This window comes from Vidua chalybeata, chromosome 3 (assembly GCF_026979565.1).
Source record: "Vidua chalybeata isolate OUT-0048 chromosome 3, bVidCha1 merged haplotype, whole genome shotgun sequence".
NCBI lineage: Eukaryota > Metazoa > Chordata > Aves > Passeriformes > Viduidae > Vidua > Vidua chalybeata.
The window spans coordinates 64,481,557-64,625,735 of record NC_071532.1 but is presented as its reverse complement, the minus strand read 5'-3'; the positions used below and the strand labels follow the sequence as shown (position 1 = coordinate 64,625,735).

The following is a 144,179-nucleotide window of genomic DNA, read 5'->3' as shown; positions in this document are numbered from 1 at the left end:
TTGTGGAGCCACTAGCAGTTGCAGTAGCTCTTCCTTATCCCAGACCATATAGCTGCTTTGACATTGGAAGCAGGGGAAGAAGGGAGGGAGTGGGGAGTTAGGGTTGTGGAATGTGTCACAATCTGGAAACACCATCTTCTGCTGCCTCTTAAAAACCTTGAGTGAAGCAGATTTTCTAGCCTTCCTAGGAAATCTCTTCTGATGCCTCTCCTTCCTCATCACCAGAAGGTTTTGCTGTTGCAAGAACATGGAGATGTGCCCAGAGGCAAGAGGATGCCTGGCTGTGAGACCTGTGGAGGTGGTTCCTGGGAAGATGTCTAGGGGTTTGAGCAGGCAATAGGAGGTTGAAAAATTGAGATCGGCTGTGGGAACCTCTATGCAGTGTGGAATCTATTTGCAATTAGCTGGTTACATTGCTGGTACCATTATGTGACCATTATGCTCCATCTGCCTCACCCTGCCTCCTTGTTGATCTGTCTGTACCTGGTTTCAACAGTGGCAGAGGGAGAGAGGCAGAAATCTGATCTTCTGGGACTTCAGGCTGGTGGTGAGTGCAGGTGACTGCTGCCTCAGTCCATGCACTGTCATCCTTGCATACGCAACCCACGGCTAAATCATGCTGTAGTCTCTGTACCCCGGTTTGTCACCTGCAAAGCAAAGGTAGCCCTGTCCTGAGTGCTGAGAGTTTTGCTAGACTATGTCAAACTTCCAAGTCAGAGGTAATCAGTAGCCTCCTAAAAGGTAGAGTGTGGCAGCCAGAGGAAAGGCAATGGCTCTTTGCCGGCTAAAAACAACCAGTGCAGTGGCATCTACTGCACAGTGGGCAGAATTACAGATGTCCAGCAGCCCCCCAGCTGAGCTGGGTGTCACTGAGGGAGGACTGTAGGCTGCCTTTTGAGGAATCTCTGGAGCTGGGAGTGTATCTGTTCCTCTCCTTCTCTGTTCTCCTGAGTGGAGCAGGGGGCCTCAAGTTTTAGGGCAGATCAGAGCACAGCAAGCTGGTGATGTCTTTTGCTTATGAGCACTCAGTCATTCAAATGCAAGATTCTGGTGTAGGGTTAAAAAAAAAAAAAAAGGATCATCTAGTTCAGGCATGTGCAGAGAAGAGTGGGTATTGTCAGTGTTCCTGGTGGCAGGAGCTGCTGATGAGCCAAAGAAGTTGTAGGTGTTTTAACAGACAGGGGATTAATGTCCAGGCATGCAGAATCTCAGTCACAGCAGCAGCATGTGCTGTCCCTTCTTGAACTGAAATGCACTGTGTGCCAAATAGGCATGTCACAGAGTCTGGCCTGAGTCTGGCCACAAAAGCCAGTGCAATGCCACATTCTACTCTTTTTTTCACATACCAAAACAAAATCAGCATGTAAAATGGCAATGAGCAGTCCTGGGTCAGCATTCTTGAGCAAGGAGACACCAAAAAGGACAGTGATGCAAATAAGAAATGTGATGAGTCACTGTTAGGTACAAGTGAAAGTCTATTTCCAGTTTTATTTTGGTTCTTGCATTGTGAAGTAATCCTGGTGGGTGTCACAATGTGTTTATTTGTGTAGGGACCTTGTGTGCTCATTTTGAGCAGCAAAAATGTACGTGCATACATGTGCGCATATGTGCTGTGTTGTGTGTATGCTGTATTGAATTTTCATAGCAAAGTACAGGTCATATCTTATTAATACCAAGAACTGTTTTGTTGTTGGGAGGTTTTTCATATATAAAATGTATGTGAATGTTCTAAATAAGCATAGAAATGTGAAAGAAAAAGTTTACCATAGAATAAATACATTTTTATCAATGGAAGACTTAATTTTGCTCTTACTGAAGTCAATGGTAATCCTTCCATTGTAGTGGTCTAAGCAGCATTGACCCTAGAAACCTTCAGTTTCGAAATGATCTCCCATTAATGACAATAGGTCAAGAAAATCCTTTTGTGGAAGTACTGGAAACTCTTGGATTTTGCCCTAAAGAAGTGGGAGTCGAAGTCCCCTCCGAGCGGCATGGAAAATCAACCACATCCTTATTCATTTTCCTTTCCTGTGTATTAGCACACTTGTACAGCTTGTAGGGACTGGATGAAGCCTTCCAATCCTATTGATTCTGGGTCTGAAGACTCAAGATTCTTAAGCATGCAAATCAGAGCTGCCTAACACTGAAGAGGAAGGGAATAATAAGTTTGTGAAAAACTTAGTTTCATATGTCACAAAATGGTACATTTATTCTATTGGAATAATTTGCTAGATAGTTTTATTTTAGAAATTTAATGAATTCTTTACTCTCCATGATGAGACTTGTCCAAATGTCTCTTAGTTTTAAAATACCGCTTTATCTACCAAGCTACTTAAACATTTCTGACCCTTTCACTCTGTTCCTGCAAACCCAGTTTTCATCCACCCTGATGTACGTGGCCTTCCTTCCTTTCTGACAGGAGTAAAAAAAAATGGAGGCCAAACTGAATATTGCTTTTAAAGTGTTATTTCCCTGGGCTGTAATATATAGTTAAGAATCTGTTTTCTCAAGACAGAGAATGCCTCTAAAGATTACCCACATCTGTTTCTCTTGTCTGTACACATCTCATTCATCTGATCACAGGTGATCCATGGGAGAATTTCTAGATGGAGGGGGGATGCAGTGGGTGCTTTGGGGAAGTGCCTCTTCACCCAGGCTGGGTAAGATGGACTTGAAGGTATGCTTTGCTTCTGGAAGCAGAGGAGATAAGAACCAGTTTGTTTTCTTTCTTTGTTTTTGTATTAAAGGATTATTTAAAAAAGAAAAAAGAAAAAAAGAAAAGCGGATTTTATAGTAAATGACGGATTTCTTTTGAGTTCTTTATAATTCCTTTGGCTATCGTCAGATTGGGTGTTGCAATAGCATCGCAGTAAGTATTTATTTATAAGATGGAAAAATATTTGATGATACTAGCTGCACAGTTGCTTATCTGGTGGAAACAAATTTTAAAAGTTACAATGGTTGTGAATTGAATTTTTTTTAAAGCTCTGCTTGAGATCAAAGGTAAAATCCTTCAATTTCTCAGATAGAAAAACAGCCACAGTGCTGCAAGAAGAACTCAGTTATCAATAGCTCTTGGAGAAATTGTTTTCAGAGTTAGCACAGCTTCACTTCATAGCTATCTTTTCTATCTGAAGCCTGTACTTGAAGCATCTGCAGCTGCCTGTACATTGCTTTTGACTGCAGTTAGCTAGGATGAAAAAACTTAATGGTGCTGGATGCTAAATTTATTACGTGCAAAACTTTTCCTGCTGCCTTCCGGTGTAAGCAGCACACATCCTGCACCTCCTTTCCATTTCTTGTGTCTACCACAGACATATTTCTCTCATTAAGTAAGATGAAGTAAGTGTTCATAATTAAAAAAAACCAAACCAATATGCTTTTCTTAATAATAACCCATTCATAGTTTCAATAAGGAAGCAGTCTAATTATGGTAATTTTTTATTCCATCTGCCTCAGCTATTGGCAAGTCTGAGATGGGCAGATGTAAGGTAGGGCTGCAGTGTGCACTGCACCAGCAGAAAAAGGCAGAGCTCAAGTCAAAGGTGCTTGCTGAGATGGGAAAATAGGACCTAAGAGAAGAGGTTACACGTCAAGGGAATCTGAGAGGGGTGGGAGAAGACCCCGTCTTGGGTAGTAAAAGTGCAACAGTTTTATATTGTCTTTCTGAATGTGCATTGCCTGATGACTTTCAGGTTTCCTTTTAAATGCCTTCTTACTTGGCTATTTTAATCACTTTTCCTAGTACTCTTCTTCACTTTGTAAAGGCATTGCAGATTTCAGGGTAGATTAAATGGCTGTTTAAATAGTGTCTAAAAAAAGAAAAGGTGTGAGACAGGAGTGCTCAGAAAGTACATTTTTCTGACTTCTGTGGAATTAATCTTCTATGTCCGGAAAATTAGGATTTGAGCTGTAAGGAGGTTGCAGATTATAGTGCTGTGTGTTTATATGATGAATGAAACTCCAAATCAAAGCTTCCTAAAATATGGACAGATGAGATGTGTTACAGTCATGAGAAAATTTCATATGAAGATCTGATACTTCTCCAATGTTGTTGGATGTATAATGCCATTTATGCTCTCTATTATTTAATCCATAAGTGTCCCCTGGCTTTTGTTTATGAAAACTTGGACAAAGTCTTTAAGCATTAATGAAGTGACAGTAATGTGATAACACAAGGGAGTGGAGAGCCAGTGGGTTTGAACAGCCTGTATTGACACTGGTGGAGACAGAGGCAGAGGTCAAGAGCTAGTAGAGTAGCACTGGACAGAGAAATCTTCTGTTCTTAAGGAGCGCTCTGGCAGACATGTGCAGCTGAGATGGTACCTGGTCACCATCAGAGCAACATAAAGACACCAGAAGAGTAGTGAGGTGTCTACTCACAAATATACTGTAGCTGTTGTGTGGATTGGATTGAATTAAGAACAGAGCAGGCATCACTAGCTTGAACCTAGTTGACCTAAGAAGCACTGTGGGAGCAAAGAGCATGGCAGCTTGACTCAGCAGTTATTTAGGTAGGAGGATAGGGCAGGACAGAAGCACAGTTCATGCAATTCTCCTTTCAGTAAGCCAGCAATGTGCATTGTTCACAGTACAGTCTTGAAAGAAAGGTTCAGCTGCTGTACCACAGAGCTCTAACATGTGATGGCACAGCAGGAGTTTTGCTAGGGGTGTGCTCAGTGCCTGATGGTTGTGCTGTCACCTGCGATTTCTTTGTCTCTGTTGTTGTTTACTTGACTGATGGTACCTGCCAATATTTGTACACCTACAAATATTATAGCTTTTGGTGTGCCTGGTGACAGCCTGCTATGACTCTCAGGATCAGTGTGTCCAGTCAGTTAGGACTAATCCCCTCTCAGAAGCCCAGGGTGTTCCTTTTCTAGTTCATCCTGACTTCACTGTCCTTGTGCTAGACATTGTACCCCTGCTGTTTTCTGTCAGTTGGTGACTGTTGAATTTTTTACACAGTACATGACATCTGCTCTTCTGTTGGATGCTGGTATAGTGCTATAGAGCTAACTTGTAGCTCCATGGCTCATAGGACTGTGCTACTGCTGGAAGCAGAACTGTTTGCATCCTCGCTAAAATAGTGGGAAGACACCATGACACGTTTGTAAGGCTTCTTTCTAATCTTCTTTTCCCCTAATCTTCCCTTTCTTTTTCTCTCCGGCTAACCCTGTTGAAAACAACCAGGGCTGCCTTTTTTCCTTCTTCTTTCTTTTCCCTTACTAGTTTTTCTTTGTGTGGTGGGATAATTATGCCAAATTGCCAAATATAAAATATCATGCATTGCATATATTTTGGCATATATATAGTGTTAACTCATATGTAATATGGAAGGATGGCAAGTGTGTTTTCAGTATTCAGCTGAAACAAAGCTTAGCATGCCTGCAGCTCAGGGTTTCCTTTTGGTCCACATGTTGCAAATGATCAGCTTGGTAGTCCTTATGCAAGTATATTTGGCCAGCTCCTATTGTATTTGAGAAAAAATGAGTTTTGCTTCCTAAATTTGAATGGACAATGTCCTCCCCCGAGACTGAAAATTGTACTTCTCTTGTTTAATGGCTAAGCAGTATTTGCTGTTTATTTTAAAAATTTTAGTAGAAGTTGGCCCTCCCCCATGCCTGCCTTCATGCCAAGAGCAGGCATTTCTGCAGCGGTGACTACTGTAGGTTGCTTTGGCTGTGAGATCCTGAAAAAGAATGTCTCTTGAGTGGTTTGTTGGGTTTTTTTTTTCTCCCCTCATTTCTTTTCTTCTGGTTCGTATGAATGCCTAAGCACAATCTGGCTCATCATCAGGATGTTTTATCTTGGTGTTGACAAATGCCATCTTCTGTGCAAAATTTTTCTTTTGAAAAAAGAAAATCCAGCTGTCTCAGTGGGTAGATGCAGCTGTCAAGTTGCAAGTGTCAGAGCCTGCTGTAGGTGCATTGAAGACTGCTGGATGGGGGAGTGAGTCCCTTTTCATTGCACACCTGTGCAACACAACCATGGAAATAAATGGGCAATAAATAAGAGGGCAATTTTTGAAGTTCTTTCTGAATGTGTATTGGCCTTGAGTTTCAGGACCTTGGTTAATTTGGGCTTTACAAATTTAACAGTAGATATGTTTAAAAGGCAATAAAAAACTGGGTGTAATGCTAAACTAGAAGTAGGGTGGTATTTGTGAAAAGGAGCTGCTTCCAGAAGGAACTTAAGCAAAGGGGAGGAGTAAGGGTTTTGTATGAAAATAAATGTAATAAAATTTTGGTCTGACAAGACTTGGTGCCTGTGCTTCTCTGTTGTTGCTGTGTTTTAGTTAGTCATAAAATAAATGACTAGTGACAAATGCCTGCTCTCCATAGTTACTTGTACAATGGCATGTTTTAGGGTTCCTCAATGGTTGTGCTCTGAAAATGAGAGCAGTTCATGGACTGAAATGAATATTTGTTCTCCTACAAATAACAGAGGTCAGGCCATGCACCCCAGGCCTCTCTTGCCCACCTACCTCTTTCCTTTCTTTTAGCCAAATCACTCTGGGCCTGTGTCACCATGAGCTGGGCAAAGGGAAATTTTCTCACCTGATTTCCTTTTCATAAAGTTGTGTTATTGCCTGGCAGCCCATCACAGGCAGGAATGCTCCTGTTTGTCCACACACAAGCCTGCCTGCTCTCTGCCTGTGGGGACTCCTGGTGCCCCTGAGCAGCACTCCTATCCTCCGTCCCACCTAGCAACAGCCCACAGAAATACAAGCCTAGCAGTCCATAGGTGCATGTGGAGCTCCTGTTCAGCACTGACATGCCTCCCACCACCTTTAGCTTGGATCCAAGCCCCGCTAGTTTTCTCTCCACAGTTGCAAATAATTCCTGGACTAATAGTTCATAGTCCCTTGGCTGTGAGCCAGGACTCTGTGCCCACAGCATCCTTAGTGTTGTCTAGTGATGAATCTGCAAACCTGCTGTTGGGGACAATGAGGGAAGAGTGGGGTGAGCCTTTAACAAAAGGTTAACTGCAGCACTGTGTCCTGTGACGCTGTTTACTTCTCATCATTAATGCTCTCGCTCAAGTAGATGGTTGGAGTTTAGTGCTGGACTTCATGGATGCCTTCAGCCTCATCTGCTCAGTTTGAGGCTTTCTAGCAAGCTTCTCAGAGAAAGTGGAAGCAGAGGATTTCAGCAGGAATTTCTGAGAGGCTAAGCTGGGCACAGCTGAAAAGCAGACCACCCATTGCCTCCCATCAAAGCTGACCCAACCATCTCTACTCATTGTGAAAGTACATGACACAAACCTTCCAGTCTTCCTAACTTTTTCAATGTCTGATAGATTCCTCTTCTTAATAATAGCGCAGGAAATTCAAACTATCTCTGGACAATTGCAGCAATTATTGGGTGGTTAAAATTTAATATCTTATCCTGCTATTTGTGGTATGATATTGATACCCACAGGTATTTTTCTGCCGTTTATTATTGCTTAATTATATCAGTTATGAATCAGTCAAAAAAAGCAGCTGAATGGACATAGAATTAATTCTCAAGTTAGATGTATAAAGGGATAGAGGAAAGAATAATGTTGGTGCTTAGCTTCTTCTAAGGCAGGCTGACCGCTCACACTGAAAATAAAGGGCAGAGACTTCAAAATGGTAATTAAAATGTGAGTTAAATGAGGCTACTACGCACTGTAATCAGAACACTAAATTTCAAATGTTTCATCTTACTTTTTGCTTTTCAAATATATGTCAAGCTGCAGATTTTTTTTGCGTCACTCAGTGTAGTACTCTGGATATACAAATAGAATTGTGTAATATTATATATTGTATATTGTAATATGTGTAGTTTAATATGTATATTGTGTAATATGCCAGCTATACATGACAAAATCTTAAATCTCTTGCTATTCAATTACTCTTTTATGTTATTCTTCCATATCATCTCTTAAGTCTTATTTCCGAGTTTCATTAGTAAGAAGAAGGAGAAAGCACATTGTTTTGAAGGGTAGATAATAAGAAGGCAGTTCTATTTCCCAGAGTATGTGTCAGGTTGAAATATGTATTTACAAAGAAGGAGAAAAAAAATTTTTTTTCTAAGAACAGAGCAGTACATGCAATGCCACCTGGGGAGAGGAAGAGTTATAATGATCACATTAAAAGGAATCTTAAAAATGTGAAATTAGTAATCCTCCAACCCTACATGTGACTGAAATTTTAATGTACCCAAAGGAATACCCAAACATCCATTCACACTCTAGTTTTTGCTCTGTGTGCCTTTGATTGCAGCATCAACAGGTCATAGTAGAAGCCCATGCTCAGGAAGGAAGGTTCAGCAAATCTGATGAGGGATCATACTCCAGTCTGTCACATCACAGGTGCAGGTTCCAACCTTTAACTTTGAGAATGCAGGTGGGCAACTAGTAAATCAGGGAATACCTAAATGCAGAACTTGGGTTGCCTGAGAGAGCTTTGAAGACTGACAAGGAGATGGGTGACCAATTTCACATGAGCAGAGCAGGAAGTAGACTAGGGCTCAAGTAGGTTGAATAAGACCAGTCAGTTGTGACTCATCCTGCTTGTTAGACATACAAATATAATTCCTTACAGCTGATCTGGAGGCCCTGCAGCATCTTTACTGCATTCACTAGCACCTTATACTTTCTGACCCACACATTTCTCCCAAGACCCTCAGCTGCCCTGCTGAGGGCATTACTCCTGCTTTGTTAGACAATGTCTGCCCCATGATAACAGCAGAGCCTCTATGGCTTAATGCAGAGTTTCAACACTTGCTGATAGAACAGGACACCAGGGAAATTGTTCTCCCTTCTTACAGAAAAAAAAACCCCAATCTCTGATTTTGTTCAAGCTTTTCCATTTTAAACAGAAGTGGATGACACCAGGGACACAAAGGTTGTCCTTAACAAATAGGGATTGGATGTGGACCTCTGGAAATCTACACTTGCTAAGGTCCACAGCCACCTTAGAATTCTTCAGGTCACACACACATTTGCAGTGCATGAAAGAAGAGTCATTACGCTCATCTGTTCTGTGCTCAGGGTATAAAAGATGCCTCTCAAGGTCAATTACTATGTCAACAAAAGTAAGAAGGTACAATTTTCAAGTTGGTTGAAATTGAGATATCTCAGTGGACCTAATGGAGTGGATCACTTACACATGAAGCTTAACAATCTAGCCTACAGTGTTAGAGTTTATAAATTGTGGAAAAAAGCACCAAATCTTTCAGAGCTGTGCTAGCCAACAACACAAGTGCTGTTGTCCATTGAAATGTCCTTGGACTGTAGTTGTCCATTGAAATCCATCTCTGAACAGTCCTGAGGGTGCCATGGGGAAAAGCAATATTTTTTCAATGTGTGAACTACACATAAGATGTATCACGATCATTTTCTCCAGAGTCTGAAATTAATGTTTGGGGTTTTTTTGTTGTGTTTTTTTTTTTTTTTTGGTTTTTTTTTTTTTTTTCTATAAATAGTTCTAATTTTTAAGGTGAATTTTTCAAATCATAGTTTGGCCTATTGGTATATTTCAGCTAAGAGTTATTTTTTCTTCTATGCTTAGTTGGTTTTGTGTCTTTTTTGTGATCTCAGTATGAATAGAGATTCGTTTCTTTTTAATAATAAGATTTGGACTGCAAAACATGGGCAAATAAATTGGATTTATATATATGTATATAAATACACAAACCTATATATTGTTTTTTATATCAAGCAGAGAGAGACATGACCAAACAAATACAGAGATTGTAAAAGACTGGGGAAAAAACCTCACAGCAACAGTAGCAGGGAGATTATGTTAGCATAATGGAGAGAACTTGATCAATAATGGTCAAAAAGGTAGAATTTAATTTTATTTATAGCATACGCACGTAGTTCATGTCTCCAGGCTTTTGAGTACAGAACTTCAAAGCAGCCAAGCTGTGACAGTAACTGATAGTGGGGAAGACAAGTAAGCTGAGGGGTAGAAAGATAGAAACAAGTGGTGTTTTAGCTGACAAAAGCCCAGGGATGTTTATGTGATCTCAAAACACCATCCCTGTGCAATACATAGGGATGGTTGTAGGAAGATGGGAGCAAGTTTATTAATAAAAGAATAAACTTTTTTGATTGCTCATCAAAAATATGTGGGTTTTGGAAATTATTTTAAAGCATGTATTTTGATACTGTTAACTTATCAAAGAAGAGTTGCTGTATGCAGTGAGACTTAAAAGCAAATAATCATTATGCACACTTCATTCCTCTTCTGGGACAGAGCATTTGACAGAAGAAGCCTTTCAGGGACTATGTGCAATCCTTCTCTAGTGATGGTTTAACATGTTCCTTTCATCCTAAACTGCTGAACAAATAAAACTGTATGTAGGAAAATCAACCTCCCAGATAAAGGTGATGAACCATGAAGAGAAACCCTATTCCTTCAAATTTATTGAGGATCAATTGTAGATATATTTTTTCATGTCAGATAATGTCTTTCCATTCTGTCTGAGCAGTCATGGCAGAATAAATATTTCCAAATGGCAGTCACAGTGCCAAGTCCAGCAATGCTATCCGTTACCTGGTTGGCTGGCTCTCATACATCTCAATATAATCTGGTTTGGAAGAGCATGCTGGATTTAAAATACAAAATATCTCTATGAAATAAATAGTGAGCTTAAACTAGGTAGCAGTGAAAGGAAATACTAATTTTTGCATTTCCCTCCTTTTTGCATTTGACATTATTCACTATTTTCCACATTTCCATGTTTGTGCATATGAATGTACAATGAATTGCTGTATAGTTGTGCTACATGTGTATTTTAAGAACCCTATTGCATTTTCTGAGCTCTCTCTAACACTTCTGGGAATTCATCCTGCAATTCTGCAAAAAAAGCCTTACTATTCCCACCAGGACCTCTGAAGAGAAGACCAATCCCATTTCAAGTCCTTCACATAGTGAATAAAGCCCCAAGGAAATACAGAAAAAATAAAAGATCTCCCCTTTCCCCTTTGCTATGCCAGGCAGTGATTTTTTCAGTTCGTATCACATTCAGAGTAAAATGATGCTGTAACTATGTATTATAGCAAAATAACTGAGTATCCAATTTGTTCTGTTAGTGCATTTTCGCCCCTAGTCCCCTCATTTATTTTTCTCTCCTCTGGATAGAAATTTAAGTACAACAGTATTAGAACATAAACTTTTATTTTTTTGGTGGGTATTGAAAAAACTCACATGCAGCAAAGATTAAAGTACCTGACAGCTTTGCTCCTGCTCTCTGGTTTATGGTATACATATTGGCATTAAAGATTCAGTAAAGGGAGAATAGCCATTAAACATTCATTGGAATGTTTAAGTAGGGGCACCTCAGTGCCACCTTTTGGGATGCTGCACCCACCTCTGTTGCTGAAAAAGACACGTGGGCTGAAGCAGGCAGGAGTGTCCCATCCTGCACAGCAGCTTCTCCAGCTGAGTTCTCCCCATAGTTCCTGCTGTGCATGGTCAGACATTTTCTCTCCTGCCTGATTTTGTAGTGCTGCCCAGTGCTGTTCAATAGCTGTGAATTTTCACAATATAGATGGTTAAGGTGAAAGGGTTCTAACAAGATGAAGTGATTAATATATACTTATGTTTTTGTCTGCTGTTGCTGAAAGTATTTTGTGTTCCAGTGGATTAAAAAATGTTATACTTGCAAACTGGGAAATTACATGGGCCTTATTATTAGGGAGATCCAGCAGTAAAAAAAGGAGATGAGTTGTGCCTGATGATTGAACACCATAGGGGATGGGTAGATCTGGATCTTTCTGGGGCATATGATGGTATTGGTAAAACAGGTCAAGCTGTGTGTCCCAGAGCCACACTGATCTGCTAGGAGCTGAGCCACAGCTCAGCCAGGCTTTTGATACCATGGAGGTGACTCAGAAAATAATCAAAAGAGAGACTGGAAAATATTAAAGGGAGAGGTTTGATGGATTTGTTCCATTCAGTTTAACTTTTACCTAGATTCAACGACTGTAGAAATTCATAGTCTCAATGTAAGAGAAGTTACTAAAATTCTGAGAGAGTTTTGAGCAGGGAAAAAAGGAGGGAAAAAAAATAAAGCTTTTTCTTAATTCATTACTGTACCTGATGCTTGCTGGAAGGAAGAAGCCTTAGAGAGAAAAGATAATTCTCCTAGGGGCTATGTGTAAATGGAGACCTAAACTGCAGGAAATAATGGTGGAGAAATCTTTAGTCTAACAAGGGCAGACAAGATTCAATAGTAAATGAGTCAAGGTAAAAGCAAACTAGATCTTGGACAGTGAAAAGAATCTGATACTAATAAATTACTATCAGTGGAAATCTAAAAGTCATAACTGCATTTTTTTTCCTTCAAAATTAAAACCTTTGTGTATGTAATATTGTAATTTTGCACATGATTATCCACTTGATACAGATATATCTCTTCAGCTCTTGCTGAAATCTTTGTATTTCCTTTTAGGAATCTTGTATACTTCAAAAATGAGTCACTTTTTCTAATTACTTGTAATTAATACTTCTGGTAAATGAATGGCATGTCTGATTATTTTTTGTTTCTCTGCTTGCTTCTTTTTCCAGAAATGTTTAGGAGAGATGCAATGCATTCATTAGCAAGACGTTAACATTCATTTAACATAATTACCATCCTTTTTCCTAAGTGGAAAGATTTCCTTTTCAGACCAGAAAGCTGTGCTTTGAGCTGATCACAACATGGGAAAACTGACTTTGGTGAAGCAAGAAGAGAGCACTGAGAAAAGCCTGAGGAGGGGGACAGCCAGAGCTTAGCATCAACCAGGGAGAAAATGGGGGCAGAACACTATATGCAAATACTTCCTTCTCTTAAGCATTAAAATGTCAAAAGCTTATTCATGCAGGAAAATCATTACCTTTCACCAAGAGCAAAAGGAAAATTCATAGTTTTGTTCATTGAAGTATTGCTGCATTCCACAAAAAGAGCTATTGTTGCTCCCCAAAAGATGAGGACTTTATGGCTGCGTAGGATTCACATAATTTAGGGAGCATTTCAGTTTCATTTACTAATTATCAAATTCTCTCAAGGTGCCAACTGGCAATTTTCTCCAAAATTCTTTGTTCACTTTTTCTAAGGTGGACTAGAGCATCCATTTGAAAAGATAAATAAAGAAAGCTTAGGCACCATTCAAATCACACTTAAAAAGTCCAGCCATGTTATAGACTTTTTACATGCAGGTGGGTTTCATCCAGGACATGGTTAATCAATTATCTTTTTCACTATGTCTGCCAAGCCACTTCATGTTTGCCTTTAGAAACAGACCCAGTGTCAAGAGGATAAAGAATGGCAGGAATGTGTTACTTGTCTTTAGAAAATGTGGATCATGGCCCCTTTCACAATGATGCTCATGAAGTGGAGGATAAAGTTTGTGAATTAAAAAAAATGATAACCCAAGAGGACAGTGGTATGCCCATTTAGGCTTCATCCTCCCGTAGTGCTGGAGATTTTTCCTGAAAGTGATGAGGCACAGATGATTGAGTCCCCCTTTGTCACACCCGTTTTTATACCCTTTCATAATGTTTGTTGGCTTCATTTTCAGCACCTTTTCCTAAGAGAAATAAAGCTTTAATATTTATTTAAGTTGCCCTACAAGCATATCTGGTTTTGTGGTTGTAGTTCAGCCCAGGGCCGACCAGATAAGTACAGAGTGCAAATGGAGGACAAAAGACAGTAATGGCTGGGGAAGGCCTATCAACCCAGAATGCAGTGACACATTCTTTGCTTGTTTGTGTAGTCCTTCAAAAAGCTGACAGTGTTAGGAGGGAAAATTTGCTTCCTGGGACTGCTGAAATCAGGAATACAAATAATTACATTCTAAATGATAGCTCTATAAGAGTTGCATGGTCATGCTTTGCATCATCTCCTTGCTATTTTTCTATTTTTTTTCACTCTTTACTGCTAGTCTTGTCTATCTATGTAGCGGGCACAATTCTTAAAAAAAAAAAAAGTGGGAATAAAGAAGCTTTTTTCTCATCTCTTTCCATCAGCTAAACTTCCCATAGAAGCTGAACAACATCCTCTTTATCACGATTATGGGTTTCCACATCTTGGCATACTATTTCTTTCCTTTAGTGCACGCCAGCAAACTGAGCTAAGAGTGATGAAAGCAGAGAATAAGGCATGTATAAGGCCATATTTATTCACTTACATCAAGAACATTTATTTACATGAGTGGGGCAAGTGAGATATAAGTTGCATTTGTAACTATGAACAGCACACACCTGTGTTTCAAAAGATGACACATCTGTAACATTCTGCCTTGCACATTAAAATAATTGGTATTATTCATGGAAATATGAATGAAAGAAAACAGCTGTCAGCCTTTTGAGCCATTTTAGAACAAAAACAGAGCCCAGTTCTTCACCCTGCCCAAAGTGCAGCCTTGACTTGCATTGACAGGGGAATGTAGTGCTTTGACTTGGCGGTTGTGGAAATATGGACTGATGGCCTTTGCATTATTCATGTTAAATACATACTGCTGAATCATGGAAAAAGCCCCTGGGAAGCCAGCTACTCTCTGTTGACAGCCTGAGTGCTTTTTAATTCTCATTCACTTATGTGGGAGGGTATGGCAAGCAGTGTCCTGTGACATTGGACCTTATATTTGGTCCCAGTACATTGATTCACTCCAACAGAAAAGCCACAGTATAACAAATGGTGGCTTGGCATGTTTGGACTTGACATTAGGGAACAATTCTTTGCTAGGAGGGTACTGTAGTACAGGAACAGGTTATCTTGAGAACGTATAGATTATCCATCCATGGAGGTTTTTAAGTCTAGGATAAGCAAAACTAAATCTGATATAATCTGCTGTGGTGATAGGGCAGAAAGTTGGATTAGATGACATCCAGGCACCCCTTTGAATCAACATTTCTACAGTTCTGTGGCTCTCTCAGTAAAATACGTATAAATTAGGTTTTTATTTTCACTACATGCTCTTTCTCAAAATCAAAGTATAAACCATTATTTTTAGAGATAACCAGAACCAACTCACATTTTTACTGGTAAAGGGCCATTATTTTTAACAGTGACAATAAGGTTTGTTCCCTTGGATCACTAAAGAGCAAGAAAACTATTATTTCAATGGAGCAATAGGGAGAATGATTTTAATTTGAATCCAACTGTTGTTACAATGAAATTCAAAAGGCCATAATAAGGAGCTAAAACCCTGTGATTCAATAGTCAGCATTGATCTCTCTCTTATTGATCTTAGGGAAACCAAGATTTCATTCTATGGCATGAAGAGCCTCACAAGAACTTTCTAGCAATTAATTTCCTTTTAAGTCCTTCTCTGATGGCTCAAGCAGTATTTTCAAATTAATTTTGCTCATTCATTCTTCAAAGATGATTTTTACAATTTGCATTAAAATTTAAAAAGTATAGAATTCCTTCACGTTCAAGTGCAAAATCTCCAGTTTGCTAAAAGAAAATGAGTCTTTTATTACCAGGACAGATCAGTTAGACTCCTGTAACTCTAATAACCCTTCTTACAGTTATAACATCCTTTACCTGCTGTGAGTAATTATTTAAAAAGAGTTATTCTTACCTATCTTGAAAAACTTCAAAGTCTGAACTATAAAAGCACAGTCTCTGTGGACCAGCATAGCAGAGTATTCATCCCTATGCAAATTATGTTTTGGAAAACAGTATTCAGTCCATATAGTGAAAAATTGTGACAGAGGTAGAACAGTAAAACAAATTTGATTTGAACTACAGTGAAGTGTTCTTGGGGTTGAAAGCTTCCCAACATTTGATGGAGCTGAGAAATGCCACCAGTCTTGACATTACTTGCACTTGAATGGATTTCTCTGACTGAGCACATTCTTTAGCTATTTCTCATGTCTTCTTTTTAGTTTTTCTGAAAAGTGTTTCATAGCTTTTCTTAAAAGAACACCCAAAATATTCTACCTTCCAGTCAGTTGTGCTTTCATGACTACATTAAAAAATGAACAAAAAGACTTAGAATGTATAACCAATGATAGAAAAGGAGAGCAGATGGGAATTGATGTGCAGCAAAGGTGAGGGCTGTAGGAAGCATGTGAGGCTAGGAGTGGCAGAAAGCACAAGGAGAAGTGGTTGTGCTTTGCTTGCGGGTAGGTGGCTATGCTGTCTTTGCAGGGAAGAGGGGGAAGTTGTTTGGTCCTTTTGAGTCAAGAGAGAAATTGAAGAAGTAGGATTCTCTGAAAAATCCAGGTGCTGTATTGTATGGCAACAACAAAACACTTTCTGTTCCAGCAGTAGCTAAGGAAGATATCATCCAGAAGCTGGACACCTGGAAATAAGCAAGATTTTACAATCTGCACCCAGAGGAGTGCTCTGGGTGCTGGCTGGCAGTGAGGAGCTGCAGAGGAGAGGAAATAAGATACTCTTATACTGGTTTATTAAAGACCAAAGAGGTGATTCAAATATTCATTGCCCTATCACCTTACTACTGATCTGACATTGCAGCATGATCTGGCATCTGATTAATCAAATATAAAGGAAAGGTTAAAGTAATTAGTTTTAATCAGTGTGGGTTTATGGTGAATACCTTTTGTCAAAATAGCTTTGTTCCTTTTCTGAGGTTGTTGCTAATTTAGGGACAGTCTTGAAATCATCTGTTTCAACTCTCAACCTTTTTCAAGTTGCTAATACACAATGTTTTGATTAAGAAAATAGAATGATACAAAATCAACACTGTACACACATTAGGTGGCATTAAAACTGGCATAGTGGCAGTTTCTAAACCTAAAAGTGTTTCTTGAGCACAGAGGATGATGAATTGCATGCTATTTTACATTATTATCAGTGGACGTGAAAGAAGAGAGAAAATTATTCCACATAAAATTTGCAGATGACACAAAGGTAGGGGTGTGTGGTAATAGTTAACAGAACAAGCTGTTGTACAGAGTGGTCTGCTCTGATTGGTATGGACAAAATGCAAGAAAGCAGTAGGAGTCTGTATGAGGCCAAGTAAAAGGACTAGATATAGGAGTAAATACTGTGGACTGTGCTGATAGAATTGTTCTCTCTGTCCTAGAAAGCAGTATCAGAAAAGGTTGAGACACTGTGGAATTAGCAGGGTATGACCTCTACTGTGACTGTTGTGATGCAAAAGGGAAAATAAGATTTTTGATATGTGAACAAGGGAAGGTTGAGGAGGTCTTGGTTAATGTATGGCTGGCTTTGGGACACTGTCCCATTGCATTGCTCAAGACTGAAGAATACTGATAACTAGAGAAGTTTTAAGTGAGAGCCATAAGAGTGCTAAGAGAAAGACTGTTTTATAGTGAAGGCTTGGCCTGCTTAATTAAACAAAAATAAGATTAGAAAGTGACTTGATAGAATTTTGTATGTGTTAAACAAAAATTGGTAGTAGAGCATCAAGAAGCAGTAGTGGAGTGAAAGCTGATGCTACCTAAATTCCTCTTTAAAATAATAGACTCAGATTTTAGTAGTTAGGTAATTAATCTCTGGAGTAACTTGTCAAGACTCCTAAATCTCTCAATTGCAGAACAATGGACAGTATTTGATACCTTTATAAAATACATACTCTGATTCAAACAGGCATTAATTTTGAGATGTCCTGTGGTCTGTCTTATGCTGGAGGTAAAAGTAAATGGACATGTGGATGGATCCTTGATCACATTATAGCTTATTATATGTGTGTTCTTTTGTTGGAACTTACACACACCTCAACCTAGCCTAATGCAAAAAAAAAAAAAAAAAAAAGTATAAAAGGGAGAAAAAAGAAAACAGAATGAATACTGCAATAATTGTATTAATTTTAATTTTCATTTCAAACATGTTAGCTGTCACTGTAACAGACAGCTTCACTGGAAAAACCTTTATTTGCAAAAAAATTGTTCTGCAGTAGCTTCCTAACCAGAAGCAGCTTAGCCAGGATGCCAGGTCATGCCAAGCACAACTGGTTACAGGGTCAGACAGCTGCTGGTCTCTCATAAAGCTCTTCTGATAAAGTGATTTTTATTCAGTGTATTTTGAGCTTTATTTCTGATTTATCAGCTAAACCTGTAGTTTGTGGATAATTGTTTTTTCTTTTTCCCATTTTAACTTCTTTTCATACAGCAGGTAGCTGACAAAAGCCATAATATGACCTGACTGTAGAAAGTTGAACTACGAAAATTCATGCTAGGTTCAATAAGGTTCAAATAAGTTTTCCTTGAAACAACTTAATTAGGAATGTGATGGGTTCCCATGCCATAAAGTCAAATAAAACTGGATGTCTTTCTGAAAGAGGATTTTGTGCAAGACATGGTGATTTCAGTTCTAGAGTTGCTCTGTAGAATATTTTGGTGTGTGATATCCAAGGTTAGATTGCATGAACAGATTGTTTCCATTTTAGTTATAATGTCATAGCATGTAAAGTATCGAGCTGTGTATTTTTCTACATACCCTGTACTGCTCGAGTTAACTGTTTGATGTGAAGCTGCCTGAATTTTAGAACTGAGATCAAAAGAATTTTGTTGGAAAAAATTTAGAAACTCAAACAGATTTCTTAAGGAGGAAACAGTTTTTTATGAAGAAAAAAACAAGTGGAGGTTGCCTTCTGTCTTGTCTTCATCTATGCTGTGACGGTTTACTCTTCTCTAAAGTGATCTAAGCATTAAATATTGAACATTAAAAGTTTTGAGATAATAGTGGTGAGGTGAGTTTGAAGGCATTCACTTAGCAGGTAGCCAGGGAAATCTTCTGAGATACGAAAATATGAAAATGTTAGGTTTTATTAATAGATCTAGAGTTAGCAGATGTATGAAGAACTTCTATTTTCTGTGGGAGTTTCCTCTCAAATTGTGAACCTTGTATACTTTGGGTAGGAAATTACACCTGATTTTTGTTTGCTTGATAATGAAACAAAAAAGCACTTACCCTGGCAAGCCTGTGTCACCATTTTCTCCAGAGTATTCACAATGACAAGAAAAATGTTTTGCTGCTGAGACTTTCAAACTGACTCAGATTTCACTTCAAAGAATCTGTTTTTCTCTGTGCCCTTTTTCAATTGATTGAAGTAAGAAATAAAGTTCACCTCTAGTGAGACTGAAGATGCCATCACTGAGTTTCCCACAAGTTACATTCTGACTCCAGTACCTGTATATTTGTAAGGAAAAAAAAATTGCCTATAAAATCCCATGTGTATAGATCACAATTATAACTGTCATACTTGCATCACAAAATAGAATCATAGTATGGTTCGGGTTGGAAGGGAACTTTAAATCTTATCTAGTCCAACCCACCTGCAATGAGCAGGGCAATCTTCAACTAGACCAGGCTGCTCAGAGCCACATCCAGCCTGATCTTGAATGTTTCCAGGGATGAAGCTGGTACCACCTTTCTGGGTAGCTTGTTCCAGTGTTTAGTCTGAATGTCCTCCATTTTAGTTTAAAACCATTATCAATTGTCCTATCTCAACAGGCCAGTTATCTGAAGAAGAAGTATAGCAAGGTAGAGGTTTCCTTTTGAAACAAAACCAGTCTAAATTGTATTCAATTTCTGTCCTGCAACACTGGGAGGAGGATGGAAGAGATAAAAAGAATGGACAAAAGAGGAGGCTGCAGCTGAATGGACATAAGTTTTAAATGCCTGATGATCTTCATACAGTTTGATGAGAGCTGTTTCTTCAGTCAGAAGCAAGGGGGAATGGGATTGTGAGGTTCAGCCTAAGCTGTGTCAGCGAAACTGTAGAAGAAAAGCACAAAGCTTCAGGAAACTGAAAATCAATATATCCAGGCAATGAAAGCATTTTTATTACAAAGAACCAAAAGGTGTCACACAACAAAAGGTTTGCTGAAAGTGGAAAAGAGGAAAGTGTAAGGCGTCAGCTTTCCCAAGTAAAAAATAAATTGCAGTTACAAATAGACAATACAATATACTTTTTGTAGGATAAGAAGGTCTTGCCTTCAAGGAGTTAGAAGGGGTGAAACCTCCAACACTGGAAGGCATCTTCCACTGGGTTGTCTTATGGATACTATTTTTGTGTTGCCCCTCTGTTCCTATTCTGCTTCTTACATAAAGGCTTTCTGGTAGGCTTATTTAATAAAAGCTCATTTAATATAGAAAGGGGTCCTTTCCCTGAGATTTTTTGACCTGAACAGACACAACAGTGGAGAGTAAATTGAGGCAGAGAGAGCTGAAGATATCCATGGGAGGTCTGTGGTAGAACTGGGACTAGGTGTGCTGAAAAAAATCCCACAGTTATAGACCTCTGCCTGCTTTTCCTGATCCCCACTGCAAGGGGTAGGTAAGACCTCTGGACCAAGGACCGTAGTTTCCATCCCACAAGCCATCCTGGATTACCGAAGTGCTTCATCTGTCTGACCTTTCAGAAATAATCAGACACAATAGAAAGTCTTAACACAGGGTCAGAAGGTGCAGGGTTGCTGGGTTTTTTTAACTTGCTTGACTCTGGTATGAGACAAGCTCAGCAGACAGCATGGACTCAGCATGGTTGCTGCAGCTACAACTTCCATGTCCCTGCTGTTGGGCACAGGCAGAGGGAAGGCAAAAGTGTCTTAAGGTGAGACAAGAGGTACAACAAGATCTTCTCCATTCCTGTGGTGGATTGACTTTGTCTAGCTGACAGGTGCCTACCAAGCTGCTCTCTCACTCCTTCTCTTCAGCAGTTTAAGGGGAGAAAGTGGGATAAAAAATTCATGGGTTGAGACAAAGGTATGTAATTGATCCCAGCCAGACGCAGGATAACTCCCAAGGACCCTGTAGGCAGGTTGTTCTCATCTTAGATATTTCTTCCCCTTCTCACAACAGCACCAATTTCCAACTATTCTCATTTCCAGACATTTCTTCTGAAATACAGCAGTGCACCCTCCCAACTGAGTAGTTCAGGAATGCCCTAAACATTCATTAGACTAACACAAAGATTAAGCAAGCAATTTAGCAAAGATTAAACAAGTGATTACTTTGATGTTTCTCATTGATTTGATCTCTCCCTGTGCTCAGTCAGCAGCTCCTCAACACCCCAAGCAGTCCCATCTCCATCTTTGGGCATGAAATGTTTTGAGCAGGCTGTGCAGACAAATTAGTAGGTCTCTTATTGCATAAATCTGTATTAATTTTCATTTTCTCAGAATGTCATCTGCACAGAGCTGTAAAGTCAATGACCTTTGTACAAGGTTTGTGTTGAAATTAATGTTACTGTTGTTATTTCCTCCTTCTCAAAGTCTTGTTGTAGTTTGTTCCACAGTGTAATTTGGATTTTTAATTCTGATCTCTGACTATGAAAAAACATTGTTCATTCCGCTATGAATGCTCTTTCTTGAACTGAAATACTCTTCTTGAAGGAGTAGTTTCTGAAGCCACAGGTCTTGAACTGTTTTAAACTAGAAGAGAATAAATTGATGATATAATGAGTCTTCCTAATATCTGATTTCCATAGTTTGATGAATTTCAATATAGAATGTTTCATTAATATTATATAAAGAAGTGATTTGCAGGCAGATTAAGTGGTTGACACAGGTACTAAATAATAAAAGCATATAAATTAAATTCAAGCACACAATTAATTACAAGATTAATCTGTTCTTATCTGGTCCCATGATATCTCTCAGGTATTACTGCATATTCAAAATCATGTTAGTTCAGCTTAAAATTATTTTAAAATAAATATATTTATATATAACCTTAACATGATACTGATGATGTTCTGTACCTCATGTAGTTGCACAGTGCACACAGGTAAAGTGTGATACTTCCCAACAGTGTAAACTGTGAACTGTGAGCAAAAAACAGTGTCTGGGTCTCAGATTGCTGTCCTGTTTGAAGGGCCATATACTGCCCACCTGTGCATGCAGTAAGGAAGCTGTAACAGCAATGTGGCATGATTTGATACCAGAATTTTCTCATTGACTGCTGCTGTTTTGTTCAGATAGTTTCCCCTGTCAGGCCCTCTGATGTCTGTCCAGGCACGTGGCCTAGTAATCAGACTTAGGGAGCAATGGAAAATATTCACTTGGAGAAGAATCATCCTCATCAATTTCATTTGAACATTTGAAGGGCCATTGTCCTCCCAAATTTGGTTTTGGTTGGTAAAGATATTTTTGTATCTGCAAACAGTCTTCTATGATGTCCTTTATTTTCTTACCAAGAAAATAAATCTTGACAAAGAATATATCAGGAAAATTAATCCACAATGCCAGAGGTTTAACTCCAAAAAGGAGACAGAGGAGCCCTGTAACTTTATTTGAATAAAGGGAGGGGCCATGGGGCATTTCTCATGGGGTCTCTGAAATTGTTGGGTGACACAGTCCCAGTTTTATCCTATGTTCCCAGCCCCATCACCCTGTTCCTTTTCCCCATTGGCTGAGGTACTCAGAAGGCACAGACTTCCCGAATTGCCTAATCTGTGCTCCCCTCTAATATGCACCCCTCTTTTATCTAAAAGAAAGAAAGAAAAAAGCTATTAATAACTCTAGTGAGTAATTGTTCTTTTTCTCTAGGTTCAGGGATTTAACATGGGCTTGACTAAGCAACAGTCCATGTTGATTAGTAACATTTTCTAGAACTAATAATTTCTAATAATTTTCTAATAATTTCTTCTGCTACTTCAAGCAGATTCACACAGTCTGTTTGTAAAGACACGTTCACCTTATTCCTTTCAGACAGAATCTGAAGAAGCAGAATGAGATGGTAAATCGTGGTACGATATTTCACAAGTATCACCAGCTTTTCAGTCTTGTCTGGATTTCCCTGCTCCCACTTGGGCAGGCCACTGGGATGTTAGACCTGCAGCAAAATTTTCATGGGGGAAACAGGGCTGAGGTCAGTGGCCTTAGGAAAGCTCAGTCCAAAGTCCTCACTTCTCACTCCAGCAAGCCCTGTCATGGCTTGCTTAACTCAGATATAACCAAGGATGATCCATGTGTTCAAACTGGTAAAAGAGCATTTGACTTCTACTAATTAAATTCAAACTGAATTAAATTTTAGTTTATTACATAAGTAAATGAAGGCAGTAAATTATAAGGTAGTTTGTTACATCTCTGAAGTATTTAGGTACTTTACAGCCCTGCATGGCCCTTGTCAGATAATCCTTTCCACACATAAATGAAGCAGTGCATGTTGCTCAAAAGCAACATGTTAAGTTATCTGCAGTCATATGAGAATGGCCCACATGAACATAAGCACTTAGCCCAGCTGTGCACTGTGCATGATGGGTGTGTCACTGGATTCACTTATGCAGCTATGAGAGAATTTCTGGCTTTTTTTGACTTTTCTTATTTCTTACTAGGAAGAATAAAAAACCATCAATGGGAAATAAAATGCATATCCTTACAGTGAAATCTGATTTAATGGCTAACTTCAATTCCAAAAGGCAAGGAAACAGAGAGCTATGACTGGGATTTTGTCCTTCAGTTACAACTACAGCCTCAGATGCCTTCTCAGATTTCTGCAGAGCAAATGCTATTGAATAGCATAGAAATTCTTCCTAATATTTTTAATGCTAATGATAGGTTTATGCATGTATTTTTGTAACAGCAGCAGTCTAAAGCTTTAGAGCAGTGTCTCAAATGTCATGCTTACACAGAATATGATTTCATCCCTGATTTTTCCTCACACTTTTCAACTGTCATATTGACCCCCTGCTCTCTGTGCTGCAAGCACAGATGTGAATCACTCTGGGAGGGGAAATAAAATAAACTTGCCAGCTGAAGGTTGTGACCACACTTGTATATGGCTGGGAGGCAAAAGGTCCTCTGGGTCCTCTGGTTCTCCTGGGTCAGGGTGTGTTTTGGCATGCTATTGCCCTGTATATGGGAAGGAGATGGCATGTCAGCTGCACACATTGAGGACACCCTCAGTGGCCTGGTTACAGCCTGCTCATTGCCCTTGCATGACTCTACAGTTCAGTGTTGGCAAGGCAAAATTGTACCCACTCAGAAAATCTTTTACATGATTGAGTTTTCTCTTCCTTTTTTGCATATCTGAAATTTAGATACTACTATTGTGAAGAAATTGCAATAAAGCAATCTGGAAGGCAGGGAGCAATGCTCTGGCAAATGTCACTTGGTTTGTTTTCTTCAAGAAGACTTTACAGCTCCCGTTTTTTCAGTTTTCATTTTAATTAAAGTGATTCATCACTCTCCTTCTTTAGGTCATCAGTGATTTCAGTCATACGTTCGGCACTGCAGCAGGTTCCTATAGACCAGGAATTTCTCTGTCTTGACCCTCTAAAAGTCTGCAGCTGGCGACTTCCCAGACCACTTACAGTTTATTTATTTTTATTTATTTCAAACACCTTGCAGTTCTGAATTCTAATAAAACAGGAAAAATTAGATCAGTGGCCTTATGTTTTTTCAGCTGACCCTGTTCCATCATTGTGTGTCAGGTCTGTAGTAAATTTACAGTGTTGACAGAGGCAGTTGTGCTGTTTCACAGAACTGAAAGGAAGATAGGAAGGGAGAGATTTATCTTGGAGCCTAAGGGTAGAGCAGTAAACCAGAACCACCACACTCACTCCTAAAAATGAAGAACTTAGTGTTGTTGGACTTTTCATTTAGCAGGAATTGAATTTTCACCAGTTGTAATTTCCACTTAAAATTACTTTTTTCCTTTGAATTGTAAGCAGTATGCAGAAGAATACAGCTGCAGAAGTTTGGACCTCTTGTGCAGTTTTGGATGAGTAATGATTTTATCACTGCTGTGTATTGAGCAAACAGCAAAAGCAAGGAAAAGGAGAAGGAGAAGTACTTGCACTCCACCTCTCTGTAAGGCTGGTTTTGTCGTGCCCCCTTTCACCAAGTGCTTCCTTTCCTGCAAGACCCTTCTGTGTTTTAGAAGTAGGACGGCAGAGAGGACCTGTGAGAGCACCTCTGGGTTATTGGTGAATCAATTCTGGGCACCCAACTCAAAATGCCTTAGAGGGACCTTGCTTTCAGAAAGGACCGGTAGCAGACAGAGAAGAAAACTCAACACCTTTCAAGTCCTGCAAGTAGGGCCCTCACAACTGATCCTGCCGGCCGGGAAGGGTGTTGCCTGCTGAAACCCATCATTACTGTAGCCCTGGGGTAGTTACTGACTCAAACCAGGAATTCACTCTCCAGCTGTGCCTCTGCAATTTCTCTAGAGCCAGACCACAAACTTCTCTTCCAGAAGGTGACACCCAGTTCAGTAAAGCAGCCAAACTCTTAAATTGTTTGCCTAAGTGGCTTCAGGGGTCTTGTTCTGAGGACTTGCACTGACATATTCTGCTTCCTGTGGTGTATCAGCCACCAGATTAGTGGTAGATCTATTGAGGGTGTTTTCTATTTCTCCATAATGAAGTTGTGCCACCCTGAAACTCAGTATGCAGGCTTCACAGGCAAGAATAGGATAGAGACAGACACTCAGCCAAAGAGAGAAAATCCTGTCCTCCATGCATTAAAAACTGTTTGGAAAAAAAAATGCATAAAACTTTCATGTCCTTGTATTTGTCATAATATCCATGAGCAAGCAACTTTGAGCATTACTCCTGCTTGAGGGGCTGCAGAGTGAGGTAGCAGCAATACAACCTACACACGGGAAAAAGCGAAAGAAGGTCAGAGCCTTAAAGAAGTGAAGTTAGAATGAGCCACAGGCACATGAGCATCTCTCCTTTGAAGCAGATGGAGATATGCAAAAGTGTGCAATGGCTTAGTGCTGTCCTTGATGAAATGCTAATGTGGGTATCCTTTGTCTTTCTGTACCAGGGGTGCAATTAAGAGGCCAATATTCAGGGGCCAATTTAAGGACATTTTTCTTAAGGTTTCTTTTACATGCTTCAAACATATAGATTATGGAGTAGAAACTCACTGTAAAAATGATGCAAACTTCTGGGAATTGCATATGCCTACTTGGGGAGAAAATGTCCACAGAAGCAGGGTTTTTTTTTAATTCTGGAACAATTTTCAAGAGTTGCAGGAGAAAAAAAGTATCTGTTTTGTTCTGAAGTTTTAAGTGTAGTTAGTTTTATCCAAGCAAAAGATTTTGCATAATGCAGGCAGATAAATTTGATTTTTAAATTAAATATTTACAATAGATATTAAGTGCTCTCTAGAATGAAAAAAAATGTTATTTTGCAAATGCACTGATATTAAAAAAAGAAAAAAAATTCTACCTCTTGTAATAATTGGATTAGTAGCTTTAGTTCTCCAAAAGCCAGCCATGATATTCACAGATGCAATTTTGCATTTCCAGTATTAACACCTGTCTTATTTTGTCCTCCAGTTTTACAAGTAAACTATAATTTTTTTAGTTGCCTAATTGTAGATGGAACAGTCAGTGAACACATATGCATATGCTTAGAGTTATGAATTTTATACGGGCAGAAATTCAGAAACTATTTTTGCCACTTTTGGGAGCATCAGAAAAAATTCGAAATCATCCATCATCTTGACTCACATTCATACTATTTTCTAGGAACTCCAAGCCCGTATTTCCATGTTTCTGACAACACTGAATTAAGTCACAGTAGCATCTATCACTTGAGGAATCTTGAGTCATATGAACTTGTTTTCCATCAGACCGTTCAATCAAGATTGGCTTATCAGTGGCAGGGGTATAGCAGGAGCTGTAATGCTTTTCATCTCCTCCTTTATCAACTGTCTCTCAATAGCTGTAAGAGTCCATAAACCCCCATCAGTTTAAACTGTATTAGCACTGTACAGTAATGGCAAGAGAGCAGTAAGAAGTGATGTTGTACTACTTTGGGCACTGGTGAGCTATTTTTCTTGATGCTGGGAATCATCCAGGTCTATTACTGTAGGTTTTCAGCTCCTCTGAGAAAACTGGGAGCTGATGATGATCTTAACTGAACTGAAACTTTATAACTCTTTCTCATATTATCTAAAGATATTCATCACTGTATTTATAATGTCCTGAGCCTTAGGCATAAAAACCACTGCAAGTGAGATGAGCTAATGCAATTTGACAGTGAATTACTTTTCTACAAGAAACAGAGAGCCATCGGTCCTTCCACATCCTCATTACTTTCAACATCTGAAAGCTCAGACTGGTGCATTTGGAAGGGAGTAAAGATAAATATCAATCTCAAAACCACATCTATTTGTGTGCTTTATTCTTGAATGATAAAAATAACTGATCAGCAGCCCAATGACTGCCTAGATTTCAATGGCAAAAATGCGGTATTTTCAGTGGCTGTCACATGGATTTCTAGCTTGAGAAATTACAGCTCACTCTTAATACATTATTGAGTCTCTCACTCTATTTCTAAGACTGGAAATATCACTTTTGAATTAATTTTTGGATAATGATGGAAGAAGTTACTTTTTCAGAAGTACCATATTTGGCAGTTGGTATTTGTAACTAGTTTTGTAAGCTCTTGTATGGAAAGTTAATTCTGTCATTTATTATTCCAATCTAGATCAAATATTTACATATTTATATATTTATATATCTTAATTTCTCTAGTCATACTTGGCTGGACAGTGAAATTTATAAAAATATATGGACTGCAGCTAGCTTCAGTCAATTTATTTGACTAAAATAACCTGAAATACAATTCTTTTATCTCATGGTCATCTATAATTATACTTCTGATTTCATCACAAAGATTGAAATATTTTCAGTCTATCCAGTATAGGCTGAGAAGTTGCCAAGAACTTTATACAGAGAGACCATCATTCTTAAAGAGAAAAAGCCTCTGGGGCTCCAAGTCTGGTGATTTTTACCTGAAAAGGAATCAGGAAATTGCTGATTGGAAGGCAGATGGCTTTTTGAAAACCTAGGCATGTTTTTAGGATAAGCATGTTTTCTTTCTTTGTTAGCTCACTGGTAGGATGACTATAAGAAAATTGCACCAAAACACACACACACACCCCATGCCTCCAATTTGCTTGTAAGGATTTAGCACTGGACTCCATCAAAATAATAGCATGGAAGTTTTGTCACCACACTTTTCTTTGCTATCTTTAAACATGTATCTTATTCAATAAGAATAATTTAAAAAGGAGTGCCTTCTTTGCATTTAGAGTCAGTGCAGCAAGTGTCTCAACAGTATATAGTTAACTATTAAGTGCAGGGATGTGTTTTATCTGTGTAAGAATAGTCTTAAAAAATGCCAGTTACTGAAGTGTTGTAAAACACACATAACTATGACCATGTTTGTGTGTGAAGTTGGGGTTATAAGTGTATGGTAAATTAAACCTATTTTTAAGAATTGCTGTAACTGGCAATATACAAGAATTGGGAAATTTGTTAGGTAAAAGCTGATCTTAAGATACTGCTTCAGAGACTCCCAAAGCTTTCTAAATGTGATTCTGCTTTGTTTTCATCCAAAGTCAACAATCTGGGCTGGTCCTCAAGCTATTACTGAAAAGCAGCAGAGCCTGAGTCTGCCACAGCTTTGAGGCAGATGTACCTACACCTTGATTTAAAGTGATATCCCCAAAAGGCTCTTAAAATCAAGCCCAGTTGTATTTGAATACAAATTAGAACCTTAATGTCTTGAATAGAAAAACTTCAAAGCAACTAGGAAAGCCAAAAAGCAAAGGATAAGAAGCTTGGGCAGCTCTCCCCATGCCCAGGGTGTCCTTCCAGATGAGGCAGTGGCTGCTGGGGCTTCTTCAGCTCTAGGGAAGTGCTGGCTGTGTGTCCAGGTCTGGCTGTCCTTTCGCTGCCCCTCAGGGCTGTCCCTTGGATGCTGCAATGAGATGCTGGGCCCAGCTGAGGAAAGAAGCTGTGGAGTTGATGCAGAGCTGCAGTGCAAGTGACAAGTTGCTGAGGAGGTGGCAAGAGAAGATGATGAGAACAAGGAGGTGCAGAGCTCCCCTCTTACCCCCAGCTTATGGCACAGAGAATTTCTTTCAAGCCTCAGTGGGAGCTTGAGGTAGTCTGCAACTCACTGTGTAGAAAACCCACCCTTTGTGCTGAGATCCAGTACAAAGCCTGTACATCACATAACTGCAGTAAATATTTCAAAATAATGACTCACTAGAAATTAAGTGATGGATAGGCTTGGTGTTTCTTTCTCTGATTTGCCGGTTAATATTTGTTGTTTGTATTCTAATGCACTGTATGGCTTTAGTTGGGATCCAGACTTTGGCATTTCACTGTTCAGCCATGGCTTGATACCTGTATTCTGAAAATATTTTACATTGATTTGTTCTTGCTTGCCAGAAATAGTAAAGGTGTCTTTTATTTAGACCTACAAATCCACTGTATTTTCTTGAGATGTCATCTAGAATGATTGCAGGGAGTGTAGACTATGGGAGTAGTTTACCAGCATAATATTGTGGCACAGCAGCCCATGATGTTATTATCAGTATATTGTTGGGTGATGTGCTTGCTATTAGTGCTGTGAACATTTAATTGTAGAATACTGGGAATGCTTCTGTAAATTCCTCTAAAGCAGTGTACAGCAGCTTTGATGCATTAACTGAAGATACTTGCTGCAATCCTTATCTTATTGAGAGAGGCAGAGAGGAGGGAAGGGTTGCATGTGCCAACTTGTAAAATTTCTCCCCTGTGTAACAGGCATGTCAGAATAAGGGGAAAATAAGAAAAGAAGAGTTTCCATGCAAAATTAGTGTAGAATCTTGTTCTCTAGATGCAATCAATTTCAGAGCAATGCAGGACTAATAGGACACTTCATATACTTCAAAGCTACTATAAAATCTCCAGCTTTAGCTTTCAGTGAGAGCTCAGTTGATTGTCCAGAACAAATCTTGTTAATTTATTCTTTCACAAGCTGCCTGTGTCAGTGTTAAGTGTGAACCACAAAATATGGAAGTAATGTCCGTGTCCTCATTAAGCAGCTATTCAAGTGGGGGGTGGTGTGGGAGCTTTGGAACTCAGCTGCAGTGAAAAGAGTCACATTCAATGCTGGTGATGGTAGTTAGTATTTGTGATTTTTGACATGTGCTGTTCCTGTGTTTTCTATGGTAATATGCATCAACATTCCTACAAGATAACTAGAATCTTAAAATAAGTTTTCACATCCACCTGTAAGCATTTAAATAAACTTGACTGGATTTCTACAGGATACAGAGGCATAACTTCAGCTTACTTTGAATCAGTGGGAAGTTTTTAAGACCTTGTTTATTTCTCCTCACGCTTTTATAGAAACACAGTAAAATGCACTCAAGTGAAGAAGCTTGGCAAAATCCCAGTGCTGTGACAGACATCATCAACATCACTATGGCATAGCAGTTGTCAGTCTCAGAATGAAGTGTATCTGTTTTTTCTTTTTTTAAATACACGCTTGGAACATTTGGAGTGGTAACTTTGTGTTGCAGTCATTACCATCCTGGAGAAAACACGATCCTGCCTGCAGGCCCTTTCTAACAGTGCCATAAAGCAGCCTTTACAGATGTGCTCCTCTAGTGAAATTTTGGCTCAGAAAACAGACTGCCAATCTCTTGTCTGCTGGAGCCTGTGGCATGCTGAAGGATTAACACACCTCATGCTAGAGATTAAAAGTAGTGGTAGCCTCTGTTCTTTACCATCTGAGATACTCTAAAACTGATGCACTGGAGACTTACCAGTGGAAAGATAACAAATAAAGTACAAAAGAGAGGAGGGAAAGCAGTTAAATTAAACTGACATGGAGAGTGCTTTAAAACAGGATTTTGTGTCAATTAAATAAGCCTGAATGTTTAAATCACTTGGCCACCCTTTGAATGTCACTGATTCTCCAGCATACAGCAGCTGTGATTGTGTGGCTCCTTCTCAATGTTGCACTGCCTTGATTTTGTGTTGTGAAGAGTGTTTCTATGTTCTGGGAATTAAGTACTATTCAGAGCTAAATGTTTTATTAACTTCATGTAAAATAATTACAGGATAACCTGCAGATAGCTGTTTAGTACACTTTATTACACCAGTGTGTATGTGCAAGGAACCAAGCACTAGCTCCAGAGTTCTTTGAAATGAGAATGTCTGCCTTCAGAAGTCTAGCTTTGTCATGGCTGATAAAGGAGATACTCAAGTGACAGAAATTGCCATAAACCTGGAGGAACAAGTAAAAAGATGCACAGCAGCTACCAGCCCAGACATTTAAACAGAATTAAATGGCTGCCAACCTAAAGATGAGGCTTTGTCTAATGGCTCCTCTCCTAAAGAGACAATAAAGAAGTATTTTTTAAAATTCTGTTAGTGTGCTGTGAAAAACCTACTTAGCAACATCTGGAGGTTTAGGAGTAATTCTGACCTACTTCTCACTTCAAAATACCCATCTGATCCTAGGTTAATGGTTGGACTAAATGACCTTTTCCAGCCTAAATGATTCAATGATTCTATGCATTTATGAGATCAAAGCTTAACTACAAGCTGAAGATCTTTCCCTGTTTTAACTTGGTTTGAAAAGGTACTGTTGGTGTTACTGAGGGAAAATGGGATTTTTGAAGAATTACTTTGTTTTGATTTAAATAGAGTACAAGTAGAGAAATAGAATAGCACTCAGCTAAAGAGAAATTGCATCTTGAAAGGCAGAAACCCTCACTTTTTTGAAGCTTTTTGTGGCAAGACTCTCTTTTTGGTGTACTGTTTGAAGGCCATCAAACTGCACAGCCTTTCTTCAAGATATGAATGAATATTGCTTCCTCAGTGAATGAATGTGCTACTGAAGCCAGTACGATAGACCAAAGGCTTAGGGAAGAAATCATCCTTTGTGCCAGTCTCTGAGTGGTGGAGCATATGAAAAGCAACACAGAAAGTGTTGCAGATAGGAGCCATGTTGCATATTTCAACAGTTTTATGATTTTTGGGGAAGATACTTATGAGTGCCAGACATGACAGCACTGAGTTAGTGTCTTTTTACTTTGTCTAAAGGAAATAGTAGGCTTTCCACAGCTATTGAAATCTTTTCAGTGTTTGCTTGCTGCTTCTTCTTAAAAAAGAATGGGTATGTTATTATTCTTCTCCAGGTATTAAAGGCTCAGGAGCTAAGACTCTTGTATTATTAGTTCATCGTTTGCAGGAAAAAAAAATTAAATACAGTTAATGCTACCAGCATTTTTTTTTTTAATTCAGGTATCTTACATTGGTTATTAGGTTTAGCAAAAAATTGTATTTTTCTGTATAGCTGCTGACGTTGTCACCAATTAAAAAAATTAAGATTTGCTTCTACTTTTCTGTTTGGAGAGAGATGAGTTATTCTCTTCCATTCAGCCAAGGCAAAAATGAGCATTTTACTGATCTTGTGATTTGCTTTCACTTACTTAATTTTAATTTCATTACTGTTTTCCATGATAATGGTTAGTGTGACAGAGCCTACAGTGGTGAGAGAAGGGGAGGACACAAAATCTTCTGTGCCACTGCTTATCATTTATGTCTGTAATGGGCGTATTACTGTGTGTGGCAGGAGAGTTTAATATGGGCATGAAGAGTCACATTTTGTAAAATAGATCACCTTTGCTTCAAGACTGAGCATTTAATGGGCACTTGAATTAGTTCTGCTTAAACATCTAATGTGCTACTCTTTGAATTGATGAAATAAGAATAAAATATTTTTATCTTTCTGTGTCATCCATCAACTGTGAAATGTTTAACTAAGTCCTGACTGGAAGAGAAGCAAAACAGCTTGATTTCAGAAGGAGTTTTCTTACATAATTAGAAATACCAAATGTGTGCAGAAATCAGAGAGAAGTGGTATGTGTGCACTCAGTATCATTTATCAGTCAGTGTTTTGAAAGACAGTGTAATTGATGGTACTACTTGCACTTGGACTCCCCCCCACAAAGTAGTTTTCTGCAGTTTTTACATTCAGTTTTTGTCTAAAAGACAGTTTTTACTCAAAAGTTCTTTCAAATTACAGAGATTATAAGGATTCAGCCTTTACCTACAGACTTGGAGGTATTTAAGTTCACGGTCTTGATTTTTGTCCATGTCTATATTTACTGCACTCCGATTGCCCTTTGTGTTCATTGATAACTTCAATAACAAAATAGCAAATGGATTTTTGGACATATTTTGTAATTGACAGAAGACATAGAAAGGTATTCTCAATGACTTTTCAGGAATAAGGCCATAACATTTGAATTACCTTCTTGTTTATAAGTTTATGAAATGTAAATACAGAAGCTGAGGGCAGGCTGCATGTGTGTGTCTGTGTGTCTGTGTGTGTGTGTGTATGTGTATGCTGTCAACATTGACTCTTTAGGAAAACTTTCACTTGTAGATGAGGTTGAATGACTTGACAAAGAATCAACTATGAAAAAATATGGTTGTTTTAGAAACTTCAAAATAACAATGAGAGAATCAAAACAGCTATTAAACACAGCTTTGAAATTTACCTGGTGTTTTTCAGGTTTTGTTGGTTGGATTTTTAATACAAATATCAGTACAGACTGGTTAGACCTGGTGACACACCTTAATATAGAGAGCTGAGCTAAAAAATATGCCTTTTGTAAGACCTCATCAAACTTCCCACCAGTCTGAAAAAAATGTAATGATTAGTGTGATTCCCAAAAGCTAACAGCCCTAGGGGAGCAAGAAATACGTTATTGTGAAAATCCTTTCCTCAGAGAGGGTGTGTTCAGCTTTATGTAAATCTAAGCAGGATCCAGGATGCTTCTCTTCAGAGCAGGTGCAGTCCCCCAGCGAATGTAATACAACTTTCACTCACAGGCACGGCCAAAATACAGGGACACACCTGCATTTCATGTAAAGCCAGCAACTGATTTGAAAACATCTAATTTACTAATGAAATGAAACTATAGAAATGGCAGTAGGCAAGAGGACACCCCTGCATGAAACTTAATTACAGAAGGATGTAGGAAACAATATCCAGCTAAATGAAGAACTGTAAACAAGTGTGCAAGATTAATATGTGGATTTAAATTGCAGTCACTATTCAAACTTTCTGTTCCATGTCAACAGCAGAGCAGGTAACAGCAGGAACTGAGGATCCATAGTGTAGGCAGCATTTGCATCATGGTCTTGGATGTCACCTCTGTCGAGTGTGTTTGTTTCCCTTGGTTGTGTTTCACAGTAGAGTGAGTAACGTGAAAGCAGAGGTAGCAGTAATAGAGTCTTACTTGCTACTTCTCCAGCAGTCTCCCATCAAAACACAGGGTTTAGCACAATTAAAGTTTGTTCTTTACTCTGTGTGTCAGGCTGTTTGTCAGCGAGGTATGTTAGCTGAATATAACTACCCAGCCTTCCAGTGTTTCTTTGGTTAAATGGTGCCATGACTGGCAACACGACACATTTAGTGGGAGGATTGTTTAGGAGAAAAAGGGAAACAAGCTTGACATTTGAGTTTACCAAATTGTGGGAGCACAGATACTCATCACTGCCAAACACGCAGAGCCGAGGTCAGGGAAATTTGTCAGGGAAAGCAAAGTAGCCTTGAAGCAATATTTTTTTTTTACTGTCTGGCAGAGAACACACATGAAATACTGTTATAGCTGAGCAGGGTGCTGCCCTCCTCTACTCCCTTAGGATTGCCTGGTTCCCTTTCCTCATTCCAGACTCAAATGAGACATTGCAGAACATGCTCCTCTCCTTCATGTCTTCCCCTAGGGAGCTCAGCCCCTCTGTTCTGGGGGCTGATGACAGCAACAGTAGCAGTGGGCAGGGCTCAGACTAGATGTCCCCTTTGACTGCCCTTTTTCTCTCCCTGGCATTGTTTTTGCTTGCTTCTCTACCAGACCAGCACTTCTTGCTTCTCATTCTTCTGCATGGGAAGGTGTATCTGTAGAGCAGGCCTGGTCAGCATGAGAGTATTGACACATGGGGGATCTGGGAAAACTCCTAAGGGTAATTAAAAAAATACAGATATTCCTGTGTTGTGGGCATAGGAGATGCTGTGACAAAATTTGGAAAAGGAGGATTGTTTGGACTCAGTTGGGCTGTGTGGTTAGATAATAAATTCTACAAGAAGAGTAAAAGAGATGGAGGTACTTGGAGGGAAAAAGTCTTTCAAATATAGCAATTTTTGCAGTAAAGAGAAAATTATAGGAAGACAGAGAACATGCACAAAAGAAGAAACTATTTGAGACCTGTGGGGAAAGAGAATGGGGTTGTAATAGGAGAATGCAGAAGATATTGGAGATGAAAAATAAGAAAAACAGATTAAAGCAAAAAGCCTAACCAGAAAGTATATTTCTAACAACCAGAAGGAGACAGGAAGGGGAAAACTGTAATCTCCTGTTGCCATCAAGCAGAAGAGAAAGTAAGCAGCTGGAAAGGTGAAAGAAAATATATTTATATTTGCATAGTAGATGAAAAGAATAGTTTATATGATGAAATGTATATTCATCTTGGTGATGAAACATGATGCTTAATCTTCTTTTTCTCTTTGGCTGCTAAGTCTTGAAAAAGCTGTGTTTCCCACTGTGTCTGAGTGATAACCCTGGGTCTTTCTGTTAAGGAGGATGCTCAAAGGATGCAGTACTGTGTTTTGGTTGATTTAAACTATCATTTATCCTTTGTGAAATGTGAAATGCAAAATTAAATGGTAGGGACGTGCCGTCTGCTGTTGTTTAACATGTGAATAAAAGCTACTATGTTGGCACAATGTTTATGCTCATGATAAGAGCAGGAATAATGGAAATGTTGTATTGGCTATACCCAGCAGGTCCCCCCATTGACTGAAGCATCATGTTTCTTCAATGTCCCAGAAATGTTGAACATGATTCCTGGAGGAGGATGAGCATTTCCTCCTTAGTGAAGAGGCTGAATGTTTTATGTCTGTTATTCTCATTCCTTTCAGGGATCTCTTGCTGTCTGTGGCACTTGGCCAGGTACTCTCCCTCCTTATCTGTGGCATTGGTCTCACAAGCAAGTATCTGTCAGAAGACTTCCATGCCAACACACCTGTTTTTCAGAGCTTCCTCAATTATATCCTTCTGTTCTTGGTTTACACAACAACGCTAGCCGTCAGACAAGGTAAGTGTCTCTCTGAAACTGTTTTATAGAAAACAGTGGGGATAAAGGCTTTTGCAGAACAACAACAAACAATATGATTCAGACACATATCCTACTAACATTTGTTCTATATTTACATTACCTGGAAATATATATTGGATGAACTGAAAAAAAACCAACAAATCTTCATTAGCAAAGAACGAATCATTAGACTTGAAGGACTGGGGTGCTACCTAAAAGCTAAAATAATCTGTACTTTTGAATTCTGATTGTTCTTGCCTTTCTGGGAAATATTTCAAGTATGCTTTACATCTTATGTAGACTAAGGAGAGCTTAGATACAAGCAAAGAAGAACTTGCTAGTTCTAGATGCTGAACATGGCAATTCAGTAGTTCACTTACTAGACAGAAAGAAATAGCAGCCAGTTTTTAGCTATTGGGAAGTCAGGGATGAAGGGAGAGATTTCAGGGTGCTCTCTCTCTGGGGGGAGGTTTGGGCAGAGCAGCTCCATGGCCCTATCACTGCTTTGCCATGGGGCCCATGTAACCAATCTGACCTCCAAAATGAGAAATGCATTGCAGTATATATTGAAGTCTATATATACTATGGGGGGGTTGTGCCTTTCCTGCACAACCCTTCCCTTCTTTGAGATTTCGTTTCTAGATGAGGTTTGGGAAGTGAATGCATTTAAGTACGGTTCTCAGCCACTCTTCCTTATTGTAATAATTTTATTTATTCACCTTCACAGAACACGTAGATTGGAAGCTAAATAAAAGAGAAAAAAATATGCGTTCTCCTGACATAAGGAGGGTAGGGCTCTGTGGAGAGTAACAACTACAAAATGTATTAGGCTGTGGTACATTTATCAGCCTACTGAAAAGCTCATGTTTTCTTACAGGAACAATGATTTTTGGATCGTTCTTTGATGTTGCATCTTTTAATGTTTTGGGAGCAATCCTGAAGCTTAAGTTCTTCAGTCATAGTACAATCTTGTGATACAATGCTGAAAGTGTTCCAAAGCAGCAAGGACTTAATTTCTATGCAAAAAATGAACAGTCAAAAAAATACATCTGTACTTCAGCCCAAAGCACTTAAGCATATTACAACATAAGTTTTATAAACATTGGTCCCCATTTTGCAGAGGTGATAAAAGCCAATGTGCAAAGGAAATGTTGACTCTTATATAAGGAAAGATTACTCAGCCACTGTTTCACTGTCTTGGTATTTCAGTTTGTGTAGGGGGAAACATCACCACATACTTTGCCAAAGGTTTCAAGTGTGTTATTAGTAGCAGCTTTCTCGAGAACTGTATTTAAAAATAATTATTCTGAGTGTGGGATTGCCTAGATGTTCACAAGTTCTGTCCCAAAAATGTCCTTCTCTGGACTGATTTAGATACTGTGGAAGGCAAGTCCCTGTATGGACTCTTAAATAGATTTTATTTTTTTGAAAATGCTGGATTGTGAGAGAGTATCCCCATATAGATACTGCATTCTGCTATGCATTACAGAGGCTAATTTGGAATAATGTTTGATGCCCGGTGTATATTGACATTGAAAAAATGCGATCAAACACTCCGCTTTACTCATATATAAATATGTTTTTAAAAGGTACTTTATAAATAATTTTCTGACTCTGTTTAAAAATATAATGGTGGACTAAAGGGAGTTTGTCAGAAACATCTGTTGTGCCAATATGATAGATTTGGGAACTAAGTGGTAAAGTGTTAGGAATATGTGGAAAATGTTTTCTGGACAAGTGAAAAGGGCTGGGGAAGGTGTTTGAAAAAGCCTGTGGTTGATTACAGACCATACGAAAAACTAGAGTACATGTAAAAGGGTACCAATGGAATTGTCTGGAAAAGGAGCTGTCAGAAAACCCCAAAAAGATGGTTTCATCCAAAAAAATCCAAAATAAAATTGGCTACAGAAGCTATGAAAGCAGTGATCCAGGCATTCAGCATAACATTCCTGCTGGATGATATAGCACTACACAGCCTATTTATTCACTCGGCATTTAATGTTGCCAGCTGACTGAGCCTGACATTGTCTTTTTGCTTGTGTATTTATTCAAATGCATTATCTGTGTTTGTTCCATTAAGGCCGTTTCTCTAGCAGCTCTAATCATGTGGCTTCATTAACAGATGGAAATCACATAATAATTATAATGATGATTCTGTTCTGAGTGCTGACATCATCAAAAAACTTTTTTTTTCAAGTATAGTTCTTCTCTGTGAAAGACTGAAAAAATTTTAAAATATTCTCTTTATCCTTCAGAAATCAAACCATAAATTGATTTGTAGTAAAAAAATAATTGCATCCCTTTGCCTTTTTCTTTCCTTGCTTTATTAATCCTTGGGATTTTTTGCAGAAATGTCCTGTTTAAGGAGGTGTCACTTGAGGTAGCCAGGAAACCCTGAATTCACTCTAGGACTGATAGCTATAATTTTTCTCAAGACATAAAGAGTTCCTCTTTCTTTAGAAGCTTCTTCCAAATTTTGATTTACTCTGGATGCCCTTTGACTTAGCTGTCCCTCACTGTTCTTATATACTCCCTGAGTGATAATGAAAAGGTAGAATTTGCACTGGTCTCTGAAAATCATCATTAGCATATAATTAAAGCTCCTGTGCTTTTCTGACTAAAGCCTTGAATGCTCAGCTTCCAGCAGCTAAAGTTAGCCCAGCAGCAGCAGCATCCACTACATTTTTATATTGTGAGTTGAGATTGTTTTCCAAAATAATTTTACCACAGTGCTCACTCTAATGGATACAAATATTAGGACTGTCACCTTGCCAACATATCATCAGACAGTGGAGAGGCACAGTCCTGCAAGTGTCAGAATCTCTGAATTTTTAAAACTTCATTTCCATGTTAAAAAAACCAAAAAACCCTCAACAAAACAAAACCCAGAAAACAAAACCAAACCCCCAAAATAGAAAAGTTTCAAGGAGTAAGAGTAGACTCAATAGGAACTCAATAGTTTTAAGCAGCGAAGTCCATGTAAGTAAGGCATTTCATCATCATTGCAACTTTGTTCTCCTGACCAGAAATAAAAAGTGACAAAAGCATTGAAGGAGATCGGTTCTTGTGAGATTTTCATACAGGCCTTAAAACATGGATACCACTCAGGCAAAGATCATGAAAAAGTGAAAGAATTTGTCTAAATTTGGATTTTTCTGATGAAAAATAGATCTGCCAAATATTTAACAGGTAACGAGGTCATCCTCAGTTCCTTCTCTTGAGGTAGCTTCCTCTCACGCCTGTTGTTTTCACAGCCAAAACTTGTGTTTGTCCATGGTAACACCTCTGAGAAGGTTTTAACACATATTATATCACCTCAGTCTTCTTGTTAGCAGAGGACTCTTCTTAACAAAAGCATGTAGGGATACTTCCCTATATCCTCTGGGTCCTATGTCATTATTAGTGGAGGAAAAGAAAAACCTTGGCTATCAGTAAGAAAAGCCTCTACTGGATGAAATGGAGCTATGAGAGATAGAGCTGGTGAGATTAGTTTTATCACCTTAAAAAGCAGTAAGTGGGAAATTGTCCATAGTGGACCAGAAGGTGTTAATTGCTAACAGCCAACATGGGAGCAAGCATCAGCAGCTTGCCACCAAAAATAAATTACTTCTAAAAGCCACGTCACATATGCTACAAATGAAAACAACACTTCTACTAGACATCATTAAAACCAGAAAAAAAATACGAAACTGCTATTTTCCTGTTATTCTGGAAAACAAGAAATGAGGGAGCAATGGAAGTGTCTTCTGAACAGACAGGAGCCATAAAGCTTGAGGGCCAGATTCTGCGTGAGTAGGGCTCCACATTGCAACCTGTTCCTTGAATTTTTGTGCAACAAGTATTTTCAGCGCACCAGTACTAAGGGTGCTAGTTCAATTTGCAACAATTTGCTAGTTCAGAAACATTTTTTATGTATGTCTGGATGAATTCTGCTTCTAGGCCAAGTGATGAGGTTATAGCATCTGTCAATAGAAATAGAGTTTTCCCTACGGTAACTGTAATATCTTAGATTTGACATATAATTAAAGGTGATCTGTGCCCCTGAGTAAGCCAGAGAGTCCTGTGAGACTGGTAAGATTGCAGACCTCCTAGTGGCATATCATTTTTTTAAGCACTTTTATCTCAGGATGGTTTATGCCATTAGTATCTCAGCCATATGTGTATTTCCTGATGTATCTGCTATCCGTGTACTTCCATTTAGGTAGTGGCACCTTTCCCCAGCATCACTCCTACTTCACCAAAGTTGACCAAAACCAGCTAATTGAAGGAAGATAGAGCACTATATAGGAGTTGCTTTTTTTCGCTGCAGTGCTTGTCAGGTATTTATTGAATGATAGAAAGGGTAAATGTCTCCTTTTACTTAATTCCATTCTGCTAGTAAATGTATATTAATTCAAAGCTAGTATTATGGACTTAGGTAGACATAACAGAATTTCTTTTAAACCAACACCTTTTTTGTCAATTGCCAGTAAGAACAATCTTGTTTGTCTGGGAAACAAGTATATTATTTAAGCTGATCAAACGATATTAGATATCATGTACTTTGAGCAATATATGTTGTACCATTGAGATGAAATGTCTTCTGGAAAGGCATTGATCCTGTCAGAATTTCCTCTTCACTGAGGATGACAGGGAGTGATTTTGATTAGAAGAGATCCATTTCATCACTATTCAGTTTCCTAAGCATGCTCATGCCACTGCTGTAAAACAAAGAGCTTGGTTATCCCTCCAGTCAAATAAAATGTTCAAAGCTGCAGCTTCTACCTGTGATAGAAGGGGTCCTTGGATTGTCAAGGCAACAATTCAGCCCACACTATGGCCTGCAAACATGTGGCAGACATTGCAAGATGTGACATTGCCCTTGAAGCACAGGGAAGGGCAAGTCCAGCTGGCCCATCTCTTCCATTTGACAAAAGTATGTAGAAATAGGACAGGGGGAAATGGCTTTAGACGGAAAGTAGGTTTAGATGCCCCATCCCTGAAAGTGTTCCAGACTAGGTTGGATGGGGGTCTGAGCAATCTGGTCTAGTGGAAGGTGTCCTTGCTCATGGCAGGGGTGTTGGAACTGAATGATCTTCAAGGTCTTTTTCAACCCAAACCATTCTCTGATTCTGTGATTCTCACAGCCCTCCCAGTGCAAGGGGCCATGGTCATTCTGGGTTGTAAAAATGAAACACAGCAGCAAGTATGGCTTGGAACCAGTGAAAAATAATGACCTTCAGGTCTTTGGTATTCTCATAGCAGCGCTGCAGAATCTCCCTGCTGTGTTACACATTGCTGTCTGCAATGTACTTTCTCCTAATTACTCTGGGCTTCTAATTAGGGATGCCAAACCGTGTGGGATATGTTTATTATGAAAATGGTCAGCCAAATAGTCCCTTTGTTTGGGATCTGAAGAGCCCTTTTCATATTCAGAGGGAATTCTGTACGTTAGGAGAAATGAAACTAGAATGCTGCCTATTTACAGACACTTCAAATTGCAGAGATCTTTTTTTGTAATGTGCAATTTTCAGTTTTGGATAGCATGCTCAGAGGAGCAAGGATTATGATACGTTATGTATTTGGGATTTGCCTATCATATCATGGACACCACAGCAAGCTAGCTGGAAAAAAAGCAATGTGACTAGAGCCAGATTTCTGTTCAGTTCTATTTACATAATAATTGTGTTTGAATTTTCATTCTACTTCCAATTGAGTTTTTTAAATTTCCTGCTATAAAATGTTGACTGCTGCTGAATGAGCCTTCACTTTTTTACTCTGTAGGTGATAACAATTCAGTGAGGTGTCAAACTTTTTAGGTATGTAAAGTTTTCATACAGAACCTTGGTAGTTTTTCTTTATGATAGTTGCTCTAAACCATAGAATTTCCCTTCCCAGTCCAGTGAAGTTATCTTGCATTCTTAGCCATAACACTAAAACAGATGCAATTTCAGCACAGTATGATTATTCCACATATCTGGAAAGGCAGGGTAAAAAAAAAAAAAAAAAAGACAAAGACAGGGTTAAAACCAATAGACTTGACCTCTGTCTTTTGTTTTGATTTGTTTGGCTATTCCTAGCAGAGAGGTTGGATGGTATTTTTTAATCCTCAGGGGTTGTTTTTCACTTTCAGCTGTTCTTGTTACACTGACCAGCAAACAGATGCTTTCTGCTTTGGCGCTGCTGCTCCTTTCCACCCACACAAAGGACCAGGCATCTCAGGGCTTAGTCAATTTTCATTTCCATCATGTGTGTTTTGCTTTGCCAGCTGTTTAACAAGGTACAAATAAACACTTACAGAGAGGAATCCTGGCCCCAAACCTAAGGTAAATAAAATGGCAGGTAAAGGCTCAAAAAGCCCTCAGCTTTTTCCTTCTAGAGTTATTTCTCTCAATGAGGTGCTCCTGATCATTAGGTAAGGCACTTGCTATCCAAACCCACAGCATGCATCGTGCATGACAAAATATCTTTCCTATTTTTAACCCCAGCCAAAGTAGCACATTATATTCTCCTGCATGGTATCATTGGAATAAAACATGTACATCCCATAGCACATACAAGCTGAAAATTGGAAAGCACTGTTCCTCTAGGATGGAGGTGGCAGCAGTTAAGCGTGAGCACTGTATGTCCTGGTTTAATGATGCAATCACTAATACAATCATGATAACCCCAAAGCAATAAAGGCCTGGCCTAATCAAGCATCCATGCTGTAGCATTCTCTGTAGTAGTATCCCTTGAACCCTGATGCAGCTCGTTCAACTCTGAGAGACCTCTTGTTACTAGGTTGCATTCAAAATAGCTTTGGTGCTCAAGGAAGTGTCCTTTGTGCCATCAGAGACAAAAACTGCAAGAGGGCATTGTGTGAAAGGATGGGAACACCTCATTTTTCCTGTGCCTGCTGATGCAGACAAGAGCACAGGAAAAAAAGGGATTTCTCTAACCATTCTCTTGACCTAAATGAGGGAATGGGAACACAATTTGTTCTAAAGTTGCACTCTCCTTGTAAAAAAGCCCCTGGAAGATTCAAATCATGCAGTTCAGATCACCCTCACTTCGGGAAGCTCAGACCTGGTCATCTTTCTGGCTGCCAAGTTTATGCCCTCAGCCAGTACCTTCCAGACACAGCATTCAGATTTGCACCATGGTTCAAAGACTGGTGCATATTTTATGAGAGCAAAACCTTGCAGGCACTGAGTGCAGTGAGCATGAAAGGGACACTGAGCTTTAGGCTGGCCAAAGTCCTGAGTGATGAACCATGTTTGCATCAAGATGCTGCATCATTGCTGTGAGGCAATGTCTATACTGAGTATACTACTTGAGAAAAAAGCAGTTTTACCCTGGAGGTAAATGTACATTCATTTTAGGAGCATTTAGCCAGCTGTGGCCATTTCATGCCAGTAAGTCCATAAATAGAAACCACAGATGCAATAAAATGGGAAACATTGCAGTTACTCAGCTCACAGCTGCAAAATCACAGGTAGCTAGTGGAATTTAGCAGAATCAAAAAATCATCACAATGTGGCATTTCATACTGTCATGCTTTTCTTAGGGATGCCAGCACCTAAGTCTGAGAGGTAAATCTGCAACATATATTTGCAAGCATTTATGTTTGGATAAGGATTTAGATTTTGTTGCTGAGCCTGGAAAGATTCCTCCTTGCTTACTTTTCCAGGAGCCCTGCCAGTCTTTCGAAGACAGTGCCAATCTGAACAAAAGTCTGTGAGTTCCTGTTTGAGAAGATAAACCTCATCACTAGAAGGATGAGTGGGCAGGCTCAAGGAAGCTCTGAGGAAGTGCAGTTTGTGCCTACCACTCATGCATCTTGCTGCTTGGTTTTTGTCCCCATCTCTGCAGATGCCATTACATGTATTTTGTACCACAGGCTCAGATAGGAGCACAGATGTTGCAGGTGAAAGAATCAAGGTTAGAAAACAAGGTAGAAAACAAGGTGGCACAGCCTTGAAAGTTCTGAGATACCATGGCTATGAGCACAAACTGAGCTTTGAAACTTACTCCACAGTATCAGGGTATTGCAGAGGGCTGAATGTTGTTCTCAGTAATTTTATTTGAGGGTAATGAAGCTCCCTATGTAGCCCAGATTGCCTCACAGTATGTCAAATAATAAATGGTCTCATAAGGATGTGAGCTGAATCACAAACACTTGATTTTTTGGTAGAATTAAGGGATAACTGTCCTTTGTAGAGGTAGTATATGTGTCTGGCTCTTGTTAATACATAAACATCTCAAGTACTATTTGCAAAACCAACCATCCCTTCCCACTTCAATGAGGAAAGTTAATGGTTCTGATAAAATAGTGCACCCTTGATCCTACAGCTGTAAGCAGAATGCAAGGGTTGTCTCTGCCACTTCATGCAGTATCAGTATTTCCCTGTGATTTATGGAATATTTAAACATTCATCAGGCCAAACAGCGAGCCAGGGTAGCAGGATCCACATTCAGCACACGTAGCTCCAGCGCTCATATGGGATATTTGAAGTGTGGTTACAAGATGATAACTGTATTGCCTGAAGGAGATAAGTCCCACTCTGCCAGAATGGTGCTTTGTATGTAATTAGTATAAAAATTCAGAGGAATAGAGTTTATCCTTGCGATCGTCTTTCTCATTAAAAAAGAATCATAATGAAAGAACAAAGCCGTCCCTGCAGTGAATTGAATTGACTTCCTGAATTTTCATTAAATCAAAGACTCAATAGCATCCCGTTTTGCAGAGCCCAGTTGTAAACTGTACACAAGACTTGCAGCAAAATCCCTGTGAAGATCACATCCTTTCTGAAGGTTTGGAAGTGCTACATTTTCTAAAATAAGGACTATAAGACAGCATGAATCAAAGGAATAAAAAGTTATGTCGGTAGGATAAAGCTGTAGTCTCAACTTATTCTTCTGCCTCACACTTAATACTTAGTTCTAACACAAGCAGTGATTTTGCCTTCTTTAATGTTCCTTACTACCAAGGTAATACATATATTTATTTTTACAACTAAATACATCTTTGAGGCAAAAATGTACAAATATCCTGTAAGTTTATCTACCACTTTGTAAGCATTTTTTTCCTTTGTGTTTTGCTGAACTGTTAGGTATTGGCATCTAGTCACTTTGAATTCCTGTTACATTTCTGGATGATAGTGTTGTAATAATAATTGCAGCTTCATCTGAAAGAATGTTTATAAATGTGGCACTCAGTATTCAAGTTGCAGTTGTGCTGTGTGCTCTCCCTTCTTCTCATGAGCTGCCAAGCACAGGTCACAGGACACCAAGTCACTTCTGGAAGGTGCTGGGGATGAGGGACCTGGTGACTCACCTCTTAGTCCCTTTGGCTGCAACGTTGCTTCACAAACCTTGAGGATGCTTTAGACCCAATTCACTATAGAACAGAGCAGCTCAAGGTCATTAGCAACCAACTCTGTTAGAACCTCCCCCTATTATTATCTTTCCTGATTTAACATTAAAGACAAAAGGATAATATATGCTGTCTATCAGCCTCCTCCATTTCTTGCACACATTTCCCTGAGAGGAGGGAGCTTTGAGGTAAAGGTGGGAGCTTTGCTGACAGCAGTAGTGAGTGCTCCAAATACACAGGGGAGGAGGGAGAGGCCATATGCATGTCTCAAAGGAGCACTTACTTACCCCTTAGTTTTCAGTTATATCGCAGTGACAGTCAGTTCACAGGGATATTTTTGTAACTGTTACAGAAATATAGCAAATAAGGTTTCAAAGGAAAATTATGCATCTGTGCCTTTTTGGAGTTAAATATTAATGAACTTGCTTCTGTGCAACTACTAGAATGTTTACACAATATCACTTGTCTATGCTGTTCTGATTATCTGTGTGCAATCTGATACTTGGTTTTGTTTTTCCTAATTCTGAAGGAGGTTTTAATATCCCAGAGTAGAGGTGGACTGTCACTATTTTAATAAAATGGATCTGCACTGATTTGCATCACGGATGACATAAGGGAGGGAGTGGCATGCTCATCAGCATAAATTTTGATATATGCTGTTTGTTTTCATTGCTAGTCAGAATCTTTGGTTTGAATGTGCTTTCAAGAGTCCTATTAAGATTTTAACAGCTTGGTGTAGAAAAAGAGCAACTAGTGCCTTTATTTATTAAGTTTGGCATGTAAAAGTTTTGTTGCCATTTAAAAGGACCTAAGGTGGTTTATATTGATGGAGTTTTTACCATGCACACACATCTAATTATATGCATGTGTACATATGAAAAACCTCAAAGTATGTATTTTTGGTAGAATTTATTTTTGGAATTATTTTGTATTCCTTATCATCTCAAGATCCCAGAACTTCATGTTTTCCTGAGCTAGGCTTCATGCTCATTTGGGCAGGCATATGATAAGAAACTGGCCACAGCATGACTAGGAACATTTCATGTCCATTCACAGCTTTTATAGCAATTCAAAGAGATGAAATGCCACAAGAGGAACAGAAGCCTGCCAATTGCCAAGATTTCCATGGGAAAACCAAGTCACCAGTGAGCTCTTCTCAGCCATGGATGTGAATTCCAGAATGCATGGATGCTGGTGAAGGACCCTATGGAGTCTTTTGCAATAGTGTGCTAAAAGTAAATTGGGTTAAATTTTGTCTTAAGACAAAATGTCTTGTGTTAAGATTGTATTCCAAAGCTGAAGAGAGCATCAAAAACACTTGAAGGATTCCGATGAACTTCTGATGCTGTCATGACTGAGTCAAACCTGATGTAGAAATGCTTTTTGGGAACTGGTTGCTGCTAAAGCTGGAGATAAGAGGTGTGCATGAACTTGGCAATTGAATCAGGCAGCCAGCGGTCGCTGGGTTGAGGTCATCGGGTTGAGTGCTTTCTGAGAAACCTAGGTAGCTCAGGGAGTGGTAGTCTGGCAGGAGCTGAAGTTACAGAAACAGCTTTACCGTAGGAAGTCTAAGTGGATGTTGGACATGTTGTGTGAGGAGCCACAGCATGTCAGATGGACAAGGTGGAGAAACCCTGCCAAGGGCCAAGCACTTTGCATCAAAAACCATATGCCCTGATATTTTAGTTCCTCTTTTGATGGTAGCATGACTGGCATGTACCACTGTCATGTCCCAAGTGACATGTTCCTCCTCCCAATGGTGTTTCATACCTATGGCAGACGGCCTCTCTCTCTGGGAAAGTGCTCTCCTGAGGATCTATAGGGAAAGTAATAATCACTAGAAGTTACCGAGCAGAAACAGGACTAAACATTTCCCCTCACACTGCACCTGTGGCACTGAAATTGCATGGATAATAATACTTGGGAATGCTTGAGTCTTCAGTGCATGATTGTCTGAGATCTGTGCACTCAAACCCACCTACTTTTTCTCTGGTGAAATGAGTATTAGAAATGTGGGAATCCAGCCACTTTTCATTTAGTAAGGGTTTTGGATGTGTTCCTTCTATTGTTGTTTGCCTAGAAAATATAAAATAGTCTGTTTTTATCAGAAGACTATTTCTCTAAAGCATGGAGTAAAATAAAACCAATAAAAAAAGAACATAGAGTTCTTTTTTCATTGAAGGATATGGCACACTGCAGAAAAGAAATGTGTTGCTGCTTCAAGGTGAGAGAACTCGAGTCATATCTCAGAACAACCTGCCTCTAAGAAGACAAATGATGGTGGTATTTACAATAGTATTTCTTGCCAGAATATAATGACTGCTCAGTAGACTCCTTTTTCAAAATAAAGAGCACACTCACCAAGATCTTTCAGGAGCCTGTTGAAATAATCATAAGATTCAAGACAACACAGAAGTTTGGGCATGTATACATACTACTTCCCTTTGTATACATTTACTTTTGTATTAACAAAAGTGTGTGATTGCAAGGAAGAGTTCCCAGAGTGTCTGTGGAAGAGTAGCACCGTTGCTATGCCTTGATGATAGAAACATTTTTAGCAGGGCTGACTCATTTCATACATAGGCTGTATTTCAGTGTCTATAAAGATTGTATCCCTGCCTAAAGCTGAATGAAGACATGTCATCTTTATGGCTGATTAATCTCTCTTTAAAACCACCTTTGTAAAAACAATCTTGATTTAAAAGCAAGGTACTTGTTTCAGTTGTCAAGCAGTGAAGACACTGATAGCCCTCTTTGTAGAGAAAGGAGGGAGTCTAAAATGTAGAGGTGCTGTGTCAATGAACTTGTATTGAAAAGCACAAAGTGCTTTCTATCAATAGGTATTTATAAGCATACATACACACTAAGTATTTAAAAAATAATTTCTAAGTATGTTCATCGGAAATACAAACTTAAACAGTCAAATAAGCACAAGCCAACTGCCACAAGAAAGAAAATCCCATCTTCAAATTTACTCAGGATCTTTCTGCTTGAAATTTCTACAATTACCTTCATTTTTCTCTACATGCCCACTACATGCTGATAGTACCGCAGCAACTCATTCCAGATTGGAAGCTGATTACTGCAAATTTTCGGGTTCTGTCAACATTCCTTCTCTATCTTTTCACAAAAGAATCAGTTTTTTTTTAGTCCAATCTTTCAGATTTTTTCAGTAACCTGACAAAATGGCATCTCCATTTTTCTTAATATTTTGAACAGTGATATAAAAATAGAAACTGTCAGCTGTCCCTGTGTGCATTACAGAGACATTTCTTCATATGCGTTTGGTGAAGCTTTTGTTTATTTCCATAATTTTAATGAATCCTGCTTTGGTGAGAGAACAGTCTGTCTTCTGTTAATGACAATATTGAGAGATAAACTGCTTGAGTATGTTTTTTCAAAAATTATCTATCATACTATTAGTATTTTCCACTGTTGCTTTTATTTCATGAGCTCTGTTTAATGTTTTATAGATTTAATCTATAAATGTACAGAGGTGTATTTAATGGACTTGACCAATTATTGGTTATAGACGTAAGCAACACTTAAAGAAGCAGAATTTTTCACTGAAAAAATTATCTCTCTGGGTATTGAGAGAGACATTATTGGCAAGTATAAAAAGCTGTAGAATTAAGGAAGTAGCAGGTGACGGAATCAATAGCAGTGATGTTTGTCATTGCCTTTTGCAGTCTCATAGACAAAGATTGATATTTGTTAATTGGAATTAATTAGTTGTAGAAGCCAAAATTTATATCTTCAGTGAAGATCTATGAACAAATTACTGATAGTGATTTTCAACTGAAAATCATATTCCCTATCAACAGTGCCATTCATGAATAAAGCATTCCCCTTCAAGGAATTTAGTAAACTAAATTTCTTCATTACAACTTAATTTTATCACCTGTTAACATTGCTAACTTCAAACAAGGACAATAAGTATTTTAATAGATACACTGGTAATAAGCATTTCAGAGCTTTAAATGATAGTGACAAAGTTTTTTTTATTCACTTTCTTCCAAAACTATATTGCCTAGTGATGATTATAGGATCATAAAAAGTACTAAGACCTCCTAAGTTAAATTTGAAGAGGAGATTTTGTGACCCGGTTGAACCTCTCACTGCACAGCAGTCACCTACAAAATTTAAGAACCAGTATTAGAAAAGTATCTTCTAGAGATAATATATAGATACAAGAAATCATGTTGCAAGGATTTCAGTTAGGAGCTTTATATTTCTGTAAATCTTTTGCCAAGCACAACCAATGCTTCCTCTCAATTGTGGGTACCATCTAGTAGGTAAGGAAAATATTAACATGAGAAATTAAGTTTGGTGAGGCTTCAGGGAGACATGGTCAGAGAAAAAGTTCTTAGGAACGTTGTCAGACATCTGCAAGATGGGAAAGCTCAGAAAACACAGATATTTGCTCTGGAAACCACCCTTGCAGCCCAGCAGCATCCTTAGCAAGAGGATTATTTTTGTTGTATTGGTCCATTAACTGTGCCCTAAGCACCAAGGCAGTGGGTGTGTGGCAGAACTGTACAGTCACCAAACAGACCCTCCAAAGATTGCAGTCAGCCTTTTCTTAGTAGAGAATACACAGAAGTGTTTCCATCAGCATTGCCCAGATTCCTTCCTGAGACCTGCCTAGGTCATTCTTCCCCTCTAGTGGTCAAGTGTTCCCAGCATGGGAAAGTAGTACTCAATTAGCCCTGTGTCACTGCAGAAAGGATTTGAAATAGCACTGCTGGAACTCTGGTTTTGCTAGTTTGATTGACAAAAGGACTCTGTGAGGGAACTGCTGGGGAAAGGGACTGCAGACAGGAGCACATAAACAGAATAGTTTCTCAAGGACTATTTCCTGAAGAACTGATCTCTGGTTTCCCAACTCTGAATGGCCCGGAGTCACAAAGTAACATTGCTCAGTGATCATCTCTTGTGAATGCTCAAACTGCCCTGTTTCCAGTGGTGAGATGACTGAGAGCAGCAAAAGGGATTTCAGTTCCTGCATGTGGAAATAGAAATCTGTGGTTTGCTTCTATCAAACTCAAAAGCAGGCACAGGCTGCAAAACCAAATGCTCTAGATGCCTGAAATTGCAGATGGCACTGTCTCCAGATGGTTGCACGATGGCTGGCTGTTTGGGCAGTCAGGTTTGGGTTTTATATTATTACTAACCAGACCAACCATATCCAAATTGCAAATTTGTGGGGGGGTTTGGCTGTTTATGGACAAGAGTTGATGGTACCCATTTCTAAGTCCTTGACTCCCTCAGGGAATAATTGTTCAGAGAAAAATTGTCTTTTGATTTTGTCCAGTTCTGGTTGAAGAGACTGGATGACATTGAGGCTGAAATAGAGATAGCCACAAGACAACAAGGAATTTATGTTTAGAATTTGGTTGAAGCTGGCAAAAAGCAAAGTGCAGCAGAAACCAATTTTTCATTTTAACTTCAGAACATAATATATTATGATCTTTCTGTAGCCTTCTGGAAAATTTTGGAGGTTGCATACAATGAAATCTGTGAAGAGATTGCCTGAACAGACAAACAGACATGTAAATCAAGGAAACAAAGCTGTAAAGAGCCATGGGAGCTGAGACCAAAACAGTGATGTAGGCTTGCAGAAAGCTGAGTGAGTCAACATGCCTGGAGAATGGCAGTTCACATCCTCTGCGTAATTTGAGAGCCCTGTGTCACATCTGTGATCAGAGGAATTCCCTGCTGACTCCATTTATCCTTGTCATACCAAAATAATTTTTATGCTGCTTGTCCTACTGTCAGTGCCATCCAAAGCTTTATTTCTGTTCTTAGTTTTGATTTTGTCTTTTAAAGTCCTTTCATTTGTGTTAGACTCCGCTCCCTGCTTCCCTGTCTTCATCCTATAAGCATTTCTGTAATTTATTCCAGATATTACCTATAGATGGGAAATTCTTCTTAACTGATCACATCTTTGAAATTATCCTCAGATGATGCATTTGATTCCAAATGAGGCATTAGCTTCTTTTGTACTTACTCCACATTAATATGTTAGGAACAATTTTTATTCCAATACAGTTTCATGTGGATAAAATTTGTTTACTATTTTTAGGAGGAGAAAGGAAATGAACATCAAAGCAGCAATATTGGGTCGTACAAGGCATGATGTTATCAAAATAAATGATACAATAAGACCAAATTATGAGGTAATTTCTCAGGGCCTTTGTCTGAAATAATCAAATGTATAAAGGTGAAATATGTACCACAGAGCAAGAGAAAAAAGAAAAGTACCTGCCTTTTAGAATGTTTTCTCTGTCATAGAGTTGCATTTTCACTATGTCAGTAAAGATAGCATCCGTATCCAAAATACAGATAGAAATTGAATTAAATTTCACAAGGATTTGATTTATGTATAAGCTGTAATGAGAATTTTTCATATAGATGACTTTTGAGGAAACGTAGACTATTTTGAAGTCAGGCATTTTATTAACACAGAAGAGTCCAATCAGCTTTTGAGTTATATGTTCTAGTAACACAGACAAATTTGCATTTCTATCTTTTTGAAATATAGTAAATATTAATAGTATCTGATAGGGATTTGATGATTCAACATTTCATCACAAATACTGGTGCAGTTAATCTGAGCAGGATAACCTTTTCACAGCTGCTGCCATGGAAATAAAACCAATGAAGTTATGTTTGAAAGGTGTGCCCCTTGTGGTTAGAGTTCAGTCAAGCACAGTCTTAAGGAATTTGTAGGTTTAGTTCTGTACAGCATAGGTTCCTACAAGGCAGTAAATCACACCAGAAGTACACAGATTATCTATCTGTCCATCTGTCCATTACTGTGGTTGCTGAGTGCCTTTAAAAGCTGTTTTATTCTGGATGCTGTATGTTCAAATGCGTCACAGAACAAGTTTAAAGTGTCAGAATTCTATTTCTAGCTTTGATTCAGTGTGTAACACTGAACAAGTTGTTTAAAGTATAATCTTATTCTTGTTTCTCTGCTGTGAACAGGAAAGAAAATCAGCAGAGGCAGTGAAGCAAACTGCCAAACATTGTGCTTTGTACAGAACAGCGCTGCCAGCTTTTATAGAACACTGTTTTAAAGAGATTCATGGTAATAAATATGTCTGTTTTTTTCTTAAAACCCTTGTTTAGTTTTGTCAACTGAAAATACCTCCTCTGAGTTTCATAAGATCTATGTTTCTTACATGGTAGCAAAGAAAAGTTTTCGAACATGGAATCTCAATTTCTTCTTATAATATCAAGTTTACTGTGTTCAGCATAATGAGATTCTGTAAGCTCTCTCTCGTATTTCAAATGAGATATTTCATTTGAAGAAATTTTTGAGTGTGGTTGACTGTAGTGAGAAGGGTGCCTGCCTGATTGATAGGTTTTGTAGCTGGCTCTCTGAAAAGGAGACTACACATGCCTGTGCTCTTTTTGACAAGAGGAAGGTAAAATAATGGCAAACAAGTGAAAAGACTGAACAGTGCTGCTGATGTTATGCCCAATGCATGCAGTTTGTCCACTGATCCAAGCTTCTAGAAAGATAATAGAGTGTAGAGCCTTCACTGAGTGCAGAAGTGTCCCATGCCACCAAAAGCACACAGACTGCTGAAGTGTTGCTGATATGGCTGCCTGCTCCCTCTGCTTGTAAAAGGAAGAAAATCTACTGGCAGCAGGTGCATCTAGTGAAGGAGGACAAGATGCTATTTGCCACTTTTGACAGTTACCTTGTAAAACGAGCTCTTAAGAATGTACTGAAGTAATTGTGTTTACCTACGTGCCCACTGTAGGTCACAAGGCATTGCAGCTGGAATCCAGTATTGGAATATCCTGCAGGTCTTGCAGCTTTAGTCTTGCAAGAGATAATGTAGGTACAGCTATGTAATGGGTGACATGCATTTCCAATCCAATTTATAAGATCCTTTTCAGTCTTGGTGGCCTGATACCCCAGCAATGGCCCCAGTTGTTCATTCTAAAACCAGTTGTAATGACTTTGCCATCTCACCCTCCCACTCAGCAACAGTATGTGGCAGTGTGTTCCTTCCAGTAACAGTGAATTCTCATTTCCTGACTCTGGAGGATCACTGTCAATATTTTTTTGTCTGGCCTTGGCAGACTGCCTTTTGTCTTCTGGCTCCAGTAAGTGAGCAGCTCCTCCTTCCCTGCTGTTCCCAGTTGCCTAGTTAAATCCATCATATTAGAAAGATCGATTTCTGTGGTAACATGCAAGAAAAGCCACCTGATCGAGAAGCTCTCCTGTGTTTCCTTTTCACACTTCCTGCTTGGTTCAAATGCCCCACTGGCAGCTCTAGCTATCCTGTTAGAAGATTCCTTCCCCTACTGATGAAACAGCAATGATCCACTTTCGGCAGGTCTGTTTTGTTACAGGAGGTAGAATAGTGTAGAAGGAATTCAGGTTCTTCTTTCTTGTACCCTCTAGAAATTTGGAGTTCCATTATATTTTCTGCCTTCAACTGCCTACTTTTACTCAAGGAGTTGAAATAATCTCTGGGAAGATTTCTTTATTTTCTAACACCAAATAGCATCATTCTGACACTTTTGAATTTATCTGTAATATGACTTAGAACCTGTGAAGTATTCTACAAAGCAATATCATTTGTGGTGTGTATCCTTCCTAAATAGATCTTCTGCCATTTCTGAGTGTAGATAAAAGTAAGGTCATGTCTCTTTATTAATAAGAGCAAATTCACAAAGTAGAAGATGAGAGAGTTTTTAATTTTCCAGTTGAATATTGCATATTGCTCTTGATGTCTGACAAGGCTGGGCACAGCTAAAGGAAGACTGCTGGCATTTGAAATGACCATAGAAAAGAAAAAAGAAAAACCCTTTTGATCTTTTCCATCTCTAAACAGGAATCCATAGTGATAATGCTTTTCTACTGTAGTTGTGGGATTAGATATGACTTAAGCTGGTCCTGCAGCCAGGTGGGAACGATCCTGTATCCTGTTGTCTTCACAAATTGCTTATGAATTAAAGTAAAAATAGAGCACATGGAGATTGGCTTTCCAACACCTTCCTTTAGACAAAACCTGTGAATGTCATGCCATGGTAGTAATAATATTGAAATTTATACCACCCATAAAACTTTTATAGCAGTGTAATTAGTTGGGCTATTAGTACTACCCAAGCTTAGCCTTATTTTATTGCTATGAACACAGCCTGTAATCACATAAATGGTAATAAGTAATAACACTTAAGGGCACTGTATAAATGCAAGCATTTTAGTCTCTCTAGTGAGTCCTCTTTGGGAACAAAAGGAGGGGATCCTACAGCTTTTCCTCTCTTGTGGGTACTTGTTTCCATGCTCTCTTTAGAGGGTCCTCTAGTGCAAAATAAGATTGTAAAACTTCTGTTCTTTTCAGTAATCTGACTCTGCTGATTTCTGTGCTAGCTATAGAGTAGACAATGCATAGGAAGAAAGAACTGGATTCAAAGAGTTTGGGGACCATTTCAGCAAATCAGATGTGTTACGGTGTCCTTAATAGTACATTATTCAAATGAGCTTCTTCTTGTCTTGTGGTTTGTGCTGGTTTATAGAATTAGTATTAGTCCATAAATAGGGCAATATTTTGGAGAAGAGAGATGCAACTTTTAATTTGTAGTACCTTCTTGAATAGAAAGCATAGTCCATTTGGCTTTGCAACTTGCTGCTAGGCTTGTTCAGTGCCCTGTAAAGGAGACTGGATGGCTATTCCTGTTGTGCATCACTCCACATCTCCAGCTTCCCTCCCAGTTGGCCTATAACATCATCTAATGGTATTTCTGCTACTTCTGGATCTCTGGTGCAAGTCAGCTGGTACAACATCAATTCTGCAGTTTTAACTCTGATGAGAATAGAGTGTTCACAAAACCAAAATGGGATACTTCCTTGTAGTGTTAATAGCCAGAAGGAGATTCACTGTGCTGGTGAGCAGGATTTTGAAAGGAATTAAATAGGCCAGGAGCTAACTGCAAGCAAATTGGTCAATACTCATCATCCAACCAGAATAAAATGAAATTTAATTAAGTGGCCTAGAATGACTGTGTATCAGTCTTGGGCATTCTTCCCACATTAATAATCTAAATGCACTAGGGAGGGAAAAGAAGTCAGTACTGATCACTCGATTCAAAAGGAATTTAAAAGCATGTTTTGAACAAAGTAGAAGGTGAGAGGCAGGGAATGACCCAGCCTGTTGTACCAACCCTTACAGCCACCCCTGCTGCAGCTCAGGTGACAGTGCTGCCCCAGCAGTTGGCTTTTGTCTTTGGTCATCTTTTTAGCAGTTTCCTCAAGATTGCTTCTATGCCTTCCAGAAAAAAAGACCCCAAACAAACTCATATCTGTGTGAGAATTCAATTTCTGTTATACTTATTAGTGCCACCTTTGCAACATTTTGCACAAAGCTGTGATAGACATTAATATCAAAGAACATAATTACTACCTTTTAGATTTCTGACTCCAAGGTTACAGCTTAGTTACAGAAATGCTTTCTCAACACTTCTTATGCCTGATATCTTCCATTCTTGAGGGTCTTTCAGAACTCTCCAATCTGTTGTTTGGGTATGTGAAACTACTAATGGATGTTTCTTAAAAGCATTGTGTCTTCATGATTTGCTACTCTTGTAAAAAACATATATATTTGTCCACAAAACTACTATTCTTCTGAGCATCATAATGAGAATTATCACAGCAGAATTTGTAAGGAAAAGTTGAACTTTTGACTTCATCACATTTTTGGAATACTTGAAATTATAGCATCATGTCTGCTATTCAAGAACTTTCAATGCTTGTGGATTTAATGAGATTTTGTTTGACAGCTTCTCTAAAGATCAGATTTTGGACTTCATCTCTATTACATAGAGTTCTTAGCTCTTAATGATTATTGCTTCTGGGCTGGATGAAGGGTCAAGTCCCTTGCTGTTTTCTCTTAATATCATCCTGCCTTTTCAGCTTTTACATGCTACTGTTTAATTTTAAAGAAGTTTTTTGTGTTTCACAAGAAAAAAGCCTATTATTAAATCATAGAGTACTCTGCTACTTGGAAAATACGTCAGAAGCATACTCCAGAGACTTAAATATTTTTAAATTGTTTATTTTTCTATACTTTTCTGCTTCATTACAACTTAAGCATCCATAAATTGGTCTCATGCTAAGAGAGCTTGTAAACCCTGAGGGCCTCCCAATATAGCCAATACCCTAATTGCTTTTAAGAACATCTTGAGTGATTTCCTGGTGTGCTCCAATACAAAAGTCAACAAATTGTGGTTGAGAGACAGTCACTTCTGCCCATGAGGTTCTTTTGTGATGCAGTTACTCTAAGATGAGACATTAAAAAATAATGTAGGAGAGGAAATTAAACAAAGAACAAAATAGAGCAGCCCATTGAAGTTTTCCAGGACAAAATCCTTATTAAAACTGGCCAAGTCTCTCAGAAAGGTATTCTGTGAAAGCAACAGCTGTAATTGAACCATGTTAGTTATAAATGTACATTCAAGAAGTGACAGACTCCAAAAGACAGTTACTCCTCACTTATGGTTCATCCATATTTGCATTGCAAAGGATATTCTGAAACTTTCCTTGAAGATTATTAGGGGTTTGCAGTTTGGCAGCTTCTTTTTGGAGTTTGGTTGTAGAATAGCTGCTTAATATTCAATGAATTTTTTATGAGCAGAGAGAAGAAGGATTTTCTGTTCATCTGTGTAGTAGATTGTTGAACATACTTGGCTCAACATAAGGTTCTATGGATAGGTTTCCATTCACAGCTGTCTCATCAGTTAAAGCTCTTTGAGATGAAAGCAATAAAAATTGCTATCCTCATTTAAAATTTAGAACATAGGCATCTAAGAAATGTTGCCTACCAATAGATAAATACTAAATTTGTTTTTAAAGTGCATTTATTTATGTAATGGATGTTAAAAGCGCTTCTTTGACCAAGAAACTGGAACCACCCTATTAAAAATAGATTATTATGTCATAATCTAACAGACAGGGAATGCAAGTATGTCTGAAATACAAAGAGGCCTATTCAAATAACGCTGCGAAACCATTTGACTTCTGTGTTAGTGCAGTGCAGATTTATATAATGTAATTATGTAAGAAAATCATGTACAATATAGTCCTTCACACCTTGAGCTATAAAACACATAACATCAATCAGGCAACAGAGTGTTCAACAAGAGGGTTTTAAGGCAGTAGGTGTTTGAATCCAAAATTTCACATTAAAGGAGTTTCTCAGAACTTTCTAGCTGTTCCTACAGCTTCCCAGCATAAGAGGACAGAAAGGTGCCTTCCTTGCAGTATAATCTGTCCCACGTCAGATTCAGTATTGCTCTATTTTTCCTTTTTCTTGCACGTTTATTCCCACATGAAGTCTGGGATCAGCTAAGGTTATTCTTATCAAGAAGAAGCTTCATCTTCTATCTGATATATGTGTGAGCAGGATCCTGCAGTGTGAAAGCAGGGAAGACAGCCCAAGGCTGGATCAGGTCTGGTTTCACACATCCTCTATTAAAATGCATCCTTTGCCTTCTGGTGGGAGTCCATTAATCACCTGTTCAGCAGAGAAAACTGTCCCTTTTAGGCAGTGCAAGAAAAACAAAAGAACATTACATTTGTTTGTTTGGTTTGGTTGGGATTTTTACCAGTCTCATTAAAAGCTATTACTAATACCAGTTTTCTGTAGTTGCTCTGTCCTCAGAGATCACATAGAGTTTTGGCTTAGAGATGTTCATCATGAAAGCGATAACAGTTTATCCTATAGGATAAGTTATCCTATAAGGATTGTTTTGTCATTGGGCAACAACTAGACTTGACCCTTGATTTAAAAATCAACCTCAGCCAACCTTTCTTTTTGTCTTCAGTTAACACTAATTAAAAGGACAATTTGTACATACTGATTTTTGAAAGCTCAGTGCCTTCTTTTCACCTGTTTAATTTATTGCTGTGTGCTTGAATTCAATCAGCTGTTACTAGAAACAATTCAAATTAAAAATTGCACTTAAAGATATAAGCAGCTGTTGTGTTAAATAGCAGCTCCTTCATCTTCCTCTGATGAAACCCAAAATTGCCTTTGCAGTTCTATAGGAGAAGATGTATTTTATAGATCTGGTTGATTTGCATTGTTTACTAGGTTACTTTTGAAATGTTATTGCTAAAATTATAAATTATTTTAAATTTCTCTATATTTTGTTGAGTTCTTTAATTAAAATATGAATTGAAAAACAAACTCTGAACTCTAGCTTTGCCTCAGTTCAAAGGTATTTGGGTTTGAACAGAGTTTATTTCCCCTGAAAATATTCTTATTGTACAGAAAGTTTGTCAATATGTTAGTGATAATTCTCAATGTTCCCAAATGACATGATTTCTAGGAAAGAAATGCTTATTTTTGTTTCTCTTACAAATTTCAGGGTAATTCGTGGATGCAGTATTTCTTATTTATAGCCCGAGGAAACAGGATTTGTATTTCTGTTGTGTTTATGGTACCAGATTTTTCAGCCTGAAGTTCTCAAACACTGTGAAACTGATCTTAATAAAAATAATATCAAAGAAAAAATATAAAAAAAAATAATTCTAAGAACAAGCTACAAATAAGAAAAAGGATACCTTTTCACTCATGACAAGTTTTAACTTTTATGATACATATAAGCCACATTTTCAAATATTGGTGTATGAAGTGAATTCTTGGGTTCAGGTTTTGATGGAGGTTCCAATAAAAATAAAATTAACGTATGCCAAAAACTGAACCTTGAGGAAAATATCAGATACTGTAAGTAAAATTAAGGGATGGCTTTGTGCATGCACTGTTTTACAAAGAAAATACTGATCAGCGGCAGTGAAATGTTTTCGGAACTTCTTGTTTTTCTTGAACGTTTCACATTGTTTCATTATTTAAAAGTCCAAGATTACCCTTTCAATAATTTCCAACATGAAACTGTTTGGGTTTATATGTGAATTGCAATACATAATTTTTACATCAAAATAAACTGGGTATAGGTTCTTTCAAGTCACATACTATGCGGCCATGCATGATATGACATCTCATGCCCTTGGATTACATATCTAATTGTGGAATAAAGCATGATTTATTTTATTTCCTACCACTACTCAAGGAGTATTTACAGAACTTGGCACTAACGCTTCTTGTATGTATTTGCCACAAAACAGAGGAATTGCTACATGTCTGCTATGCCACACAAATTTTTAAGGCAGCTTAACAGTTAAAGATTGCATGCTGAATTATCTATTAAAGTTTTCAATAACTTTTAGCCTTGGTAATGAACACTCTCATAAGATTTTGACTGTTACTTTTAATTTACTTTTAACTCCCCAGTCTTTCAGTCTTTCTTTTCTTTCTTTCATGGCTAACACTTCAGGCATCTTATCTGGACCTTGCAGTGCAGACTCTAAGAGGACAAGTCTCTCTTGGGTCACAGGAGAATTTCAGATGCTCACTTCTTCCTGGACAACAAAGCTGTGCCAGTGACTCTTCTTTCACTGTACTGTTAGTAGAACAAACAAACTTGGTGGGGTTTTTTCAGCTGGGTTTTTTTCACTTTATCTAACTAGCTATGGTATAATAGCAAGTTTGCTGAAAGCTTACTAAAAACCTCAGTTCTGATGAATTCTTTACCTCTGTTTCCTGCCACAAGTCCTTATAAATGCTAGTTTTTTTGCCTCTTTTCCTCCCATTCTCCAGCTGCCTGCTTCATCTGCTTTCTCATACTGGGGCAATGAACTACTTTCATTTGCTTAACACATGGCAGTTATTAGCAGTAATACTGACCACCAGAGATGATTTCTGATCCTTCATCCCTGCCATGATATTCTTGTGTTTGACTCTGTTAAACTACCTTCTTATTATGAAAGCTCCAAGACTTTAATCAACAGTAATGGCAAGCAACCTATAATGGAAACCTAGATTATTTTTAAGCTTTTGCATGGAAAATTTTGTTATTACTCTGGCTGCTTTCAGGATTTGTGTTCAGGATTTAAGGACAGATATGAATTACATAGTATAAATCAACAGTTACTCTAATTTAGCTACAACAGTTTGTATCAGATGAGAATTGGGTGTTTGGTGGGGTTTACAGGAGGCCTGTTGCAAGTGACAGGCCCAAGAAGAGTGAAGTTGTTGCAGGTCTCTTGGTGGCACTGGTGGTTACAGTCATTTGGAAGTATTATTCCAGCTGGAACAGCCAAGGAGTCAGTGGCAAACAGATTGTGTGAGCCTGCTAGTAGGAACAAATGAAAGGAATATAAGAACTGTTCAAGTTTCACTGATAAAAGTGGGAGGAGGGCAATATAAAGATGACTTAAGAATGACTTTATCCTACAAGGGAGGCAGACCATGAGTAATGAATGTACAGTGACATCCCCAAATACTTCACTGACTTATTGATTTCTTAAAATTTTGTCTGTGATTAATTGAACCTTTACTTTTGTGCTATAAAGTCCTTGAAGCAAATCCAGTGTCAATGCACTCATCAGGCAATGGCACTGTTCATTTTCTTTGTCTTCCTCTTGACAATGACTATCCGAAGAGCAAATAAGCCTCAGCAGACCTCAATACTGTTTCTTCTGGTATTTTAATCAGTTTTATGTTTATTTTAGATATTCTGGTCTTAAAGTGTAAATAATATAATAATCATTTTCTATTAAAACTAAAAAGTGAGCCTTTAACTTTTCATGCAGTGCTGGTGATTTTCCAGGACAAGTGTTTGTCTTTTACAGACTGATACTCCTTTCAGCTGGCCATTCTGCCTAGGCTCCTGAAAATTAGATAGCTATGAGCTCTTCTTGTCTTTGCTCACCTAGTGGGCTGTCGGTGGGCTTCTGGCCATTACTGATCTGCTGGGCACTGTAGTTTCATGGGTAAAGAAAATGCTTTCAGATAATAATCTGAAGTGCTGAAAAGCAGAAAGCGACTAAGGAGCATTATGCTCAACAATCAAGAGCAAAATTAATTGTGTTTACTCTTATCATTGCGAGAACACCTCCATTTTGATTTTAAAAGAATGCTGATGGTGAATCTGCCTTCTCATGTGTATAACCTACAGAAGTTCAGCAGTGTTGGATCTACATAGCTCTAGTGGGAATAAAGCCTGTTTTTTAATCTGCATTTACAGCCAATATACTTCAGTTGTGCACACTCTGACTGCCAAGCACTACAGAGCTAAATTCTAAAAAATAATTTGGTAACATTAATTTTCTTCTCCCTGCTATCTAGTCCATGCTCACCTCATTTATGTATCTGTCAACTGTTTTAGGAAAATAAAAGTAGATGCACATTATTTGACCATCAATGTCTCATCAGTTTTAACTATATGCTTTCTAAATTGCTTATGAGACTAAATACGAGCCTGGATGCCAGACTTATGAGCTGGCCATCTGTGGACTAACATTGCAAACTGGTGCATTCTTTCATCAGAAAAATGCTGGCCAGGCTATTGCTTCAGCCAGCCATGGCAGCAGAGAAAAAAATATCAGCCAATCCTTAGCATTTATGCATATTCAGACGAGGTCACCATGTACACTTGGTGTCAGCTGCACATGTGCTCTGGAAGAGGCACAGAGAGGAGGAACGGCAAGCACGGAAAGTGAATGATATTATTGAGAGGGATACTTTTATTCTCTGCCAGAATCAGCTGAAAGCGCTGTCAATAACAAGCACCATAGGAGAGTAATGACTGCAGAAGACCTCTCTCCCACAGTGAGATGCTGCAAAGTCTGAATGCCAGTCAGACCCCTCCTCTTCTGGCTGTGCAGCAAAAAAAAAATTCCCTTTGTTTCATGTGTGCGTGGCTGATTGAAGCTATTGTTTACCCTGGCTCCCTTCTTTTTTTTGCTCCCTTAGGGAAAAGCAAGAGTTGAATTGGGGCTTCCCCTCCTCTGAGAACAGCCATGAAGGAAATCAGTACCCATTCCCAATTAAAGACTGCAAGTCCCACAGGAGACCAATTTGGCTATTGCCTTTCATAGCATTCCAGGTTGGGAATAACACAATGTGGAAGGAAAAACTGCACAATAGTTGCTGGATCTCACCACTTAATTTCAATGCAGAACATTCATAAGGTTTCCCTAATTTCAGAATTTTACCTAATTTTGGGTTCTAGAACCAATGATATGCTGTCATTATGGGCTGGGGAGAAGTTTGGTCTGGGCAGCAGTTACCTGCCAGATACCACTCAAAGAAGATAGAAGTCTGTTGAACAATTTAATTGAGGTTTAGGAAACATAGCACTGAACAGAACAAAAGAACCTGTGGGTAAATTACACTAGTTCTTAGCAGCAAAATCTGTCTCTGGTTCTGTTGTTTGTTTTGATAGGGAGCAGAAAAAAAAAAACAAAAAAAAAACAAAAAAAAACCAAAAAAAAAAAACCCCACAACCCAATCTCTCTGTCGGGCTTGCTCCTGGACTTTGATTACAGTGGCTTATGGTGCCACTGTCAGGCGAGCAGGTAGAAGGTTGCCATTTTCTGCAGAGAAAGGAGTATTTTATTAGGTTGGAATAATCCTTTAGGTCTTAAAGGGCTGGCTCAAAGTCTGGACCAGCATTTGTAGGTGTATCTTAGTAGTTACAGTTACAGGTAGGACAAAGACAAACTGAAAAAATAAAAATAGAGTAGATGGTAGAAATAAGAGTAGTGCCAGCTTACTCACCTCTGGAACCTCCATTGTAATTCTGTTCAATTCAGTAAAACCCCTTTAGGCTGGTGCTTTCCCATCACAGTCCTCTGGGCCTCAGTGATGGGCAGCAAGTCTGGGAAGCAATGCTGGGATCAGCCAAATGGGCAGTGAAAGAAGTACAGATGAAGCAACTGTGGGGAGGTTCACTCACAAAACCAGAGCAGAATCTGGCTGGCTGCTAGCTGATGTCTGGATGTGAAGGTGTTTCAGCTGGTGCTCCCTGCTCTCTTCCTCTCTAGTTCTCCAGCCAGTCCCCCACAAAAGAAAATAGATGTCTTCTCCTTTCCTGCTGTAGTGTCCCAGAAGTGGTGAAAGTCTCGCCTCAGCCGGGCGAGGGGCTGCAGAGTGACAGTGACAGCAGGGGTGCAGAGCTGTGTAAGCAGCTGTGTTTGGGCAGCACCAGCTGAGCTGCTCTTCGCTGGAGGGTGATGTGTCCTTATGACACAATCCACCTATGAAGACAGTGGCATGAGTGTTTTTCCAGTTAGTGGTCTGCACCATGGGTTGGAATACCAGATCCATGGTTTCAAAGCAGCATAGGCATCCCACAGCCCTTCTCATTTCTGCTGTCTTTCCCCAGGATGGGAGATCAGTCCTGCACCTCGACATGTCTTTACAGAGCCCCCTCAAAGAAAACAAGTCCATTCTCCCTCTGAGAGAGACGGGGAACAGTCTGACCCTGTCTGATGTGGAATCGTTAACTGCTGAGACTTTCCAGTTGAAGTTCAGATCTTGCACTCAGGCCTTTTTGTTCAACTAATTGTATTAGTGGCCAAAATTTTCTTTCACTGACCTGCAACTATGCATCTCTTTATTTCTGAGTGCTTTAGCACCACACATAAATAGCTCTTTCTGAAAGCTTTATTCATACTCATCCTGGCCTTCAGATGAGACGTAGTAACATATACAAACCTTGACATCTGTGTTTGTGAGAGTCTTGGCTTAAAGAAGTGACATAAATTCTATGCAATGCCTATGGCAAACTCATTAGAAAATAACTGGCCATTGAAATTGTCATGTTAGGAGAGAAGTAATGAAAACTAATCTGTCTTTTATGAGTCAGATCTCTCACATGCAGATTTATGAAGTAGATGCCCTGCTGGCAATTGCTGTATTACAGACATTAGCTTGCTTGTTTCTGTTCAGCTTCAAGTTTATTTTAATGGACAGGATCAGCCATAGTAATGAGAGTAGCAGTAACCCATCAACAGTGCCCCTTTTTCCTCGTGTTTTCTTTCTCTACAAATTCTTAATATATGGCTAAGAATCCACCATAATATCACAAAATCTTGGAAAACACAGACTCCTGTCCTAGAGAACTCTGATTATCACCACAAACAAGCATTATTGTGGAGTTATTCTATGCACTCATATGCAAGCTTAACTCTGCTTGGGTCATGTGCAGTGAGGCCTGGGCACCACCTCACCCAGTGTCCTTCTGTTGAGCCACTGTCACTTCACCTGGCTTTCTATCCACAGCATGTTCTTAGGAAGACAGAAATAAATATGGTACAGGAATTTCTCAAGAACATAAAGATCATGATTTCTCCATGACTGCCTAGGCTCAACGTTTCCTTGTCCTTCAATTATTATATTCTGGGATCACATTTCATCAGCTCATGTCAATTCAGCAGGCAATTTAGGCAAGTGTTTAACTTTTATAAGGAGTTTAGGCTTCAGCAGTATTCTGGGGTGCTAAAACGCTGTTGACAGAAATAGGATGTGTGTGCTGAGATGGCATTTCTGTGGTTTATGTGCATTTGTTATCTATGTTCTTTCATATATACCTGTTATTAGGTCAGAATATCACTCAAGACCCATCTAGATGCAGTCCTGGGCAACATACTCTAACAAGACCCTGCTTGAGCAGGGAACCTCTAAATGTGATATCTGGTGCCTCTCTCCTGTCCTTAACACTCCTTTTTCTGTGACAGAAATAAGTGTGCTCCTGCATGGGTTTTTTTTGACAACTCTGTGTCACTGTCACCTATTCTTGCATTGCATTCCCTAAGCACTGTGAATCCTCCAAGAGAGCTAGTAACACTTCATGGTCTGTCTCAACAGCTGTTTTCAGTGGCTGAGGACAGTGCTTTTTTGGAGTCAGCTTATTTTAAGAAAAAAAAAATTTACCTAAAGCACTCCAATCTACCCTTTTACTCTTCTAGCCCAAGCTCTTCCCCCTTTGCAACCAGCAAGAGCTGGTGAGACCCTGGAGCTTCTGTGCTGTGTCTCGTCTGTAACATGACAGTGGCTTCTGGAGGTGCCTCTCTCTGTGAGGATGTGGATGTGCATTATGAGAGGTGGCCAGGGAGCCTGCCTAGAGGTCTGAGCTTGCTTAAAGTGGTTGAAAATATTGTTATGTGTTTTACAGATGGGAATTTGAGTAGAACTGAAATTAAGTGATTTGCGTGTGATTACACAAGCTGTCTCTGGCAGAGACAGAGGGATGCTCCCTTTTTTAATATCTTAGATTAATATTTAATAATGTAACTGACAATATTGATTTAATATAACCACAGTCTTGGCTACCATTTGCAGTGCTGGTGGTTTTCCAGGACAAGTGTTTGTCTTTTACAGACTGATACTCCTTTCAGCTGGCCATTCTGCCTAGGCTTCTGAAAATTGGATAGCTATGAGCTCTTCTTGTCTTTGCTCACCTAGTGGGCTGTCGGTGGGCTTCTGGCCATTACTGATCTGCTGGGCACTGTAGTTCCTTCAACCTTTCAGCTTTGATTAACAGGAGTAATTAATCGTACACTGATGAGGCTTGTGGTGACTAAGATGCTGCAGTTAGGTGAGCAGCATGTAGATGCTGGAGAGCCAATTGTGAAAAGAGAGAGAAAGAGAGCAGGAGAAAGAAGCCATGTGGACTTTTGTTCCTTTGAAGTGACCTTTCAGTGCAGGTTCTTTACTTTTTCACTTCCTTTATGTTGTTCTTTTCCTTATTTGTTCTGAAAAGAGTGGAGCCTTCCTTGCAACACAATTCATATGTAAAAAGTTTTCACATTGGGATTCATCTGATAAAGTCTGCAGAGGGGACTTATTTGCACTGACAAGTTGGCAGCCAGACAGCCTCTCCATTTTCTAAATGAAAGGAGAGTAGCAGCAGGACATCTCCTACCCTCTCTGCCTTTCAGCGCTGGAAGAGAACCAAAGTCTGGCCAACAGCCATTCGGGGGAGTCGGCTATTTAGGAGCTGCAGCAGTGTACGGACACTGGGAATGTAACATACGGTTTGCCTTCTGTGAGAACCAACACAGACAAGTGACATTTGGGTTGGTGATTTTCAGGGACGGGGGATGGGAAGCTTGACCTAGCAGATGCAATTCATTTGCCTTTATTTTTTGTAGTAGGACCGTTCCAAATGTGAAGTAATCTAAATGTGTTTTTAATTCTTGGCTGTAAAAGAGGAGGTAATCATAAAGACCAGGTAATCTTCTTCCCCGTTCAATCTCACATTCTAGCATGTAACAAGTGTGGGATCACTCCCATCTTCAAACATACCTGTAGGGAAATAGGATGAAGGTGCCTCAAAAGCCACTTCTTGGTCACATACATGGCACTGCAGAAAAAATAATTACTGCCCCTACCCAGGCTCAGTGTTCTGCATATATTTATTCTGTAGAAGCTAGCACTTGAATGACCTGTTTTAATTAAATACACTGGTGTGCATTTTATGGAAAGCTTTTACCATAGTTATGGTAATGTTAAAATAAGTTTGTTTTCCATAAAACCCAAAGGGAAGCTATTAACTGCCTTTTGCATAGTTACTGGGTTATTTATCTTGAGAGGAGAAGAGAATATCAGCCATATGCCTAAACCAACGTCCTTCTCTACCAAATTAATTTACAGAGCCTAAACAATTGCCTGTAGTACCCCCAAAGGCTGGTGATGGCCACAGTGCAGGCAGCTGCTAAACAACAAGCAGATCACAAACATTTCCAAGGGTTAAGATGAACATTTTCCAGAGGGGACCCATGTGTCATGGCAAGTTCATGCTGCTAAATTGGACCATATATAGGTGTGAATCTCAGTGGGAAAACATTATCTTTTCCGGTCCCACTGCCAGTTTTCTGTGTTTGGTGGCAATAGACCCAACACTAGAAATATGATTGATGTCTGTCATCCAGTAAATGGTGTCTATGTATAAAAGCTTTCACACCATGTCTGAAGGAAAGTCCTTTTGTTATTGGAGTGGGGGCCTTTGGTCAAGAGAACGAGAGCAGGAAGTATAATAACTGGAAGATCAATGATACCCCAACTATTTTACATTCAAAGGTCTGTGCTGCTGTAAGCTGCAAGAAAAGAAGGCAAGTGATGGGAAAAAAATAAGCATAAAGTAAAATCAATTTAAAGAATAAGGCCTCTAGTAAATTTACCAGATCAAAAAATGAAGTATTGCTGAATAAGCCCTTATTATCCAGTGTCAAGCACAATAGCATGTAAATGAATGTAATAGAGATGATGAGCAGCTCAAACCTTCGCTAATACTCTTAGGACTGATAGAGTTGATGAGAATTTGAAGTACAAAAGCGTTTTTTTTTAGAACAATATCACTGCTGGTTTTGAAAGATGTTATTAAGTGAAGCTAACAGACTCATCATAATCTTTTAAAGCTGTTGTTCCTCTAATGAGCAGCTAAATGGCAGCTCATGTATAAATGACAACAGTTCATTTAAATTGCACCTTGCTGCTCAGGCTGATGGTCAAGCAGATACATAGAAAGTAAAACTATAAAGGAGGCATAGCAATATTTGGGTAGACACTTCTTCCTTTTCTCAGTCTCTGCCTTGTGTTGAAGTGCTAGACGTGGAGTGGACAAGAAATGAGAGCTCAGGGGATGTCAGTGGGAGCTCCCATGAGCTGCCTGGCTTGTCTAAGGAGGAGGAATTAAACATGAATATGAGCACAGGACTTTGTTTGAGGTGTCATTTATAAAATCAGGGAAGGGTTGGATGGGGGTGCTGTCAGGAATGGTGTCTTGCAGGGCATGGAGCCAGGCAGCTCCAGCAGACAGGTGACAGTGGGACCTGTTGGAGGAAGAGCAGAAGACTTTGTAGAGTAAACCCTTGTCAGAGTAGGCACTAGGCTGACAACCTGGCATCAGAAATTCCACTTATTGCAGGAAATAGAAAATCTTTTCTGGGTGAGTGCAAGGCTTTGGGCTTTGATGTCCTTTTTATACAGGCTCTACGGAAAGGTGTGACACACTTCCACAGGAAGAGCTGTTGTGCAAGGAGACACAAAGGGGAAATTGAAATATGTTTTTTCACATATTTAGAAGACTGATGACCTGAGAAATTCACCTGGCAAGACATTCATTACCTGCATCTTCTCAATCTGGATTTTCCATATAACACATATAACAAGCAATTTTTTTCCTTTTTAGTCCAGAAGCCTGGGAATTTGGGCTCCCCCTTGCTTGATTTCCTCATATCCAGACTGTCCTCAAAGAAAACAGGACTGCAAAACAGGAATAGCTGGGTAGGAAAGCTTGCATTCATCTCATGTGATGAAATTATAGTGTGGTTCAGCTGAAGGTGGCGGTACCTAATGCACTGTGGTGTTTAATATGTGGGTCTTCAGTTCTCTCTGTATAATTACCACTCCACTCACCTTTCAGATGACAGGCAGTACCCTTCACTTCTTTTCACTCCCATCTAAAGTAAGTTTATGTGTGAAACCCTAGGTTTCCAGATTTTCTTGCTACAGTATGAAGCAGTGATTAAGGGAAAAGGAAAACCCACTATCTTTAACTGGAATAGAAATGTAAAGAATAAAAATACTGAAAGCATGCCAGATTAGCATTTCAGTAGTCCTGTAGTTGTGCAGGAACTTGCTTTTCCCCTTGATGCTTCCCACGTCCAGTCCCAACCCCAACTCCTTGGTCTTGCAGTTTCTTTCTCAGCATACGTTTTCTTTGCTACAGACAAGGGAGAGGCAGGCTTGTGATGGAAGGGATATTGTCTGGTCCTGTGTCTTGCTCTTTAAGCACCTACTGGTATTTTGCAGTGAGGTGAGTGTATCAGTAAAGCAGCTCTTAGAATTATGTACCAAAATTCTAATTTTTATGTTGTGTTTATTGCTGGGGCTGAGCAGCTTTCTCTGGCTTGTGAGAGCAGCAGCATTGGTGAGGCAGTTGGGGGTGGCAAGAGGTAGCCGGAGCCTTTGCAATGCTCCAGGTGCTGAGGATATTGTGAACCGCTGAGTCATTTGGAATCCTAGAACCACCAAACAGTCCAGGTTGGAAGGGGCCTTAAAGGTCCACCTAGTCCAGCCCCCCTGCAATGATACAATGATGTTCAGAGACATGCCCACATAACTTCTGCTGGCTGGAAAACTTTATATAATTGTTGGAAAGGGTCCTAGATGCTTGGCAATTAAACTGTCAGAGAAGAGGGGATTTGCTGCTCTCATGTAGAATCTGGGCACAGCTCTTTTCTACTGGGGGCAGGTAAAACTGCTGAGTTGCTGAGCATGACCATGAAGGCAAGTGCCAGCTCCTGACACAAAAGGTGAAATAGTAGGCTCAAGGCTGATGCCACTTGCCAAACAGTCAAATGGTTGTCATGGTTTGACACTGGCGCAGTGCCAGCGCCCCCATGAAAATGCACCTTCCCCAAATAAATGCTGTGAGATGTTATCAGGAACAGAGCAGAGCAGGCCCAAGCTTAATAACAAAGGGGAAAAACTTTATTAAACTACTACTAATACAGAAAACACATAAACTAAATCCAGGATAAAGACTTTTTAAAACACCCCTCCTCCTCCCAATTTCCAAAAACACCTACCATGAAACATCACCCGGGATTCCTGATCAAATTACCACCCTTCAGATAATCAATACTCAAGCTATCAAGGGAGAGAGAAGTCTCTCTTGCACCACAGACCCCCCCAGGAAACACAGTTGCCACACCCTGTGTTTCCCTGTCACACATGGCAACTGCCTGGAGAAAATCTGCTGGTGTGACACTCTCCATTCCATGTCACAGTGCTCTCACCACCGTGCATGGACAGACTGCTCATAGGGCTCCTTTAAGGATGCTTTGCCACGGACCCAAAGATACAACAGTTCAGCTCCTCATCTTGGGACTACCGTCCCCCCCCATTTTCCCCTGGGGCCGAGGGTCCAAGAACAGAAAATCATCTTCTTTCCCGAAGACAGAGGGCATCACCATTCTCTCCTCAGCTTTCTTCTGTTCTTGCCATTCCTGTGCTGTTGGTTGCTGAAGCAGGTCTCCTTGGGTCACCACTGCATCCCCCTAAAATGCAGTCTCTATTGCAGGAGATTTTGGTTCAGTCCATGGCTAACAAGAAAAGTCCAGCCAAAAGCTACTTCATCATCTCCTCCCATCTAAATATTTCTTCTTCTAACATCTCAGGTCCCAGACTGTCTCTCTTCCACTACAAATCAAGGAGGAGTAATATTTTACAAAGCCCTCATTTCCTGGAAAGGGTTAAAAGTTCAGACTCCCTGGACGGCTGATATCTTGGTCCAGCATCCCATCTCCCACGCTGGACATCATCCCCCCCCCTTCTCCTTCTCCTCTGCCGGCAAATTTCCAGGTGCCGCCAGGCTCTCTGTCACTTTCCCTTCTGGGGGGGGGGGGGGGGGGGGCGGGGAAACAAAGGCATCTCCGCTTCTCTCCACCCTTCCGTCCAGGAGCTGGCTCGGTTCCAGACCTTCCGCCCCTCGGCCTACCTGGACAAGGCCGCGTGGCTTCCCCTCCCCCACCCAGCCTGAGGCTGGGCAGGGGAGGTCTGCACTCTCTGACGACCGGAACCAAAGAGACAGTTCCCCTGGGAGTTCTTGCTTTTAACCCCTTGTGTTCTCAGAGGCGTGTCCATACTTTCAGTGGTCACTCCAGGTGCCAATATCCAAACCTGACCACTGATTGGTTTGACCCAACTTCCTGGAAAAAATTCACTTCCATGTCAAACCACGACAATGGTGATGTGGTGGAAGACGTAAGCCTCAGTTGCTGCAGGATAACTACAAGGGTAGGCATGTGAATATGGGATATATTCATAATTGAATGTAGCAAAATAGTTTGAAAAAGCAAAGGTAAAGCTGCAGTGGGCGTGTAGGGAAAAAAGTACAAATGGAGTAATATGCAAGGTGAACTGGAAAAAGGAGAGAGTGTAATTATTTTGGGGAGTATTTTGCATTTGAATGCTGGAATTTTTCAGATCGCAGATCAAACCAAGACTTGGAAGCATCTGCATGTGTTTCCAGCTCACAAAATACTGATTGCAAGAGCTATTAAAAGCCTGTTGGTATCAAACTGTCCTTCAAAAGAGACTCCATTCCAATATTTAGTCTAAATTCTCTACCTAACACTGTACTTGCAATAGGCAAATGTAGATATGATATCTATAAGATGATAAAGAATAGTGCATGAATTATATCCTTCCTGCCTGGCTGAAGCCATCCATCTGCCTTAGCCCTCTTCTCTGACAAAGGACTGCATGCTGGAAGGCAGGTTTGAAGCAAGAACTGAGAACATGAAGCCACATCTCAGGATATATTCTGTATATATTCTGACTAGTGATTAGTTGCAATATTATTTATTTTATTTTGATACATCTTACCTTCTTTTTGAAATCAAAGAATCTCTATTTATTATATGGTTTATTAAAATGATGTGATAAAAATACTAAGTATTTCAACTGTTCTATTGACAGGTTTTATGTTACAAATATCAGACCATGAGTCCATCAGTTCACATTGCTTCTTCTGATCTTCTCTGAAATTATTAAAAAGTATATAAATAAAATAAAACCATACAAAATCAATCAGCTAATGAAATCTCAAGCTTGTAAAACAAATCAGAATTCTAATGCAAAAATGTTTACACATTCTTGTCACTGGTGTTAGTAATCAATTTTCATAAAAATATGTTCATTTTGTCTAAGCAAATTTTATTGCTTTTTTACTGGTGAAATTGATGCAGAAGTCTGAATCTCAGGAAGATTTTTTTAGCCTTTCCTATTTGCAAATTATGTAAACAAGAAAGCAGTTATAAATGCAGTCATTTATTTTGAAGTGGGAATTTTTAGGGGAGATGCATAAGATAATGGCAGACCTGAATAGTTATTATGGATCTTGTGCATTTAAGAAACTCAGAATTTGGCAGTAAATGAGCCTATGTAGTTCAATATCTTGACTACACATATGCTAAAGCATATGCTTTCCTCGACCTACATATTGAAGGATTTTGTCTGTTTCTTTGTTTATTTAAAGCTATTTTTCCTGGATGTTATCTGTCTTGGATACAATTCTAAGGATGACGTATGTATCATACAGATGAACTATATTAGCCCATTCTTTTTCCTAAAGAAGAAATGTTGTATTTTTATGACTAGATATTATGCATTCCTCTTCAGCAACATTAAATAGAGCAAGGCATAAGAAGAGACCAAAAAATAGAGAGGTTGTCAGGAAAACTCTGTAGTCTTTTGCTGTCAGAACATAAGATAACATTGATGGTTTCTGTTTTTTGAACTAAAAATGGCTTGTTACTTTTCCCTATCTAGAAAACAAATTTAAATCTATATGCCTAAAACCAAGCCAAATTGTTATTAACCCCATAAACAACCTAAGTTGTCTTCTAGCTCACTTAGGAGTAGCAAAGATCTTCTATGCAAAAGCTGAATATTACCAGGACGAAATTATTGAGAATATGTGAGTGTTACTACACATGCATGGAAGACGGTAAAGAGCAGGATAATAAATTGATGCAGTCCATCAGACCATGGAAAGGCTGACTTTGGTTTCCCATGAAAATCTTAAGATGGAGAGAGAGAGAGAAACGGAGAGCAGGAAAACAAAATAAAAAGTAGGGCTTTTCGAACTCCTACTGGTGCACTTGTGGTTCTAGTCAACAGCAGTACTTGCTGGGAGATCAGTAGAGATCTCATGACCAGCCAATAAATTGTGGTGGATCCCAGATCTTTTGGAGATGTTTCTATTTCCATAAGCCTAATATCAGCTCTAGTAAAGTAGATAAGCAACCATTCCTATGCAGGTACTGAATGTGTAGTTTTAACAGGTGAAGGCATATGTCCAAGCAGCACAGTTATGTCCACATGCTACCTTCATTCTCTCCCTCTTCCTTTGCCATCTGGCTGGCATCTTGAATTTTATGCCTTCAAACATTAATTGCTTCTTCAGAGTTTCATATGAGCTCAGCCTGGTGTTTGCAACTTTCTAGTTGCAACACACACAAATGTGTGAAAAACTCAAATGATCTTATTCACCTGGGCTGCCCTGCACAAATTTCACCTGAAATCCCTGCTCACATTTTATGTGTATGGCTTGTCTTACTGTCAGTGGTAAAGTTGGCTGAAAGGGCTGAGCCTTCACATAGGAGTACATTTTAGTGTAAAAGATGTAAACTGTGGACACCCAGTGCTGCTGCCACATCACAGAAAGCCCCAACTCTGCTGTTGTGCACTTTGGGGAGCCATTGCCACACTGAACAAAGCTGGTGTAACTCATCCTCACCCATATTACACTCCATGGGCACAAGGCTGCAGAAAATAAGGGCCATGATTAAAAAAAAAAAAGAATGCATATTTGAGTGTCAAAGAATGGGAATAGTTATGAGATGTTTAATGGCATCTTCACTCTTGTTTGAAGGATTACAGAACTCTCAGTTTTAAATATTCTTCCATAAAAAATTCCATCCATTGTTTTTACAAGAAGCTTTTCTTGATGCTACATACCACTCAGTGTTTTATAGGAATTATTTTATTAACTGCATTTCCTGAAAGGTTATTATTCTACTTTTCTCACAGATTATGTTTTACTGTTGCTGACAAATGAGATTTCATACTTACCTGTCATGGCCTTTATGATGAAATTTGAGTCTTCCACACTGACACATCTTTTCTCTGAGAGGGTCAGACAGCCTGTTCACCCTTTTTGGCTGCCTGATCTTGTGTGATATACCTTCATTCTGCCTGTGCTGATGGGTTTTCTGAGAGATGGGATTGCTAAAGTGACCGCTACATCTGGAATGGTTTCCTTCTCTTGAATCATTTTGCTTATGCATTTCTCAGCATTGGATACATCACTCATATATAGAATATAAAAAGTCAGACACAAAATCACAGAATATTCCAAGCTAGAAGGATTATTGAGTCCAGCTCTTAAGTGAATGGTTCATACAGGGATCTAACCCAGAATCTTGGAATTATTGGCACCAAGCTCTAACCAACTGAGCTAATGCTCTGTCTGTGCTTCCCAGCCCTCAGCGCTCTGTAACTTTTATTAGCAGCTTGTGCAAGGAAGGTGCATTGACTCCATTCTTTCATGTGCTGAACAATTGTTGTGTGATGGAACTGCCACTGGGCTTCAACTGTGGAATGGAGAAAGGAAGAAAAATCACGACTCCTACACAACTGGATTGATGTCAAAGGATGTCTGTCTGAGTCAGATATGCATGCTTGTAAGCATAGAAAGATGTGCTCCTGAATAAAATGGTAGATGACAAGATGGTAAATGTGTTGGTGTGTAAGTAACCAGCCAGAAGTGTAAGGAGATATCCCTTACTTGTGATACCTGGCCATAATTCACACATTAATGGTTGGCTACCCGATCAGTTGATGAATTTCTGCTTGGATGTTAATTGCATAGGATGCAAGTTCCTTTTATTCTAACCTTGAGTTTCACATTATAGACTTTGATGTTGCTCTTATCAGCCAGAATATCTTCCTAGCACATTAATATTTCCTTTCCTATAAATGAATTGGACGTATTTCTAGTTAGGTGTTACTTCTCATTAATGTGGAATGGCTACAGGGTCAATACCTGTAAAACATGGGCAAGACAGGATAAATGCCAGTGAGGCATTCAGCAATTTGCTTATAAATCAGGATTCAGGTAAAGGAAACAGTTTTTTATAAGTTTCTTCATTGTAAGTATCACCACTTTTTTATTACTGAAGATTTTTTAAGCTTTGTGGCAATCAGCTGGAATCAAGAGCGGCGCAATCACTCCTCACAGCTGCTATGTCAAGTTTCTATACTTCTCAGCAGTGTTTTCAGATGCACATTCTCTTGAATTCTTGGTGAGGAGGAGTGGGAGATGTTTAATTTTCAGTGCACCCTGCTGAGCACTGCATGATTCAGTAACACACATTACAGAAGAGTGTGCAGAAAGTGACTGCGATTTCCAGGGATGACAGATACCAAGAGCTGATTATTTCAGAGTGTTCTTAATACCATGGTGATCTATTTGCATTTATTCTGAAACCAAAATGGGGGTATTGTCTGCATCTTGCAGTAGCTGCCTCCCACACTGATCTCTTTTTGCCCTCCCAGAGCTGCTGATTTTCCTGGGATCGGAACTCCAGTGGGCACCAGACCACCATTCTGAGAAGTACCAGCTTATGTGCTGGCTCCAGATTCTGCCCCTAGAACCAGCTCTTCCTAAAACCATGCTTGGCTTTTCCAAGATGCACAGCTCAGTTTCTGGATGAATTAGTGGAGTTTCTCTTATTGCAGTAGGATAACAAGTACCAAATGTAATACTAGTCTTTCGCTGATAAGGCAGCAGCAGAGTGACATTAGCTCTCCTACTATGATACTTGGATCCAAACTTTATGGTATATATTTTATGAGCTCCTGGATTTCTCCATCAGACTTTTATTGGCTATCACTTTCTTCCTCGGAAGGATAATGCATGCTATCTTCAGTTAATTGCTGTTTTGATACCTTAAGCATGAGCACAATCTTCAGTCATCAGTAGCACTATCAGATGCATAGTTCACTTTATAATAGCACTGATGGAATATCTCTCAGTTTGCACATCACACTGCAGGTACTCTTTTGTCAGACTTTAAAGGACTGTAGACCTCCAGCTTGCTAGTGCATCATCTTATCAGTCTCACTCTCAAACTCTTCATTGTTTCAGTAGTACATCTACAGTGATTAGATTCTGTATTTTTCAGACTTCAAGACTGCACTAGGCAGGGACACAACACTTCTTTTGTCTGTAGATTTGGGTTTTGCTTTGTATTCCAGCCATAATTTTATGCAAGACCAGGACTAGGGGAGTTTTGATCCCCAATACAAAGCTGCTTTGACCAATTTACTGAAGGTAAACTGGTACACACTGGTCATTCAATTAACATTTAATGTTCTAGCTAACGCAAAACAATGCCTGAACTGTATTGCATCAATTTTCACCACCTTCTGGGAATGATTGCACTTACATGCTGGTCATGACCACCATGCTTGTGAAAGATGGCAAAAAATACACAAAAGTTGACTACTCTGTTTATGCACCTCTTAGAGATTATGCACCTCTTACCTTTCAACTTTGTAAACCTACTAAGCTGTATTTTTGTAGAGTTTGAATTGTGGAAAATTGTATTTTTCTTGTGAGAAATGTTACAGTCCCGACCCCATTGTAAAGTTTTTCTAGTCGGGTTCTGCCAGCTCAGGAGGCAAGAAGTGCAGGATGGAGGGCTGCTGTCCATAGTTCCTGTTGCCTCCCCCATCTCTTTCTCCTTTATGTAGACATATGGATGTATAATTCTGATTTGTTTATCTGATACTAAGACTGCTAGATCTTCAAGGGTCACATCAAGACCCTGTTGATTTAGGTACACAACAGGTATGCAACAAAATATCACCTGCTCCAATCAACATGTCATCTAAAAATATATCTGGTTTATTATCTAATCTTAATGGTCATTCTGAGAACTCATTCAGGATTTGATGATAAAGAATAGCAAGTTTCTTCAGCAGAATTGCCTGTAGTTGTCATGGTGGCAATGTGATGCTTTGTGCCAATTAATTAGCATGGTTCAGTGATGTTTTATGCTTTTGGTATCATATTTCACTAGTCATGCTGCAAAGGATATAAATAATGGGGGTTTTTAGTAGTTTTGATCATTACAGATGGAACATTGAGACTTCTGGTGTGTATGACTACTGGAAGTATCATGGCATAGGCAAATAAATGCATGAGCTCTCACGGTTGTTTGAAGCCATTGTGTTTCACATATTTCTTTATGCTCATGCCTGCATTTTCTCTACTTTACTGGGTTTACTCATTTTGAATAAGCCTTTTGGAATTACTGCCATGCATAAAACAAGGTGCTCATGCTGTGGCCAACAATGAAGGAACCACGATGGATTGGTGTGTCTTGCATGCTTCTCTTGGGCTTCTGCTGCTGGTCACCTTGGAGACCTGGACTGGCCTCACAATTGCTTTAACTAGCGGCAGCTCCTACATTTTCTGCTTTGTATGTAATTAGTGGCACTTTTTGTATAATCTGTGGTTGCTCTAAAGTGTGGGGTTTACCCATGGTGATGAGAAGTTCCCAAAGCTTCTATATTCCTCCAGGGATAATATTTAATATGTAATTTGGAAGTTTAGCAAACTTTATTCCAGTTCACCAACAGTGGTGTCAGGAAAGTTCCAGAAGGGAAATAATTCTCCTAGATGCTGTACCTCAACTAAATACTACAAAAGGAGGGCATCTGCAGACTTCTGATGCAGAAGAATGCTGGAATACCTCTGTTGATCATGGTGCATCTGTAAAACCATATATGTCTACAGCCATAATGTATTCTGAACTCTTCAGTTCTCCCCTTGGCCCTGGGTAATGACATCAAAGAGTGCTGGCTATTAGGATTTTACATATTTTTGGTTAAAATTATTGACTCCAGATGAAGTTTTAATTCTGCCAGCATTGCTTCTTTATCATCATCTTCCCATCCTATTCTACTTGAAAATGCTTGTTTAAATGTCAATTAATTTGTTGCACAACTAAAAAGAATTTTCAGGGTTGGAATGTGTATGTACCACAAGAAAAAACAACCAATAGCCTTATTAATAGTAATCCTCTTACTAGTACAGGCCTCTTGGTAGTCATCAGCAGAGAGGTTTCTTTTTTTAGTAGATATCTCTAGGTTTCATAGCCTGTAAAAAAACCTGGTTCTCCTTCATGTGTGCCATATCCTGGATAGAGTCTTTACACATATTTCATGCCAGTGCCTGCTATTAGGTGATCCCCAGAATGGGCATTCCCTGATCTCTTAGGGATTTGTGGCTGGTGTGGAATGCACTGGTGTGTAAGAAGATGCAGAGTCCCAGCTTTGGTGCCTAGTAAGTAGAGTGAGTACCTCCAAGCCTGTACATAGTGGTGGCAATGTTAAGTTTTCTTTCTTCTATTCAGTTAACTATAAAATCTATAGGAAGTAATATATTTGCGCTCTCTATCAGATAAGATTTAAATTGGATCAGTGTGTTCTGACATTACTGATGGAGAATGGAGAAAGATACGCTCCTTGACTTCCTTATTCTTTTCTTACTGTCGTTTAAAGAAAGGCTACATATTCAATTTCAGCTGGGTCTGCTTGATCTATGAATGGTTAATAGTAATGACAATTCACATCGGGTCTTTTTTTTTTACTATCTCAGTCAAATCTCATGCTTTGGGAAATAAAATTTGTAGGAATCACGAATAACAAGTAGGTAATTCATTATTCATATCTGTCTGCTGGGAAAAAATGTCACAGAGTGGGTAGGTGGCTAGACCAACATTTTGTAATGAGTCTGTGAAAGGTGAGGAAAAAAAAGAAAACTCATGCATTCTAACTGATTCCTCAGCCTTCAACAATTAATATTATTTCTTTTAAGATTATTTGACTTTAATTCATCTTGTGAATATGATTAAGATGCCCAAGTTTATCCAGAAGGATAAATTATTAATGCAAATTACACATTTATAAATTATATACAGATATATATATATATATACAGATTTCTTTCATTTGATCATTTGACTTACACTCTAGTAAGTTTGAAAAGGGAAGGGAAGGGAAGGGAAGGGAAGGAAGGGAAGGGAAGGGAAGGGAAGGGAAGGGAAGGGAAGGGAAGGGAAGGGAAGGGAAGGGAAGGGAAGGGAAGGGAAGGGAAGGGAAGGGAAGGGAAGGGAAGGGAAGGGAAGGGAAGGGAAGGGAAGGGAAGGGAAGGGAAGGGAAGGGAAGGGAAGGGAAGGGAAGGGAAGGGAAGGGAAGGAAGGGAAGGGAAGGGAAGGGAAGGGAAGGGAAGGGAAGGGAAGGGAAGGGAAGGGAAGGGAAGGGAAGGGAAGGGAAGGTATTACAGTTGGAAGGGATCTACAATGGTCATCTGTCCAGCAGCCTGTTTTGAAGTAGTTCTGTGTGAGAGTGAGCCAAAAGCTGACAGACTAAAGTGTTAGCTCAGAGGTAACTTAAGACTGAGAGTATTGTAGATCAGAAATGAATTTTGGAGATTTCATGCAGAAAGATATAATCAGCTCTCAGGGGGGGATATAATAAACTCTGAGGGAAGGCTTCAGCTTCTCAGTGTGCTCATGTCCCTCGGCATTACAGAGTGAGACACACTCTGCCATTCAAGGGAAAGTGCTTACCTAAGTTTAGGCTAGGAGATAGACCAACTTGAATTAAAAAATTGTGTATTAGAAATAGCACAGTGGTTTTTATCTTGACACGTTAAAAGGCTGGGAGTTTAGCAGTTTGTTTTTTGAAACTGTACTGTTCCAAGCTTTCTTCAGGTCTTACATTTATTTGTGTAGCTTAAATTGTAATTTACGCCTTAAAGTAATGACCAGTAATCTCATTAAATGAGACATCTGAAGATTATAAGATCTAAAAATAGAGTTTAGGCTGGATCAAAATCAAGGCACCAAAAATTGATCCTTTCATGTTTTATGAAAATGCATGTTCAAATTCCTAGATCTGACTTCAACAATTATGATCTACATCCATGGTCAAAACAGACTGTTCTGCAAAATCTCTAAAAGGAAATAACAAGTCAAAACACTTCAGATGAGCTCATAATTTGGTAAAGGGAACGCTGTGTTGTGTCGTGTCAATAGGCTAAGCCTGCCCTGTGTCAGAGAAGGAGAAACTTGTCCTTTGCCTGGATCTGCTTACTTGGTGCTCGCCTCCTACAAGAGTAATATGAATTTGGTCACAGGCTGCTCAGGACACAGTGTAGAAATTAATCAGAAAGTCCCAAATCTTTGGTTTTAGGCAGGTCTTTGCCCTGGCTCACTCTACAGCTCCACAAGCACCAGCTGGCACAGGGCAAGGAGCAGGAACATGTGAGAGCCACTTGCAGCAGCAGCTCAGGGCTGTTACACCAACGCAGTTTCCCCACTGTGAGAGAGGAAGCAGGAGGGAGCTGTGAGTAAGAGCAGGATGGATAAGATCAGATGTTCCGAGGAGGCGAAGGGAAATGATGCCATCTAGTCTCCCAAAGGCTTGCTGAAAACGAGGTACAGGACAAAAGCAGTGCAGCCTGCAAGCTGCTCTGTGAGAGGAACAGAGTATTTTCAGGTGTTTTGAGAAGCCAGACTAGTGAAGTATTCCTGTAGGAGTGCATTTTCTCTGCTGTGTAGATAATTTAGCAGTGTTGGTGTTTTGTCTTTAGGCCTCAGTATTCCCATAAAGTAGTCATCAGTAATACAAGTGGATATGAGGAAATAAGAAACCTTTTTGGGTCAGAGGATATAAAGTCACACAGAAGAGGAACAGTTCTTTTGAGCTTTTGTGCAGAGATGAAAGTCTCCTACAGCAGTCCTTCAGTCTCCTGAACCAGCTACTTGACCAAGTAGAAGACAAGCAAAGTTTTATTGTTCATGCATGGGAGCCTTTTGGCTTTGTAAAAAAAATCTGTGTTACCCCTACACCATGTAACCCCATTTGACTGCCTCCTTCCCCTGGTCCTGGGCGGGGCTGGATGTCTACAAAGTCTGTAGAGAAACAACATTCGTATGGTGAAGCTCTGCGTCTGCAAGACTGGCTATAGTGGGCAAAAATTAAAAGGAAACAATTATCCTATAATTTTGATTTGTAATTGAGATTCTTTTTCAAACAGGGAGGTAATAAGTAAATCCTGGTATAATCTTCATCCTTTGTGAGACTTTTGCTTCTTTACCGTGCAGCACTTGACTCTGGCACTCTTGTGAGAGGCAGGGGAGGACCAGAGTGCCTGGCAGCCCTCCCCAGTCTGCCTTCCCCCCTGCAAGTCTCCTGCACTCATTTAGATCTCTCTGCTAAACTCTGTAAGGAAGAATGAGAGCACAGCTCCTTTGATGATCTTGATCTAAAAAGCAAGTTGTCATCTAAAGTAAAAAAGAGAGACTGCAGTGGATGAGAGAAGCAATATGCTGATTTTTCTGGTCTAACAGTGCTGTGTCCCAAGACTATATACAAATAATTGGGAATTTGCTGCCTTAATGGTTGTTGGGTTTTTTTATTGTACCTCTGTGGCTGTGTGGGTGAATGTAAAAAGGGTTTTGTACATGTATATTTGTATATTTGGTAGACACTGCACAGCTAAAACCTCTTTCAATTTTCTCTCTAATTTATTTTTAATTTTGTAGCCCCCCCAGAGGTAAATCCTTATTACAAGATGTAAAACCATCTCTTCTACAAAGGAGCTTATTTGTTGATTTTTAATTCAAGCCAGCAGATGCAAAGCTGTAGCTTTTTTCTAAACACTGAGACCTCCTTTGTATATATAGCTGTCAAGTGTGTCTCACTGCAAAATTAGTAAAAAAATTAAAACTTAAAATATCATTCTAGAAAAAGCAAGAAGAGAAGGTTTTTATTTCTCTGCAATAAGACTATGCTAGACTTCTGAATCTTGAAACATTCTTAACAGGCAGCTTACTTTTAAATCTACATTACATTTGGATTAGACTGAATATGAAGACTTACATTTTCAGAAGTTGAAGTGCTAAAAGAAGTTGGGGGGTTGTTTTTTGAAGGAAGACCTCCATCAAAAGAAGGCAGTGTCTAAAGATGGCATTACTATGTGCACTTACATAAATGCATGTTCACTGGCATCGATATGTGCTTTGTCTCCCGGAAATGTTGCCCTTAAGCTAACCTGCACACTTTATGGTTTAATATTTGTTTATATGGCTGGCTGAAACTCCTAGTCACAGATGTATTGCAGTAATAACAAAAATACATGATCTGAAATAATGTCTCTTCCTACTGTATATCATTCTAATCAAATCATGTTTAAAAAAAAGCTGAAAAAACCCCTTTAAAATGCTTTACCTGTTGGTTCAGGTGTAGGCATCTACATTTGGTCCTTCTGGTCTACTATGCTTACAACTCAAAAGACATGAATAATTAGTTTGCTTTGAGTTGTCATCAAGGAAAATAAATTAAAAAAAAAACTCAGATTGTCTCTTTTTGCTTTGTTTTTAATGAAGTGTGATGGTTTTGTTCCCATCATTGTTTTTACGCAAAGGCAATGTTTATTTCTATTCAGGATGTGAATCTTAGAATAAAGCTCTTTTTTGTCTCTGCTTCTTTTAATCTTCACAAGTCAGGGCTTCCCACTTATCTCTTTAACTCCCCTTTCCATTCTCTTTGTTTTCTGAATTCACTGAGAATGCAATCTGGGATTGCTATTCAGAGGTCCTGTCCTGCTGGCAGCCCCACACCTTCTCCAGGTGATCTTCCACTGTTGCCTTTTATTGGGTATTTTTCACGAAACTGGGACATTTGAGTATGGTGACTTCATTTCAGCCACCTGTCAAAACCAGGACTCCAGTGCCTCTGCCTTGATTTGTCCATAGCGTTGGACTGACAGTCACTGCAGATGATCATCTTCCTACTGCCCATCTCCCAAAAAGGTCTCCGCCTTTGGAAGTGATTCCTGAGCTTTTTGCTTTACCCAGCATTCACAGCAGAAGCTGCTCTTTTGCAGTTTGGAATATCCCAGAGATCTAAATCAAAGATAAGCTACTACGTATCAAATATTTTTTTTTATTTTCATCAAAAGCAAAGAAAGAATCAGGAAAGCAAAAAGAGAGAACTGTGTGTGCCAGTTTAAATTGTAGAAGATTTAATTCCCATCCCTGGAAACTCTAACTTTGCCCATTAGCCACAAGTCATAGCCATACATTTATTTTTAAAGCTAACTTAGTTGGCCACATCTGAGCCATACAGTGATCTGTGGCTGGAAATTGAAGAAAGCACAGGCAAACCAAAGGCACCAAGAGGCCTTAAGTTGTGTCCATAGTCTTAGCTCAGGCAACCTATTGCCAGTGCAGTTCTTGAGCCTGCTGCTTCTCTCTCCTTTTGTACGTATCATCAAAGTCCTATCATAACAAAAAGGGATTCAGGTGGTGTGGTATTCACATGTCCTCTAACTGAGAGATACTTAACTTTCTCAGGATTTCTCCTGAGAGAAGCTGTGAGAGAAGCAGAAAAAAGAGAATCAAAACAATTCTTATCTCATTTTCTCCTCCTGTATTTGTGCACATGTGGAATGGGTTATAGAGATTGTTTACCCAAGCTGATTTCTTAATTAAATACTAGTAATAATGTTTCAAATTAATTAACCAATTAAATCACAACTATATCAAAACTCTCAACAAAAAAATCACAAATTTTCTAATTAATTAATAATAGTTCTTATAATATAATATAATATAATATAATATAATATAATATAATATAATATAATATAATATAATATAATATAATATAATAATTAACCTTCTGAAATCATAGAGTTCTACACATCGTCATTCCCACCAGTCAGACACCACAATTACTATAAGGTGGGATTTCCACTATTGGAACAGAGACTGCAGTTTGATATCTTCGGTTTTTTAGCTTTATCTTTACAATTATAATGAAAAATCACTCTGCCATGTTAACCACATCTTTCCATTGTTGTTTTCCAGTTGATGCTTTAAAAGCACTGTCTGGGCAGCATAAAAACTTGAGATACAGTTTCAATATCTGTAAAGGATTTATCTGTGTGGTTTACACTGATTTCAATAGAAATTAGGACACCTAATCTCAAATTCCCTTTTAAAACCTCTCCCTAAATATATTTTTAAAATAATGGAAATAATTCTACATGCTCAAATAATCATAAAAGTACATAGATGTAGTCATAATTATGTCTGAAGGATGGGATTTAGTAAGTGTAACAGGGAAGTGTGGTATGATGAAATGTACTTACTCATTATTCATTGTCTTAAGTATTACTCTACTCACCATCTTGTTTCTGCTATTTTTCTGATGCTTATTGAAAGAAAGAGAGGGAAAGAAGAGAAAGGAGAGAGACAAGGAAGGAGGGGAAGGAGGAAGGAAAGGGAAAGAAGACTTCAAGCATTTACAGTTTTGCACTCAATGTCATTATCACTATAACAAATAATTAGGCTGTTGCCTAATAATATACCACTGAAAGAGGGTATGGGTGAGCACCTGTTAATGAACAAACACGAAATTATTCAGCTGCTTCATTCAGGTAAATACCCATCCAAGTCACTCATCAGTGCCGAGCTTTAACAGCTATGATTTTTGAATTAACTTTTGAAGTAATCATCTGTTTTTCTGTGTTTGAGTCTTATAAGATCTGAGATGCCTGTGCTATAGAGAGCCTGCTGTTTCTGCCATGTTATAGCAGCCCATATATCACCAGGTTCATTTGAACCAGAGAGTGAATACACTTGTGATGAAGGAAAATGATGAAGGAGAATTGGGAAGCCTTAGCAAGTTTTGGTGGCAATGGACAATAATGATCCTTTTCTTCTGTATTTTCCATCACCCATTTTGATGATCACAGGCACTTAGAAAAGCTACAGCAATCTGAAAAAGTCTCAGAATACTGGGGTGTGCTTTGAAAGTTTCAAGACAGTTCAAATACCATTTATAGTACTTTGGCACTACTTAGATTCCTTTTTAGGCTACAGACTCTGAAAGTTGTACAGTGTTCAGTCACAGTCTGCCCCTTTCACAGTGAAGTCTCATCATCTGTGGAACTTACTGTAATGCAAATAAGTCACAGGTTTGCCCACCCTCATTAATGAGCTGTTTGCTTTTGAATGGAGAACAATAATCCCTAGTCTACCATGAGGAATGCTTTGACCTTTTGAAAGTTGTGGGTTTGATCTGCAGGCTGTATTGTAGTGTCAGTTTTCAAGTCCTGAAGATTAAATACTGGGTGATTGACAGGGTTCCCATAGAAGGCAGCAAACCTGCCTGCTTTAGAAAAAACACTCTGAGAGCAGAGCAACTGCCACCCAAAATATGTGTCAGTGCAGCCTTTCTCAAAACAAGGCTGATACTTTGAACCTCTACGATCAGAATAATCATCCTCTGAACAGGATCTGTCATATGCTCCAGTGTGATACTGTTACTCTCCTGCTCATTATTCCATCATATTCCATCTCAATATTCCATCATATTTAATATTTCAGCCATATTCCTGCTCAGTATTCCAACATATTTAAAAATACTGATAACCTCCCACCCTGGCAAAAACCTGTTGCATCATATGTGCAGCATACAACATTTTATCAGTGTGTATGGAAAGTATAAATGTATAAACTGCTCTATTCTTCTGCACTTTATATGTGCACATGTATGTGTATATATAAAACTAAAGGTAAGGACACATACCTGGTTCTGCTCAAGCTGCACTTGTTTTTCTTGCTTCTGTTTACATCTTAAGTGAAGTGTCAGTCTGACCCTCACATATTACTTTGCCAGGCTAGCTTTTTTAATATCTGCTAGACAAATAGGGTGTGTTAGTTTTCACTTCCTTGTAGTACCTCTTTGTATATGGTGGCTTTCAACTGCTTAGGGTAAATGTGAGAGACCTAGATAATTTTTCTGGACAGGCAGGTATTTGGGGCATGTAAACCTAACTCTTACATAATTGTTCTTGTTTGCAACCACAGGAGAAGAAAACTTGCTGGCAATTTTGAAGAGGAGATGGTGGAAGTACATGATCCTGGGGATAATAGATATAGAAGCCAACTACCTGGTAGTCAAAGCTTATCAATACACAACTCTTACCAGTGTACAGGTAAGGACTCAAAGGATTTCTCTTTTGAGGCAAGATAATAGGTCCAGTGGGGTCAGTGGTGTAGTATCCACTGGCTTTAGTGAACCAGTAGCTAATTGCTGCCTCTGACTTCTGTGTACTTTTTAATGCTGACTCGTAAGACACATTTTTTCATATTGGCCTATTTTTGTTACTCAATATTTTCCAAACTGTACCAAAACATTCTGACTTTCATTTTATTTCTCTGTGCTAAACCATTCATAACCACATTTTTGTCATTATCTACGTAATTTAGTCCTCTGAGGAAATATTTTCAGATTGGCTGAAATATTTTTCTCGCTTTGTATTGTACTTTGAGAAAATTCAAGCACTTCTTTTAGGATTTCTTAATTAGATCTGAGTTTCTAAAGTCAAGGGTGGGCTGACTCTGTCTGGACACCAGGTGTCCACCAAAGTCACTCTATTATTCTCCTTCACAGCTGGACTAGGGGAGAAGGAATATAAGGGAACTTTTGTGGGTCAAGATAAGGACGGGGATAGATCATTCACCAGTCACCATCACAAGCAAAACACACTCAACTCGGTCAAATTAGTTTAATTTATTACCAGTCAAATCACTCACATTCTTCCCCTACTCCAGTGTGGGATCCCTCCCACAGGAGACACTTCTCCATCAGCTTCTCCACTGTAAGTCCTTTCTACAGACTTGTGGTTCTTCACAAACTGCCCCAGCACAGGTCCCTTTCCCAGGGTGCAGCCCTTCAGGAATAGGCAGCTTCAGTGTGGGTCCCCTCTGGGGTTACAGGTTGTGCCAGCAAACCTGCTCCAACATGGGATTCCTTTTCCATGGGTCCACAGGTCCTGCCAGGAGCCTGCTCTAAAACAGGGTTTCCATGGGATCACAGCCTCCTTTGGGCAGTGCTCCAGCATGGGGTTCTGCACAGCCTGCAGGTGAATCTCTGCTCTACCATGAACCTCCATGGGCTGCAGAGGGACATTCTGTCTCATCATGGTCTGCACCATGGGCTGCAAGGGAATCTCTGCTCTGGCATGTGAAGCACCTCCTCCCTTTCCTTCTGCACTGCTCTTTGTGTTCTCACTCCACTCTCCAGCTCACAGGGTTGCTTTTTTTCCTCCCTGCTTACCTGTGTTGTCCCAGAGGTGCTACCACTGTCATTGATGGGCTCAGCCTTGGCCAGCAGCGGGTCCATCTTGGAGACAACTGGCATTGGCTCTGTCAACTTCTAGCTGCTTCTCAGAGAAGTAGCCCCCCTGTAGCCCCCACTGCTGTCACAGCCTTGCCAAGCAAACCAAATAGAGGATGTTTAGGATCCCATAATTAGATCAGAGTGCAAAAGTTGTCATTAGGTAAAATGAACGCAGTTTTTATGAAGAAGCCCAACTTCAGTGCAAGCCATTAGATGTGTTCTATAACAGCTTAACTGCAGCTATTGAAAAGTATAGTCCCTGCTAAAAAATTATCTGTGCGGTGGACAAAAGCTAGGGTATCGATTTCTTCAAAGATACAATCTGGATATTTTCTATATAAAACATAAATATATATAAAAACACAATCAGATTCCTTCCAAAGTAAGTGGAAAATTGAATAATAGAAACATTTTTAAGATACTGGAAATTGTCTGTCTTGGGAAATCCTTGAACACTTCATTGCTACTTGTTCTAAAACTAGCCTAGGTCCTCTTTACATTATTTTTAAATAACTGAACAGTGCTAGGTAACATTTAATGTATTTTACACCTTACTTGCCTGAAGTTTGCATTAGAGGTAATAAAAAAAAGGAGCACCAGTTAATGTTTTGCAGAATCAAAGCTAGTTAAGAGTATATTTCTTCCATAGCTGAAAAACAGTACTGGAAAATCCTGAGCTTCTTTAGCTGAATAAGAAGCGAAAATAGAAGAAAACTTATGAATTCAAGGAATCTGAATGTGAAGCTTATGCTAAATATTCACAAGTGCCTCTGGCATCAAAATCCGGGTTTGAGGATTCTTTGAATCATGCCCAGACAATGTAATATTGTTTTTAACACTTTTCCAAATCTGATTACTTAGTATAGAATAAAGCTTAAATCCACATAAACCTCATATTCTCTGATTGTACAGCCACTAACAGCCTCAAAGAGAAAAGCAAACTGAATTGCTTCTTTGGTGTGATTCACTCACAGCAAGTATAAATAGTGGACTGAGCAGGATGATTCATATCATTAAATTCCATCTCCCAAAGCCACCAACAAGCACATATCAAAGGTTCATCTGGCCAGACCTGTGACACCCCCCACTTCCAGAAGATGCAGATCCTCAAGCCAGCAATGCAATGAGCATGGCCTTTAGTGTATTGTGTCAAGAGATGAAAAGTTACAGTGTGATAGGGAAGCAGGCAGGAGAGTTCAAGGGCATTGCCTGTGCCTTGACAGGGAATTTGTTAGCTGAAATCATCGATGTTCTCATTTTAAACTGAGGGAGAGAGAGAGGAGTGGTGGATCAGGAGAGCTGTCAGAGGGCACAGACAATGTCATGTCCATTTTTAGACCTCTTCTACATCAAAATTACAACAGAGCTCAGGTTTCTTTCCCATGTAGCTTGAAAGAAGGAACAGGTAGGAACTCAAATGTTGTCAAGCTTTTTTCCAGGCATGGAGCCACAGGGTCACCTTTTCCCATAGTTTTCCTTGTTTGCTGGGATACATGTGGAGTGACTGGGGATACCTGCTGCATTTTATATTAATTTCATGCCCTAATATGAATGAGCTTCTGAGAGACAAGCCCAAAGATGCGATGAGAATGGGACAAGTATGACGTAATGCATTAAGATGTTGAATCAAATGACACATTTTCTGAAATGTAGCCAAACACCCTATTTCATTTAAAGATGAAACAGGAGCAGCTCATGGAATTATTCGGCATTGGTCTAAGTGTGTCGTTGTATGAAATGAAGACTGAAAAAGTGGAAAATAGAAGATGAAGAAAACTTTTCCTAGTTTTGATTTTTGAAGAAGGAAATGACTCTCAAGAGAAAGGAACTCTCCTGATCCTGCAGGAGCTCTACCTGTGAGGGCATAAATGCTTGCTGGCACATAGCAAAAAATGTTCAAATCCTTTCAGAACTGAGACCAAGAAGCTATTGTTACCTGCCACAAATCAGCATGGCTTTGACTGAAGGCTGTGGGAGCTATGCCTGTGTACACATTGGTCTGAGAATTGAGCCCTTCAAGTTAATTCTCGGGGATTTTATGCTCAGCAGGATCTACATCAAGGCTTTTTTTTTTGATAGAGAAAATGTAAGAGTTTTTGAAATTGTCACTTGAGTAAATGAGAAATTTTGCAGTATTTTTATAGTGGTGTTACATGGACCATTTTGGTAGGATGTCAGTTTTACAGCATATCCTTTTTTTCACATGACATGTCTGCTCTGTCATGCAAAACTAACATGCAAGTGTGCAGTGCTTATGGTGCTTTTAGGCAAAAAACCCATTATACTGGTCTCAGCAGAAAGCCAAAGCTTAACAGTAAAAATACACCTTTATTGCAAATTCTTGGATTTCAGCTTCACCAAAAAACTCTTAGCATTCAACAGCTTTGTTTGCCAAGTAGCTTTAAACTCTTAGGACTGTCAGAGTTTCTAGTTTTTGCTCCATACTTTTGTTTTTTAATATTCAATATTATTTCATCATGCTTCCACGAATGGACTGAAAATGGTGCCCTACTTTTGCTCAGTGTTTCACACCCAAATTTTCCTATATTTTAAGATTCTCTTTTGGCTTTGATCTGGGAAAACAGGATTTTCTAATATACCTTCCTACATATCTTTCTCCAAATGCCTTCAGAATCACAGTGAATGAGAACACGTAGGCACAAATCAGAAATGAATGTGGTACCTAACCTTTACAATCGGACATGCTTCTAATTATTTCAAATCCTCATGTACTCTGTAATTACTATCAGAGAATGTGGCAGTCAGGTGCATCATAAGATGAAACCAAAGTACTGTGAAGCCCAGAAACACATGATTTTCCTCTTTAAAAAAACCCCAACAAACAACTAAAACACCTCCCTTACAAATTAGGTGACATAGAATTTAGATTGAAAATCAATGCGCTATTTATGTTTCAGTCATTTCAGTGTAGGTCATTTGCTAAGGATAAAGTCCAAGTTACCCCTTTTCAGGACCAGCAGTGCAATCCAAAGACAGCTCATTTCAATGGAACAATGCAAGAAATTCACATCTAATTGTCTACAAATCTAAAATGTCATGGGCATCTATTATCCCTTCCCTTGCTGCTCAGAGCACGATCTTGGGGCATGAAAACATGTTTTAGCCTATCAGGTTGTTTCTTCTTTGGTAACTTTATGCTCTGGTTCTTTGCATGCCCAGAGTGATTCGGTATAGATGCAGATAGATGCCTAAATACCTGCCTCCACTAAAAAACTCAAAAGCTAAGTATTCCTACATCAAAGTACCCCAGTGAAATCAATTTGTTAGATATGATCTTAGCACGCCCCAAGTGCTTGCAGAAAGCTTGCATTGCTCTCCAAATTTTAAGTGTGGAGCCACATTTTTCATTAAGTCATAGCTTTTAAAGCAGTGGCCCACAGAAAGGGCTTGACTTAACTCCATCTCAGCTGAGGGCATGGCAGCTCAAACTTTCTATGGCCATGAAAATGCTCAGGCTAGTACATGAAAACTGTTCCCTAGAGGGTACTCTTAAAAAACTGAGTCAAGTAAAAGACACAGGAGTTTATATGTGGATCAATTTGATATCCAAACCCACCTATTTCAAGAAGTACCAGTGATCAGTCACACTTAATGTTATCAGATATACATGTACTGATTCCCAGATGGCCCAAACTTGTGAAATGATCTTTAGTTTCTGTTTGTTGTCTTACTCTGACTTGCAGTACATTCTGCAGCCTTCTTGCATGTCAGCTATACCAGATACAGAACGTACACTAAGCAATCCCTTGTAGGCTAGCACCTGGTCCCCTGGACTTGTTTCAAAAGCTAGGTACTTAACTTTCAGGATTGTTAATGTGGTAATGCATGTCATATGTATCCTGATGGGTTTTAAAACAACCCTGGTGTAGGCCTGTGGAAGGTTTAATAACTATTCAAGAAGGATGTTTTAAATACTGTTAGAGACAGTTTTACACAGCAGATAAAATTGTGTTGCCCAGAGGGAATTAAAAGATTCTGAAGTTATTGCAGTTACTTAGATCTAGATATTAAATTTCCTTGAAACTGTGTTTTAACTTCAACTTGCCTGTACTGCATTTCCAGTGTACCACACACACACGTCCACCCAAATCCACAATGTCTTCCACTAAGTCTGTTATATACTAGCAGTTGTAACCTTTTCTGACAGTACTTGCTTTCTCATCATATCAAGCTGCGTTATGAGACAGATTTCCCTCACGTTTCTCCACAAATGATTTAGCTCTCCTTACTCCAATGCATTGTTCTATCCATCTCCATATTACACTCATGTTGCACTTTCTAGAGGTTATCCTTTTTCATATTATGACATCACACAGAAATCTGGATTATTTCTGCAACACCTTGCATGATGTTACTGCAGAGTATACATACAAAGTCACAAGAAGAGAGGCACTGTCAAAGAGAGAGAGATGTTTCCAAATAGCAATTTATCTCGTAATTTGTTCCTTGGGCAATCAAGCCTTTGATTGGCATGATGAAAACAAAGGTAGTAAAAGCTGGGATTTATAGACACCAGGAGACAGGCTATAAAGCTATGATGCTGATGTTCTCAACTACTCTTAGATCACTGTGAGGCTCAGCAGTACATCACGCTTCCAATTACCTCTGGCAGTTTTCATATCTCAACAACAGCCACCAGAAAAGGAAAGGAGTCAGCAGTAAGTGCTTATTATAGGAGAGCTGGATGGCAATAGTCTTTACTTTGTTCTTGGTCCCTGTGGACTCAAAGTACATTGAGGCAAAAGATTTGAAATGGTTTTGAGGCAAATCTGGGAGGCAGGGAGCAGGGGATGTGCAATGTTGAAGTTGTTGATCTACTTTTTCTGGTGGCTGCTAATGTGAATTATCCCAAAAGCAGAGATAAATTCCACTCCTTCCCTTCCTTCTCCCATCCTATGAATGTAAGATTGACCATACTTTCCTGTTCTGCTTCAGGGCAGTGAGGAAATAGTGCAACGTTAATAAAGTGTTCAGATCAGCATTTTGCAGAAGTGTTGCATAGTGTGCATTTATACTGTGAGAGGCTATCTTGTATCTGATTTATTATCAGACTTTGAATTACTGTTCTGTCTTTTAACTTCTTACATATCTGTGGTATGCAAACCAGGTCCTACAGTATCCACAGACTCTGTATGTGAGGTTGAAGTCAACAGAGCTCTCAGTATCCAGATCTCCTCCCTCTACTGGCAAAATTCACCCACAGCCAAACTTTTTACTAACATAAATATGCAAAATCTCATTAAATTCAGTGGAGTTGTGCCCATTACAAGAGCAGAGGTTTTGGCCTCCTGTGCCCATTTTGCACATTCTGGCAGGTGCCATGCAAAAGCAGAGGTTTTCCTGTAGGAGAGATCCATTAATTTTCTTAGGCTGGGATCTCATCCACCACATACATAAAGCAGATGGTGACATGGAGAAGTTTCTAACGAGTAACCTTGAGAAAATGATCTGCCAAGCTCTTATCCAGTCAGCTTACTTTGAGAGAAGCTAAGCAGAAAATGGGGGTGGGGGGTGATTCTGCAGAAACACATGCCTGCTGGCAGAACTGTCTTACAATTATCTTTTTCTGACAATGGTATGTGGAATCAGAGGAAGAAGTCAATTAAAGGAAAGACCATTTCCATGGTCAATTTGTTGATAAGTTTTCCTGCTATCTGTGCAGATTTGTATAAGCACAGCTGGAGTTCATGTAGGGAATCATGAAGAGGTATTTTTTTAAAGAAGTCAAGATTTGATTATTCATGTTGGTAGTAAAGCATGTCCTTGTGTAGAGAGTTTTGAGCAGAGGAACTGTGGATTAGCTGTGACCACCACCTTTCATTTAACATAACTTCAAGAAGCCACTAAACTCCTTTGTGCACAGAAAGCTGAAGCTGTGAGTTTCCTCATCTCAAGTTTTGATACATACAAGTCAAATAGAGGTGAAGGTCTTTCATTAGTCAAAGTTTTAAGTGAGTTTCTGTGTCCACAGGGAAAAAGAAAACACTGAGACCAGATTAAAGAATTAAAGATTAAAGAAACTGATAGAACAGTTCTAGAAGCATTACGAAAAGAATTGGAGATCTTGTGGGCAAAGTGGAGAAGACTGGGAGCAGTCATAGTTTTATAGCCTGTCTCCAGGTGTCTATAAATCTCAGCTTTTACTACCTTTGTTTTCATCATGCCAATCAAAGGCTTGATTGCCCAAGGAACAGATTACCAGATAAATTGCTATTTGGAAACATCTCTCTCTCCTTGACAGAAGACTAGAAGCAGTCTTCTGGTTTTTTGTTTTTTTCCACATCATGGAAACACGTTTTTACATTTTTTGAAAACAAATTACATCACTGGTTCTTTCACCAGTCTCCATACCTGAAGTACTGTACATTTTGACTGAATGAAAAGTTAATGGTTTCACATTAATTCTGTGATTAAATAAAAGCCATGCAAGAAAGTGGTGAAGTTGTGATGAGGTAGCAAATAGAAACATGAAAGATAAAAACAGTGCTCCTTTTTTATTTGAATTGTTTGAAATAACCCTGCCAGAGATGCTGCCAGCATCCACACCTTTCCTGCAGAAGATTTTGGTTGCAGGGCAGCATAATTACAATGCAGAGCCCCTGGCAGCTGGCATCCAGCTCTGTGAGGGTTCACATCTCATCTGCTTCTGTTGAATCAAGTGTGTCTTATATTGTGAAGGTGGTCTGAAAACTGGAGAAGAAAAAGCCCTTGAACGGGCAGCAAACCCTTTTTTTCCTTTGAAAAAACCAAAGTAAATAACAGAAGCTGTGTCTCTCACTGGCTATAGCACTTGCTGTTGTATTAAAATTTCCAGGTCGCATGCTGAAATTCTGTGGCCATCATGTGTGCTTGACCATGCAATGTTTGACGGATGCGACGCTGGTTTTACTGATCCCCCTGCTCTGGAGAGCAGGGGAAGTAGAGACTGCAGCTGATTCTCCACATGATTTGCTGGAGGGCAGCGCTAATGAGAAACCCCTAATGTGAAAAAAAAGGGCTTTTAACTGGGGGGACAAAAATCCAATGAATGTTTAAAAAGGAAGATTCATCTCAGCTGTTCCCATAGGGAGTTTGCTGACCAGCTTTTTTCTTTTTGATATCACTGCAGATCAGCAGTTCACACTCTGTATTACAGGCCTTTCTTCTAAAGCTTGCCAGCTCTCCCTCCAATGATTTAACAGAACATTCTTACTGTAGATATGCAGAGACATGCTGAATTCATGAGAACAGAGACTGGATTTTTACTGTTAGGAAGAGAGTATTTGTCTTTGATTCACAAGTATAATAATTTAACAAACAAGTAATCAGAGGAAATAGATGTCAACAGTGTGTTTCATCAACAGACTTAGATGCAGTGTGGTATCTTTTAGAGTCAAATAATAATCTTCAATTTCTACAACAACGTAACATTCTTATAATGAAAAGAAGTTTCTATAGGACAGTATATCAATAGATTGATTACATATTTTTGTATCGTGCCTTCTAAAGCAGCCTCATTCAGAGCTGTGACTGAAGAAAGCCACAGACAAACACAGCAATGTCAAAGAACATGGTCTGCACCACCCCATGGCAACATAGGAAATATGTTTTCTTTTAGGTGAGATATAATAACTTCTGTGATTAACAGGAATGCTGATTAAAATCAGACCACTCATTAATTTGCCTTAATGACAGGGTATAGTTAATACCTTTTAAATAAACAATTAAAAGGAAGGAAAATATTTGAGATAATTATTTGAGAAATATTGATAAACAACTGACCTTTATGTACTATAAATGAAATTCAGCTAATCATAATCTGTCTTTGTTACTGTAATAGACAGAAAAATTACAATTTGGTATCATATTTTTTCTTAATAGCTGAAATAATAACAAACAAAGAAAAAAGGCAAAACCCCACCATCAGTAAAAAAGCCCAGTTGCCAATGAGGTAATCCTCAATCTCACATCTTTTGTCTGTGGAATACATGTGCATTTTTTCTTCTACTAGACAGGTTTGTCTGAGAAAAAAAAAAGAAAGGCAGGGTGAATTTAGTCCTGGAGAAGTGGAATTCGAAGCAATCACTGAAAAAGAGTTAATAAGTTAGGTTATCTTATTGCTTACATTGTAGTAACTTAATTTATTTCTACCTCATTCTTTAAGTAAAGGTATGAACTAAGCAAAATTTAAGAACTACGTAATGTCAGTGAACATTACCTACATTTCATGTTTGTATCTATTGATACTGCAGCATTCCAAATAACAATTTGTGAATTAGACTTTGGACTGCTAGCCCAAGGAGGTGTTTTCTAGCTGTTATCAGCATTGTTTATTTGTGAAAGGTTCTGTTCACATGTCCTTTCATGTTACTGCTTAAAAGACACTCATTCACATACTTGAAAGCATAGGTATGTTTAAATATTTATGGAATGAGAGGAATTTTTAAAATCTTCCTCTAGAAGACTGTTAGTGGGAATTTGCCTGTTGAAGTACACATGCAGCAGGTATAAGCAATTTTTAAACTCATGGAGCAATTTGGGCTCATAGAACAGCCCTGCTTAGGAGAGCCCTCCAAACTGGTCCAGCCTTTTGCAGGAAAGGGAGCCTAGATGAGATTATTCAGCACCCAGTCACTACTGAATCCAGCTCTTGGGCCCCCATCACACTAAGTCCATAGAACTGTTGAAGCAAGTCCAGAGGAGGCCACAAAGATGATCAAAGGGATGAAACACCTCTCCTCTGAAGAAAGGCTGATAAAATTGGGATTGCTCAGAATGGAGAAGAGAAAGCTCTGGGGTGACCTTGTAGCAGCATTTCAGTGCCTAAAGAGGTCTACAGGAGAGCTGGAGAGGAACTTTGCATAAGGGCATGTAGTGACAGGACAAGGGGTAAGGGTTTTAAAACTGGAGGAGTGCAGGATTAGATCAGATAGCAGGAAAAATTCTTCCCTGTGAGAGTAGCAAGGCAGGTTGCTCAGAGAAGCTATGGATGCTCCATCCCTGGAAGTGTTCCAGGCTAGGTTGGATGGAGCTTTGAACAACCTGGTCTAGTGGAAGCTGTTTCTGCCCATGGCAGGGGACTTGGAACCAGGTCTTCTTGAAGGTCCCTTCCAATCCAAATCCTTCTATAATTTTATGATTCTATGTTTCTCCATGTGATTTCTGTTAAAGTAAGAGCTTCCATCTTCTTTGTAGCCACACATTAAGTGATGGAAAACTGTGGTGAGGTCAAAAAATGGTAAGTTAAAGTCACCTGTTCAATGCTTCACTGGGAGGGAATGTGGCAGAGGCCTTCAAACCTTCAGGGCTAGCTGTGAGCAGGGTGAGAAGCGCCTGCCTCCTTGCTGTTTGGTACCACCTTTGGCAGAGGAGATGGGTGTAGTGTGTAGTGCCAGTGCAGCTGCTGAAGGACAGACATGCAGCGAGTGCAGGCATGATGACTGAGTGTGGAGTGAGACAGGAGCTGTTGAGCTGTGCCCACATCCCATAGGGTACAGCGAAGGGTGCCCTTCCCTCAGATGCCCAGGATTTAATGTGTGAGCTCAGTACTCCTGCCAGCAGCCCTCCCTGCCCCAGGAGATGGCTGCTCCCAGCAGCACAGCTTCTGGAGCTGTTCCTGTGGATGTGGAGTGTTGCATGTGCATGTCTCTGCCCAGCCCAGCTGCTGAGTGTGATCTGGGTATGTGCTGGGTGTGCTACAGGGCAGGGCAGAGCAGAGGCTCCATGCAGGCGAAGAAGCTTGTTCCAGTTCTTTCAGACTTTGTCCCTTTTTGTCTTCTGTCAGTGAAGGATGGTGTTTTGAGGACTGCTGCAGAAAGTTTTCACTGTAAAGAGGCCTGACCATGATTTTTAGATGATTAGCTCACACTTTAAATGCAGAACCTGCTTTTAGCATCGACTGTTCTCATTTGTAATTTCCCTCATCTGTTCTGCAGCTCTTCGGGACTGTTTAAGCCTGCCAAGAGCAGCATGGTCCCACTGATACACTGGTTTTCCTCTGAAGCTTTTGCCTCTCACTGTCTGGGAAATCTTTGAAATGGATGGGCCTTCACTCCTGTTTTTTTTCAAAGGAAGCTTCAGGGAAATTACTCTCAGTCCAAAAATTGGTTTTTATATTTTTGCTGATCCCACAAATACAATGTTACATATGTATGCCACATGCAAAAAATAGTTTTCTAAGCAGTAAAATTCTTGGAATAATAAAAAAAATCTTTATTTCTTCAAATAAAACATGGAAGGACAGAGATGTTAAAACTTTAGTTAAAAGGGGTTTGATCTTTATTTGATAACAGTGTCCTTAGTGCTAAATCACACTGAGAAAGCAAATAACATGTGATGGGTTCAAAGGGAGGAAAAATCAAATAACATAATCTGAAATAAAGGTAACAATATCTGAAGTTGTTTTTCCAGAACTATGGACACAGTTCATGGTTCTCCTTCTTTGGCTGTCCCAGACATTTTCATTAGGAAGAAGATGCATGTCATATAGCTTTGGTGAATGCTGTATCAATAGGCATTGAACAATAGTGTATCCTGCACAATTTGTTAAATCCCATCATTAGTCCACAGAATTGCAACTCTTCATTACCTGTATCCTTTTAGGAAGTGGGATTAAAATCAAGTTTCTTTGGGTGTTTCTTACACAGGATTTTTGTTTCCTAGTGACATGCAGTTTAGTTTCTAAAATATATTTTAATTTGAAAATCTGAAGATCGTCTCACAAACATTTGGTGCATTTCTTTTTTTATGACATCTTCTCTGGGTCTGTTGCTTGATGTCTCTGAAAAAAAACAAACAATTAAAAATTGTGTTTCATAGCATTTATTTGAGAAAGTTCTTTCCAAGGGTGCATTGGCAAGAAGACTGAGTTTCTTGCACTGCACACATGATGGGGTTTTGGGTTTTTTTTCCCTTCAAAGGCATATGGGACTCTATTTTCATAGAGAGAACAGTGGCCACAGGGGCCAGATTTTTCACAAGCATTCTGCATGCAGAAAACCCCTGATTTATATAGAGATTTCATAAATACAGTCAACTTGTGTGTTATGAACATTCCTAATATCTCAACCTGAAATGACTAAATTAAAGTGTATGTCTAGACTGCAAGAAAACTACCTTCAGTCCTTGTCCATTAATCACTGGAGGTGAGGACCAGATGGAGTGGTGTTACTCTCTTTTGGCCCAGTTTTTCTTCCCATGACTTTGAAATATGCATCTGAATCCAAGATCAGTGTGTTTGAGTGTTCTCACAGAGCAACAGCTCTCCTGAATTTGTGGAATTGTCATGGAAGTCTTACCGTGTGTCTGAATACACTTTCTCTTGGTAGAAAGTGCTATCACAAACTAAATAACCCTGCTTCCCTCTGCTGGAATCTGTCCTAGTACTTCAGGTCAGAGTACTTGCAGGTTGATGTGCTTTGATTTTTCTTCTCTCTTTTGACAGCTCCTAGACTGTTTCGTCATCCCAGTGGTGATACTCCTCTCCTGGTTCTTCTTACTGGTACGATACAAGGCAGTTCATTTCATTGGGATTGTGGTCTGCATTCTGGGCATGGGCTGCATGGCAGGAGCAGATGTCCTCGTTGGGAGACAGCAAGGAGCTGGTAAGTAAGAATGAATGGGTTGTATGGCCAAGTTTTGTTCAGAGAAGCCATTGACCAGTGTGTGTCAGACTGGGACCAAAAAAAAGGGAGAAATTTGGCAAGAAACTGTACCTTCGTGGATCCAAACTGCATTCAGAGTTGTCTCTTTGTCAGAAGGGCAAAAAGGGGTCATCACTTACAAGTCAGCAGTCCTGCAAAGAGTTTTCTTGGGCCCTATGTCTTATGACCCTCTGCAAGCTAGGGGGACAAGCTAAATATTTGTAGTTTTGTTCTCTTTTGGCTTAGCTGTTGGACTGCAAACCTCAATAGCTGCTTTTCCAAATTGGATACATTTCTAAGTCATAAGCACCTCTCATGTCCACTGTGTGCTCTTACTTCTCCTTAGCTTTGCTTGTTTTTCTACAGAGGTGGGGTCATTTGGTAGGTGCTAAAAGGCATCAAACCTGTATACTACCAGTTGGATTTTGCACACAGTCTCGTTCTAAAGCATTGGGACTTGACTGTAACATGTTTGAAAAGAACCTCCTTGTGTGTAAAATGTTCTTTTTTTACGTGTGGCATCATATGAATAATGTGTGTGTATCTATTAATGCAGACTAGACAGAGTTAGATTTCATCTATCAACTTCCCCTGTCACATTGATTTCTCTAGTGCCAAGCCAAATGATGTGGGAAGGCTGGAAATTCTTTTCAAAGATTGTCAATTAGGCACAGTTTTCATTCTTAATTAAAAGCACTGAATTGTGAGCAGAGCATAATACACTGGGATTTAAAATTCTTGACTCAGCTTTCTGAATACAAATGCAAGTGTTGTAAAAACTGCATTTGCAAGAATGCTGCTAAATAAAACAATGGAGTTTGTGACAGTGCTCGCCATATCTCCCTGCCCCCTTTTATCTCTGTCCTTAATCCTGAAAGGAGACTTTTAGTTACTGGTCTCCTCCAGAAGTATCCTTTCCCCAGCTAAAAAAGAAATAATATACTCTGTACTATGTAACCAGCCAGCCAAGGCTGTGATGGGAATGGCTGATTTCAGAGGGATTGAGATTCCAAACCAGGTTCCAGAAGAAACAGCCTGTGTCCCAGTGGTCTAGAGAGTAACACACTTGAGTGGGTGAGCTGTGGATCAACAGGAGCATGTGGGGCAGTGGAAGCAGACAAGGAACAGATTGAAGAGCACTTACACTTTGCCATCCAACTGCAGTAATTAGATGTTATTTGCTATGTTCATTACTGAAGCATGGGTATAGCTGTTAAGTAAATGTGTCCAGAAGAATCTGTTAACATGCATTATTGCCTTTTCATTTGGACCTACACATGAAAAACTGTGTCCATGCTTATTGCTATGCAGAGAGACTGCAGCTTTTTTACTTTTTTAGTGGTGTAATGATGTTATTAATGATTCTGTCTTTAACAGCATAAAATAGATCATCTAGTTAATTTCTTTGAAAGGCTAAAATTACACATTAGAATGTACCAATAAAAAGAGTTAATGGCAGGAAGAAAAGAACAAATTATTGAAACTCTTCATTAAGAGGGTGTACACCATTCATAGGATGTTTCCTAGGACTGGACAAACTAAAGTAAGGAAGGCACCAAAAGCAATGATGCTTCATTAGTCCTCAGTAAATGTCTCTGTTTAACTTATATTTTAGGGGACAAGAACTATTGATACCTGTGTGCCCCTGTTGACCACACTGCTTACTGTATTAGAAGAGCCATAAGGCTCTGCTAGGTACCCACAGCATAAGAGAATTTAACATGCCAATTCTTATTGTAAGTGAACACGAATTTAAAATGTATCACTGAGAGATTAATAGGTATTTTGCAAACTATCTGCAGGAATTAGGTATAATGTGCACACATGCTTTCAATTTTCAATTGTATCCTCACTGATATTTTGCACATTACTCAATGAGAAAACAATTACTATTAAGTATTTAGAGCTCTATCATGATACGTGCCAAGTATACCTGAAAATAACATTATTCTGAACTAACACCCATGAGTTACTTTCATACTTCTGCTCCTGCCATACACAGAGGTCTAAGCCACACAGGTCTAGGTGTTTCATCCAGGTTTTTCAAAGCACTTCATTGCTTTAACTTACAACAGTCTCTGAAAACCAGTCACATCAATCCTGCTAATACATATATCAGTGTTCAATTTAAAATGGGACACATTGAGAGTGATTTTTAGGTATCATGTTCATCAGTAACTACAATCAAAAGCAAAGAGAAACGCCTCTTAATGGCAGGGGCTAGGGCAAAAATGTGACAAAGAGGCCTGTTGGGAGTGTGAAAAGAAATTGTGTCAGAACACAATTCACTTTTAAAAGATTTGTGTTACACTATAATGCTATAACTAGTTCCCAAAACACTAACTCCACTCTGGCCCATATGACTTCTCCACAGAATATTAAATGTGGTAGCAATCATTAATGTAAAGCTTGTTCTGCTAGGCTATGCCTTGTGTGCCTTCTGAAGAATGACCTACACCATTAAACTGGTGAAATATAACTTTATTATCCTAAAAGTCTTTAGAATGCCTCTAGTTAGTTGACACAGGTTTCCTTAGCAGTGAAACCCGTAGATGCCTGTGGATACTACATCCATGAAAAGAAGTCTATAGGGATATGTCAGTCTTGGGGAAAAGTTACAAAGTCTTAGCCTCTTGAGAAAGCAAAGATAAGGCATTTGACAACCAGAAAAGTAATTTCTAAGAAACAAAGAAAAAACATATTTTACAATATTTTTACACCAGTATATAAAGTTTTGGTGCACTAACTCCTTGGGTACCGTGTATTACTCTAGTCACTGCATCTCTAAAAGAAGTCACCAGAAAATAAGCCTGTGTAAGCTATGGAGAAAGGTGAGAAAGCTGTTCAAGGGCATACAATGGATTCAGATGAAAAGACTGTAGCCAGACTGGGACATTCCATCTCTCAGAAAAGGCAAGAAAGAGACCGATACTGTAAAGGTGTATGAAGTCTTCAGTGATATAGAGAGGGTCAATACAGAGTGATTTTTAAATATTTCTCAGAAAATTATGTGATGACTAATATGATTTTGAGGTATTTAGGGTAAAAGTTAAAAGCGTGAAATACTTAATTGTAGGCCAAAAATATATGGATTTTACACAAATTGATGAAGAATGCCTCAAGGTTTATTAATTTGATGGCCTAATGCAACTTCTAGCTCAGAAAATGCCTAATCTACTGAGAACTGGCTGATAGAGGTCCCTCTGTACTTCCCTATTTGTTTATGCTCTCCTCAGCCACCCTGTGCTGTTGAGTACCAGAGGAGGATCCAGCGTCAGAGTCTGGTGCTCTGAACAGATTTCAGCTCCCTCTTTTGGGAAGGCCCTGAAGGTTGAGGCTCACGCTCAGCATGAGAGCACTTTGGGAAGAGCTATCAGGGTGTGATGCTTGAGGCCATCCCATCTGTGTGAAAACGCTCAGCCTCTGAGCTCCTTTTGTTTCACAGATGCAAAAGGAAGATATTTTTGTCCCAGCAGAAGCTCTAAGGTCAAAAGCTTTTTCAGCAATCCTTCCCTGAAGTGTCAATGAGTAGCTGCAATAAATACCAAAAAAGTGAGCTCAGTGAGGAATCAATGGAGCCACTGTGAAATATGAAATGCATCAGGGGTATAAAGAAGTTTTGTAAAGTCATGATAGTTATTTTAAATTAAGAACATCTTCCATTACTGATTGCAAAAGAAGACTAAAATAAGAAAAAAAAAAAAAACAACAACAACAAAACAACCAAATCATAAAAAGACAAATGGTCAAATATAAACATTTGCCAGTCAAGGAACATTCAAAACAAAAATTCAGGGAAAGGCTGGATGAGTGTGTGAAAAACAAATCTAGTAGTATTGGCTAAATACACAAAAGCCACATCTCATCTGAGCTGAAAAATGTTGGAAACTAAGAGGGTATTACTGGGAATATTTTACACTTTGCTCCATTCCTATCGTCTTTAAACAACTTATACTTTTCTGGTGCTTATAGCCAGTGTTGGAGACAGGATTAATGAACCCTTGGTCTGTCCTCTTATGACTGTTTTTATTATCATAAATTTCTTCTCCATAGAAACTTCAGCACTACAGTTTGGAATGATAACTGAAGGCTTAAAAGAACTCCTTAAAGAAAAATATTGAAAAGATAATTTTGAACAAATTAGAATATTTAGTTTCCATTTTTATTTATTGCAGTGTATATTTTACAAATCAATTTAAATAAAACTTTAAAAGAAAGAGACATAAAAATTAAACCATGGCATTTTAAAAGAAAATGGGATTTCTCTTTTAAAAAATACTTTGTAGTACTTCAGCATTTCTGCTGAAACTTTTCAAAGAAAAATCCATTATAATCCAGCATTTCAGAATATGGTTCTGCAGCAATATCTGACAGCTTTGTGAAGCTGTAGCTCTTGTAGAAATAATTTAACAAGCCATATGTGCAGAGGGAATTGCATGCACCAGTTTGCAAAACTAGGGCCTCAGTTTTCAAGCTGGAACTTGATCTTGATCAAATGTCTCTTCAGCTCTCCCCAACACTCAATGATAAAATCTTCCAAGACTTAAAAAGATTTCAAGCAGTCTATGATAACAAAGTGTTTTAGTAATTCTGTGTACCTGGAGATATTGAAAATACATCTTGTTGTTCTTTGCATGCATTAGGTACTGCTATGTTAATTGAACCTCTTTTAAAAATCTGTCCTTATCATCACCCTGTCTACACCCCATCCTTCCTCCTCTTTTTCTTGTCAAACAGCTCCATGTGAGAATGAGGTCAATATTAGGTTGTAATGATTTCTTCACTCATTTCACAGGTACAGAGAATTTTTCAGTTGTCCTCAGATCTAAGTACTGAGCATGTTTTAGACTGGTTAAATTTCAAGATGAGATGCAAACTGCTCTATAGAGCTGAGTCACATTCTCTCTGCAAAGTAAAAAAAAAATGTAGTCATAATAAAGTAAAAAGGATCAGTCTCTGAAGAGTGCCGCTTGGATTCTACACTTCTTTTTTACAAATTTTTCGGAATTTTTTGGGTCCTTTTTTTCTACAGCAAGGAATATGCTCTCCCTCTGTCTGTCTGAGGCTGGTGTATTTATTGAATGAAAACTCTTTGAATGAATGACGGAATATTTGCATTCATTTTATTAACCCAGATAAGTGCTACGTAGTGACTGAGGAATGAAATCTGTAGGGAAGAACATGCAATGGTTTTGGACAAAAGTTGGTTGTTTTGAGGCATTCTGATTTTTTTCTGTTTATCCCTAGGTGAAAATAAACTGATAGGGGACCTCTTAGTACTTGGTGGAGCAACACTGTACGGCATCTCGAATGTCTGTGAGGAGTACATCGTCCGAAATCTGAGTCGCGTGGAATTCCTGGGCATGATCGGACTCTTTGGCTCCTTCTTCAGTGGAATTCAGCTGTAAGTGGGCAGTTTGAGACCACTAAGGCTCAAATAAGGGCAGCTATGGGCTCCATTGAGATATACCAACCACTCCTTCAAAATTAGCCCTTTTCCTGTGGAGAGTAGGTGTCCTCCAATCTTGGAATTTGCATTTGTTTTCATATTTCAAATTGATGATTTGACTAATAACACAACTTTTTCCCCAAGTACTGTAATTCAAGAGCCAGTGTCCTTGAGTAGTCACATGAAGAGGGAGAAGACATCTTGCACCATCTTGCTGCTGGAGAACAAGTGTATGTTCCATGTGTTAGTCTGAGCTGTGAATAACACAATCTACAGCTTCTTCTAGTTCTGTTTGATAGTTTTAAAAAGTTGCTTTGATTTCTAAAGAGGTAGAAAGCACATCAGTCAGAAGGTGTTTTACTTGTTCACTTTGTTCTGTGTAACTACATTATGATATGGTAGAAATCATGAAAAAGCCTTTAAGAAAATAGCCTTTTCACTTCAAAAATATTTAGCGCATAGGGGTTTGCTGCATGGATTTCAGGATCTGCGGAGGCTGGTCTATCCACATGTACCTAATGAGCATCTCAACTGCAAGCCTAGTTGGAAGGTGTTTTCCAGTGTTGCAGTACTGTGACTGATGTAAAAGTAGCTCTGCAAGATTGCTGCATTTTGCACAGGTCTGTCACTGGTGCTTGTAACACAGAATGACTTTTGATTATAACTCCAAAACAAGTTGCTTCTCTACAGATCTAAACTACTCTGCTTCTAAGAACAGAGACTGATCAAAAAAACACAGCCCATCAATTCCTACTTCAATAGTTCTATTATTTTTAGCTAGAAAGCTTCATATATTTATTTGGGATCTGAACAAGTGTCTTAAAATTATTTATATTAAGTAGCTGCCATACAAGAAGTTCCCTTTTAATAATATGGAATTTAAGAGCATATAAATGTGCCTAGTATATTTGGCTAAAGCATTTTTTATGTGTTTGTGATTAAGTAGATACTAACATTCTGAGGACATCAAAGCAGTGCCCTTGTCTTGCTCTGTGTGTGTAAACTGTCATGTAAATGTCTCGCATTCCAGAATTCAATCGTCGTGCCATTGCTCCGTCTTGACCCAAGCAGTTAGTCACAATTCAGGGTCTGTGAGCTGTTCCGCTGGTGAGAATCTGGTTTTGGAATAAGGCATCCTTGTATAAAGAAGACACAACTGGAAGGAAACAATAAGAAACCATTTCTTTGCTGAAAGCCCTAAGGTTTTTCTATTCAACCTTTGGCCCATAAGTTCACTCCAACAGGTTTTTCTCCACCAGCCTCTGCAGCTTTTTGCTGATGATGCTTTTTGGGCACCTTCTGGAAACCCACACACTCTTAGTTCATACTTGTGTCTTTTTCTTGCCCTTACCTGTAATGAACAGCAGAAGTTGCAGTTATGTGTTCACAGAGATTTAATCTAACTAAATATAACACTTACTTCAAAGAGAAGCCAATTCCTCATGTTAAATTTGCAGGCTCTTTCTTTGAAAAGCTACAGGCCACTGTGGTGCAATATAGAACCTTTAGATCCTCTAAACTGAAGGAGTCTAAGACTGTAACATAAAATAAACACACATAATGCCTGTTGTGCAGCAAAGGAGGAATACCTAAGGTTTCAGGGGAAATAGTGAATTAATGAGTTGGCTGATTACCCAGACATGGTAGAAAGAGAAGTTTAGTATGTTGAGTATGATTAAAGCAGAGAGGAAGAATAAGACATTAGTTTACAAGAGCTGGGGATGTCACAATTATGCAGCAAATGGAGATAAAGTTATCTGATGGAATCACATAATCATAACATGGCCTACTTTCTAATGGCCCCCTGAAGGTCATCTGGTTCAAGCTCCTACTCAAAGCTAACTTCAAAGTTACACTAGGTTGCTTAGGAACTTGTTCAGTCGATTTCTTGGTATCTCCAAGAATGGAACTGCTTGTCATGCTGGGCAAACTGTTCCAGTGTTTGACAGTTTTTTTCCCTTGATATTTAATCAGTTTTCCACATTGCAACTGTGTCCATTGTCATTCATTCTTTTGTTGTGCACCTCCAAGTATGACTATCTTGTCTATTACTACCCATTGCATAGTTAAGATGGAAAATGTATTGTTGTGTCCTCCTTTCCCCCAGCTTAGCCTTCTCTTCTTCATGCTAAGTAAACCCTGCTGTTTCAGCATCTCCTCTTACATCCTGTCCTCAACCTGCCTGACCATTGTGATGGAATTCCACTGTACTCCCTTCAATTTGTTATTGTCTGTCTTGTTCTGGACAGCCCATAATTGGATATAGGACTCTAGCTGCTGTCTCACAAATCACATCCTTCAGCTTTCTGGCCAGACTTTTACTGATACAGCTGAAGATGCTGTTGCCCTCCTCTGCTCCAGGGACACATTGCTGACTTGTGTCCAGGTTGATGTCCACCAGGGTGGACAAGGTTTACTGCTGGAAAACAACCTTCTATGCAGTCAGCTCCCAGCCTGTACTGTTTCCCAGCATCACTCCACCCCAGGTGCAGGAGTTAATACTTGCTTTTCTTGAATTTCATGAGGTTTCTTCTCACCCTTTTCTTTAGATGACATTGTACATAGTCCACCCATCTAGTCCATACCTCTTGAGTCTCTGAAGATCTTTAAGGAAATAATGTTGGAAACCTTGCTAAAGTAACAGTAGGTTCCACCACATCCTCTCATCCATTCCTCCTCCTTTATTCACTGATCCAGTCACCTCATCATAGAAGGCAGTCATTTGGGTCAGGTTTGCTCTTGAGAGCACTGTGCTGGCTGTTCCCAGTGACATCATCTTCTTCATTTCCTGCGAATGGCTTCTGGGTAGATTTGTTCCATAATCTTCCCAAAGGTTAGCATAACCTGGCTGGTCAGGCTATGCTTTTTGTTCTGTGTTAAACTGAATGTTGCATTTGTCTCTTTTCGGTCATCAGAGACCTCCTCCAACTACCACAACCTTTCAAAGTCATTGTGATTCCAATTCTTTAGTGCCCCTGGCATCACTAAATGGCCACTTCTGGCAAGGTTTCTCTCACCCCACTCTTTTTACAGATCATAAGGAATCACAAGCCATAACATATTGTTTTATACATCTTTTGTACTGGCTAAGCAATAATACGAATGCAATGTTCCTAGGTTTAAGTTATGTGATTTTTTTTTTTTCCAGACCAAGAGCCGTTGCAGTTTGTTTTCATTATATTCTTCAGGAATTACTGATAAAAGAAACATATACCATATACATGCAAAGACACCTATAATTTAGTTATTTTGCAGAGATTATAGTCTTATTATTCTGTACACAGTATTAGGTTTGCCTCACATCAGCAGCAAGCAAATTAGAATTTCCAGGATGCAAGTCTTTAGACTAGATTAATCTGGAAGGTGCTGAGCTCCTGTAGTTTTACTATTAGATTTGCTCTTCCACATGCCACCTTTCCTACTACATATGTTGTTTTTCAATCTGTATAATTCCATGTTTTATACTTGTTTAAAATAGTGTCCAGACCAGCACGCAGAGTTCTGCACAGCCAGATTTATCTGAAAATCACACAGACAGGGAAAGCAGTTATATGAGCAAAGACCTAGCTTGGGAGATATCTTATCTCCAAGGGTCTATTTGACCTGGATTGGGAAGAGCTGACTTGTTGCCACCTTAGAATTTTATGGATCTGTGACTTTGATGTTAATGTACAGTACAAGATTTGCAAGATACTGAGAGTGGACTTTTGCAGGTTTGCCCATCCTTTGCTTATTATCCTGACTTTCACTGCTGTGACTATTTGGTTTCTCTCAGTGTGTAACAAATCAGCGTATGCTTCTCAAACCAGCCTGTGATATCTATTTTTTTTTTTACACTGCAGAGCTACTCTGAAGTGTGAATAACTCAGATAGATACCTTATTAATAATTAGCATTCAAAATCTTTCAGAATATTAAGTCAGAAAAATACAAGAGGATTGAACATTTAGGGGAATGGGCATGTAGAGCAGGTATATAGAGAGCTGGAAATAAACCAGGGGAAATTGTATGCTATCACATCTGATTATTGCCCTGAAGATCTTTCAAATACACAGGCACAGGGATAATGCCAGAGTAGATTAGCAAACTCTTGATTGCATTTGTTTCCTACAGAGATTTTTTTTGTTAATGTTATTTGTGTTGTTTTGTCCAGCATTTGAATTCAATGAGTGGAAGTAATTTAACTTGTGTTCTCTTCCATCAAATTTTACCTTCTCCTCTCTTCTAGTGCAATCATGGAGCACAAAGAGCTGTTGAAAGTCCCCTGGGATTGGCAAATAGGTAAGAACACGCTTTACCTCATGGAAGATGGTTGCTGAAGGAGGCGTGGAGACAGCCAGCCAGTGTTTGGGGAGGCAGGCAGAGAGTTTCAGGGGAGCCAATGTTTGTGACTTTTCCACTGGTTACTACCAAAGGTTGAGCTACATGCCTCATAACTGTTCTTAAATGATCTGTCCTCCGTTGCTGTGTTGTGCCTTCCTTGCACAATTAGATTAAGCACATGAATGCTGTAACAGAACCATTCAGACAGCCATGAAGTAAAACAATAACGGGGTTCCAGTTCTAAGATTCAATGCAACACTGGGGCAATAAATGAGGCAGTCATTAAGAGCCAAACCTTTTCAATGAAAGCCAAAGAAAGAAAATGGAACCTAACAAAATAACCTAAAAAAGTACTCGCAGTGTCTATTATAGCCTCATAAATTCAATTCCAGGAGGAGCATTTCTGTGTGGAAGTGTTTTAATTGCTTTCCAAATAGTCTTGGTGGAATAAAGCAGATGTGTCCTTTAGACAAGTTTTGGGAGCATTGTGCCCAATGAAGCAGTTATGGTGTTCTGCCAAGCAGGGGATTGCATTTTCCCATTTCAGTTTGGAAGCTGAGTTTATGACTCCCTTCTAATTAGTCCAATGAATTATTTGGTTTAAAAGTAAATCAATACTTAGGGGAGTCGCTGTAATCTCTCCTTCACCATTTATGACAATAGAAGAAATAAAAGAATACTAGTAGCATAGAGCTGATCGATTGCAGAGGATTCAAGCTTTGGCAATCCATTGACAATGGCGCTTTACCTAGTTTCAGACTGAACATCAAAATGACAACTCAGAAGTGTGCAAAAACAACTGATTATGTGGGGAATCCCTGAGGGGAGGGGATACAAACTGTGGAATATGGTTGGTTTCTTTAAACTTGGTTAGCAATTTCCTTTCATCATCTTAAACCTTGATAAATACAGCACATTTTTCACAAAACTTTGCACCTAGAAATCTTGGAAATTTGATGGTTGAGCTGTAAAACTATGTGACAAATCAATTTAAAGTATCCATGGAGAAATACACTCAACTGTGTACTATAAGTGTATTGGCCTTCTTTAATCTGAGATAGTTAGCATAATTGCATCAGTGTTTGTTTATATTTCATGAGAAGGAGCTTAGGGACATAATTAATCTGGTACTGATGGTACCAGCAGTCATAGTGAATTAATCTACTGTCCATGTAAATGTCATATATACTTCCATGAGATTTCTGTTCAAACTCAGTATCAGTGAAATGTGCTATTAAAATAAGGCCTTACTTCATCTGTGATGCTGCCAAAATGTCCCTGAAAGTTGATTACTTATTCTGAAGAGTCCTTATGCTTCACAAGGCTGTGATCATCTTAGCAAAAGCATCATAGATATGTACTTGTTTTGTTAGAGCAATAATTGGAAATGTGGTGTAGTTGAGCATGGATTAAATAGTGACAGTTCTGTAGTTCTTCCCTGGCTTCCACTGCACCTGGTGTACTTTCCATTGCATTGGCAGTGATACAAGACTGTCAAAAAGTGATTGACAAATCTGTATCAGGGAGTTCACAGCCTTGTCCTGAGTAGTTATCCACTGTGACAGACTCAAGTCTGCAGTCCAGCAGAGTTAAATCATCAGCCTTCCGAATGGCGGTGATAAAGTCGCAGCAGGCAACCTAATAAATAAATCAAGGTGGCCTGTTGCCATCTGCCATAATTGAGCTTTTAAGATCAAATGAACTACCTTTTAACTGATGCAAATGATTTTTGAATATAAAGATCTAAAGGCAATCTGTTATGTCTATCATGTTTAAAACAGGCTGTGGCCCTCCTGGTGTTAATTTTGGAAATTGCCCTGATACATCTCATCATCTTTACACTTAGTGTGAATCACTGTAGCTCTATTTGTATCCTTGAAGGTTTAAGTATTAATACTTGCTGACAACCAGACTGAAAGGAGGATGATTTTAGAGTTTTGAGAGAGTGGTTTCATATGAGACCATGACAAGTTTTATAGCGATAGATGAAATACTAACAAATAAACTCACATCAATTTTATTTAAGAGAAAAACCAGTTTGTAGCTCCAAGGAAGTGTCCTTTGTACTGGGGGTTTGAATATTTCTGAATGGTCTTTATTCCAAGGCAGTATGGAAGATCATAACTGATTCAATTTCATGCCAATTAAACATTTGCTTTTGGAGTAAAAGCACAAAGGCAACATTTGTGCATCATTGCACCATGCAACATTCCACCAGCTTCTTCAGGAACAAGACCAGAAGTTCTTAAGTCATGTTGGTCTCTGTCCTACTTGGGCTGTGTTGGAGTGGTCCCTAGGGACAGATCCTGCCCATTTGTGTGAAGACACCAAGTGTAAAGAGAAAAGGAGAAATACTGAGGGACTGGGGCTCGTTCAGCCTGTGGAAAAGAAGTTACCTACAAGGAGGTTATCAAAAGGACAGAGCCGGGGTCTTCACAGAGGTGCATGGCAGGAGGATGAGAGACAACAGACAGAAGCTCAAATGACAGATTCAGACTGGATATAAGGAAAATCTTCTCCACACTGAGGGCAGGCAGGCATGAGAGCAGGTTGCCCAGAGAGGTTCTGGAGTCTGCTGGGATTGCAGCACTGGAGGCAATTCCCAAGGCTGCTATTTGCACTGCATGGGTACCTGAGGAGGCTGAGGCTACAAGCTGTTGACTTAAAATATATTTTCAGTCTCAAAATTGGCCCTCTAAGAAGCAATATTTGAAAATCATATGATGTTAATTTCACTTGTTTATTGTCACCACTAAATGCCACCCAGCTGGTGGATATTACATACATTTTGAAGCTGTAAATGAAATGCCACTTTATATTCACCTCTGCTAGGACAGCTGCAGTTTAAGCAATTTTCCCCTGGAACTGAAATGCCCTTTGGAAAAGCAACCTGTGAAGCTGGCTGTCAAATAATGTGAACACCAAGGCAGTACCATAAAATTATACTGTAAGTTGAGTGCATAAACCAGCAAAGCTGTGTTAAATCCAGACAACCAGAAGCTTGGTGGACCAGCTGGTGATTTGCAGACTGTACTTTGACAATGCTGACTTCTGATCCAGAATGGCTTTAGTGCCTGACTTGTTCTTCTTAAGCCTGGAAGAAAAGCTGGATTAATGCTCCTGTATGCAAAATAATTTCCCACTGACCAAAACTACACTCCATATGGTGCAATCATTTGCCCACTACAGAAGAGTCACAGAGTTTAAATAAAGCAGCTTTCAAGCACTGCCTAAAACTTAGTTCTTTTACCAATATACAGTGTACAGCTTATAAATTTGCCACCTATGGGTAAAAGCAATTTTCACCATGATTGTCTATATTCTGGGTATAAATTCAAATTCCTTATCATGCCATAACATGTATGGATGCTGATAGTTTGTGTCTGCTACATTTGTTTCAGTTGAACGTACACTTCAGTTCATATGCTTCCAAAGGAACCAATCTGTCACAGCTGATTTTGTCCTTTAGACAGCTTTTCTAAAGAATTTTTAACTAAATGGGTCCACATGCAGATATATGGCCATTATATGCCCTTTTTTTAATCCTTTATAATCCCTTTCAGGACATTGGCAATCAGATTTTCCAAAGCTTTTAGTCAATAACATGTTCTGAAGAGCTGGCATGAGTCTAAATTTAGGCTTATGCACATATCAGCTGGGAATTCTGCAGCATACGGCAGCCTAAGAAATATCATCTGCATGAGAATAGATGAGTAAAGTGTTTGCTGGTTTTTTTAACTTCATATTGATTAATTTGCCTTGGGATTTATCAAGCAATAACTGAAGCAATGAATTCTTTCCCTATAAGTTATTTAGGTTTTTAAATTAATTTAGATTTTCACTGTAAAGTATTTTTATTCTATTAGTGTGTAACAATCTAATTTGTGTGAGGCACTTTGTAAATATGTAGCAGGAAAGAACTTCAGCTCACAAAAGTTTTATTGAGGAAGGCAGAAAAAAAGGAGTAGAGGAACAGAGGTGCAAAAGTGATTTGTCAGTTTTAGTGGCAAAATAGGACTAGGACCTCTGACACTAGGACCTCTGAGTGCTGTCCTCATGCATTCATCCATTTGCTCATTAACTCCTCTGCAAATAATTTTGCATTCATATTTTGGGTCCATTCCCAGAAAATACTGTGTCCATCCCACTCAGCTGAACTCGCTTGGTGCTGGGAACATTCAGCTCCTTCAGAGCTAGATTTGATATATTCAAATGCATCATTATGTCCAAGTCTATGTTGGACATGAGGTAGTCACTGGTAGTATTAGACACCAATTTGAAACAACTCTGCTATTATGAAGATCCCAAAGGACTTCATGCCCAGTGTTGATATGGTTTTGACTCTCTACATACGTGTATATTATTAATTTGAATTTTTCTTCGAAAAAGTATTATTCTTTCTTTTCCTAAAAACACAACCTTCTTCCTCTCAACAGAGTCATTTCTGCAGGCTGTAAGGTCACTTTGTTTCTTGTTTCTCTTCTGCAGGCTTGCTGTACGTTGGCTTTAGTGCCTGTATGTTTGGCCTCTACAGCTTTATGCCAGTGGTCATAAAGAAAACCAGTGCTACTGCCGTCAACCTCTCCCTGCTCACGGCTGACCTGTACAGTCTCTTCTGTGGATTATTCCTCTTCCACTACAAGGTATGTGGAAATGAGAGATGTGTTTGGGTAATAGCAGTATGCCTCAAGAAACGTCAGCTAAGAATGAGGAAACAAAAGAAGCCGCCAAGCTTTGCTAGATCTAAAAGGTAAAAGTGCAAGCTGATTTTTCACTTCAGGCTTCCTACACTAAAACCAATTTTATTTTATGATTTCTTATTTTCTAAGAGAGCTCATTTGGTCTTTTTGTTGCAAGTTTTATCAGCCACTGTATCATTAATTTCATCTTACCTTTCAAAGGTTATTTTCAACTGCTGTGAACAGACCTAAGGTGGCAGCATGAAGGGAAAGACTCTTCCAAAATTCCCACAGACATTTTTTGCCTGGGAACAAGGTTGTTTCATTCATACTGATTCTGAATTCATAATTAAATTGTTCATAAATTGCAGCTTTCTCTTGGCCATACCAGTGGCTTGCCTCTTATTGTAAATGTCAAAATGTGCAGCATATTTGTGTTGAAGTTAAACTTTGACCTCCTAGGTCCCCTAATATTTAAAACACCATGTGGTACAGGACCACATTTGACCTCCAGTTACGAGGAATGGCGCTTCATTATCCACAAGTATCCCCTGCCAGTGTCCATCCTGTGAAAATAACATTGCAGTGCTGGAAGCAATTGCTTTCTACCATAATTTATTCATAGGAGGGAGGTTACTTGATAGCCAAATTGTGTTAGAAGTGTTGGATGAAAGAAAGCCTTAAAATTCTGAATATCTAATCAACTTAAATAAGATTTTATTATAGTAATAATACCTGCATGACTCTGAATGTGACAGTGAAAGTTCAAATATTCAGAGTTCAACACAAAGTTGTTTGTCACTGTCTTTTAATTTGATTTTGTGGCTTTGAGAATTTTGCAGGCGCAAGAAAAGCAAGACTAGAAACAAAAATTTGACTGAAAACACAATGTAGGGGTTGTCAGCTGCTTTGCAGCTCTGTCTCATGGTGATACCATGTCTCCTTCTTTCTGCCTCATACTTTGAACCCAAAGTGTTTGACATTAGGTGTTATCTGAAAACTATCTCCTGTAAATTATATTACTTGATACACGTAGACAAATACATTTAGTGGTGTTAGTCCACTGTTTCTGAGAAAAATTACTAAATTACACAGTGGAAGACAAATGTTATTCTGAAAACAGTGGTGGTGGTGTACTAGAAAAATCAAACTCCAATAGAGGGAAAGACTCAAAAGGAAGCAGAGGGTGAACAGCTCTGTGCTCAGCATTGCTCAAACCTAACAAAAAAGGCAATTTTGCAAACACAAACTTCAAAGTTCGGACACTTGAAAGCTAAAAGCTAAGTTAAAGGTTTAATTTCTTCCCTGTGTCGAATTGTTGGATACATTAGCAGAGCCAGGAAGGCAGACTTTTCAGTTTTACTGACCCCCATCTTTCTACAGTAAGTGCATGTCAGCTCCCATCCATAATGGCATCTTTGTGTCCCTCCAAGAACTGTATGGAAAAAGTGCTCAAGAGTAGAAGGCTCAGAAGGGAAAGGTTTTATGGTTGAAAGCATCCATCTGTGTCCCGGTAAAACTGGTTGAGGTCCACATCTGAAGTAACTGATGGTCCCCTCTACCCCTTGCTCTAATTATTAGAAAACTGAAAGTCTCGTCCTCCTGTGGTTACTGTTTGTATCATGCTGTTGCTTTCATAAACACATATCGGACAATTACTTAAACCTATCCAGGTTTTTTACCTCCACTGCTGTCCTTGGAAGACTTTCAGAACATTACATCTCTGACAGTCACAAACCTCCTTATTTCCAGCATAAATTTACTTGTGCCTGGTTTTGGTCCATTCATCTTTCTACAAAGAGTATCCATTAGCAGCAAGAATGCCCATCTCCATGGCATTTTACTCCATTGGTACATCAATAGAGAGGAATCATATTGTCTCTCAGCCCTTAGTTCACTAATCAGAGCAAGCTGTTCTCTGCACCTCACCTGGTTGGATTTTTATCTTCCCTGAGCCAGCCCCTTCAGCTCGAGGTCCTGGTTCCTCCAGCACTTGGTACAATGCTTTTTACTCTGTTTCTCCAGGAAGCCAGTTACGCCATAGATAGGAAAACAGCACTGGCATTTTTCATCACTGCATTTCTTTTGTAATTTATTTTCATCCTGCACTCCATACAACTCACATGTCTCTCCTTTCTTCTTCCCAGCTGAAGTGTTGAAAAGGAGAAGAACTTTATAAGGGCTTTTGAAAGGCCCTTTACCTGAAATGCAGCATTAATTTCTCAAGCTGTCAGTGTCTCCTTTCACACACTTCAAACTTACATTGCAGATGAAATTTGAAGAGAGAGGCTATATGCAAAAATCATGTAGATTTAAAAGTCCACTTAGTTATTTGGTTTCTTCCTTAGTTACCATGTTTTTAGTCGTAGTCAGATGAACTCCTCCTTTTCTTTATGGTTTGCTATCATGTATCATTTTATCTGAGGAAGCAGAACTGTGAAATGTGTGACTTGCATTCAATAATGAAGTCCAATATGTTGGCATGAAGTGATCTGAATTAATTCCCCTCCTAGGACTGTGTACACTTGCTTGTTTCCTAGCTTTTAAAGTGCTGTTTTGTTCCTAGCCCAGCTGTACATCTCCTGCAGCTCCTTCTGCTTTTTTCTGCACAGAGCAATGGGCACAGCCCCACTTCACTAGGAAGCAAATGGGTTTATGCTCAAGTAGGATCAACTGAGTGATTTAGAGTCCCTTGCAGAATACCACTTTATGAGGCTTTCAAAAACAGTTGTGATTTTTCCCTATGCTGCTACTTTTGTCACCAGACAGGTTTATTGCACCTATAGCAGTAGATCTATGAAAATCCATGGAAAATGCAGGAAATTAGTTTAACTGAGCTTTTGAAATTTAGAGCTTTTGAAACCAAACTGAAGAGAAGATTGTCTTTGAAATGTTTTGATTCATTAGCATTTCATTTTTATATAATACAGCCTTGCAACATCATTGCACGCAGGACATGAGTGAGTTTATAAACAGCTGCATCTCCAGTCTTACCCCACATGCAGGCATCTTCTTAGCACACTGAACACTTCCCAGGCCCATGGGAGCTGGAAATTCAACCTGTTAACATGACACAATTCTAATGATATATGTGTAATTCAAGATGTTAATTTTCCAAGATTTTATTGTATTAAAATGTAAAAATATATTGCTTTCAATTAGAGATAGATTACTAGATTGTAATGCATCATTCTTAAAAGTTCTTGAATCCCCCAAATAAAAGATGTCTTTTTAGTTCTTCTGTAATCAAAAATTTATTTCAAATATTCCAGTGGATGGAGAAATGTGTCTGGCCTCTTTGCTAGCTGAATATCCACTATTGCCTTAGCATTTAACTATACAACACCATATCTTCATTTTTTTTTTTTTTTAATTCTCACCATATTGAGATGTGTTATACAATTTTTATCTTCAAAACCTTCCTAGCTGGTTTGTTCTCATTTTACCTTCTTTTTTAGCACAAGTAACAGGACTGTCCTTGGCTATTCTTTGTTATGGATACATGAAAATGAGTGGTGCTAAAAAATTCAGGGCCACCTCACTGGGTGCACAGAGTTAGAACTTTTATATAAATATGGGGGCATTTTTTTGTAGGAGTATTTTTTTACATTTTAGTCTTGGCCTTAGCTCTTTTGTTGTGTGAACTTTTAGACTTGTTACTTTTCTTTGTAAGCTCTATGTTGTCTATAGTCATTCAAAGCAAATTAGGTTCTCACTAAATAATCTAAGCAGTTTATTTTATACTTTCCAGCAGCTAGAGCATGAATACTGATTGTGTTCTGGACCAGCAGGTTGAGTCACACTATATTATATCATTACCTAGCAAGCCAAGTACAATCAATTACATTATGCCTTGGCAATTTCATTCATGACTTTATCCAAGATACAGCTATAAAAATTCAGAATTTCTGGATATAGTAGCAATTTCCAAATGAAGAAAATGCATGTATTTCATAGTGTATCGGAGAAGTCATGTATCTTGATTTAGAATCTCAGAGAGTATCTGTGACAAAGGACTTGGATAGGCAGATAAACATGATACTCAAAACCTTCCAGGACCAGAAATCTGAAATTATGCTAGCTGAAAACTCACTTGCTGATACTAAGTGATGTTTCTAAAAATCACTTTTCAATGTAATTCTAAAAGTATCCATCCAATGGGAAGACAATCTTCCCATTGCATCAAGAAAAAGCCATGAAGACTGGGTTTTTTGCAGGTGGAGAAGAGAGGGTGAAGGCTGGGGGAAGGGGGTTCCTGAATTTTTTTTTTTTTTTTTTTTTTTTTTTTTTTTTTTTTTTTTTTTGTTAGCATAGATCCTGAGCAATGCCTGTGAATTTGGGATTTACATAGTCTTCACTGTAATGAAAATTTGACCCTTGCTAGAAATATGTATTGAATGAAGCCAGTGTGAATTTTTCTGCTGTCCTTGGTGTGCTACATTTCATTTTCCTAAATTAGGAAAGCCTGCCACTCAAGGAATAATCTTTAAAAAAATTCACAGTTTCATGATTATGCAGATTAAACCTTTCTTTTTGACCTTGACTCTATATGCTTTAGGCAGTCCTGGATTTTCTTGGGGCATGATGGATAAAAAGTCTGTGGTTTGATAGCAGGAGTTAAATAAAATTGGTTTGGTTTGTGGGAGAATTGTTTATTACTTTGATTTTTATTTGGCAGCCATTCATAAACATCTGAGAAACTTTTCTGAGACCTCTGACCTAACTGAGAAAATACTTCAGTTTATATTCTCACCTTTTTTTTTGAACTTCCCTGAAAGTATAAGCTGAAGTCACTAAGATCCTATTCTTTGCTTGCACTTGTTAGGGAGCTAACACCCACCTATTTTAAACTTTGACAGTGGTGTTGTCAGTGGTGCTGTCAGTGGTGCATCATTATTTCTAGGGAAGCAGGCAGTGCAGGCTAAAAAGCTGTTTTCTACACTATCACTTTCTCAGTCATATACTTAAAGGCATTTTCCTGATGAAATTGGGTATACAAGCTGCTTGATCCATAAACTTTCTCTTTTAATGGAATTTAATCGCACAGGGCTTTTATCCTTGTGAACACTTCTAAGCCTGTGATAATAATGAGGGTAAGTCATATTGCTAGTTAATTCTTTATGTCATTGGTAATGTGGAAAAAAAAAAAAAAAAAAACTATGTTCATGTTTCCTTTTCTTTTCCTAAGTACTAAATTTCTTGCAGTGGGAGTCCCTCTCAACAGCTCTGCTCCCATGAAGCTGTACTGTTTACATGCCTTTCATCTAAGCAGCATAGTTTTCAAATTTCTTTAAATTTATTTATTTCATTGGTTAGCTATTTGAATTTCCTCCAAATTCTAGTCAATTAGAAAATAATTAGGTATCTATATTTAAAGAGCTGCCTTGAGGTGGAAAAGAGTTAAGTGTGTCTTTGGTCACATGAATTGCTGTGACAGAAAGGGCCCCATCCACTCACCCTTTTTGAGATGGTGCAGGATGGCATACATTAAAAAACCTATGAAGTAAAATGACAGAAGAGAGTAGAAGCTGGAAAACAAAGTGCCTCCCACCAAGATGTTGCACAGTCTGACAGATTTTTAACAACACAGCATGGATATGGAAGCTTTTTCAAAATACTGCATTTGTAAAAGGATGTCTTCCTTTCACAGTGCTATCTTGCAATAGATTCATTAGTTGCAAAGCATGAATAGTGAAACATGGATACTCTCTCTTTGGAAGGCATCAAGAAGGGTCTAAATGATGTGGCATTCATATTGCAGAAGTTATGATAAAAGCTTTGATTTCAAATATATTTTTCAGATACTAGCTCATCATAAATGTAAAGTTTTTTAGCTTGTTTTCAATGCTTTTATCTTGGGATTTTTCATTTGGTCTCATGTTAAAAGACTGCACACAACAGAACTGATTTGAAGCTGATTTGAAGGAAAATACATTTTTGTTGAAAATGCCTAATTATCAAAACAGAAATGCTAAGAATACGTCTTGGTCTTGGAATACTCCAAAGCAAACACCACGCCTTTTTATTGTGGGTTACTTCTGAATCACATCTTTCTATCTCTTAGTGGCACACCTTCCTGCATACTTCAAGTGTTAAAATGTAAAATTTATGGAACTAGTGAAGAAATTATTAGGGAATTGTTCAGAGATCTCTTAAGTATACCAGAAGAGTACATTGTGAAGTGTAGTTTTTACAATCTGAAGGAAGTAAATAGCTTTTAATTCCTACCTAGTATGAGAGCTCAAACGTATTAGGGGAACTCTTCCTGTTACTGGAATTAACTCTTGAATGATAAATCTTCAACAAAACCATATTGATTTTAAAGGTGCTGGTGAATATGGGCTGGAAAAGGAAAGCTGGGGGATTGCAGGAATAAAGATGCATAATATCAAAGAACCAGCAAATGGATTGCAAACTGCAGAGAGCAAAAAATATTGTAGCAAATAACAATCTTTTTCTTTGTCACAGGAAAAAGTGCAGACAGAAAAAGCATAATGAAGTCATCCTATCTAAAGAGATGGATCTTACTGACAACATACTTTTTCTAAATGATGCTCAATGAATATGAAAGCAAAGACCAAGAGGCTAAATTTTGTAATTACTTGTGGAGGAAAAAATCAGCATAAATAAAAACCTCAGCATTTCCCAAGACAAGCATATTTTTGAAGACAAGGGATTACAATGAATGTGTTGAGTTACATATCTCAGCAATAATTTGCAACCCAGGAGAGAAAGCCAAAAAAAAAAAGTCATGAATTAGCAAGGCAGCAGTTGCATTCAAAAACTTAAACAAGGTTCATCTACTGAAAATCTACAAGATTTTGAAATTATGATTTTTTTTTTAATTGAATGCTATTTTCACCTTTGCATAGGGAAAGAAAGACTAGAAGTTCCTCAGAGATGTAGACAGAATCATCTTTGAAAGAAAATGCTAAGGGTTAAATGCAATAATTTCATTATAAATTTGGAGATTTGTTATAGAACTGAGTAAACTTTGTTTCAAGAAGTGACCAGAAAAGAAGGTAGAATATTTAGGAAGTATGCAGAGAATTATGTATGGCCTACACATTATGCTATGGTCTACAAGCTGCCAGAAAGGAATACACATAAAATCTGTTTTGGTATACAAATGGATTGGAGTGCTCATTCCAATTGTGCCTCCTACCAGCCAAATCAGTGAATGCTACTGACATACCGGGTTAAAGCATCCACATCAGCTTCTCTTTCTTACCAGAATGCAGGAATGGATCAACACACAAACAAAACATCAGTTAGAAAGCATCACTTTTACATGCTTTCAATCTAAGCAGTGGAGTATTTTATTAGCTTCTGTAACATCTACAAAAGCATCTTCTTTTTGTCTAAACTCCCCCTTCCCACTAAACTGGAAGCTTTCAAAGCCATGATATGGGATAGATGCTTGACATGAGCATTCCTGATGACCAATTTTATTAGCTGGACTAAACTTCTGGAATTATTCCCACCACCTACATGAGTTAAGTTTAGCAAAGAACACTGTTAAAAAGGCTCATAATGGATCTGAAGGAGATTTTTAATAGCTTTAACTTATACTAATCTGAATTTTATACCGTAAGTACAAGAGGACAACTTGTAGGGGAGTACTCCAGATGCACCTGGACAAACCATCTGTTTAAAAAATTGTTAGAAATAAACAGAAAACAAGGAATCACAAAAAAACCTAAAAGGTAAAAAAGAGAAGGAGAAAAAGGGAAGGAGTGAAGTCTAATTACTGTAAAAGATAAACCAAGCTTGGCAATGAAGAAGAAAGTGAAACAAGCAGCAAAAAATTCTTGTATTATTAAGAGAAGAAATAGTTTTGCTGTGCAAGGACAGTCGAGGCAAAAATTGAACAACCTTTCACTTGGCGCCGAAACAAAATTGGGACCTTCTGTCATATTCAGTAAGGATGAGAGTTAATGTGAAGACAATTCACCATCTTTAATAGAAATGGAAATATCTATGTCAGAAGTAGAAACAGAACACAGTAATCTGAATACTTCAAATTTGATATGGAGTAGGCAATAAAATTGGAAGTAGACATAATTAGGAACATGGAGATAAATGGAAAATTGGATGCAGTGCAAGCTTGTTCACACAAGACAGATAATCCTGTCTAAATCTGATGTCTGTCCGATAATTTAACAGATTTTTATTGGGAAAAGGCAAATGGTAGATCTAATGTGCAAGGCTTTAGTACAGTGCAGCACAGAAAATGTGTTAAGCTAATGTTTAGTTAAGCTAAAGAACAGGATTAGTGATGTAAAGATTGGAAGCCAGGTGAGAAACTGGCTAAGGAGGATAAAGGACAAGGCAATGTGCTGAGAGAGAAACAGCATGCTCGAAGGAACTCAGTGATGGAGGTCCCAAAGAGTTGGTCTGAAGACCAGTCTTGTGTAGTGACTGTAGTAATAGGTTTGGCACCCTCAATAGGAAGAAGAATTAGAATAATCAGGCAACTAGAACTGGCTGACATTGAGAAATGCTGTGAAGCACAAAGTGCGAGGCAGTGTCTGTGGCAACAGATGGGAAGAATTTGAGCACGGTTGTGACAAAGCTGTTTCCAAACGAGTCTGTCTAGGTATTTTTGGTATTCATGGAGAAGTGCTAATGCCATAGGACAGGACAACTTACCATCTCAGGGACAGCACTTTTCTATCTGTAGCTATAGGGTTTTTTTCTGTCAGCTCAAGAGCACCAAACAAAGCTTCTCTCTTATGTGCTCCAAAGCCTTGACAGAGTAACCATATGGCCCCTAACAATGTACTGAATATGCAGACCCCTAAAAAAATCTTTATTGTATGTAACATAGCTTTGGTGGGCTGGGAGGGACTATGGAACCTTAACATATATGAATTAATCTATAAATTCACAGGGAGAAAATGAGAATTATTTGATTTAATGATATGAGAATATATGAGTGGAAACTGAGAATGTATAGAAATTAGGGGGATTTTTTGGCTATCATAGCAGGGAGTTTCCAGGATAATTTCAAATAGGTTAGTGGGAAGTGAAAAAATCCTTAATAATGCTTGCATGAGGGGGATTTGACATGGAATATGTCATCTGATTGCAAGAAGTAATGAGGGGTTGGACTCGACAGCTTAGGACATGCTCTCCTTTCTGATTCCCTCAAGGCACCTGCCTTGAGAGTCAACTCAGTTGAGAGCTCTTGAAGCTCCTGAAGTTTGGCCTATCATTGCCAGCAGCAAATGTGTCACACTACAGAGAACCCTGACATGAAACAGCCATGTCACACTCCCTCCAGACAGCTGGTGTGGTCACTCATGGTAAGAGTAGCTGCAGATGCATAGTCCTTGTTTCTCAGGGTAGGAGTGCTCTCCATTTGCATTGCCAGGAGAAAAGAACACAGTTTGGGAAGGAATTTCTACTGGAATGTATTGTTAGATTCAGCAGAAAAATATAAACAAAGAATCCAAGATGAATCAGTTATTGTAACTGTGGTTTTGAACACACTGAGCACAATTAGCCTCATGTACAGTAATAGAGAATCAGTTACAGCAGACAGCTGCTGCTATATTAAATACTTGCACACAAACCCAAAAAGACACGTGGCAACTGGCAGCTGATAGAGCAAACCAACAAAGAATACTGAAAGGTAAAAGTGGGGAGGGAAAATTGATTTTATAAGCTTTTCTGTTTTGGTCCTCCTTTTTGTATTAAGAATATCTGAAAGGATAGGTCCTTTACCACTTTCTTGCCAAGTAATTGGTATAAAATAACCAGAAATGAAGCCCCCTTATGCCATAGTAAGGATGCTCACAGGAAATTAGAGAAATGTAATAGAAGTGTTTTAACTACACATAAAAATCTCTTTCCTACATAGATAAGATTAAAACAGATTGCAGGATTCACTCTACCTTGCACTTTTTAATTAGACAGACTGCTGGTACCACAGGGGTACTGAACACAGGCTCCTTTTCTCTCTACGTCTGATGTCAGAGGCAACAAAGGGAAAGAGAAGAGAAAGCAGCGTTCCCATCTCTCCTGGCACTCAGGAAACGAAGACAAGCCATTTCACACAAACATTTTGCCCTATCAGGCATGTATTTAGAGAGGACAGGCTATTATTAATTTTTTCTAAGGATGCCATTTGAGAAGCACGAAATCATGCAGCTTTGTGCAAAATCAGTATTTGCCTTACAGCTCCTATGTCAAGCTCAGAGATTTTTCCCAAAATGCTATTAGTTTTCTTCATAAGATTGTTTCATTCCACCTATGAATTCCAGGAAATCTATTAAGTTTCCTAAATTTTAATAGAATTCATGGTGACAGTTTTCCAGTAAACCCTCCTCATTTTTCTCCCTTATAGATAACCTCAGCATCTGAAAGGTAAGAAAGCTTAGGTGTTTCCCACTGACCACTGTCTTCCCAGTTAAACTGTGCCCACCAGCAAATATCATTCAAGGACTGAAAAAGAGGGTGCTGCTGTATGACAGAAAGAATAGATCAGTATGTTTTACATGGAATAAAACATGCTAACAGTAGAAGAGAATCAACTGGAAAATACAGAAAATGTGTCATCTGGTTCCTTGTCATCATGGATTCTATGCAACATTTGCAATTCAGCATAAGCCATAGTAATGGACAGCATTTCATCTCAGTTAGGTCATATTGAGGGTGCAAGCAAGCATCAGGATTTGAGAAATATGGTCTTCCTGCCATGCATGAAATGACAGGAAAAACCTCCTTTGGCTTCTTTGTTTTCACCAAATGGAAACAAGGGCAGTGTCAGGTTTTCATTGTCACTTAGGCAAACCAGAAACTTCTTGCTTTGGGTTCTGCTGGCATGAGTGATGTGTTGAGACAAACCTCCTTCATTCAGTGATGATCAAAGATGTGCAGTAACTAGCTACACACTTCACTTTCCATCCCACCTGTGTTCAGAGGGCAAGATATGGCTTTAAGTCATCACTTAAGACTTTATCCTCATGATTTGCCTAAGAAATAGCTGGAGGTCATTAAAGTGTGAAGATAATGCAACCCTGCTGGTAGTGGACCGACTTGCTGTCCAGAAGTTATCACTACCGAAGCTGTCCAGCGCCCCTTGGTGCCTTTCTCAGCAAGAGAACCAACATTTCTGCTTAGACATTCCAGCTTCTGCAGTTGATGAGCAGGGAGGGTGCTCTAAACCATACCAACGTGGTTTGGGTCCCTTTGGAGATTTCTTAAAAACTGGGAGATCTGGCAGGACACATAAAGGTTCAGGTGGGTTTGTTTTTTCTGTTTCAATGCAGTCTGGAAAACTCATGCAACCCTTCTGGTGTGTGGTGCCATTTGGGATTACAAAATTCGGTGTTTCACTCTTGGGGGTTGCTTCAGTTTCTGCTGACGAGCAGATCAAGCTCTGAATCCCAAAGAGGTATCTTCCTCGTAGGCTGGGATGAAAATAGTCAGCAGTAGTTTAAGTCACGGAGCTGATCCAAGACAGACTCAGTCAGATCCTCAGGGATGTGATCCAAGGCCGTCACCAAAGAGCACTGCAAGCTATGACTAGGATGCTGGCTCCTGTTACTATTAATAAAGTAATATGGCTGTAGCATCCAGCCACGCAAGTGAAAGCACTGTGTGAATTCCTAGCTCTCAGAGCCCTCAGCCTTCTGGTACTGCTGCTGGCTGCAGAGTGTGTGCATCCCACAGTGCAACTTCTGCACTTGGTCACAGTGAGCTTAATTTGCTATGTTGGAGGCGAAAATAGAAAATTGTGGAAAGAAGCTCAGCCTCTCGATCAATTTATCAAACAGAGTGGAAATGTCTGTTTGCTATATAAAAGATAATGAGAAAAATTTGGTTTTAACTCCCTTCACTCAGCGTGCTCAGGTATTCATGTGTGAAATTACTCAGGGGAAAAAGCCATAAGTCAGTGAAAGAACACCTATTGGCCCTAGCTTTGATGGGCTGTGCAGCGTATGCTACAAACTGAATTAGTCTGGAAAGCAGAGTTCACTGCACTGCACAGACCCACTGATGGGAAGGAGAGCTCCCTGTCTGGAGAGCATGGATTGTGCCAGCAGAAATATGGAGCTAGATGAATTCCACCTGATATGTACATTTTTACCCCTCTTCATCAGTATGATTCTGAGGAGGTTACTTTCCTATGAGATCTAAAACTTGAATTAATGGACCTGATTTCTTTATTCATTTATACCAAAATGTGAAGAACTGCCAGATGAGGTAGAGAAAAAGGTAGTTATTCCATTTCATACTTTATCACTGAATATGTGAAACATGACAATTATAAATTTCCAGTTAGTACTTTAACAAAAAAACCTTTTTAAAGACTTGAAAAGCACAGTTGAGTTGCTATAGGCTAGGAGCTGGGGTTCATGCTACCTACCAAGAGATTCAGTGTGTGGTTGCTGTTTTGAAATACAAATGGAGTGCTGGAGCGCTGCAGCTCAAATAGTCTGCTCCTGCAACTATTTCCAGTTCAATGGACTGAGTAAAATAGAATTAGCATTTTCATAACCATTGCAGTAATGTTCAAGATCATTATCATGATGGCTGAGCAAAAACCCAAAATTAGCAAATCGTTAAATTTCTTTGTGTGTGTGGGCTTTTCTGTAGACTCACATCTGTCTCATTTTGTCACTCTGGATACTGTTTTGCCGTGGTGTCAGTGGTAACAGGGACATGGACATCTGTGACAGCCAGAACTGCTTGTCTGCTGATTTTTCCATGTGATTTTTCCATGCATGTTTCTTTGGGTTTTCCCTTCTAAAATCATGACCTGTGTACTGAAGAATGGCTTGTTCTCTCCAGACCAAGGCATGAATCTAATACCTTCTAAATAGTTTTTCTTTCTATTTTTTTCTTCTCCTGTTACTGTCTAATCACTGTTCAAGACAATGAAATCAGATGCACTCCTTTCCCCATTGAGAAGCTTCCTTTTCTCCCACCTTTCCAAGTGGATTACTTTAAAGCATGAGTCTCAAGAGGAAACAGTAGAAGCGTTTTACCCGTAGTGATTTCAAGGTATATGAAAGACAAGTTTCACGTGGACAGACATTAAAAAGTAAAGGATAAAAACTAGTAGGGAGTAAATTTTGAAAGGTTTAATAGTTTATTCTGGATTTTTAAAAATACTAAATTTCCAGGTGACTTTATACTCATCTTCTCTATTTTAAGAACCTTGTTATGCTTGACTTACTCAAAATTTTGATTTGCTTGCAATAAAAATGCTATATATATAAGCTAAATTTTGTTTTGTGAACTTCCTCTACACTTGTATGTAGCACTGCAGATATGTTTGGCTTCTTTTCTTTTTTAACATCATGGACTTTGTGCATAGATAACAGAAAGAGTAATTTCACCTTATATTTGCTGTGATCAGCTGGACCTTGCTGCTGCAGTGGTTTTCCTGATGGGGCTCTGCAGTTGCACATTCTGGCATGAGACCCCTATTCCTGCAGCCAAGCCACCAGGTTCCATAAGCTCATCTGCTGAACCTGACTGAACAGATCCATTCAAGTACTGGGTTCCTAATGAACAACTCAGATAAATACCAGAAATGTTCATGCACCAGAATCTGTGCTTGTTTTGATAGGCTGACCAAATCTTGTTAAGCATGTTATCGTTATATTTGTCTAGGTTTTGTTTTGTGTGTTTATCTTCAAATTGACAGGCACCAAAGACAGGCACCTTTTACATGCTGAAATGTTAGTTTAATGTAGGCTATTTTTACCACAGACACAAAATGGTGTCTAGAGAAGGTTTTTTTTTGGTGTGTTTTCATAATTTTTTAACATTTACAATTATCATTGTATGATCCATATTGAATACTATTGATTGGGGAAGCATTTATAGACACACCGAGTCAGAGCAGAGCAGACATGATCAGATCACAGCTGATTTAACTATCTGATTTGACTGGCAAAAAAGCTTTGGCAGATGCTTTGCATGTCAGTGATGAAATCTGAAATATTGTAAGTAAGGCACTTTCCCTGCAAAGGAGCTCTCTGCCTTCTCCTCAGAGGATCCCTATTCCCCATTTTTATTCTGTAAACTCATCTTTATTCAATAACCAAGTGTTATTATCTCTTTTAAATGGGTAAGAAACTGAGGATCATCTGAAATCATTGTGATTCACAAAATAAATTCACAGGTTGAAAATCAAATCCAGGGACTCAAGACTGTTAGATCATTGACCCCACCACAAAGTCAGCTGGTCTCTCAATAAGCTGCATGGATGAGCAAGTTTACATATGTAATACATATGTACTTATAAATGTACATATGAAATCCATAGTAAAACTGTTTAATGATACAGAAACATGAGCTGACTTTTAGTCTGTTTAGGGTGTGTGACACTCATTAGCTAATTTGAGCTAACCAGTTTCTCTTCACCATGTTACTCTTTGAACAACTTACAGTTATCCTGCTCAGCATGGAGGGAAGGATTTGGAGAGGCATAGAAATCTGTATATTTTAAAAATATTATTTCTTAGAGGAAATATATTTCTGTAGAAAGAGATTATTCAGTAAAATGAAGCACAATATCATTCTCAAGTAGCTTTTTTAGAGAGAGGAATTACATACTTCCCAAGAACCTACATCTTGGTACTGCAGTTGCATAGAGAGTGACAATGAAAAGTGATCCTCCCTCACTTCGTTTCTTAGGAATGGCTCTTTCTGGTTTTGAATGTGGTTGTTTTTTTTTTTTTTTCTTTTCTGTCTATTAATAGCAAATATCAGTAGATGAGGTTTGCAGATGAAGATTTAAAAAACCTCCAAAACCTACATAGCAGTGAAGTGTGCCTGGAAATCTTATCTTCCATAAATTGCAGGTTTCAGCTGGAGTCTGAGTAGCATAGTACAGTGAACAGCAAATTTTGTATTTGGGGAACTAAGTCTGCATCTTCCCTTTGCACTGATTGATTCACTGCTGTTTTAATAGGAGGAAAACACCCATTTATTTCAAAGGGGTTTGGATCAGTCTGACAGGGTATTGACAAAAAACAGAGATTTGCCATGTACTTCAGTATATATTCCTATATTAACCTCACTAACTACCCTTTTACTTCAGTGTTGCACAGAGCTGTTGCACAAATGAAACCTTGTTTCTAAGGAAGGTAAAAAGGAAAGAATTGTCATAGGACTGTCAGAGTCCAGGTCTCTTTCAGCTAGCTGTGCACAGATACCAAAGATGAATGTTTCACAGACCTTTGCTTAGATTTCCCCAAGCTATGCTCAAATCCTTTCTCCCAGACTGGAGAGCTGCCACGAGGGAGGACAATACCATGGAAAGAATATTGTCAGCCTAAAGAACTGGCAGGAAGCCCCTGAGAGAGGAATGAGAGGTATGGCCAGGAGAAAGGGGATATGGTAGAGCTGGAGCCATGAGCCAAAGCAAAAATGAGTTGATTTTGTCTGGGCAGCTCCTAGAACAAGAAAAAAAAGCACATTTAGCTTCTGGAAGCCCCACAGATTCCTCACAGCAGGACACAAGGCAGTCACGGATCTGGCTGGCACTCTGGCTATGCAGGGCCAAGCCAATTGGCTGGCTGGGTGAGAAATTCAAGCATAAGGTGGGAATGAAGGACAGTGGGAAACTAGGGATGGGGAACTAGATGCATTTGGCTCCTGAGATTTTCTTGAGCTTAGTCAGCTTCACTGCTGCCAAGTGATGCTCAAGTTCAAATACAAAGTGAAAGAGGGGAAGAAAGTGCTGAGAACAAAATTGTACTGAAAATTGAAGGGGAAAAATCAATCAGAAGTTTGAAATTATTGACTTATGTTTGATTGCCACATGGGGGAGATCTAAGCTTAAACAGTCCTATCAGAGCTGTGTCACATGGAAGGAATCTTACAGCAGATGCTGGGTGAGGCTCAACAGTGTCTCTGTGACTCTGGGACAGCTGGGTGGTTTCATCAAATTGTGCTGCCAGACAACACATGAGGGCCTGGTGACATACATGTTAAAAAACAATTGAAAGCTGATGAAAAGCAAAACTCTTCCTACCCTCTAATCCTTCTAACATGCTTTAAAACCTTTCCCCATTATGCTATTTTCCCTGTAAAACATTCATAATGGATGTGGGAAACACACGCACAGACATATCACCATAGGTTATATGACCAAAGCTTTCAGGAGATACTGAGGGTTCTGTAAAAAGTCCAAATGCTTCCTCAGGCAGGAGGTTGGATGGAGGTTTTGGAGGTTTATGAAGCAGTAACAAATTAACATCACTACAAATTTAGCCTAAGTAAAATGTATTTTCTCCACAATGATAATTTCTTTAAGCATAAAAAGCAGAACTGCTCAAAAATTTCCAAGATAATATAGTCCATTCTGTCTATTTTGTGCTGTGCTAAGGTGATCCAGAGAAAAGAAATGGGGCATCCATTAAAACAGAGTCAGTCAGGATTAACAGACTTGCAGATGCCTTTACATAAAATCCTGAAGTATCTCATGGAGCAGCTAATAGCAGGTTGCTAGTAGTTGATGGTGTTCAGGTACAGATTCCTGCCTGCTGCAGAATACAGGCACTTCTGGAAGTTCCACTGAATACAAATCATTTATATCCTCAACAAGGTGGCTATGCAATTTGTCCTTCATGGTTTCTCACACACAGCATGCATGAAGAAATAACTTGTAGTCTCGGCAGACTTGTAGGATCGGCAGACAAGTCATATGGGCTAAAAGCCATTTTTGTGTCCCCTGTGGCCAGAACCCAGTATCTAAAGCTAGTACCCAATGGTCTGTGCTTTTGAAACCCTGTCTTTGCCTTTAGCTTTATCTGCAAGGGCTAACAAGTTGCCAGAAATGTTCTTTGTGTTGTATTTTTAGTTCAGACACAAGTCTGTATATGTCAAAAAATTCAGGCTGATCTCTGATCTAGTGAAGCTGTGTGCCAAAACGTATACTTGAGCTTTCAGTTAACTGCCCTCTGTGTGTACTTTGAAACCTCATGATGTTGACCCAGAGCACATTTCACAGGTGAAGTTTATCCTGTCCAAACTCCCATTAGATCTTCTAGCACCTGCTTTCTGTTCACAAGCAAGAGATGCTGCAGACAGTTTTAAAGTGCCTTTATTAAAATACATTTTCAAGTGTATATATATATTTTTTAATTCTTATTGAAATTATTATTTAATTATATTTTTATATTTTCCATCACGATGTTAACTTCACAGACATGTGGTTTAGCTGCAACTAACTTCAGATTTGTCCACTACCTGTCTGACAAGGGTAGATGATGGTACCTCACAATGGAGCTGGAGAAACATGGACTTGGAGGAGTAGCTGGCTTGTCTAAAAGGATGAAAAAAATCAGCTTTGGATATGTGACCAAAACTCATCTTTCCCAAGTCCCAGATAGTCAATACTTAACATGCCTGGCCCAGGGGAAGGCACTAGTTAGCTCTTGGTTATGGAGGACAGGGGAATTGGTGGGAGTAAATCAACTTTCAAAGAGCCATTCCCATAAAAATCCAACATCCAAATGATTGGGAGCTTGTTCTCTGCAGTGCATGCCAAAACAAGGATCTGTGCCTAACCCTGTCTTTGGGTCTTCATGAACTTAGGGTAATTGGTGCTGTGTCTAATGACTCTCCTGTTATTTCTGCTCAGTTTTCAGGACTTTACTTGTTGTCATTCTTCACGATCCTTGTTGGGCTGATGCTCTACTCCTCCACATCCACCTACGTAGCCCAGGATCCTCGGGTGTACAAGCAGTTCCGAAACCCCTCTGGACCTGTTGTAGACCTCCCAGCCACCAGCCAGATGGAGCCTTCGGTGACATACACCAGCCTGGGGCAGGAGACAGAAGAGGAGCCTCACGTTAGGGTTGCTTAAACCCAGGGCTGTTGATCACCTATTGACAGTGGAGCTCGTATATCCATTATCTCTGTATTGTACATAGAGAAAGGTATTTACCGGGTGCAGTTACACTGGTGAGCTGCAAGGTAGCAAATAAGGAAAGCTCATACAAACACAAATCAATTGTTCCAGGGTGTTCCTCGCAAGGAGATGCCAGTCCCTCGTTTATGAAATGAGCAGCATGTTTGCAATACAAACTGCTGTGTAGGAATCAGTTAATGTCACACTACCTGTGAAAGATATTCAATACATAAGATAAAATTACAACAAAGAAATTCACAGAAGGGTGTTTTACACACACAGAGTGATATTATGCCTAAGCCACACCAGTTGTGGTAAAAACACCTTTTTACAGCAAATACACTTTGTGCAGTCACTGTTAATTTCTCTCTAAAATTTGTTTGCGCAAAACAGATGGGTTAGTCGTGGTAACAACACCCTGACACATTTTTGCTAGCACCTTGGATTTGGTAAGGGAAATACAATGAGTTCTTCTGTGCTATCTGTCTAGTTGCCCTTTCTAGGTAATCTGATCCATGAATCCAGAGAAGGGACAACTTACAATATCTGTCTCTATTCTAGGAATAGGTATAAGGCGAGCATTTTAGCCTTTCTATATTTGCAGAAGTGAAGTACTCAAGCATTGACCTCTCTATGATCCATGGCAGATTTCCTAGTGGCCAAGGTTCTGCATCAGGTGACAGGGAGTCAATTTCTCTGTAGTCGTGACTCAACACAGATTTCTTACTTTTAAAATTTTAACCTGTAGAAAGAAAAATACATTTTCTAGTTTCCTATGTATTGTACCTCTCCACGGAAAGATGATATATCATGTGGATCAGGGCACTCATTTTAGATACTCAGTGCATTGAGGGTGCCTTCTGCTCTTCCAGTTTGCTTAGTCTCCCATGGTTCATTATTCTAACAATAGCTATTTAGAAATGTGTCAATTTTTCACCAAAATCAGGAAGATTAAGGGAGGATTTCACAAGCAGAAAGACTGGACCATCTGCTGGTGTTGCCGCAGTAGCACAAAGGCATTTTACTGGCAGGGTGCAGCCAATTATTTTTCATTAACTGTGAAGCAAGCAGAAGAATTCAGCAGTTTTCTTGCATTCCTGGGGACGTGTGAAAATAGTAAGGGTGTGCTCCACACTTCTGTATACAACTGTACTTCTGCCTCAGGAGCCTTACCAGAATGGGGAAAGTCTTAGTCACCACCATGAAAAATCCATCTTTACCTGTATATTTGCTCTTCTGAGAGCGCAGAACAAGAAAATCATTGTTTCAATATATTTTATCTTATTGTAATTTAAAATTAAGGAAGACGAGGTGTTCCTGTGTCTAACAGTAGGTGAGGAATCTAGGAGAGATCTTGGTTTTATTCACCAATCATGCCACATCTTTGCATGAATCCTTGGGCATAACTTACCTTCTGTGTGACTGAGTTTTCCAATCAGTATATATGGAAATAATGACATTTTACCTACCTCACAGAGGTGCTGTGGGACCAAGTTATTTTAAAACGCTTCAAGATCTTCAGAAAGAAGGAGTTTAAGAAGCACATACCAGTGCTGTAAAAGTGTGTATTCATTCATCATATTTGAAAATGGAGTTTACGGCATAGTTGATGAATATTTTGCCTGTGGGCATAGGAGGTGAATTTGATTTGAATGTTATTCTTCTGAAAAAGACTGTTTCAAGCAAAAATGTAGGCCTTCATGTTTGAAAAATACAACTTACCTATTTCTATATAAAAAAGAAGAAAAAAGTCAATCTATACATTGGAGATTAGAAAGGTCACACAGTTCAACCAAGCAGGATGAATTTCTGCTGAGGTAACATTCATTTTTTATAGTCCTGTTCTGCTTTAATACAGAAAGAACTTCCCTGAAGCAGACTGAGAGAAGTTTATATATGCATAACAGACATGAAGTAGCAAATGTCAAAATGCTCTTGAACAGCAGAAGTATGCTGTATCTTATTCTTACTGTGGAGAAGAGGTGATTTCTTTCCCACTGTGTTTAGGCTGTGTGCCACAACCCTGCAGCACGTAAGGGAAGGTTCTGCAGTATTGCCAAATCATGCCCAAAACTAACCAAAACTAGCCCAGAAGTTTTGGTTAAGATGCCTTGGTACTAAACTAACAAATGTATGTTTTTTTTCCCCTGCTGGTTTTTTTTTTTTTTTTTCCCTTCCAGTTTTTTAATCTTTTTAGCACTCATGTTTCCGAACTTTTTTTTTCCTTAAACTATTGAGGATTAAAAAAACCACAAAGAAACCCCCACTAGATTCCCGCAGAAAAACAGAGTCTGTATTCTGGGGATATTAAGGAAAGTCTAAATCAAAAAAATAAAAACACACAAGAAAGATCATCTGACACTTCAGGGTAGGATCCTTGGGTCAAGCCCTGTGAGAGCTTTGACTTAAGGTGAATTTCGTACATTCCCCAGGAGAAGGGGTCTGATTACAATCATGGCTCCCTCGGGTACCCAGAGGCACACTGGTGGGCATGTGTCATCTCAGTCTTTTTTGCTACCTTTTGTACCAATTAAATACCTTTCTCTGAGTATTAGTCCCTGTGTTGGTCTGAGAACCTTGAGGATCGTCTGCGTGTGTGTTTCATGTTTACAGTTCCTTCTTTTTGCATAACTGTTTTGATTAATTTCCTTATTTGTATTTATTTTTAAGCCAAATGTTTGTAGTCCTTCGGCCTCCCCCTCCTCATTTTTCTGACACTAACTTGTAGATGTTTGTTAGAGTCTTCTGCAAAACAGCTGGGCAGGAGGCAGCTCCTGGCCAGGTCCCAGGGCTGGGAGTTTCTCCTTACAAGGGGTTGCAATCCATGGGTAGCTGAGAGGTGCCACCAGGCGATTCTAAAAGGCTCTGTTGTACCGGAATAAGTTATGAATATTTCAGTGAGCACTCTGTGACCAGCCACCATCCCCTGTGCTTCTCATGCAGGAGGAGTTGGATGTGCAAAGCAGGGCTATTTCGCTGTCTGTGTTTCCCCATAAACAAGGTGGATGCCCGGATTAACACCAGTGCGCTAGTCCTGGATGGATCTCGAAGGAAAACAGTAGTATAGCTTTACAAATAACTGTGTTGACTGAAAAACTGAGGTTCAGTGGAGGAAATCATTCCTTCTTCCTGCTTGTGTTCTGCAGTTGGAGCCCTCAGTGAGCACCAGCAAAGGCTCAGCTATCTAACGGCAGCTACTCTCCGTGTTGCGTAGGACGTCTCTAGCTCTGCATAGCTCCTTGCCTGAACAAACTGAAACTCTCTGATACTGCTGGCCCTGGGCAGCCCTTAGCAAGACTGATGTAATTTTCTGATACCAGATGAAAACCCTCACTGGGAGACAGACCTGGTCTTTGTTCCAGCTATAAAGTTTCAAAACACACAACGATAGACCAAGCAATTGAAAATTTTGCACCACTGTGTCATAAGAAGTTTCCATGTATAGTGTAGAGATTGCTAACTTGTGCTATTAACATTTTGACAAGCGTGTAGTATCGTTTCTTTTTTTTTTTTTTTTTTTTTTTGAAAACCATTTAGTATTCCTGAGCTAGCTACAAATATAAATTTTACCCCATGGGTAGGATTTTATTGTTAAATGCCATAATAAAGCACACTAATCTTGATACCGCAGATGGAAATATGAACCAAAACCAGGCAAACAAAATCCCAACCCCAAATCCTGCATTGAGAAGCTGAATAAATCTTTCTCCATTTTGATATTTGCATGCACCTATATGGACTGGCTGTGGCAATGTAATGCCTGTATAATGTTTTCAAATAAAAAAAAATAAATGCTTTATGAAAGCGGGGTTAGTGGTTTCTTGACTGTTCCTTTCTGCTATCTTAGCCTAAAAGGATTTTTCAGAAGTGTAAATCTTGAATTGCAGGGAATAGTTTTTTGCTGTGCTTAAGGCGTCTTCCCCTTGTGAGGTGTTAACCCAGAACTTTTTCCAAGGTGTCTAAGAATAGATGCCATCAGGCATCCTCAAGTATCTTGCCTGGCCCCAGAGCACTCGTCCAGAATGATAAGAGTACTCCTGCATACCCTCTGTCTTAACCTGTCATTTCCCTAGGGCTACCTCTGGTATTCTGATAGCCACTGCCCTCATTTGGAGACAAAACCACTCTCTCCACTGCTTTCCAGAAAATATTAATTAGTCTAGAATTAATCTGGGGAAATTAATCAGTGTAGAATTAATCTGACAAGTGCATGGTATTGAAGGCTTCACTGGCAGAGGTTACAGAGTGCCTGCAGCTGCCTTTCCCAGCCCTCCCTCCCAGGCTGCCCTACACTGCAACACTACACCCAGCTGTCCTGAGAAGAAAGGATGGAGACAAAGTTTAGACACTGGGGGAAAAGGAGTGTCAGGAGGAGCAGAATTAGGATAAGAAAGAAAATAAGGCTTTGACTCATTGAGAGTTCACATGGACAGGAAATGAAGATCCTTAGTGTGTGAGAGCAAGGCATTTTATAAACATGTATTCATTCCCTTCTAAGCCTCTCCATCCCTCTTTACCTGATGTCTCCCTGGGAAACTTTGTGTCAGGATTTCTCACATACTTCACTGCAGGGAGTATAAAAGGGAATGGAGAGTGGTGAGCTCATTTCCAGCCACTCCCTGCACTGCAACTGCACAGAGCCCAGATGTTACAAAGCCAGTAGTGCTGCACCCATGTGCTGGTTGATGTCTGATATTCCACTGTGAATGTCTCCTAAGTTATACAGAGCTCCAGAAACTGAGTTAGTGTGCATAGCTTTATCATACTAACACTTGATTTGCATTTGCCTCCAAATCTTCTCAAGAGACTCTCTGGCATTACAAAATTATCCTTTTATTGCCTGGCTAGAATTCAGCCTGGGTGCTTGAGTCATATGAATAGTAATTGCATGGAATTAACTAAAAATAGATCATAAATAGACATTAATGAATCTTTCTGTTCTTAAATAAAGCACGTTTTAACACTGAAGGACACTCAATCAGCTTAAAGCTGCCAGTCTTCCTTTGTTTTTGTTTATTTAGAACTAGTTCTCCAAAACATTACAAACCCAAAGCTGAATGCTTAGCAGCAATATGTTGTGGCATACAAACAAGGAAGCAGCACTTTTACAGTTAGAAAAGTTTTGTTATGCCTGCTCTGCAATTATAGACACAATAATTGTCAAATAAACAATAACTAAGCCAAACCGTTGTGAAAGGGAGCACCTCTGCTTGCACCGCCATTGACCTGTTCCCTCAGCAATTGCAAAGTGGATACCAAATGCCAGCAATGTAGCAATAATGACAATATTGGAGTAGAGCATTGCCCTTGTCATCCTACTTCTCCTGTTTGAAGTGTAGGCTCATGCACTGGATTTTTATTATTAAAAATCCTGCTATATGGAAGATATTAATTCTACAGGGCTGGGATCACTAATCAGTCATGGTCTGGCTGTGAGCCACCAACAGGAGACAAAACCCTACAAATTGGCCACAAAAAGCCAGTGGTAACCCTCAGATGACTTGCACTGGTGGTATTTCAGTTTCACTAAAAGGCCCACAGTGTTTCTTCAGGCCACATCACTCTGATGCTCAGTGCACCTTCCACAGCCTTAGAAAACACCACAGGTGCCCCATGATCCCAGTGATGTCACTTGGCTGGGTGCAGGGAGGAACCACTACCATTGTGCTGCCTCTCACAGAGGCATTTCCCTCCACGAGGAAGAGCCACTGCTACCACTGCTATGATACAGCAACCAGGTGGAGGAAAGAAACTGGCTCAAAGCAAATCTTGAGGTCTGAAGGGAAAAGTCAGCAGTCCTTTCTGCTGTGAAACCATACATTTGCTATTATTTGGGGGTATTTTTTTTCCTTATCCTAGAAGTTCCATTTTTAATTGGAAATTATGCCCCAAGTTCCTGTGGTATTCATGAGGTAAAAAATTGGCCCTTTATTAATAGTCTAATGTATGGAATCTCTTTAAAAATACAGATATTGTCAGCCCTTCATGCTATACAAATATTTTTAGGTTGAGACTAGGTGAAGCTGATTTTATTAGATTTATAAATTGTATTCTACTTAGATTCTGATTTATAACCTTGAGCTATAGTTGACTTTTTTTGTGACTCTTTATTGTGTTTGATGTCCTCAGGCAATTTCCTAGTGCTACCCTGATCTTAATAATGCATTATTAATTCCTTACTGCTAAATACATTATTTATATTAACTATTGCATTTTATTCCCTGCATCTTGATAGCAGCAACCTCATCATATTTTAACATAACTGCAAAGTTGTCAGTATGAATTCAGCTCCTCCTTCCCATGTGCAATATGTACATGCTTTTCGGGAGTAAAATATTGGATTTACCACGATTAAATGATGACTTTTTTTATTCTAGACCTTACCAAAGCAGAGAAAGATAATAAACATGTGCTGAGTTTACCTGATCACTGAGTGCTGAAGCACAAAGTGATTCAATGAAACACCAGAGACACTTTGCATGCAGAATAGCTGGGATTTTTACACGTGCAGAATGCCTGCCAGTCCATGGATCAACATTATGTGAGGTCATGCATATTTAACTTCCCACTGCCTATAGTAGCCAGCATCACAGAAGCCTGGCTGCTTGCCAGATCCGTAGAAATCAGCAATCAGCATTTGCATGTTCTTAAAATGACTGCTTGCCTAAATGAACTTCCTAAGTCAGAAGGGGGAAGGGAATGGGCTAATGACAACAATAATCTGAAGAACCTCATTATGTGACTCACTGTGAGCAGTGGCTTGAACTATCTAACGTAGTTCTTGGCATTAAAGAGATTTCTAGATGCTAAATGGGTCACACACGTATGCAGCCACATATTTTATGAGTCTTTATGTCCCCATACACTGTCTGCGAGCCTATACTGTAATTAAACAGAGAGTACCCACAAAACTGTACCCACGATTTTGTTCATTTAAAACTGTTGCAGCAGGATTGATTTAGTAACTAAGTTGACTAGAAACATTGGTGCTGCAGGACCTGCTTTGACTTTGAATCCTCAGGTGACACCACCTCTTTGGATGATGTGTATTGCTACACCAGCCAACGAAGCATTTGGAAAATACAAAATTTGAGTCTTTATTTTAGCCTTGAGCTTTAATACAACATACAACAAAAGCAAACAGGGATTTAAAGTGAAATAGGTATATATTAAAAGATGAGGATAGCACTTAACTTCCTACTTCTCCGTTATCCAGTTTGTCTGACAGTCTTTCTCCCCAGGTCACCATCCACCAATCTCCATGCGGCCAAAACAACTACTAAGCTCATCTCCACCTTTTTGGTCTAAGTTACTCACACTCCTTTCTGAATCACTGACCTAAATTAATTCATTCACAGCTTTGAGGTCCTTAGCTATCCTGCCTCTCCCTCCCAGTCTGGCCCATATATGAGTCCTCTGCCTACTCACTGACCTTGCATACAAACATTTTACTGCTGGTGTAGTCCAGCCAAAGGGGCTCCTGGCCTCAACACGAAGGCTAGTGGTCACAGAATATTTGAACAGTTTATTCTGAATATTCTTTCAGTTTCTGTACAAATGTCAGATTCCAGTCCCACTCCATTACACCTGGATGTATTTATTAAAAATAAAATAAAATGCTTGCTTTTCTAGTATATGATATTCAGGCAATGGCATACCAGTATGGTATGAAACCAATCATCAGAGATTCAAAAAACTATGTGCATTTGCCTGCCATTTGATTTACAGTGAAGGTGAAAGAAGAGTGGCTGGTGGAGGATGAGCTACAGGTACCCTTCAGGTCATTGGCTTTAACAAGTCAGCAACAAAAGCAGTTGTATTATTTGGATTGAGCAAGTGAAGGTAATCTACATCATTCTGTCCTCATGGAAAAGACAAACATAAAAAGCAAAATGTCTCTCTAGCTTGTAATTATTTAAATTATTAACAGAGATGGCATTGATGATCCATTTACATATACAGAGATTGGCTTCTTCTCCTGCAGCTCATGTTTTCCTCTCCAGCTTCTCTGCATCTGGTCTGACCAAGGAAGTGCTTAATTCCACTAAAAATATAAGAAAAGAGAGAAAAATAAAGGGAAGTGTTTATCCAAAGTATAACTGCTTCTCTTTCTCCTTGTACAAATGCCTCCTTTGAACTACATTTGGTGCAAACATGAACTGTGGCTGAACTGGCCATTTGTCTTCACAGGCTGGGAGGAGGACTGTGAGTCCTTAGCCCCAAACCTCAATCTTCACTTCTACCACAGACTTTCATTTCTGTGAGATGATGGAGAGATCCAGCTGAGCTCCTTTTATTTCCCCTGGGTGTAAGAGGAAAGATGTGTGCTCAAGACAGCACAAGAAAGCTTGTCCTGTTACAGCTACTTGAGTTCAGATTTAGTTGCTAGATACAGGGCCATGGTCTGCAGAGCCAGCAGCCTGGCACCTCTCACAGGTTTACTTTAATTGGAGTTACTGTGGTAAGCTGCTGATCTGAAGAAAGTAATTGCAGCAGCTGCACTAGCAAAGGCTTCTCTCTGCTGCTGCAGAGGGGTAAACATCCCTGTCAGCTACAGCACGAGTGTTTCATTATGGCAAGGGAATACTGATAGATTTCGCTCTGTGTGCGCATCATGAAATACCAGGGAGCAGTTACACATTCATTAAAAAATACCATAGCACTCCCATTTAAACTTGTGCATTTTCCATGTGAGTTTTCCATTCTTTTTGCCCTTACATGGTGCCAGGACACTTTTTCCACATCAGCATTTGAGACTTGCAGCAAAATGCAGATACAGAAAAGCCAAAGAAAGGCTTTGGCAGCCCAAGAGATTTTCAGTCACATGAAATTCACCTTATACCCTGCTCACATGGAAGTGTCCTAGGCAGGAAGGTGTCTGCAAGGCCAGGTCCAGTCTCCTATATCCCTTCTGAGGGAGAAGACTCACAGTTGTGAAAGATAAAGATGTGGCAATGGGAAAGAGAGGAAAGTGGTGATTTTGGACAGAGGGAGAGAAACAGAGGGAAGTCTTTTGGGATGGAGACGGAGCATGAGTTGTGAAGGAAAGAAAGGCTGGGATAGGGGGACCATGGCCTGGACCCAGGGTTATTTAAGAGGTTAGAGGTGAGTGGGAGAGGGGTTCATCACCTCATCTGCTGCCAAAACACTGCCAAGTCCAAGGCTTTAGTTCTCCTCCTGATCACCAGGGTCTGCAAGGGAGATGTGCTTTGACAGCACAGTGAAAATAGAATAGGTGGCTTCTTCTTAGAGCTGCACCTTGGGGTGCTCGTGTTGGGTGTGTGAACCTAAAGCAGACACTGCTGAAGCCCATTAATGATCAGCCATGCCCAGATATTCAAGATGGAAGAAAAACTCTTCAAGCAAGAACAATAGTGTGAAAAAGGGCTTCATTTTTGTTGTCAGACAAGATATTGCTGTTGTCTTACTTTTTGGGGTTTTTTTTCCCCCAAATAGCCGCCACACCACACTGACTTTTAAAAAGTCTATCAATGTATGAGGGAACATTATAGCTGCATGGAGAGTTTGCAATCTCTGAACATGAAAGATGGTTAATTTGTCTGAGCAGAGAGAAAATAACCCATCCTAGTTTGTTTTTTTAATGTATTCCCCAGTGTTGATACTGGCTGTGTTCTGACTGTTCTTTGCACAAGCTGAATGGCAATTGCTAAGTGTGTTTGAGGTAGTGTAAGAGCAGGGTCTGGAGTTTTACACTGACACTTTAATCTAATGAGAAATGCCAGGGACCTTCTGTTGATTATTTTAAAATATTTTGTTTGGAAGAATTTTAAGACTTATAAAATAAATCAGTCCTGTTACATCAACATTTCTGAACAAAAACAACTCACAGATCTTATGCTCAGAGTTTTCTCCCCTGCTTGCCTCATACTTTGCTTGCATCAGAGCTAGGAAATAAACATGTCACTTCTTTCACTGCTCATTTATCAGGAAGGAGAAAAGATGGGGGGAGAGAAATAAAGGGAAAAAAAAACTGTTGGGGCTCTCTGAGCATCTTGTATGATGGCTTAACCTCTATAATTGTGAGTTCATAAAGCAGTAAAGCCTCAATTGCTCTGATCTCTTCCTCTCCATTTGCCTAGTGATGCATCAGAGTGTTTAACACCAGAGCCTAAGGATGCTCATATTTGATAACGCAAAGAAAGAAAAAAGAGTGAAGGAAAACATATTAGAGCACAGTGAACAAAAGCTTTTAGCCACTAACCAAGAACTACTCCAATCAGCAAATGTCACTAATGCATTTTGAAAAAATAGTGCAGCTAAAATGCTCGGGCATTCTGATTTCCATTAAAATGAAAGGTGTGGTGCACAGAAAATGACCCAGATGATCTCACCATCCACTGAAGAGGGCAGAAAGTGTAATCACCAAAGGGAGATGTTTATGCAGAACTGTCCTCAGGTTGCAATAGCACCTGCTGGGATAACACATCTTCCTTGGGAGCTGCGGCAGTTCTGAGGCAATGGCCTTTATTCACAGCCCCACAGAACAAATCTTTCTGTAGGGCTCTTGCATACAGCTGGTGACCTGAACCTGGCTTTTCTATATGCAAAAGTGATTTTCACTTTATCAGTGTAACATACAACTATTTGTATTTATATTATCTAGAGATAAGCAGAATTTTTTTCAGCCTGATGAGGCTGCAGCAGGTGGTGCTGATTTGCATTCTGCAGATGTTTGGGCTTTCCAGCAGGGCTTCAAGAGAGAAAATATTTTCTTTGTTTCTTATAAAGGCTAAGACTTTGAATTTTCACATGGAGAAACACATAACTAGAGCTGAATGCTTCTATTATGCTAGCAGAGCTGTATATAAAGTGCTGCTCCATGTATCTTTTGGGTGGCATTTGTAGTGTCCCTATTTGGCCTTCATACATCCTTTTGCTGATGCAAGTGATCAGTTTTAATTCTGGGTGATGGCAGGGCCAAGTCTTGTTTCTGGGTCTTGTCACTGAGATGATTTAATAATTTAACCTGCCATAATTTAACAACCATTTTTTTTTTCTGTATATTTACATCTCTGCTTGGAATATACTTGAAATTTGAAAGTCCTACACTTTTAAAAGCCCCTAAAGGACACAACTGAAAATGTCAAAGGGAGTAAGTATTTGAAATATATTTGTCCTTTTCCTTATTTTAAATGACATAGGCTTTAAAATTTAAACATGCTGTTGAGGTACAAACTAATGCTAAAAGTGCTGTATTGCTCTTACTGACATTTCCACATTTATACCCATTTCTCCAATGAATGTATGGTGTTCTGTGTGTTGTATTTAAAAATAGGAGCAACCTGATAGATTCTACATTTAAGCATAAAAGAGAACTGTGGCAAATATGCACAGACAAATTATTCTTGAAATGCATTGCTCTCTTGAGCTTTCAAGTAATATTTCTCTTTAAATGAGCTCTCTCATTTTGGATGCCTCCATCCCATTTCAATCCCCTGATGGACGATGCCTTCAGGCATCTGTACACCTGGAAGAACTTCTACAGGAAACTACTGATAACAGCTTCAAATGCTGACCTTTTCTGGAGGTACGGTGTGCAAATGTTTGCTGGGCAGTAGCAAATCCCCTTGCCTTCTTCCCAGCTGCCAAATGTTGCTGAAGCTTCAGGATGGCTCTTGCTCAGCCCTTGGGAAGATCTTTGTGAACACATCTCTGATTTAACTGGCACACACCTTGAAAATCTATCAGCCCAGCAGTTGTATGCTCCCCTGAGATCTAGAAATCTGTCTTTCTGGTTTGACCCATCTCAGCTTTACAACTTATCCTCTGAATGCTCTTAATTGTTCTTCCTTCAGCTCGCCTCTAAATCTGGGAGAATTTAAATTCTTGGTCACTTTCTCTCTTCCTTCTGCATCTTGTCCATGAGTAAACTTGTTCATATACTGTCTGCCAAGTTAATACTCCCAATTCTTTCTCTCAAGTGCTGATCAGCTTTGTTTGTCCAGACTAAACTGTCTGTGTGTCTCACTAACATCATTTTGTGGGGGACAATGTGACTTAAGCCTTGCTCAGGCTCTTCCCACTGGAGCTGCTCATCTCTGTTCTTAATTACTGCAAACTCTGCAGTCCTGAAGCCGCTGTTTGATGGCTGTGCAGCTTTGTCCTGAAGTGCTGCTGCTCATCTTGTTTTAATTAAGGTAGTTTCTCCTTAAAGGTTGTTCTTTGGGCACAGCACTTAAGTGATCAATTCCACTTCTTTTTCACTTCCACTGCAGATAAGAAAGGGGGAAAGTAATTAGCACAAATGTCTCCAGCAGCAGTGGCTCCTCGCTGTGTATCACTGAAGTGTTGTGTATTCAACTGGCATCAGACAAATGGATGTTGTTTTGGGGCTCTTTTTAAAGGAAGCTAGTCATTTATTTCCTTTCAAATTGAGCAATCCTCTAGTACCTGAAATCCTGTAGTAAATTAATGGAAGAGAAGTCTGTGTAAGACTGTACAGAAAAGGAAAGAGATACCTTAAATAAAAACTGTCACCAGTCTCACTCACTGTCTCATGGGCTGCACTTATTCACACCCAGATGTTCACAAGCTGCCCACAATCGTAATAGAACAACACCAAAAACTAGGATTTCAGTTTCCTCAACAGATCTCTCAAGAAATAAAACTCATTTCTGGATAGCCTTGATGTGCCTCTGAGAACTCAACAATGACTATGGGATCAGCTTTTGCTTCTGAACCTTGTTTATCTTGTCTTAGGCACTGTTGCTACCAATTGCCTTTATTTTGATTGTCTTTCTGGCTGTAACTTGATTTCTGGTTGTGTGAGAGGAGTGGGAATAGCACATGTGATGCAGCCTTGTTGCCATCATTTTGTTTATACATAGATGAGAAGACCTGTATCCCGACAGCAACACATTTCTCTGTGTTTACAAGACTGACTGCTCTGTGTGTGTCTGTGTACTTGGTTATTGAGTGCTGTGTCCTGTTGTTTTAACCCTCCATTTTCTTCTGGTGCCCTCACATGGGCTGACACATTCAGAAAAATCTTGGTATTTCTGCTACAAATATTTCTGTACCTAAAGTCTGAATGGAGAAATAGAGCTGAATTTTGCAATTATGGTAATTTATTTTGGTCATTTAGCCCTTTGCTGGTCTATGAATATTTAAACCATAGGACATAAACCAGATGTACAGAGCTTCCTTTCTGTTTGGGTTTTTACATGACTGGATTATACTTCCCCTGTTGCAAAGACCTATAAAAAATTGGAAGATGGAAACATGAACATGAAAAAAATCACCACAGCCAAGAAAGTTGAAATGCTGGAAGTTATATATTGAGCAGAAATAATTATAACATTTGTTTTACAATTTTCCAATA

General features: G+C 39.2%; 1 protein-coding gene across 1 annotated transcript; it reads left to right on the top strand.

Annotated features, from left to right (window-relative positions):
* The first annotated feature begins 27,104 nt into the window (after window positions 1-27,104).
* Window positions 27,105-134,646, top strand: SLC35F1 (solute carrier family 35 member F1). The gene is made up of 8 exons (XM_053937521.1): window positions 27,105-27,109; window positions 35,638-35,813; window positions 85,550-85,677; window positions 98,308-98,467; window positions 103,754-103,910; window positions 108,183-108,235; window positions 112,766-112,920; window positions 130,568-134,646. Exons 1-8 carry the CDS (start codon window positions 27,105-27,107, stop codon window positions 130,790-130,792), a joined length of 1,059 nt encoding a protein of 352 aa, XP_053793496.1. The 3' UTR covers window positions 130,793-134,646.
* Window positions 134,647-144,179: the final 9,533 nt, after the last annotated feature.

What these genes read in the sequence shown, in the direction of transcription:
- SLC35F1 (XM_053937521.1), top strand. An exon ending in CAACTCTTACCAGTGTACAG is followed by an intron (nt 85,678 to 98,307) that starts GTAAGGACTCAA and finishes CTCTTTTGACAG; the next exon opens with CTCCTAGACTGTTTCGTCAT. An exon ending in TGGGAGACAGCAAGGAGCTG is followed by an intron (nt 98,468 to 103,753) that starts GTAAGTAAGAAT and finishes GTTTATCCCTAG; the next exon opens with GTGAAAATAAACTGATAGGG.